This window comes from Pantherophis guttatus, chromosome 7 (assembly GCF_059756535.1).
Source record: "Pantherophis guttatus breed Tessera chromosome 7, ASM5975653v1, whole genome shotgun sequence".
In the NCBI taxonomy this organism is placed as follows: Eukaryota; Metazoa; Chordata; class Lepidosauria; order Squamata; family Colubridae; genus Pantherophis; species Pantherophis guttatus.
In genome coordinates, this window is record NC_142069.1 from 63,873,791 (window position 1) to 64,017,969 (window position 144,179).

At 40.0% G+C, this 144,179-nt stretch overlaps 1 protein-coding gene across 1 annotated transcript; it reads left to right on the plus strand.

Annotated features, from left to right (window-relative positions):
- The first annotated feature begins 20,868 nt into the window (after positions 1-20,868).
- On the plus strand, positions 20,869-119,320 carry MDFIC (MyoD family inhibitor domain containing). Its single transcript, XM_087874325.1, is given in 4 exon segments — positions 20,869-21,058; positions 24,775-24,906; positions 97,498-97,764; positions 119,082-119,320. Coding segments are annotated over 4 exon segments (828 nt in total).
- The last annotated feature ends 24,859 nt before the right edge of the window (positions 119,321-144,179 follow it).

Here is a 144,179-nt window from a genome sequence, read left to right on the forward strand (position 1 = left end):
GGAATTATTCAATAATATACAACAGGGAGGAGAGGTACCTCCAACTTGGAAGACAGCTTTTATTTATTTGATCCCAAAAGAGGGTCAGGATCATACAGATCCAAAAAACTATAGGCCGATTTCACTTTTAAATACAGATTATAAGATTTTTGCTAAAATATTAGCAAATAGATTAATGACAGTTATGCAGCAAATGATTCATTATGATCAAACCGGTTTTATAAATGGTAGACAAATGAAAAGTAATGTAAGGCAAGTTGTTAACTTACTAGAGTATTTGGGAAGGAACAACCAGGTCCCCTCAGTGCTAGTATTTTTGGATGCTGAAAAACCCTTTGATAGATTGAATTGGCATTTTTTATTAAAATTAATAGAAAGGATGCAACTTGGAGAACATTTTATACAATCTACCTATTATTTATTGTATGATAAGAAAGTAGATAAGACTTTTAAAAGTCATATATTAAGAAATGCTCTATTACGTGTCTGGAAAAAGTATCAATATAAATTAAATGATAAATTACCAATATGGACAGTACCCAGACACGCGATAGAGAATATAAATTTGGAGCAAAAGCAAGATAAGACTACATACAAAGAACTCCTTTATAAAGAAGGAGTCAGACTACAATTAAAACCTATGGAGCAATTAAGAGAAGAAGGAATAATTAGAACTTGATTTCAATATGGGCAGCTGCAGGCCAGGTGGAGAGAAGATCAAAAAATTGGTATTTCGCAACAGGATGAGAATTTGATAAAACAAATAAGAGACAAAAGTCAAATGCATATAAAAAGGTTGTATAATGTGTTAGTGGAAATAGATTCAGAAACAGAGCTAGTCAAGGATTGTATGATAAAATGGGCACAAAATATAGGAGAACCAATAATGATGGAAACATGGGAAAAGATATGGGTTAGAAATGTAAGATTTACACAAGCTCAAAACTTAAGAAATAACTTTTATAAAATGTTTTATAGATGGCATTTAGATCCAAAAAAACTAGCCTGTATGTATCCAAACTTACAACCTAAGTGTTGGCGATGTGGATGTGAAGATGCTACGTATTTTCATATATGGTGGACATGTAAAAAAATTAAGGCTTTTTGGATAAAAATATGGTGGATTATGCAAAATATTTTAAAGAAAAAGATTAAATTTGCACCACAGTTTTTTTTTTTTTGTTGGGAATAGTTACAGATTGTACTGTAATAGAAACTAAGTTGGTTTTGAATTTAATAACAGCTGCCAGGTTACTGGTGGCACAGTATTGGAAGAAGGAAGATCCACCTACTATTGAGGAATGGACACTAAAAGTCGTGCATTTGGCAGAGATGGCAAAAATTTCAGCATATCTTAAAGACCATTCAAACGAAAGATACATAACGGAATGGAGAAGATGGATTGACTATATTCAAAACAAGTATCAGACTAAGAAGATTCATATAGCTTATGAGTGAAACACTTTTAACTTTTAGCTTATGTTTATAGTGTTTTGAGTTATAAGGAGTTAAAGACCTAGAAAGAATTTGAAGTCAACAATTTGTTAGCATATTTTAGTTTTATGTTTGTGGATGCTATACCCTGTGCTTGTTCTGGGAAGTCAAGGGAGGGGGGTGGGGGGAAGGCTGAGGGGGGATGGGTGGGAGGGCAAGGGGGGAGGGAAGGGCTGAGGGGGGAAGGGCGGGGGGGAGAAAATGTTTGTATTTCTTATAAAACTTTTCAATTAAAAAAAAGAGAATAAGAGGTCTGAAGGAAAATAAGCAAGAGAATTTGAGAGAGATTTTTGCGGAAGCATTTGCACAGATAATGGGAGAACAAAAAGCAAATTTTGAATGGCAAATTGACAAAATTTATCGTGTCAATTCATGGGTTGCCAGACAGAAACATTTACCAAGAGACATTGTAGTCTATTTTACTACAAGGAGGATACACAATGAAATTTTACAAGCTACTTTTAAAAATAAACTTCAAGTGGAGGGGCAGGAGGTTTTAATATTGAAAGAAATCACCCCTAAAATGTGGAGAGCCAGAAGGGATTATGCCTTTCTGGTGGAAGAACTGAGAAACCGTCAGATACAGTACAGATGGGAGGTTCCAGCTGGACTAGTGGTGAACTATTCAGGAGAAAGATATTGTCTTAACTCAGTGTGGAAGGCAAGAGATTTCTGCACCAATGTACTAAAGGCTGGATGCTCACTGTCCCCAGAAGCTAGAAGGAAGATGGAAGCAGAGGGGGCAAGAAAGGGGAAGAAGGAAGAATCATTGGCACAGGCCCAAAGGGGAGCTTTGATTACTCAAGAAGATTTAATACAACTTTCGACTATTGCTCAAGCTTTGGAGGTATTCGAAAAAATAGAAGAACCTAAGGATCAAAGACAGACCCGAGCAGCAGCCAAGCGTCAAGAAGAATTAAGAGTGCAGCAACTCCAGATGACGATTCAAGAAACTACAAAAACAGAAGCAGTGGGAGGAGCAAGGCCAAAAAGCAAAATGCATGAAGATTTCCAACAGATGCTTCAGAAGCTTCAGGGTGCCAAGAATGGTAACTAGATTTCTGACTTGGAATGTTAATGGCCTAAATTCACCACAAAAGAGGAGAAAAATATTTCATTATTTGAAACAGTTTAAAAATGAAGTAATCTGTCTACAAGAGACTCATATTAGAATGAAAGATCAAAAATATTTAATAAATGCAAGGCTAGGTACACATTTTGTTGCATCTGCTCCAGAGAAGAAGAATGGTATAGTTATATACCTAAAAAAAGACTTAATTGCTAAACTAATTGAAGCAGATGATCAAGGAAGATTCATAGCAATTGAACTTTTAATAAAAGGGGAAAAATACTTTTAATTAGAGTATACACATTGAATCAACAACAGGAAAAATTTTACAAGCTTTTACGTTCTAAGTTATTACAATGGGATTATAAATCATGCATTTTATTGGGTGATTGGAATGGAGTTTTGGACACTAAAAAAGATAAGAAGGGGCTCTTGCAAAATATCTCAACGCGCGCTAGATTGCCAAAATCTTTATATGAAATTATGGATGACATGGAGTTGAGAGATATCTGGCGAGAGAAGAACTCTGAAGAAAAAGATTTTACCTTTTTTTCTGATAGACACCAATCTTTTTCTAGGATTGATTTTATATTAATTACCAGTGATCTCTTTTCTAGGGTGAAGAAGACAAAGATATGTCCAAGAGTTTTAATGGATCATAGTCCAGTTTGGATGGAATTGGAGTATGGAAAGGGATTTAAGAGGTCTTGGAGGTTAAATGAAAATTTGTTTAGATATAAAGAAAATGTAAAAGAATGTAAAAAAATTATGAAAGAATTTTTCATTATGAATATGCATAAGGGTACATCTATGGAAATGGTTTGGGATGCAAGTAAAGCATATATGAGAGGTATTTTGATATATTTGAATAATAAACATAGACATAAACAGGAAAAAAAGGAAGGACTTAGAAGAGGAAATAAAAAAAAAGAACAAGCTTTGATATTGAATCCAGCAGACAAGAAAACAAAAGAGGCAATTAACCTACTGCGAGGGCAATTTAATATGTTAATGGAAGATCAGGTTGCAACTAACTTGCAATATGCTAAACACAATACTTTTTGCAATGCTAACAAACCAGGCAGATGGTTAGCATATCTGTTAAGGAAAAAACAAAAGTTACGGACTATAGAGAAAATAGAATATAAAGGTAAAGAGGTTTATTAGCGAAATATGATTAAAAAGCATTTTTAGAATTTTATACAAGGTTGTATACTAGTGATAAAATTCAAAGTATAGATATAGATAGATATTTACAGAAAGAGAATATTTCTCTAATTACAAAAGAGCAAAGGGAGGGTTTAAATCAACCAATAACTTCTGAGGAAATTATGTTTGCAATTAAGCAGTTGAAAGAGGGTAAAGCCCCTGGGACGGATGGTTTGACAACCGCTTATTACAAATACTTGCAGTTAGAAATTGTGGGACCACTTAAGGAATTATTTACCAATATACAATCTGGAGGAGATGTACCCCATCTTGGAGGACAGCTTTGATTTCTCTGATTCCAAAGGAGGACCAAGACCACACCCAGCCAAAAAATTACGGCCTATATCACTTTTAAATACAGATTATAAGATTTTTGCTAAAATACTAGCAAATAGGTTAATGCCAGTCGTGCAACAAATGATTCATAATGATCAAACTGGTTTTATAAATGGTAGACAAATGAAAAGTAATGTAAGGCAAGTTGTTAACCTATTAGAGTATTTGGGGAAGAACAACCAAGTCCCTGCGGTGCTAATAATTCTTGGTGCAGAGAAAGCATTCGATCGATTGAACTGGCATTTCTTATTGAAAATAATAGAAAAGATGCAGTTTGGAGAACATTTTACACAAGCTATTAAGGCAATATATCAGAAACAAACAGCACAAATAATAATCAATGGAAGTTTAATAGATACTTTTAATATAGAAAAAGGTACAAGACAAGGAAGCAAATCAGGAGAACAGAAAATGCAAGTATTAAACTTTAACTCCGTTTAAAAGAAAAAGGAAAAAAGATGGCGCTTAAGGGCGTTTAAAACGAAAGTTACAAATGAAAGTGATCGTTAAAGCTGCAACATTGCAAAAACTACAGGATTACGCAGCAAGAAAAAGATTTAAAGTGCTAGTGAAATGAAAAAGACTATGGTATTGACCTTAACTACTTTATATTTCTAAATTGTGTGGAAAATTATTGGATTTATTGACCTGATAGCTGAACAAACTTAAACTGAGAATTGAAATATGGCTGACATCAAGGATGGAGGATCATTACTATATGAGCCAGCAAATTCACAAGTTGTTACTGTAGAGGTTTTACAAGAACTTTTAAATTTCTATACTTCTGCTATACTGGAATCAATTGAAAGGACTATTCAAAATTGTAATCTGGAGAACAAAAATGATTTGCTGGCTGGAAAAAAGGAAGAAAATCAAATTAACTTGTCTTTGGAGCAGGGAAAAGAGACTGTCAGGAACACAATGGAAGTTACCACATTGAAAACAGAGGTTTTGGCAGAGGCTTCTATGCAGCTAATTGAAAAGCAGCAAATAGACTCTTTCCTGCAGACTGATAAACTTTATCGTGACAATTCTTGGTTTTATAGACAGAATCAACTTTTAAGAGACGAAGTGATTGATTATATAAGCAGGAAGAGTCAAAATGGAGGTTTCAAAGTGAAGGAGATAACTTTAGGAGAGAGCGATCTTCAAAGATGCATCAGTCTCAAATCTACATTCAAAAATTTTCGAAAATAAAAGCAGGGGGAGGCGCAATGCTGAAGGAGAAACTATTATTGAAGATGAAGGATTGGAAAAAATATAGAAAGAAAGGGAGAATTGAAGATTAATTTCTTTTGGGGAGGATTTTAATAATACATTTGAAAAGTCTCTTGAAATTAGCAAAAAAAAAATTTTTTAAGTTTAAGTAAAAATGTTTAACTAAAAATGGATAGCTTTATTAAAAAATGACTGTGGTATTAAAATGGTTAACTTTAAAGTGAATGGATAGTTTTCTGAAAGTTTTGAAATTGATATTTTGAAGAATGAACTGAAGAGTTAGAAATAATTAAACTCAATGGATTAATAGTATCTTTAAGGTTATATTCTGAAGAATATTCTATTGAAGTATTTTTTTGAGAGAGAGAAGGAGGAAGGGGAAAAAAGAGAAAAAAAAGAACTTAATGAAGTACTAAAATGGTTAATTTAAAATTGAATGAATGCAAAATAATATTTCCCCCCTTTTTTTCCTTTCTTTTTCTTAAAGAGATATGCTTTAAAGTAAGTTTTAAAATGTTTAAATTAGAATTTTAAAAGGGGAGGCTGATGAACAATTTTTAAAAGAGGAGTTAAAGAGGGTGAGGGAGTTTTGAATCTTGTAGCAAGTTAGCATATTTTAGCCTAGGTTTAGTTTAATGCTATACCCTGTTTTTGCTCTGGGAAGTCGGGGATGGGGGTGGGGGGGTTGAAGGTTGTGTGGGGATAAAATGGTTGTCTAATTTTTAATATAATTAAAAGATAGATTAAGGTATTAATAGAGAAGTAAGAGAAATGAGGGAAATGTTATAATAAAGAGAATGACAATATTAAGATATGATAAATATTGGAGGAGTAAAAAGAAAATTTAAAAGATGTATTCAGAAGATATATTGAATGATTGATTATGTATTATTTGTTTGTTTGTTTACAATATTAAGATATGATAAATATTGGAGGACCAAAAAGAAGATTTAAAAGGTGTATTCAGAAGATATATTGAATGATTGATTATGTATTGTTTGTTTGTTTATAAAATAAAAAAAAATGTTTAAAAAAATAATTTTGTCTGGGCAGGAAAGAGACCGAGAATAAAGCAAAAAATAATGCAGGATATATGTGAAAGAGGAGGTCTCAAAATGCCCAATTTAAGATTATATTATGAGGCAGCTGCCCTATCAGCAATTAGTGACTGGATGAATTCAACAGAAGAAAGGATATTGAATATTGAGGGATATGATTTGGTTTACGGTTGGCATGCTTATTTATTATATGACAAGAAAGTGAATAAGACTTTTAAAAGTCACATATTAAGGAATGCTTTACTGCATGTCTGGAAAAAGTATCAGTATAAATTAAATGATAAGTTACCAATGTGGGCGATACCCAGACACGCGATAGAGAATAAAAGTGTAGAGCAAAAACAAGATGTGATTACTTATAAAGAGCTTCTTAATAAGGAAAGAGGTATACTACAACTTAAGTTGTAGCTGTCTGGCAACAAAAGACCTGGAGTATTTTCAGAGAAGTGATTGGTGTGTCTCTTGCCAGCTTTTCTTCTTTCCAGTGTTACTAAAAATTGCTCTACAGTGTGTGAAAGAGGTACTTCTGGTAGGCATAACACGGAGACTGCCAGTTTCCCCAGTTTTCCGAAGTTAATTCCTTCTCATTTAGTTTCTATTTAGCAAATGGAGACTGTCCAGTGAGTTTGATGAGCTGTGTTACCAGCAGCAGTTCTTGTGGCTCAGAGGTGGTATTCAGCCGCTTCGCACCGGTTTGGGTGAACCGTTAGCAGAAATTTGGCGTGGTTTGCTGAACCGGTAGCAACCTCTGGCTGGCCACACCCCTGAACTGGTCGCCCAGTCCCCGTTCACTCACCCCGCCCGCCTGATGCTCGCTTGCCCTGCCCGCCTGCTCGACGCTTGTCTTGCCTGCCCACCCACCTGGCCCAGCCACTACTTGCAGAATCTAGCCATGTACTTCTGCTCACCGCTACTGGCAAAGGTAAGGCCAAAGGGCACAGGCCGGTGGGTGGGTGGGGGAGGGAGAGCTGGCGGAGGGTGATACCAGCAGTGGGTGGACCGATGTGTGCAGGGAGGAAGGGGAGCACACGGGAAATTGCGGCACTGGAGCTCTTCCCATGTGTTTCCCCAAGTCGGCCTGGCCTGTGAGGGAAGTACGAGGAAGATCCTAGCTGCAGTTTACTTATGAGTAACATTGGCCAGGAGAAGCAGGGAGAAAGGCCAATGGTGCTCAAGAGTAAACTGAGGCTCCTAAGGTGGGGGGGTCAAGCCTCTTTGCTCACAACATCTTCACCTGAGGGCATCGCTGGCAGCTGCTTCCTGTGTCAGGAGGTCCGTGCTCTTCCTGCTGCTGCTCGGCCTCCTCGATGCACAGAGGCAGGAGGCAGTGGTTTCTTTTGCTGCCTGCGAGTTGCAGGTGGCGAGCAGCTGAGCGAGTAAGCCAGCAATCTGCTGGTTGCCTCTAATCTGCAGTTTACTCATGAGCACCATAATGTTTAAAAGAAAATAGAAAAATGGCTCTTTGAGTGTTTAAGGCTGCAGATCCCTGAGTTAGCCAAACACCATGGTCATTAAGTGAACCTTGTCATCATTAAGCGAACACTATGGTTGTTAAACAAGTCCATTTTCCCCAATGGGCATTTTTAAACAGAAATCAGAAGGAATTGTTGGAAACTGGCAAAAAACATAGAAAACCTCAGTCACATGACTGTGTGGGATGTTGTAACTGGTCATAAATGTGTGTTTGTGTGTATGTGTGGGTGTGTGGGTGTATGCATGGCTGTCAAAACTCCAAAAATAGGTGAAGTAGCTCTGGGGAGATCAATCGTAAATTTGAACACTTGCTAAGCAACCAGCCATTAAGTGAGGAACACTTGTATTTGGTTTGCCTTAAAGGTTCAGAATTGTGTGGAATCTGGTTTCCTTTGACCCTTTGGGGGATTGCAAAAGATGCAGGAATCCTCGTAGGGGGAACTAGGATTGTGACCACCTAGTCACACCAGCCCAGTCACATGACCACCTAGCCACGCCCACCCAGTCACATGACCATCAAGACACGCCTACCAAAAAGCCACACCCACAGAACCAGTAGTAAAAGAAATTGAATACCACTACTGTTGTGGCTCCAATAAAAGGGCCTGTTGAAAAGCCAGGAAAAGCACCATATTAACAATGTCCAAAATATTCTTTTAAGTGCCACTTGAAGACAGCTACAAATTTCTAATCAGATCATTTGCAGAATTCCACCAAAGCTATGGTTGCCTCCCATTCCAAAAAGTCCTGGGCTAAATTACTGTATGCTCAGGTTAAATTGATGCAATTAGCATACTGGAATAAAATTGAAGATCTCTTTTTGGTGGTGTTCTTAAGGGAAGATATTTTCCAAATAACAACTACAACTCATACATTTGTATTCATAATATTTCTTTTTTTGTAGAATGTTTTCTTTTCTTACCAATGAGAATATCAATGTCATGGTAGACTTGCATTTGGTCTTACACATAACTATTTTTAACCCCAAATAAATTTAATCTCAAAAGAAATAGACTGTGCAAACAAAGAGTCTGAGAGTCGTATCTAAAATGTCTTTATCAAAAAGAACAGTGACTGCCAGCTTAGTATCATCTTCAAATTTGGTGAGTTCCCCTTCATTCCCTCATCTAAGTCATTTATGAAGATATTGAAGAGTACTGGGCCTAAGACACTTGTGGCACTCCACTGCTTATTTCTCTCCATGTAGACTTAGACCCATTAAGGACTACTCATTGAGTACGGTTTGTTAGCCAGTTGCAAATCCATCTGGTGGTGAAGCTATCTATCCCACTTCTTTCTAGCTTATGAAGAAGTAGGTTGTGGTCTACTTTATCGAATGCCTTGCTGAAGTCTAAGTATATTAGACAGGGGTTATTCCTCTGTTCTGGTCCTATTAGATCTCTCAGCGGCTTTTGATACCATCGACCATGGTATCATGCTGCACCGGCTGGAAGAGTTGGGGGTGGGAGGCACTGTGTTGCGGTGGTTCTCCTCCTTTCTCTCTGACCGGTCGCAGTTTGTGTTGGCAGGGGGGCAGAGGTCGACCTCGAGGCCTCTCATCTGTGGAGTGCCGCAGGGATCGGTCCTCTCGCCCCTTCTGTTCAACATTTATGTGAAGCTGCTGGGTGAGATCATCCGTGGCTTTGGGGTGAGATACCATCAGTACGCTGATGACACCCAGCTGTACATCTCCACCCCAGGCCACCCCAACGATGCCCTTGAAGTGATGTCCCAGTGCCTGGAGGCTGTGCGGATCTGGATGGGGAGGAACAGGCTCAAGCTCAATCCTTCCAAGACTGAGTGGCTGTGGCTCCCGGCATCCCGATATAGTCAGTTGACTCCATCACTGACTATTGGGGGCGAGTCTTTGGCCCCCACTGAAAGGGCTCGCAATCTGGGAGTCCTCCTGGATAGGCAGCTGTCTTTGGAGGAACATCTGACGGCTGTTACCAGGGGGATCTTTTATCAGGTTTGCCTGATTCGCCAGTTGCGGCCCTTTCTCGATCGGGATTCCTTGTGCACAGTCACTCACGCCCTCTTCACCTCTCGCCTTGACTACTGCAATGCTCTCTACATGGGGCTCCCCTTGAAGAGCACCCGGAGGCTCCAGCTGGTCCAGAATGCAGCAGCGCGGGTAGTGATGGGAGCAACATGGCGCTCCCATGTAACACCGCTCCTGCGCGAGCTGCACTGGCTCCCGGTGGTCTTCTGGGTGCGCTTCAAGGTGTTGGTTATCACCTTTAAAGTGCTCCATGGCATAGGGCCTAGCTATCTGTGAGACCGCCTGCTGCTACCGACGACCTCCCATCGACCCGTGCGCTCCCACAGAGAGGGCCTCCTCAGGGTGCCATCAGCCAAACAATATAGGCTGGTGGCCCCCAGGGGGAGGGCCTTCTCTGTGGGGGCTCCCACCCTCTGGAATCAGTTGCCCCCGGAGATAAGGAGAATCCATGACCTCAATGCCTTCCGTCGTTCCCTGAAAACCCATCTTTTCCAGCAAGCCAGGTTGGCTTAAGAAGAAATTTTTAAATTCTTTTAATTAGTCTGTGATTTTTTAACTTTCGGGCCAAAATTTATATATATTTTTAAATGTTTTAATATTTGTATTCTATGTTTTTTATGTTTTTTAGTTGGTTGGCAAAAAGGATATCTATTTTTTTCTGCTTGATTGGGTGGCCTATAGTATACACTTATGGCCATGTCATTCTTTTTATCTTTTATGTTGACCCATATGCATTCTAGGAGGTTTTCGTTTTTGGTTTCATGCAATTATGTAACAATATAGTGGTCCTTTACATACAGTGCAACTCTACCTCCTCTTTTATGGGGTCTGGTTTTTTTGAAGAGTTTGTATCCTTCTATCAGTATGTTCCAGTCATGGGTTTTGACTGGACATTTTGAATAAAAAAGGGGAACTTAAAACTAAGCAGGAACTGAATAGTCAATGATTGATTTGGCATGGTGGTCACATGTGCAAATACAATGAAGATATGAGAAAGATGCTAAAATGTATGGTTTTTACAAAGAACCAACAGAACTGGATCAGATATTAACAGGGACAGATGAAAACTAAGTTAAAAAATTTATAACTACCTACTAAGCAATAAAATGGAAGAAGAGCAAGTAAAGGAAACAATGATATATGGTCCAAAAATTTTGGTTATATACTATAGAATTAGATAAATGGCAGAAATTGTGGGATAGGAATTATAAACTAACAAAGTCAACTGCATAGAAAGAAAATTTATATAAAATGTTTTATAGATGGCATTTTCCACCAGCAAGATTGGCAAATGTGTTTAAGGATGTGTCTGCTAAATGTTGGAAATGTAATCAGATACCGGGTTCGTACTATCACATGTGGTGAACATGCCCAAAGGCAAAAAAAAAATTGACAAAAAATACATGCATGGTTGGAAAAAATAGTAAAGCAACACATAGATCTAAAGCCAGAAATATTTTCGTTGGGTATTCTACCAGAAAAATATAATAAAGGGAATACATATTTAATTTTACATGTGTTAACTGCCGTTAGAATTGTGTTTGCACAACAATGGAAAAATGAAGAGATCCTTACAGATAAAAATGTTATTTAAAAAAATTAGAATGTGCAGAAATGGATAGACTAACATTCAAAATTAAGGAGAAGGAAGAAACTGAATACTTTTTAACATGGGATTTGTTTTATCAGTGGCTAACTAGCAGAAACAGAAGTTAGAAACTTAAAAGCATAAGGGAATTATTAACTTCATTGAAGACTTACCAAAATGGATAAGCAAATATTATTACTATGTGATTATTATTAATGTTATGAAAGTTGTTATTATTATTATTGTGTTTCCCTGAAAATAAGACAAGGTCTTATTTTCTTTTGGGCTTCAAGATAAGCACTTGGGCTTATTTCCGGGGAGATCTTACTTTTTTAAAGTGCTACTGCTGGCCCCGCTCTCTCTGTCATGCTGTCTACTCCCCAAAAGCAGCAAATGGAAGGGAAGGAAATGGGTGGGGGGAGAAGGGAAAGAAGCGATCCCAGAAGCAGCAATGGAAAGGAAAAAGAGTTGGGGGGAAGGGAGAAGGGAAAGAAGCAATCCCAGAAGCAGCAAAGGAAAGGAAAGAGACTGAGGAGGGGAAGAGGGAAAGAAGCGATCCCAGAAGCAGCAAAGGAAAGGAAACAGACTTGGGGGTGGGGAGGAGGGAAAGAAGCAATTCCAGAAGCAGCATGGGCCAAGATCTGCCTCTCATTCTGTCTCTCTGCAGAGGCCTCCCAGTGCAATGCTCTGCCACAGCTTCAGAGCAAACCTCCACCTTCCCTGCAGAGGATTGCAAGGCTGGAGGCTTCCGATCAGCAGTAAAATGCCCCCACTTTCTCTGCCAATCGTTCTATCCTTGGGGAGCTCTGCACAGACACAGATCCCAAAAATATTCCCTCTGAAGCCTTCAGCCTTGCAATCCTGCACAGGGAAGGTGGAGGTTTGCTCTGAAGCTATGGCAGAGAGACAGAGAGGCAGCTCCTGGCCCTTGCTGGCTTAGCTGATCTGCGGGCCACAATTAAGGTGTTGAGCTTCCATAAGGTAACCAGGGAAGGGAAGGGCTGCCTCCTGTGCTGCCCATGCCCACCCCTTCACTAGGGCTTATTTTCAGGGGCTTCCGATCAGCAGGAAAATGCCCCCACTTTCTCTGCCAATCGTTCTATCCTTGGGGAGCTCTGCACAGACACAGATCCCAAAAATATTCCCTCTGAAGCCTTCAGCCTTGCAATCCTGCGCAGGGAAGGTGGAGGTTTGCTCTGAAGCTATGGCAGAGAGACAGAGAGGCAGCTCCTGGCCCTTGCTGGCTTAGCTGATCTGCGGGCCACAATTAAGGTGCTGAGCTTCCATAAGGTAACCAGGGAAGGGAAGGGCTGCCTCCTGTGCTGCCCATGCCCACCCCTTCACTAGGGCTTATTTTCAGGGGAGGGCGTATATTTACGCCCACCCCAAAAATCAGGCTTGGCCTTATTTTCAGGACATGTTGTATTTTCGGGAAAACACGGTACTATTTCTCAAAAACAACTGTACTCGGACAACACACTGTTTAGACAGACATTGAATTTTTATGTTTAATATTTAAAAAATTAAATAATAATAATAATAATAATAATAATAATAATAATAATAATAATAATAATTCCTGATTCTGCCACTGAACAGGCAGTTAGGCCTCTTTCCTAACCCCCCCCACTCCTGATTCTGCCACCCAACAGGCAGTTAGGCCTCTTTCCTACCCTCCCCATTCCTGATTCTGCCACCCAACAGGCAGTTAGGCCTCTTTCCTACCCCCCCTGCTAAGTCCTCAGACTTATGACTGGTCCTCGGACATACGACATATCGCTCCCATTGGCTAAGATGCGCCCAGAGCCGGCGGGAGAATTCCAGCAGCCCCATTGGCTGAGAGGTTTGACAGCTACTGTATAAATAGCTGTCAAACGCCTGAGTTGCTGTTCTAGTTCTGAAGCTGTTCTGTTAGCTGTTAGCAATAAACCTCTGTTCCTTTTACACCTGTCTTGCCTCAGTTACTGCCCACCGTCACTCTACAGAGCACTGGCGACGAAGGTGGGATCCTGGGCATAAGGTAATAGGTAGCTAAAGTCACTACGAGCTGGAGCTGGCCATGTTAGCCAAGTGCCACCTGAGTCACTTGCGACAATACATCGCCCAGACAGCTTCGCCTGAGAACTAGAAACCTGTCCTTGTCAGGATGGCACCTCCAACCTTCGCTCCCTTCAACCCACTGACGGAGACCTGGAACTCGTACGAAGCCCGTTTTGAATGCTTCCTTGCAGCAAATGACTACACAGGTCTGACCAGCAACCATAAAAGGGCTCACTTTTTGAACTCATGCGGCCCAGAAATGTTTACCACAGCGATGGCTTTGATGGCCCCTGTTCCTGTCCAGTCGGTCCCCTGGGAGGTCTTGAAGGAGAAGCTTAAGAATCACTACACACCAACCCCCTCATGCATCGCTCGGAGGTTCAACTTCAGGCAGATTCTCCAAGGTGAAGGGGAATCTATCAACCAGTATATAGCTTCCCTCAGAACTGGAGCCTTGAACTGTGAGTTTAAAGACTTGGAGGATTCCCTATTAGAGCAATTTGTATGCGGGGTTAAAGACCCGCGCATACAACACCATTTGCTTGAAAAAAGGGAAATCACCCTCCTGTCAGCTATTGAAGAGGCACAGGCGTATGAGCTGTCAAGATAAGGAGATAAGGAAATCGCAAGGCTCCATCTCTGCCAACAAGCCAGTCACCATACATTTGGAAGAAGTGGAACCTGATGAAGAGGACAAAGAGGAGGACAACATAAGTCGCCTCAGAACAGTAAGGGGCAAAATTAATGCCCCGGAAAAAGAGTTTGCCGGCCCACCGTGCCAGGGCTGTGGTGAAAAACATTCCAGGGCCAATTGCCGCTTCAAAACAGCAGTTTGCCGCAGGTGTGGAAAAAAAAGACATTTGGCGCGTGTCTGTAGAGCCAACCTACTGACCTCCCTGACACCCACCAGCAGACAGCCCTTCCAAAAAAACTGCGAAGCCTAATGGGGACTGCTACACCATTCATTGGGAAACCAGATTCCCTGATGTGGCCACCTGCCAATCCAAAACACCATCCAGCCACAAAATTTACCTTACAATTACCATCGAGAATGTCCCTTGCCACATGGAGGTTGACACCGGATCCTCAAAGTTCCTCATCTCATGGGACACCTTGCTAAAGCTGGTCCCCACATGCAAGAAACAAACCCTGGAACCCAGTCATCTGTGACTGCAAGATTACCAGGGGAACCATATCCCCACACTGGGCCAAATCAAACTCCTGGTGGAGTACAAGACTTTCACAGTCAGCCTACCCTTAATCATCGTAAATGGCCACCTCCCCAGCCTGCTGGGTCTTGACTGGTTTGGCGCCCTTGGGCTTGGCATTACTGGCATCTGTTCAACCACCTGTGACGACTTCAAAGATGTCCTGACTGAATTCGCTGAGGTTTAGGACAACAAATTAGGTAAATATAATGGGTCACACATCTCCCTTAATCTAGACCCCCAGATTGCACCAATTAGGTTAAAGTCCATGAGAGTGCCTTTCGCACTTCGTCCCTTAGTAGAAAAGGAACTTGACAAGCTGATAGCCCAAGGCGTTTTAGTGCCCACTGACCATGCCCCCTGGGAGACCCACATAGTCATACCCATCAAGCCATATGGGTCTATAAGAATCTGCACTGTGTCAGCGTCTCAGCACTGACATAGAAAAGGGAGGATGAAGTTTGAACTTTTGCCTGCTAAATCCCTTTGAAGTTTTGATCTCCTTGGAGATGAAGTGGGGAGGGGGAACATTCCTGTGAACTGACAGGAAAAGAAATCAGGAGAGTGACTTGGAAGATAGCCAATGAGAAGCAGAGAATTGGGGATCGGAAAGGGAGGGATTGGGGGGCAAAGGTCATTGGGGGCAAAGGTCAGTACTGACTGCACAGAGTCATGATCCGGTTGCCGTACTTGAATAAAGAGAAAATTTCCTTAAAGATTGGCAGTTTGGAAAGTCATTTATTTTGAGATAGCACCGAAGCTTGACACGCTGACTATAAATGTACAGTGAATAGGGCCCTCCAAACCAACCCCTACCCAGTGCCAGTGGTGCAGCATCTGCTGCACTCTCTTGGGCGGGGAACCATTTTTGCAAAAGTAGACATGGCACAAGCCTACCAGCAGCTTCCTGTGGATGCTGCCATGGCTGAGGCTCAGACAATAGTGACCCACTGGGGCACTTTCAAGTGCTAACATCTCCAGTTTGGCATTAGCGTCACCCCGGGCATTTTTCAGGGTCTTGTGGAATGACTCTTGCAAGGCTTGCAAGGAGTCATTCCCTATTTTGATGACGTGCTCATCTCAGCCACCAATCAGGCTGACTTGAAGCACAAGCTGAGGGCAGTCCTGCGCCGTTTCCAAATGGCTGGGCTCAAGCTAAAGAAACAAAAGTGTAGAATTGGAGTGCCCAGGGTGGAATTCCTAGGGTACCTCATCAATGCCACCTGCATCCATCCAACACCCTCTAAGGTAGCTGCCATCAGGAAAGCCCCAACCCCAGCTAACAAAACTGAATTACAGGCTTTCTTGGGGCTTCTCAACTTTTATAGCATTTTCTTGCCCCATAAAGCATCTGTTGCGGAGCCTCTGTACAGGCTTCTGGACAAAAAGACCCCTTGGTCCTGGGGCTCCACAGAAGCCGCTGCTTTTGCGGCTGTCAAAACCCTTCTAACCTCTGACGCTGTCCTAGTCCAATATACTGACAGCCTCCCCCTGGTCCTAGTTGTCGACGCCTCCCCCTTCGGCATTGGGGCTGTTCTCAGCCATGCCTTGCCCAATGGCACAGAAGCCCCCATTGCATTCTATTCAAGGACCTTGTCCTCCATGGAACGCAATTATGGCCAAATAGATAAAGAAGCTTTGGCTGCCGTCGCAGCCATAAAACTTTTCCATGACTATTTATACGGCTGTCCTTTTACATTAGTCACTGACCACAAGCCCCTACTGGGGCTGGTGGCAGGAAACAAACAAACCCCCCAAGTCCTCTCACCATGCATGTCAAGATGGGTAGAATTCCTAGCTTCCTACTCGTACCACCTCATTTACCGCCCTGGCAAGCATCTTGCCCACGCAGATGCCCTCAGCTGCTGCCCACTTCCACTGTCCATGCTAGACCCCTCCCCAACCTCATCAGTGCTCCTCATTGACTCCCTCAATTTGCCAGCTTCTGATGTCGCTGGGCTATCTGTCAAAGACCCCGTACTGCACCAGGTCCTTGACTGGGTGAGTAGGGGCTGGCCTATGGGGAAAGTGCCGTTGGAGTTCAAACCATACCAGGCTAGACAGCACGAGCTGTCAGTACAGTGAAGGTGCCTCCTGTGGGGAAACAGGGTAGTTGTGCCATCCCAGCTACAACACAGGGTCATGGAATACTTCATGAAGGACACCCTGGCATCATCAGGATGAAGGCATTGGGTCGCAGTTACGTCTGGTGGCCCAATTTTGACCAGTCAGCCACTGCGTGGGTCACCAAGTGCCAGGCATGCCAACTATCATGCCCAGTTGCCCCAGCAGCCTCTGTGAGAGAGTGGGAAATGCCCCAAAGCCCATGGTCCAGGATTCATGTGGACTTCGCAGACCCCTTCCATGGGCAAACATTCCTGATCGTGGTGGATGCATATTCGAAGTGGGTTGAGATAGAATTGATGGCATCCACCACAGCTAGCGCTTTAATCAGGGCAATGCGGAGACAATTTGCCACCCACAGCCTCCCTGATGTCCTCATCTCTGATAATGGGCCACAACTAACTTCTGCCTCCTTCCAAATCTACCTGGCAGGGCTTGGCATCCGTCATGCCAGGGTAGTGCCATTTTGCCCGGCCAGTAATGGGCTGACTGAACGCGCCGTGAGATCGGCCAAGGATGCCCTATCCAGGTTCGCAAAAGGGGACTGGTCAGAGAAAGTGGCAAGGTACTTATTGACCCAACACGTAACCCCCTGCCCTTTTACCAACAGCAGCTCTACTGAACTGTTAATGGGCCGTCGGCTCCGAACGATCCTTGACCGCCTGCACCCCAGTTACACCCCTGATAAGCCCCCAGGGTCCACCAGCCGCACCCGCAGTTTCCGTGTGGGCGACCTTGTCTTTGCCCAAAACTCTGCAGGGGAACCAAGGTGGCTTCCTGGGACAATAGTTCAAATCACGGGGCCCTACTCCTACCAAGTTGAACTACCAGATGGCTGGCTCTGGCAGCGCCACATCAACCAACTGCGCGCATGCATCACAGGAGGCAAGAGAGAGACAATGAGCCAGCAGGAATCTGAGACCCATCCAGTCCCTATCTGTAAAATTCCAGACCCTATCTCAAGCGCGCCACCCGCAACCAACTTACCTGGTGAACTGGGCCCGCCGTCCGAAGTCGAGTCCGACATTGAGGTTCCAGAAGAGTCGCTGGGAGTTCCACAGGCTGCACAGGCACCTCCCATTCCATCGGATGCCGTCCCACAACTGCGCAGATCTGCGCGGACCAGGCAGCGCCCTGCCTACTTGAGCGACTACACGTGCCTATCCAGGAGGGAAGGGGTGCTAAGTCCTCAGACTTACAATTGGTCCTCGGACATATGATGCATCGCTCCCATTGGTTAAAACGCGCCCAGAGCCGGCGGGAGAATTCCAGCAGCCCCATTGGCTGAGAGGTTTGACAGCTACTGTATAAATAGCTGTCAAACGCCTGAGTTGCTGTTCTAGTTCTGAAGCTGTTCTGTTAGCTGTTAGCAATAAACCTTTGTTCCTTTTACACCTGTCTTGCCTCCCCCCCGTTCCTGATTCTGCTACTGAACAGGCAGTTAGGCCTCTTTCCTATCCCCCCATTCCTGATTCTGCCATTCAACAGGCAGTTAGACCTATTTCCTCCCCCCCCCATTCCTGATTCTGTCACTGAACAGGCAGTTAGGCCTCTTTCCTTCCCCCCATTCCTGATTCTGCCATTCAACAGGCAACCCCAAGGGTGCCGCCTTGACGTGGCGGAGTGCTTAACTGCTCCAATGAAGCTAAGAGCTGTTCTGACGGTAAACTACCAGCAAGTCCAACCATGTCAGAGAGGTCTAAACTGAGGAGCAGAACTGAGTGCACCCAACAACCCATGCAATGAATCATGGTGAAACACAACCGAACGAAGCCTATACCGGCTTGGTCGTCACCCGGGTTAACAAGGACCACGTCGGGTGTTGGGGAACCTGGGCATCCATCGACAAGTGGGCTACAGGCCACAGGTCCCATAGCTGAGCAACCAGGGCATGGGCCTGCAGAGCTACTGGAAGCTGAACAACCTCAGAAGTGGCAGAAACACATCATGTCAGAGAAGTGCACAGTAATGAAATGCTACTACAAAGCAGAACCAGAAAAACGAGGCTATCAAAAAAGGATGTACAAATTATGGAAACAAGAATACCCAGACTCAAGGATAATTGAATTACGATTAGCTGATCAACGACGATTCATCACTCAGAATAAAGTGCTCAGTGAAATCGAGCTTGAAGAAATACGGAAAAATTGTGAAACAGAAACACAGACTGCTGAACAACAGTCTGCTGAAGTGGCAGCCAAAAATACTCCAATAACATCTGGAGCAACTGAACAGTCTGAATTCGAAGAAAATGCGGATATTTTGCAAGATTAGGATCAGCAAGGGTCTGAAGTCATCATTGATGCACCAGGAGTACTCAATGCGAGGCATTGAACTGAAAGCTAAAATCTTGGCACATGCTGCAACAAATGCAGAAAGAAGAAGGCTTCCAACATTGAAGACTGTGCCTAGAAAACATTTGGTGCCATTGATGATAGATGTGAACTATGCACTTACAGTAGTCCAGATAATATCAATTGAACAAACAAATCAGCTTGCCTACAGTACAGCAGTCATAGTCATAGAGGCTGATCCAACTGCCAATCAGCTGCTCATGCTGAATCAGGCTGCAATAACGTGCTGAAGCTGACCGGGCTGTTTTCTGTTTGTTGCAAGGACGCTAGCCAGATGAATACTGGTAGGCAGAGGCAGAATTTTTTTTCTTGTTTTCCTTCCCAAAAACTAATGTGCGTCTAATACTCCAGAGTGTCTTATACTCTGGAAAATATGGTATTTATAAAAATAAAAAGGCAGGATTAAAAATCTAAATAAAAAATAAAATCAGATCAAAAGTTTTCCACTAAATCTTGTAATTCCATTCTTCTTTTATAGATTGTATATACAACTTTTCCTGTGAATAAATCGTCCCTCCTCTGCTGGAATATACTATTAAACAGTTTGTCTTTTAGTGCAGACTCCTTTTTCTAGTGGAATGTGATGCTAAACTGTTTCCATTTACTCATTTAGAATGCTTCTAATTTCTCATAGTTTTTGAATGGTTGATCTTCTATTGATGTAAATTGACACTTGTCTTTCCATGGTCAAAAATGGTATATCAACTCATTTATAATATTTCTAATTTCTTTTGCATTGCATACGGGAAAAAGATTGTGTGTAGGAAGTGATTGTGGATAGACTATAGATCTGCTGAGTTTCTCAACAATTAGTATAGCCTTTATTGTCATTGTACATCATGTATACAACAAAATTGGTTTTAGCCTCACTGGTGCAGTCCATGACAAAAAAATACAAACAACATAAATAGTATAAAGAATAATCCCTATGCAAGCAATTAGGAGGAAAAAAAGAAAAAGAAAGAAAAAGAAAAACTAGTCATATGTTTCCGCATGTGTGTGGAGTGATTGTGGTTGTGTTTAAGAGTCTGACAGCCCAAGGATAGAAACTATTTGTTTGGCTGGCTATGCTTCGATGTCTTCTGCCCGATGTGTGAAGAGACACTGAGCAGGGTGTGAATTATCTCTGAGTATCTTTCTTAGTCTGCTAAGACCTGGCGATGTCATCCAGTGGTGTTAGAGGGCAACCAATCATTTCTTGTGCCAAATTGATCACTCTCTGTAGTGCCTTCCTGTCCGCAGCAGTTAAACCAGTGTACCATACTGTAATGCAGTATGTGAGGACACTTTCTATCGTGGACTGATAGAAAGAAGTAATCAGCTGTTGTTTCACCTGATTTTTTTGCAGGACTCTAAGGAAATGAAGTCTGTTGGGCATTGCCAATCACCAGGGATGTGTTGTTTTTCCAGGTAAGATCTTGACTAATAAGCACTTCCAAAAATTTAAAAGAGGAAACCCTCTCCATACAGCCTCCCTCAATATACAGTGAGGCAAGTTCCTCTCTGTGCTTTTGGAAATCTAGCACCATCTCCTTTGTCTTACTAATATTTAGAAGTTGTTTTTTGAGCACTATGTGGATACCTTCTGGATTTCTTCCCTGTATGCTGATTCATCCCCTCCAGTTATGAGACCCAGCACCATTTGTCATCTGCAAACTTTATTATGATGTTGGATGGATCAGAGGATATGCAGTCATGTGTATACAGCAAGTACAGGTAGGGGCTGAGCACACAGCCCTGAGGGTAGCCTGTGCTGAGCTTCAGGGTGGAAGATGTAAAGGAACCAACCCTTACTGCTTGTGGATGATCTGTCAGGAAGTTTTTGATCCAGTCACAAGTGAGGGGAGGAAAATTCGGGTCAGTCAGATTTTCAATGAGAATGCTGGTAAAATGGTATTAAAGGCCGAGCTATAGTCTATAACAGGGGTCGGCAACCCGCAGCTCTGGAGCCGCAAGCAGCTCTTTGGGCCCTCTGCCATGGCTCCCTGTCCCATCACTGGTTGGCTCTGCCCCTCACCCCTCTTATTTCTTTTTTGGACTCCAGCTCGAAATGGCAGGAAGCAAAGGCTGCCTTACGTGCAAATGTGACGCGAAGGCAGGTACAGGGCCGCTTCACTCCTGCACTCTCCCCCCTCCTCCTCTCATAATCCCCTGGCCAACTGTGTCTGAGCCGGGAGCGTGCACATGCGCAGGGAGACCCTCCTTAAGCAAACTGTTTCCCGCCCCGCATGCGCCTTTCCTGAGCTTTGGCGCTTGCTTGAGAAAGGTCTTCCCATGCATGCACATGCTCCCAGCTGAGCCACAGCTGTCCGGGGCATCCTGAGAGGAGGAGGGGGAAGAGGGTCACCAGAGAGTGCAAGAGCGAAGCAGTCCTGTACCTGCCTTCACTCCACTTTTGCATGTAAGACAGCCTTCACTTCCTGTTGCTTCGGGCTGGAGTTCGCACCCTCCGTGCTCGGCTGAAGAGCTGCCGGGGATGGGGGATGACATGGCAAAGCAATAGCCGGAGCATTAGTGCAAGAGAGAAGCTGTGTCTTGTTAAGACCCTCCTAAGAAACAGCCGCCCACCCTGTGCACGTCTTTGCTGCACTTCAGCGCTTGCTTGAGGAGGGTCTCCCCACGCATGCACATGCTCCTGCTCAGCCACAGCTGGCCAGGAGGTTACGAGAGGAGAGGGGAGGAGGAGGGCGGTCGCCTGAAGGGAGGGGGGGGGAGAGACACACACACACATACAGAGAGAGAGAGAGAGAGAGAGAGAGAGATACGTAGAGTGGGGTAGAGAGAGATACAGAGGGAGAGAGACACAGAGGGGGGAGATAGGGAGAGAGACATAAAGAATGGTTTTGTGGCTGGGTAGGCATGGCTAGGGGTCATGTGACTGGGTGAGAATGAGTGACATTGAGTTGGCCATGCCCACCCAGGTTTTGTGGCTCCCTGTGTGTTTTTATTTCTGTAGGAAACTGGTACAAGTGGCTCTTTGAGTGTTTGAGGTTGCTGACCCTTGGTCTATAAAAAGCATTCTGACATAATTCCCTGATTTCTCAAGGTGGCTCAGTGCAATATGTAGAGAAGTGGTGATGGCATCTCCTGTCGACCTCTTGCTTCTATAAGCAAACTGGTGTTGATCAAAACTTGGTGGAAGACAGGACCTGAGGTGTTGTAGGACCAGTCTCTCAAAGCATCACTATAGACATCAGTGCAATGGGTCTATAATCATTCAGGCTGTTTATGGCTGCTTTCTTCGGAACTGGGATAATTCTGGCTGCTTTCAAGCATGATGGGACTCTAGCCTGTTGCAGGGAGATGTTAAAAATCCTAGTCAGGACCCCTGTTAATTGGTCAGCACAGGTTTTTACCACTTTCCCCAGCACCCCGTCTGGACCTGAAGCTTTGTTGGGATTTACAGCCTTCAGCACAGTTCTTGCTTGATGTTCATCCAGGGCAAGTGGCTGGAGGTTATAGGGCCTTTGGACTAGAGCAGGGGTCTGCAATCTTAAATACTCAAAGAGCCATTTGTACCCATTTCCCACAGAAAATAAAACACCGGGAGCCACAAAACCTGGGTGGGCATGGCCAATGTCACTCACTTCCACCAGTCACATGACCCTCCTAGCCACACCTACCCAGCCGGTCATTAGGGCAGAGAACCAAAAACACCAGGAATCACAAAATCCTTTTGACATCTCTCTCTCTCTCTCTCCCTCCCTCCCTCTCTCTCCCCACTCCCCCTCTCTCTGTATCTCTCTATGTCTCTCTCTCTCCCCCTCTCTCTGTATGCCTCTGTCTCTGCCCTGGCCACTTCTCCATCCCCTACCACTGCCCTTACCTTCTCAGGCCAGGCAAGGAGTGACTGGGAAGGGAGTGTGAGGGGTGGGGCCAGCCAGTGATGGGATCATCTGACAGGGAGCCACAGCAGAGGGGCAAAAGAGCCGCTTGTGGCTCCGGAGCCGTAGGTTGCTGACCCCTGGACTAGAGCCACAGAGACAAGTCTTTTGACCTCAAAGCAGACAAAGAAGCTATTTAGCTCCTCCACCAGCAGGGCATCAGCATTGGCTATTTTTTTTCATATTGCCCTTATAGTTGGTTAGGTGTTGTAGCCCCTGCCACACCTGTCTTGAGTTATTATCTTCCAGATGCTTCTCTACCTTTTGTTTGTATTTCTGTTTAGCTGCCTTAATGCCTCTCTTCATATTTGTCCTGGCCTCGTTGTATTCATCTTCATTTCCTGCCTTGAAGGTGGAGTTTCAGGCTCTCAGTACAGGGGTACTCCCTGTACCCCTACTGACATCCAGGGTTTACGATTACTGTAAACTCTTATGGGCTTATTCACTGTTACATTGTCTGTGCATGTTTTAATGTAAGAGAGTACAGCATCAGTGAATTCTTGCAGCTCCAAATGTTCAAATATACTCCACTCGGTAGTCTCAAAGCAGTCCTGCAACTTGCCAGTTTGCCAGATTTTGACAATTTTCCTGACTGGCCATATCCTTTTCCTAAGAGGGATATACTTTGGATACAGTAGCAGAGAGATGTGGTCAGACGTACCCAGATGGGAGAGGGGGATTGGTCTATATGCCTGTCTTAAGTTTGAGTACATATGGTCTAGAGTGTTCTTATCTCTGGTGGTATACTGCACATACTGCACAAACTTAGGGAGAACAGACTTTAGTCAGGCTTGATTAAAATCCCCAGCCACGACAAAAGCGCCCTCAGGGTAAGTTTGCTGCTGCCTCTCAATGGCGTCATATAACTTAGACAGCGCCGTGCTAACATTTGCATCAGGTGGAATATAGACAGTGGTGATAACTATAACAGAAATCTCTCTAGGTAAATAAAATGGCCAACAAATGACAGTTAAGAATTCCACATCTGGAGAACAGTGTGTATAAGTAACTCTACTGTTAGTACACCAGTCATTATGTGTGTAAATACAAAGTCCTCCACTTTTGCTTTTACTAGAGTTGCTGTTTCTGTCGAAGCGGTGTGTGGTGCAGTTAGTTAGCTCCACTGACGCATCTGGTACAAATGGATAGCAGTCACGAATGAGCTTATTTGCTGCTACCCATAGGTCTAGTTCATCAGTTTTGTGGACAAAGGAACTAGAGTTGATTAGAAAAATGCTTGGTAATGCTGGTCTGTGAGGCTGCTTCTGTAACCGAGCTAGTAAACCAGCTCTGCATCCCTGCCTCTGCTTCCATTCTCTTCTCTGCCTCCTAGGCCCAACAACAATCCATGGAGAGCCTGGGAGTTTTATTATGCCACTTGGTATATTATGAGACCACTGGAAGTCACTGATAATATCTAGTCGACTAGAAGATCCAATCTTTAGTAACTCCCCGTGGGTATAGACTAGTTTTTGCCTACACACTCCACTGTGATATCAGGAGCTCAAAGCTGCAGCGTCTATGCGCGCCGCCATAGTCTTCATGTAGTATAATAACTGTAGTATATTGAATTTTTGTGAAAAACTATTCTTTGTAGAGTGTATCAGTTATAAATCCCTAAAGGTCTATCTGTCAACTAATTGGTGAAACTCATTTATCACAGTAAATTTAAAAATGGAAAAATAAAATGTTAACCTTAATGTTTTGTGGTTCTTAGAAAACACGGATAAAGACAAAACAGCTGTAGGAGTGCTAAGAGGACCAGAACATTCACATAATCAAAACATACAAGCAGATACACATGCCCAGTCCATCTGGGGAAATGGCAGTGATGGTAATCTCATTAGAAGTAAGTATTTACAAAATAGCAAAGCTACTGTCCTTTTTTTTGAGGGATGGGGAGGAAGTGGTTTTCAATGTAAACTGCCCTATAGGCTGTTAATGTACTACAATATGTTACCAAGTATATCAAATTTCTCCCCAAGAATTATTTCTGTAAATCTTATGTATCAAAGAGGAGAAACTGTGACACAAATACATTATATTGGTGATTTTGGTTAGCTTCATATGTTGTGCTGAATTATAAATAGTTTATAAAGTATAAATAGTATAAAATAGTATGAAGTATAAATAGTATAAAGTATTCACATAGTGTTCTACCCTAACTAAACAAACCACATTGTAATTTAGATTGGTAGTTAGATCCATCCAGTATCTTAATTGCTCTTTTTTTATAATTATAGAAATATGTGTTATATAGTTCTGAGATGACATATTTTGTTAAACTGCAACAGGATCTGTTTGTGGTTTAGAACAATGTTTCCCCATCATTATTGTTCATTATTGCCCATCATTATTGTTTATAAACCAGGATCATTATTTTTGCATTCTGGATGATCCAGTCTGTTATATTTGTCCATAAAACATAGCTAAAAGAAACTATGGCTTAGCATGAGGTATAGCCTTATTGGTTGGTGTATGAGTGTGCAGGAGCATTGTAGGATAACTAGAATATATTTCAAGTAAGATTTATTATGGTATCATTTAAGTTTCACATAAGAGGCTGAACAAACCCAATAGCAGCAATACTATTGTGGCAGTTGAAGAATTTACTTTTGAATAATTACTATGGAATTAAAGGATTGTAACATCTAACAGTGTTTTGATTTGTAGGCTCTACAGTAGATAGAATAGAACAGGGTAGAATAAAAACTTCATTGTCACTTTAAATGTATACTAATCAGCATACATTAAAATGAAATTTTGTTGCATTCAGCTTTCAAAAGATAACCATTATGCATATTCCCATATACACACACTTATATGACACAGAGAAACATCACATTCTAGTTGAAATGTATACATATACTTGAGGGAAAAAAATCCTGCGAGTTTACAAGACGGATGGCATATGGAACAAAGCTGTTATAGAATCTAGTAGTCCTGCTATTTTTGAAACCTCCTCCCAGAGTGGAGCAACAGAAACAGACCATGAAATGGGTGTGTGGGGTCTCTAACAATGCTTCGAGCTCTAAGCACATAGCCCTTATAAGCAGTATCCTGAATATCAGGAAGTGAGCTTCCTATAATCTTCACAGCTGTCCTTACCACTCTCTTTATGAACTTTCTATCTGAGGCACTGCTACCAAACAGTGGTGCAGTTTGTTAAAACGCTCTCAATCTGTAAGAAGTGGCCAGGATAGAAGGAGAAAGATGTGCTCTCCTCATCCGACTCAGGAAATGCAAACACTGATTTGCATGCTTCACTGAAGATAAAGTATGAAGAGACCAAGTCAGGCTGTTAATTATCTGCACTCCCAGATACTTAACACTATTGATCACCTCCACAGCTTCAGCTTTGATACAAAATGGTGTATGACTATGCTGGTTCTTTTTAAAACAAACAATGATCTCCTTTGTTTTGTTAACATTCAAGACCAGGTTATTTTAATTGCACTGGTCCACCAAAGCCTTCACCTCCTCCCTATAAGAATCTTCATTGCCATCCTGGATAAGACCCACCACTGCTGTGTCATCCACATACTTCACAATATGTTTCGTAACAAACTTGGCACAGCAGTCATGGGTCATCAAGGTGAACAGTAATGGACTCAAGACATAGCACTGTGGGGAACGCATACTCAAGGAGATGGAATTGGAAACGTTTCTTCCAGCTCACACAAACTGGGGCCTATCAATAAGGAAATCAAGTATTCAGTTACATAAAGAAGTATTAAAACCTAATAGACACAGTTCGTTCACCAAATGCTGAGGAATAATTATGTTGAACACTGAACTAAAATCAACAAACAGCATTTGCACATGAGTATACTTCTCCTCCAGGTGCACCAAACTAAAATGAAGTACACAAAAAAGTATTTTGATATGTAGGCTCTATAGTAGATCATGTGAATAAACAGAACACGAGAAGAACTTATTTGTTCCAAGAATCTGTGCTAATGTGATACCTCTTATATAAGACAAGGACCTTCCATCTGGATTCAATTCTGATTAGGGATTCATTAATTTACAAAGCAATCTTTTTATTTCTTGTGAGTAACAAGTGCAAAAGTATTTCATCAAGATAGAGCTCTTGGTCTTGTGAAATGCTGAAACAAATCAAAATTTATAGAATATGTTAAACAAGATATGTATTATAATTCATGTTAGTTAAGTTTATAGAATAATGTAAATGTTTATAACATTATTATTTCATGTATCACATTATTTCATGTATGAATCCAGCTTGGATGCACGTCGATACTATCAAGTCAAGCAAAGATGGTCTTGATTAATATAAGAATTGGAAATTATGAGGAAATCTCAGGAGTATAGCTTTCTGTAGCTATACCAGAAAGTCCAAAAACAAAATAAAATCATCCTGGGAGAAGATAATAGCAAACTATTTTTAAGTTTGTTGCCAAAAACAGTATATGCAAGAAGTAATGAAAACAGAATTAAAGAAAATGTCAGTGCTTTAGATTTTTGATCTGCTAACAAAGCATAGGTAGGAATAGAATAGTTATTTTAATCTTGCTTTTGTTTATATAATATAATATAATTCTTTATTGACTAAATGTGATTGAACACACAAGGAATTTGTCTTTGGTGCATATGCTCTCAGTGTACATAAAAAGACAAGATACATTCATCAAGAATCAGAAGTTATAACATTTAATGATAGCCATAGGGTACAAATAAGCAATCAAATCATACCAGGAAACAATCAATATAAATCGTAAGGGTACAAGCAACAAAGTTACAGTCATGCAGTCATAAGTGGGATGAGATGGGTGATAGGAACGATGAGAAGACTAATAGTAATAGTAGTGCAGACTTAGTGAATAGTTTGACAGTGTTGAGGGAATTATTTGTTTAGCAGAGTGATGGCATTCGGGGAAAAACTGTTCTTGTATCTAGTTGATACATTCATGACTGAATATTCCTTTCTCCTGAATGGATTATTTATATACCTACATAGTTTCAATTATTGTTTTTATGTTATAAGAGCTTTTAATTTTTTTGCTGTAATTATTTCCAGATGTATCTTTTTTATTTTTATATTATGCAGTAAGATAATAAACCATGGACCAATCTTACTGGCAAATATCCATGAATGTTATCATAGTGTCCAAGAATATAACTTTATTTATTAAAATTGGAGTATTGGGAGGGGGGGTTGTTGGAGATAAACTGCTGTCATTTCCTCAGTACCTGAAGAATATTGCAAGACCTGTCTAGGCTGCTGTTATTATAAATTGCTTTCTGAATCAACTCCTCCTCGCTTTCTGAAAATTCTTCATTTAGTATTCTTTGATTGAGATATAGTATATACAGTGGTAGGATTCAAATAATTTAACAACCGGTTCTCTCCCCTAATGATTTCTTCCAACAACCAGTTTGCCAAACTGCTCAGAAAGTTAACAACCGGTTCTCCCGAAGTGGTGTGAACTGGCTGAATCCCACCACTGAGTATATAGTCTTACTTTTGATTCTAATGACTGTTCATACTTCTTTTGATTTGCTCAGGAACCATGTATGAATGGCTTATATACAATTTTATTTATTTGTTTATTAAATATATATGTTGCCCATCTCACTGTCACACAACTCTGGAATTAAGATGCTGATGCAGAGTCCTTGTTTCTTTATGTCTCTTGATGCAAGAGAGCAATATATTTCTATTAGAAGTTTAATTGACTTGATGAAGATATTTATATAGGGGCCATTAGTGAGAAACATTTATACTCGTATAGATTGCCATAAAGTTTAATTTTTATTAATACAGTACTATTACAATACTTAGCTACAATCAGGAATTTGTTACTCTTTCAGTTAAAATACTATTCCATTTAGAAAATTAAAATTGTAGAACAAAATCTGAATGCAATTATAAGCATACTCTTGAAAAATAGTAACTTGTGTTCATAAAGAAAATCTCACTTTGTAGTCCCTAAGAGCTGACAATATTTATAGCAGATAATTAACACTTTTGAAATGGTTGTCATCAATTCATATTTACTTAATTGCAGTGATAAAGTGAAGATGGACTTGACCATTTTAAGTATGAAATTAAAAACAAGGTGTTGCGGTGTTCATTTCAAAAACACATATTTACTTCCAAAATGTTAGGCTTACTGCTAAAGCAAATTAGATATTCCCTGCTCATATTATCCTTGTTGTAATAAAAATTATGGCAAATATAGGACTGTATTCTACAATTCTGCTTGTTCTGTAACTTTAAGAAAGGTATAAAAGATGTTATGTTTGTTGTAAAGAAAACAGTTTAAGACATTCCTTCCCAGAAAGAAATATTGCATACTACTCTCTTCCCTCATCTGCTTTCATTACCATGCTTCAGTACCTTATGATTACACTCATTTTATAACAATAATTAATTTGGGAACTAATCTAAGTCTTCCTTTCAGGTAAATACTCTTAAATTGAAATAGCAGTAGACATTGAAGATTGTAGTATCTTGTACATTTACTCAGATTTAATCTTTCTGTTGCTCAAACAGGACGTCTGCTTTGTGATATTTAACAAAACAAGAAGCATCTCCCATATATTCAAACTGTCATGAATAATTGATTAATAATAATCCAGTTCTCAAGATTAAATAGCCTATTATATGCTGATGTTTTACAGATAGAAAGGTCACTGCCATCCATCACTTCAGCTTCAAATTTATCCTCTTTTTCATTAAACATATACCTTTTTTTCCCCCCTGAAAAGGCATGTTTTCATCCATATGGGAAGAAGAAAAACTTATGATGGACATGTTTTACTATCTTATAAGTTTACTCTTCAGTAAGAGGAGAAATTTAAACTATCTAGATATGTCAAAAATGAATGCCTTTAAAGGTAAAGCATGACATTTTAAAAATTCAAATTCTCTATGGTACTTGAGAAATTGAAGTGGCTATTTTTGCAGAGTCCCCATTTGCAAGAATTAGTGAATTGTCTTCTGAGAGGTAATCATTTAAGGTGGCTTCACATGATCATCTTTTATCATATGATGATTACAAATATGCTAGTGAAATCTCTATTGCAAATCAGCTCTTACTATTAGAGATTCCTTATTGGGACAGTTGACCGAGGCCTCACTAAAAGCTAATTTGTGCTGAAGTTTTTCCAATCAGACAAAATGATAGTTAGCAGGAAGTGATTTTAATCATGCATGGGATTTTCATTCATAGACAATGTGATATTTTGAAAGTGACTTTAATTTGTAAATCAATACATGAATGAAAAAGCACTATTAGCATATTTCAGTGATGTACTTTTATATCAGTCATTATTTCAATAAGCTCTTCCACATACAGGGTAATCTTAAATCTGAGAAGAGGCAAGGATTCCAAAGGGATTTCCCCAAAAGTAGTGATTATAAAGTAGATTAAATTTTATTACAGGGAATGTATTACATAAGCAAAATAACTTTTGTTTCTTGGATAAGATTTGATGTTTTTATCTTGTTTTTATGTTTTACTTAACTAAAATTTGCAATACTGGCTTGGAATAAGCCCCAGCAAGCAAACTGAAATTTTATTTGGTAAAGCATGCATAAAATTATGCTATGTGTGTGGTAATTGGTCATTATTTGTTTTTTAATAACATGACACATTTACATCACATTTTGATGAAAACAAGATAAAAATACAAAATATGAAATCTAAAATATTGTAAACATATGTCTAGTTTACAGATATATTTTTTTCTGCTTCATTTGTCACAGCCAGGAAATCAGCAAAGCTCCATTATAGGCTCTGTTTTGACACTTCATCACTATATGTTGGATAGTTTGTTTTTTGGCCCTGCAGTAACAATTCAGTAATGGTATTTTGCTCCACTTATAGAGGGCATCTGCACATTTACTGTGCTTCCCCGAAAATAAGACCCGGTCTTATTTTCTTTTAAGCTTGAAAATAAGCACTCAGGCTTACTTTCAGGGAGGTCTTATTTTTTTTGATGCGCAGGAGGCAAATGCGGTCACCTCATGGTGGCTCAGAGCCTTAATTGTGGCCCACGGATCAGCTGAGCCAGCGAGGTCCAGGAGCTGCCCCTTGTTCTGTGTCTCTGGGCACCTGGAGGTGTTTCCAGCACACTCCTGCCATCTCCCACCCTATCCGTGGTGCCAAGCAACCTCGCAGCCAAGGGCCCCGCTCTCCCGGAGCTCACCTTGTGGCTCTGGAGTGGCGGTGACCACGGTTTGCACTCCACCAGGCCTGGAGCTCGGGTCTTGATCAGGCTGCTGCTATGATGAGGCAGAATGCCATGTGGTGTTTCAGAATCAGCTTCCCCCGCCTCTCCCCGGCTGCTGGGCCTGCTGCACCTGCTGCTGCTGGCTTCATCACCCTCCTGGCTGCACTGCACTCAGGAGCCCTGCTGGGTTGCTCCTGCCTAGCATGGGGTCCTGGCAGGCCCAGATCTCTGGAGCACGTCCCCTGCCAGGCCCCCTTTGCCAGCGGTCGCGCTGCATTGTGCGAGCTCCATGCAGTGAGATGAAGAAAGGGGGAGATTACCCCTTCTTCCTTTGCATCCCAAAACCATGTCTTCCCTGGCCGCCAAGCCCCCAGTCTGCATCCCACTCACTGGAGCAAGACGCGCAACTCAATATTACCTGCAGAGGTCTCCCAGTGCAACGTTCTGCCTCAGCTTGGGAGCAAACCTCTGCCTTCCCTGTGCAGGATTGCAAGGCTGAAGGTTTTGGATGGAGCCTTTTGGGGATGTGCATCTGTGCTAGTCTCAAAGGACGATCGGCAGGAAAATCCCTTCCCCCCCCATTTTTTTGTTGATCGCATATCTCAGGGAAGGCAGAGGTTTGCTCCCAAGCTGAGGCCGAGCATTGCACTGGGAGGCAACGTAGCAGCAACCTGACCAAGACCCGAGCTCCAGGCCTGGCGGAGCACAAACCGTGGTCGCCGCCTGCTCTAGAGCCACAAGGTGAGCTGCAGAAGAGAGGGGCCCTTGGCTGCGAGATTGCCTGGCGCCACGGGCAGGGCTGGGGCTGGCAAGAGTGCAGTGGAAACACTTCCAGGTGCCCAGAGAGACAGAATGAGAGGCAGCTCCTGGCCCTCACTGGCTCAGTTGATACATTTCTGTTGCGCATTTTAAAAATCTTGTGAAAAATACTGCTAAAGTCTGTGTTTAATTGGAATTCCAATGCTTTTGTTGTGTTGTTAGTTGTATAATATATAAGAAATAAGAAACTGCCCACACTGTACTTTAAATAATGAGTAAGCTGACATTGTAGTAGCCTGCAATTTTCTGTGGTAATGATATATTCAATTATCCATATTTAGCATTTGAAATATAAAAGTAGATGTAAAAACTGTGAGCCACAGGGACTTCCTGTCTGGCTTCTGTCGCCGCCAGACGGTCCTCCGTGACCGCCAGCCCTGTTGCCTGTAAAGAGCCGCCTTTACATCTGAAAGGCAGCTCAAAAAACTCCATTTCCTGATGGAAATGTGAGTCAGAGCAGGTGAGGGTAGGTAGAGCCCTCTGTGAAGTCCCCAGAGTTTTTTTTTTGCTCTTGGGGACGAGCAGAGCGGGGCTCTCTATTTTCCCTCACCGATGCTCCGGGCTTCGGGAGGACTCTGCTTTTTTTTTTGCAGAGCTAGGCGCCGGGACTGGATCAATTAATAAAATAACAGATGGTTTAATTGAAGAGAGTGAGATTTGTACCTGGGACCCTAATCGCAAGTATTTTTAATGATTTTACAAGTGTTTCTATTTGAACGGAAAAAATAAGTTTAAAATGGCGACTGCTGAGGCCTGAGAAAGCCGAAAGTGAAAGTCCTTCCGTAATAAACTACACAGTAGCGAAATATACAGTGCCGGCTAGACTAGAAGGAAAATATCCATTTTAAGTTTTTCTTTTCTTGGAGATCTGTATTTGATCTTGTTTGGGGAAAAGTTTTCTTTTAAAAAAAAGAGCTTTTTTGTGTGGCAGGATGGCGTTAAAGTTAATGAAGCCTGACAGACAAGCAGTGGGGGGGGGTGCTCCCTCATCCACAATTATCTGAACAAGCTCTGAGCCTACAGACTTTGCAGAATGGTTTTAATTTAAAAGAATTTCTTCAGGAGGAAATGGCAAAATATCATGAGACTGTGAACCAGAAATTTGAAAAATTAAGGCAGGAAATTAAAGAAATGATACAACTAAAGTATGATAATCTGCAACGAAAGATTGTAACAGTGACTAATGCTTTTTCAGAAGTTGTTATAAAAATGGATACAAATATCAAATTATTAGAGTCTAAAATGGAGGAAGTTGATGATAAGATTTATAATTTGGACAATAAAATACAAAGAATTGAAAATGATTTGATAAATATTCAAGACAATAGTTTAGAAGTAAAGTCTAAAAAGGAAGCTGGTCACGAGACTTACAATGCAGAAGATATAAAGCAAGGGATTGAAAGAGAAGTTGTAATGATGCAATACAGGCTCACAGAATTTGCGGTCAGAATGAGAGGGTTACAGGAAAATAACAGAGATGATCTAAGAAAAATATCTGCTCAAGTTCTGGCTGGGATTTTAAAGGTTCATCCTGAGGAGGTATCTTGTAAAATTGACAAGGCCTATAGAATAAATTCTTGGATTGCAAAGCAAAGGCAACTGCCTAGAGATGTAGTGATTTACTTTACAGATAAAGAAATAAGAAATGATATTGTGCAAAAATCCTTTAATTCTACTCCACAACTGTATGGGAGAAAAATCCGGATATATAAAGAACTGCCGCCTAAGATGTTAAAAGATAGAAAGAAATTTGGACTCTTGGTGACTGAGCTAAAAAAACAAAATATTTTATTCAGGTGGGATGTTCCAGTGGGTATAATATTGAGATATCAAGGAGAAAGATATCAGTTAAATACTGTTGAAAAAGCGGAAGAATTTTACTACAAGGTCCTTAAAAAGCAAAATCAACAAGAGATAGAAATTCAAGAAAAGCAGAAGGAGATGCAAGTAATGAAGAAACAACAAGTTACAGAGGTCTCTACAGATGAACCGCTTTTGGATTCTCTCTCAGAGGTCTCAGCTGGACTACTTAATACAAGAGAGGCGGTTCCGGATTCTAATGTAACGACTTATCAAGTCACAAACCAGCATGGAAATCAATCAGTTGATATACAATTTATAGAACCAGAAAGATTTAAGCCACAAAAGCAAAACCAACAAGATCAAGTTATAGATCAGCATGAAAAACAAATAGTCGATATACAATTTACAGAAAGGAATTCAGGATGGAGATCCAACCCACAAAAAGTCAAGAAAAGAAGAAGCAGGTCTCACAAAAACAAAAACTTTTAAACTAAACAACAGTGTAATGCCAGTTATTTAAGAGGTGATTGAATATATGAAAAGATAATTGGCAAAGTATTGGTTTATTTTATCCTGAGGAGAGTGACAGACCTCTGCAGTGCTGTACTTTTGGGATGTGAAAAGGGCCTTAAATTGAATGGATTGGAACTATTATTTTTTTTCCGGATTCTTTGATAAATATACTACGTTTATGCTGAGTTACAAGGCAAGAGAGTCATGGGATTGGGGCACGCAGAAGATCTGGTTGTTACCCTATTACGGTGGTTGGAATTAATAATTTGGATAAAAGACACTTCTACAGACACTATATGGAATACAAATATAAAGTCACTCGGGTGGTTGTTGTTTTTTTTTTTTAATATGAAGATATTTGCTATTGATGGGGGCAGATGGTAATTGAAGATACTGAACATACTGTTGGAATTAGGATGTGATGTTACCCTAACATGGGTGATGGAGTTTACAATCCAGCTGAAAGACATTACAGAAGATATTATATGGATTACAAGCCTAAAGTCTTTTTAAGAGGATTTTATTTACATAAGGAAATATTTTTTAGGGGAGTGAGCAGAAGAATAAAGATATTAAGATTTCTTAAGTATGGTAGTCTTGTAGGAAAGTGGGTGGAGACAGGTTAGTTTATTGATTGTTTAGTTTAAGAAAAGGGATATTATGTTTAGATATGAATATATGTAAAAGATTTGAGTTAAGAGATATAACGATGAGGGTGAAGGAAATGGGTAGACTATGAACTGAATAAATGTTAAATTAGGATTTATTATATAGTTTTATAGTGGAAGGTTGTTTTGAAATGTTAGATTAATATACATAAAAGATTTGATTTATTATTATGCTAAATTAGAAGTTATTATATAATGTTATAGTAGAATGTCATTTTGAAATGTATAGTATAAGGGGGATATGATAATTTTATTAGAAATAAAGGGTCAGTATATGGGGATGGAGTAAGGGGATGGTAAAGTATTATATAATCTGTTATGAATTTGGGTTTTATTATGAAGAAGTCATAGGGGAGGGGAGGGGGAGGGGGTTAGGGAGGAGGGGGGGAAAAGGGGGGGAATTTGTATTTGAAAAACTTTTTCAATAAAAAAAAAACTGTGAGCCACAGGATATGCCCCTACTACCTCCTGGTTAATAAAACATTAGCCATCTCTAGAATAAGGAAAAGATCAACACAAAATATTTAAACAAAAAATGAGTTGTAATATTTCTAAATGCCTCCAGACTTATAATTCTTATATTCAGATGTAAATATGGGAGATACATTGTATGAAATAAATTTCATCTACGCTAATATAGGAAGTTTGCAAATTGATTTCTTTTACAGTAGTTATGGAAGACACAGCATTTACTAGAAAACCTGTATTCCAACAGCAAGTAATAACTACTGCTAATGAATGCTAAAATTGTTGGATAGTTGTACTTATTTCATATGCTAATAAGAGACCCTCAAGATTTTGCACCCAGAGTTAAACAATACATTCAACAAAACTACCACAGGAACAAGTTGGTTTCAGGAGAAGCAGAGGCACCAAAATCACATTGTACAAGTACACAATTACTAACAGAAAAGGCAAGAATTCCCCAAAATATTTTTGCTTTATCAGTTATTAAAAACTAAATTTTTTGTTTGTGTAGACCTATACAAATTATGGATAGCCTTTAAAAGTCATCTCCATCTTGAAGAATTTGAATGCTGATTAGGAAGCGACAATTTAGAACAGAATATGGATTAACTAAGAAAGTAGTTCTTTAGCTCAAAAATCCACTTGTGATTGACAAACGAGTCCCTAACACGACGAATGACACCAGACCCACACTCACGAGTGCCACACCTGATGTCACCATCACACATCCACGCAGAAAGCAGACTCAAACCCACACTGATAATGAGCCACGACCAAGGACCAGAAGCCAGACAGCAGCTGCATCATTAGCCACTTTAAACCCCTCAAATCCATACATGAAGCAGACTGACACCCACCATGAAGAGCTCGCACGGCCACAAACACGAAGCCAAACAACAACAACGCAGCTCACCAGCTCAAATCCCCCTGCAACTCAGACTAAGCTGAGCACAACCAAGCCCCCACCCAAACAGAACACACCCCCAGCCAATCAGAGCACAGCCAAGCCCCTAACCAATCAGAACACACCTCCACCCAATCAGAACACAGCCAAGTTCCCACCCAATCAGCTCACACCCCCACTAGCAGTTAAAAGGAAGAGACAGCTGCAATCTCACATTGCTCCTGGAAGCACGAAGCCGAGAACACCAGCCTGAGACACTGGAACAAGACTACACTAATTTTTCTTGATATTTCTGGAAAAAGCAGTGTTCAACTTTTAACTGAAGAAACTTGTCATCTCTAAATTGTTGCATACATATTACAGAATGCCTTAGTTCTTCAAAAATATTGAAGATCAAAGAAAATAGTCTAAATATATTGGTTCCCATTCAGTTAATTCCATAAGATAAGGACTTTTGAGTACCCTGCCCTCAGCTATATTGAAACTATGTGAGCAGAATAGAGATTTATATCTTGTCTGAACTGAAAGGAGGAACAGAATTTTAACTTGGAAAAAAATTGCATGGATAATTTCCTCCATTACAGCAGTCTTTACCATCTCTTCTGTGAATGTTCTATTACAAATGTTCAAGATGAATATGAAAAAGTTTGTCCTGTTCACTTTCCTTTTAACATTCCTTATTAGTGATTTCACATAATCTTATATTCTAGTAGTAAGAATCCTGCAAATATTAAGGAGTTTGAAATTAAAATGACTACCTTTTATGGCATTGTAAAATAAGTGTAATGGCATAACTTTTCAGGAATCCATGGCTATGTATGTGTGACGATATCTTCAGGATCAGACTCAATAAATAAGTTGAGAATTAGAAATTCAAATAAATCACTGTTTATTTACATAAGGCATTCTATATTCACTGAATATTCACAGATAGAAGCACAGAATGGACGTATGCAGCTCCTTATATATACAATGGGTGGAGCTAAATATGGGAGTGGTGAAATATGAATACATTAAGAAGTGAAGAATAAGTTAACCCCTGATATCCTGTTCATGTACTATTTACATAATGGAGAATAAGGCATTTACTTGTGACAAATCCCCCTCTAAATGCCGATTCGATATATTACAACAATTACATTCAGATTCAGAACAATATAAGACATGTAATTTAGAAGTCAAGTATTTATGTTGCTTAAACGGCAAAGGCTTTGTTAATATGTCAGCTATTTGCTCTGATGTTTCGCAATGAACTGCTTTGATAAATCCATCTTGAGATAATTGTCTCACATGTTTAAACTTTATAGCTATATGTCTGGACCTTTGTCCAATAGCATCAGACCTAGATATTTCGATAGCAGCTTTGTTGTCTTCATGCATAATAAAAGGCAAAATGGGTTTCTTCCAAATATCAGAAAGTAAATCGTTAAACCATACAAGGTTATTTGCTGCCTTAGATAGACAAACATATTCTGCCTCTGTTGTTGATGTGGCTACTAGATCTTGTTTGCCAGTATACCAGTAAACTGGACAACCGTTAAGGAAGAATAAATAACCAGATGTGCTTTTTCTACATGAGGTATCGCCAGCCCAATCCGCATCGGCGTAACATGTGAGGATGGGCTCTTTGACAGTATTAGGTTCCAATAACAAACAGAAGTCTAAACTATTCTTCAAATACCTTAATATCCTTTTGACAGCTTCCCAATGGTATAGTGATGGTTTGCTAACGTGTCTGGACAATAAGTTGAGAGGCAAAGCAATATCAGGTCTAGTCCAATTGGAGATATAAAGAAGTGAACCTATGACTGACCTGTAAAATGTATTATCTTTGAATTCAGGGAATGATTCCTCTGTATTCTTCAAAAAATCAGTTTGCATGGGAGTATCACAGGGCTTAGCATTACTTAAATTACATTTATTCAAGAGCTCTATGATTTTGTCTCTTTGAGAAAGCTTAAATCCCCTTCTGGTTTTACTGATTTGAACACCAAGATACTTATTTACTTTACCCAAAGATTTCAATGAAAAATGTTCATTCAGTTTTGTTACAAATGCCTCTCTCCTCTCTTTATGTTTACCTATGTACAAAATATCGTCCACATAGATCAATACAAATTCTAGGGAATCATCCTCTTTTTTGACAAAGAAACAATTATCAGCAGTAGTGGCATTGAAATTCATAGTTTTGAGTACTTTTACTAAACAATCATACCATTGTTTACCAGATTGTTTCAACCTGTATAAACTTTTATTTAGTAACCAAGTTTCATTTTTGTTTGTGTATTGACTGTGGGGTGCTCTTACATATATTTCTTTATCTAATTTTGCGTGTAAATACGCAGTCTGTATGTCGTATTGGAACACATCAAGGTTGAGTGCTGATGCTATAACCAGAGCTGTCTTGACACTCTCTGTTCTTACTGTGGGGGAGTATGTGTCTGTATAATCCTCGGGATATTTCTGTGCATAACCTTGTGCAACTAATCTAGCTTTGTATAGAGTATTGCCTCCCTCTAAATTTTTAATTTTATATATCCACCTAGTGCCAATGATGGTTTTGTCCTTTGGTGCAATTGTAGGTGTGAATACATTTAGCCCTCGTAAACTATCCATCTCTTTAGTCATGGCTGATTCCCATTTTTTCTTTTCTTCAGGAGGAAGTTTTAACACTTCCTCATATGTGTTAGGTGTTGGTGATTCTCCATCCATATACATTATATAATCTTTGTATTTGTTTGGCACTTGATTTCTGCTACTTCTGATTGTTCTTTCTGGTTTACTATCATTGTCATGTAAATACCTTGCTTCCTTTTTAGTTAATGAATCTGTTCTTATTTTGTGTTGACTGTTTGTCCATGTTTTGATTTTGTTTTTATGCGTGTTGTTACTATGTTCTTCTCTAGTCCTTTTTTCTTGGAGTTTAGTGCCTGGGTTGGTGTTTGGGAATATTTCATTAAGATGTATTTTAGACCAGTTGGCCTGTTCATGGAACACAGCCGTTCTGGAAACTATAAATTTGTTATTATTATCGATAAATCTGTATCCTTTTGTACCTGTCTCATATCCCATGAATCTAAGTCTTCTGGATACGTTCTCACCTTTGCGCCTCAATTGTTTAGGTATGTGTACGTCTGCAGTGACTCCAAATATGTGCATGTGTGCTAATTTTGGTTTCCTGTTATACCTTGCTTCATACGGTGTCTTATTTACAATACTGGACCAAGTTCTGTTTTGTGTGTAATTAGAATATTGTAGGGCTTCTGACCAGAATTGTTTACCTAAGCCAGCATCTTCTAATGTGCATCTAATCATGGTTTGTAATGTTGAGTTCTTTCTCTCTACCACTCCGTTCTGGAATGCAGAAAATGGGCTAGATGTGTAATGTAACATTCCTTTGTCTTTTAGCCATTGGGAGAATTCCTTAGACATGAATTCACATCCCCTATCTGTCATGATTTGTTTTATTTTAATATTGTGTTGTGTTTCTATACGTTTGTAAAACTCCTTAAATTTCTGAAAGGTTTCATCTTTATGTTTTAATGTGTAAACAAATCCATAACGACTATAATCATCCACAATGGTTAGAAAGTAACATTTTTTATAAGTAATTGATGGTGTTAATGGACCAACTAGATCCATGTGTACCAAATCAAAAATTTTGTTGGTTGATCTCGTTGACTTTCTAGGTCTGGGACTAGTTTTGAGCTTTGTAGATTTACATACTGAGCATTCCAAATAGTTTTCACAATTTTTTATTTTAACACCTTCTGCATGTTCAGTCATCTTTTGCACTACAGGAAAACTGGCATGTCCTAATTTCCTATGTAAGACATGAGCACACTCATCGTGAATTGGTTTACCTATTTTAGGTTTTTTTTCATTGTGTGTATCTTTGTGATTATGAGTTACTTCACGTTCCTCATTGTCACTGTTACTATTGTCTCCATTATCTATTTCATTGTCATCTTCCATATTTGAATCAATGTTATTTAACCATTTCTCCTTTGTCATTAAATAAGGTAGACCTCCTTTGATTATTACTGTACCTATATTTGTTCTGTTTTTCTCTAATGTTGCTTTTCCCTTTGAGAGCACAATGTTAATGTCAGAATCTCTGCTTAGTTTTATTGCATTAAGTATGTTATGAGGTATTTCAGGTATTAGTAATACCCCCTCTATTTTTCCTAGGCCAGGTAAGATTACATTCCCTCTACCTATTACTTGAACCTTTTCTTGATTAGCTACTTTGATTACAAATTTATCTTCTACAAATGAAGATAATATATTTTTATTATTTGTAGTGTGGTTAGTTGCTCCAGAATCAATAAACCAATCGTTGTTCTCTGGTTGTTGTATGTTAATGTTGTCATGTTTGTTTAGCCCATTCAGTGAACCAGACTTTCTATCCTTTGAATTATCTCTGCCCCCTCTATGTTCTCTATAGTTGGGTGGACTTCTATACCTATGTCTATCAATGGAAGGCTGTCTGTTGTTGTACCTATTTCTATATTCTGACCTATGTCTTTCTCTTAGAATTTTAGGACAATCCCTCCTATTATGTTCTTTGGACCCACAATTGTGGCATCCAAATGGTTCATGATATCTTTCTTGAAATGCTACCTTTTTATATTGTTTGTGTTCTATGTGGTTGTTACAATGACTCCTCCTTGAATTGTCTTCAGCTATTAACTTGTTAGATAGACTTTCTATGGATAAGTATCCTAGATTGATTGTGTCTAAATGTGACATATAATTATCCCATGATGGGTCAAGTGAGTTGATGATAACACTTTTCATTGTTTGATCTGAAATTACCTCCCCTCTTAAGTGCAGTTCTGCTCTAATTTTGTTTAAAGATATTAAATGTTCACTTATGGTAACCCCTGGCTTTATCCTAGAAGAGAAGAAATCTTTAGACATTCTTGTGGTAGTGGCTACACTTTCACTGTGAAACAAATTAAACATGCATTGAATAATTTCTGAGACAGTCAGATTTTGCTTAATACTGTGATACATGGCAGAAGATACACTGGAAATTAATAAGAAAAATGCTCTATGGTGTAGGCAATCTAACTTTAGAGTCCAAGGTCTTTTTGGGGGGTTAGTGATAAAAAATAGTAAGTTTTCTTTCATAAAGACAACCTGGAGCTGCTGATACCATTCTTGCAAATTAATGCCATCTATTCTCAGCTTTGGGAAGTCATTGGGTAAATTCCCAACATTGTTGGGTCCATTACTTACAACCGGAGGTAGTCCGTGGTCTTGCAAATGTTGAAAGTTGCAAAACGGCGTGGGGATGCTCGCAACGAGTTTGCATGATTCTCTCCGCATCTCATGTCTTCCGAAGTTGTCTGCGTAGTCTTGCACATGCGCGTTGCTCATTTCGTTCCTGGAGTCATCATGAGAGGTTTTCGCTGCTGCAGCTCCCTCGCTTTGTTCTTCTTCCGATGAATCAGTCTCCGGCTCGATCTTTGGAGTCCTGGTGATAGCAGGCGCTCGTTTTCTTTCGCTGAAGGTGCTGGTCCTTGGATTAGTCTGTGGCGTGGGGTGGTATCTGCAGGGCTCTCTGGGTTCAGGCGTCGGTGCTCTCGCCGTCTGGATAGGAGCGGGTAGATTTTGAGGCGTTGGCTCGCTTGCTTGTTTTTTTGTTGATTTTTTAGTGATCTTCAGTTTTGGTCCAAATGCTGCAAAAAGCGTTTTCATTGCTGACTTTACTTGTATGTCTATTGAATCTTCTTTGTTCTCTGTGTCTGATTCTTCTGAGGTATATATTTTTTTCTCTTTCATTTTTGCATCAAGTAAGGCTTTTCGCGCCAGATATTTTGAATCCTGCTTTCTGATTGGTTCTGCTTCACTCATCTTAGGGGTCTGTTGAAACCAAGATGGCTGCCATTCAAAATTTTGTGCGGGATTGTTGGTTTTCTTCTTCGCTGCGTTTTTATCTGCAAGCATATCACTCACTATTTTTGAGTCTTTTGATTTTTCAGTAGCGATGTGCTTCTCTCTCGCTGCTCCGTTGTTTTTTAGTATATCTCACGACGAGACTTTCATCGCTCTTTTGGCTTTTTAAAAGTTTTAGTATCTCTGACCTGAGTTCGTTGTTTTCTATTTCGTTTTCTTCTTGGTCATCATTTTCATTTATTATTTCTTCGTCGTCTGTGGTGTATTCTTCAGATTCTCTCGAAATTGCATTCGTGGACTCATCGATTATTTCTTGATCCGCTTCCATTTCTTTGCTGTATGCCCTGGTGTTGGGCCTATCTCTTTTAGACATGTTTAAGTTTTTATTGAGTCAATTCAACCATCCTCTGCTACCAGATTGTGACGATATCTTCAGGATCAGACTCAATAAATAAGTTGAGAATTAGAAATTCAAATAAATCACTGTTTATTTACATAAGGCATTCTATATTCACTGAATATTCACAGATAGAAGCACAGAATGGACGTATGCAGCTCCTTATATATACAATGGGTGGAGCTAAATATGGGAGTGGTGAAATATGAATACATTAAGAAGTGAAGAATAAGTTAACCCCTGATATCCTGTTCATGTACTATTTACATAATGGAGAATAAGGCATTTACTTGTGACAGTATGTATGTATGTATGTATGTATGTATGTATGTATGTATGTATGTATTTAGTTATTGGAACTCTCATACACCTTTTGATTTGACTCCTTTACTTTTTGGTTTTCCCCTACTAAATAGGCCCGCATGGTGGGTTGTATGGTGAATGAGTGAGTGGCTTGGTCACCCAATGAATTTCTAAAGCTAAGAAAGACAAAGATTGGGGTTTCTCAGTGCCCACCTAACATTGCATGGGCTTCTTCATGCTTTATTGTAGTAAAATATTCATACGAGAGGCAGATAAGAATTATATTAGTAATATAGCTAAAATATCTTTGCCATGTCATGAATATTACATGTGAGACTTGCTGTATTTAAGGCATACCTGAATTCTCATTTTTTCCCACTATGGAGTGAATTTGAAAGACTTTCTCCTAACAAATAAATCTAAAGTTAATATTTTTCTAATTATGAATACTGAATGCATATTTCATTGATGTCCTCATTATGTTACTTTGTTGTGTAAAATGTCTTAATGTGAGGACATAAGTATTTTGTAAAAGATTTAGACTCTTTTGGAACTTGTGCAAGTTCAGCATCTCTTGGTTATTCTGTAGGAAGCCACTCTTTTTTGGACTGTGGCACAAGCCTGGGGTGGGAAACTTTCTTACCTTAAGGAATGGATTTATAATACAATTCCTAAAGAACCATGCTCCTTATGGGAGCATAAGATAGCATTCTTCAAATACATGAAATAAAGTGAAAGCCTATTCTGTTATTCCAGAATGCAAGACATGAAATAATTGATTTAAGTTAAAGAAGCAAATTCTGATTGAATGTTAAGAAAAAGCATTAAAAATCGTTACCCAAACACATGGACTTCCAGAGCAGTTCAGAGCCTGGACTGCCAAGCAGATGCGAAAGAACCATCAGTTTGGGAAATTTTAATTTGATTTTAATTTTATGGTTAGATATGTATGTAACTGCCAAGTGGGTACAAGAATAATAGATGTCCTAATCGCACTCAGCTGCAGGAAATTATATTACATACAGTATTTGCCTACAGTGTATGAAAATCATATTTAACTCCAATATTCAGGTTCAGGTAGGTAGTTAAAAACTTTATAAAAATTATATACACACGTTTTCAATAGTAAGTCAGGGCTCTTCCTCCCTCGGATGTGACTGCCAACAAATAATTTTAGAATTCTTTTTTCTGCCAGAGTTTTCAAGAGATTGACCTTTGAGTTGATTGACCTTCTGCATCATTAGAAAACTTTATTATTGTCTTACTATTTTGCCTTACTATCTTTAATCTTCTCTTCATTCTTTATTAAATTTCTGAGAGGTTTTTGCCAAAACAATTTATCTTTCTACCTGAAAGAGGGAAGAGGGGGGATTTTCTTTTTTTCATGTCTGCACTTACTTTTTTTTCATTTCTCCTGTCATGGGCTTGTTGCGTTCAGCCTTATGGCATAAGGTCTGCTTTATGGATTATTAAAGGATGATTAATATACTGAATGTATGGGAGAATATATGATAAAAAAATAAATACAGGTTGTCCTCAGATTACGGCCACAATTGAGCCCAGAATTTTTGTTCCTAAGTGTAAGTGAGACTGTTGTTAAGTGAATTTTGCACATTTTACAACTTTTCTAGCCATAGTTATTAAGTAAATGACTGCAGTTATTAAATTAGTAGCACAGTTTGTTAAATGAATCTGGCTTCCCCATTGTCAGAAAGTCACAAAAGGTGATCACATGACCTTGGAACACTGCAACCATCATAAATATGAGATAGTTGCCAAACATCTGAATTTTGATTGCATGCCCATAGGGAATGTTGAAATGGTTGTAAGTGTGAAAAACAGTCATAAGTCATTTTTTTCAGTGCTGTTGTAAAAAAAAGCTTATTATATCAGGTGAAATGGATGGATAAATGAAAATGAGATAAGAATTCAGAGAAACAAATGAGACACATGTATGTTGAGAATAAATATTTTAAGTATAAACCTATTTCTTTATACATACAGTAAAGGGTGAAATATAAAAAAGCATATTGATTTATGATAAGATTGAGAAAATATGTATCGATACAAGTTGAGACATTCTGAATATGGGTCAGAATTTTATTTGCTAATGTCAATATCAGATTATTAGGGGGAAAACAGACTTGGAAGAAAGATAAAAATTAAAATGAGAATGAAAGAGATTGATTGCAGGAAGAGAAAGTAGAAATTTCACATGTAAAGTATTAGGTGATAGGACCTAATCACCTAATACTTTCAATGGAATGAATAAAAAGTGGACATGTGGAAAGATGATAATGGCTGGTTAGAACATAACAAATGATATTATTTCATGTGCCCTAGGTTGAATGATATTAATAAGAATACAGTAGAAATACTTTTCCTTCCTCATCTTCCCTTTCCTCCTCCTCCTCCTCCTCCTCCTCCTCCTCCTCCTCCTCCTCCTCCTCCTCCTCCTCCTCCTCCTCCTCCTCCTCCTCCTCCTCCCCTTTTTGGGGAATATATCAAACAACATTTTTAAAAAAGAGTTAGGAGGGTTGAGACGAAGGGAAGGGTAAGACTAATGATTAGATGGAACCGACACTATCTTCAAAAAGAGGAAAGAGATAAGATTAAAAGACAATGGCCTTCCTCGATGCCCAGAAGGCTTTCGACAACTTAAATTGGCGATTTTTGACCCAACAAATCCAAAAAATGAACTTCGGGGGGTATTTTGAAAACGCGATAAAAGCAATTTACGATAAACAGAGCGCAAATATTATATTGAATGGGGATGTAACTAAATCCTTCCGGATTGGTAAAGGGGCGAGACAAGGCTGTCCACTTTCTCCACTCTTATTTATATTAGCCCTGGAGGTATTGTTAAGGAAAATTAGGCAAAATAAAGAAATACGGGGATTGGAAATTAGGAATGAAACCTTTAAGATTCAAGCTTTTGCCGTCGATGTAGTGTTGATAATGGAGGACCCACTAACAACAGGGCCAAAAGTATTGAAAGAATTAGATGAATACGGGAAACTGTCAGGATTTAAATTAAATATGACAAAAACTAAAATGTTAACAAAAAATATCCCAATAAGAGAACAGGAAATACTAGTAAATAATTTGGGTATTCAAATAGTTAAGAAGATTAAATATGTAGGGATTTGGATTACTGCCAGATGCTCAACCTTAAAGGAAGATAACTATACACCCTTACTGACAAAGATAAAGCAAGATTTGGATAGATGGGGGAAATTGCAAATATCATTCCTCGGTAGGATAGCCACTGTTAAGATGAATGTTCTCCCCAAATTACTATACTTATTTCAAACTACTCCTGTTAGTATTGACAGAAAATATTTTTCAGACTTAAATGGGATAGTAAGGAAGTTTATCTGGGGAGGGAAAAAACCGAGAATTGCATTACAGTCCTTGCAGGAAAAAAGGAATAGGGGTGGATTTGGACTCCCAATCTGGGAACTATACCATAAAGCGGCCAATTTAGTAGGGCTACGAGAGTGGGCCTTATTAAGAGATAAGAGTATTTTACAACTGGAAGGGCATGACCTATTGAGAGGTTGGCATGCCTACCTCTGGGACAAAGGAAAAGGGACAGGGATATGTTTCCACCAACACAAAATTAGAGATACATTAATGAAGACATGGAAAGAAATCAGGCATAAACATTATTTAAAATACCCAAAATGGATATCCACAATGGAGGCACTGGTCCATCCAAATACGTTAGGTAGGGAGAAAATGGTCACCTACCAAGATATCCTGGATAACAGTGGTATGAGATGCTAAAAGAGCAAGGGATCCATATAGATTGGTGGCCCTATTTACAAATTAAATCCCGTTATAGTAAAGATAAACAAGAAAAGGGAATAGAGATGGGGACAAATAGTTTGGATAAGGTATGGCTAGGTAGTGAGAACAAATTATTAGCTAAATTATACTCCTACCTTCTCGAATACGACAGAGAAGGAGAAATATTAAAAGATCAAATGATCACTTGGGGGAAAAACATCGAATCAAAGATAAATCTTGATGATTGGGAAGAAATATGGAATAGCAATCTTAAACTGACGAGAGCAACAAGCTATAAGGAGAATCAGTATAAGATGCTATATAGATGGTACTTAGCACCATCTAGAATTGCTAAGATCTACCCAAATGCAAGCCCCAAGTGTTGGAAATGTGGTCACCACCAAGGTACCTTCTATCACATGTGGTGGACGTGTCCGGAAGCAAGGAAGTTTTGGAAAAAAATACAAAAATGGATCCAAGAAATATTAAAGGAGGATATTAACTTCCTCCCGGAAATCTATCTCCTGGGAGTGCTAAAACGAACATTTGGAAAGGACAAGAAATATTTGATTATTCATATTGTCACAGCTGCTAGACTCTCCTATGCCAGATATTGGAAAGAGAAAAAAGGACCAACCGAGGAACAGATAGTCAATAAGATACTTGACTGCGCAGAAATGTGCAGATTAACGTATGTGTTAAACAGAAAGGAGGATTCAGAATTTTATACGATCTGGGATCTGTGGTATAGGTGGTTAGAAATTAAATGCAAAAGTTAATACTCATGTGGAATAATGCACAACGATTAGTTAACCCTATATATTATTGTACTCTAATTAAACAGTAATCAATTTTACACAAAAGAATTTTTGTACAAACTGTATAAATAATTACATAATTGACTAGATACCGCACCTGTAAATATACAATATGACTACACGTTGCCGAACCGTATAGTTTGAATTGTAATATGTTCTTAATTCAATAAAATTTCATTAAAAAAAAAAGATTAAAAGACAATGGCAATGGATTGTTGTAGTGAACACAAGAATGTTTTACAAGGATAAGCACATTTGGAAAGATGTAGTGAATTGTATTACTTTTAAAAAGATTTAGTTCTATTTTTATTTTCTGTTTTCTCTTGCCTTTAACTTTGTTTTGTCTTTAACTTCTTTAGTCAAGTACTTGTTCTGCTTTTTCTATTCATCCCTACCCCAAGAAGCAATAACATAATGGTTAGGTACATATGTTTAAAAGAAGGTTCCTTCTTCAGAGTTACAGCTCTTCCTTCCATTGTTACTTTCATCTCAGTCTCTTCAGAATTAAAGAGATCCTTTTGAAAGTAAACAGTCTAAGTCATTATGAAGCATGTTTCCATTTAAGCTCCCTTTCTGATTGTCTATTCTTTCTTTTTAAGACTATCTAGGCAACTAGATGATACTAAAGCTGTATTGGATGATCTAGATTTTGAGACCATTGGCTTCATCACCTACAATTCTTTAAAAAGTATTGCTCCTTTTGAATTTTATGAGTGCTTGCATGTACAGTACTTGCCATATTGGCAAATAAAATAAGACAACATGATCAGAGGTTCATGTTGATAATACGGATAAATAAAGGGAGTTTATGTGTAAAGTTTATGCATGTTTTTTGTATCATAGAACTATACGTCCTTTTCTCCATGTCTGTTTTATTTCCATGAAGAGAATATAGGTAACATGCATCCCTAATCAGAAAGCTTCCAAAAATGGTAAACATTTAAGGTCACAGTCCCCTTTCAATAATTACCTTTGAATCTATCTAGTATAATTTGCAGCATTTATATATATTGTTAGTGTATTTTAGCTTACATTTAGCTTGGTTAAAGTACTGCTATAAAACAAATTAAAATAAGCTCCAACTTATTTTAGAATATTAAAAAGAAAAAAAATAAGGAAAGTAATTCTTAGAAGAATAACTAACTGCCTTATCTTGAGACTTCATAATTTTTATGACAAAAACAAAACACCCTTGATAATGTGATTTATGAAAGTGTAACATGCTGATCAAGAATACTAATATATAAAATATTAGATTATAAATTAGTTGATCACTATTGTAATTGGTTATAAAATCAGTAATACAATGCATATGTTTAAAACTAGAGACAACTAGGATTTGGTAAAGCAAAACTAGGATCTGGTAAAGCAACTTCAATATTCATTTACTAGAATTCATACTTGCATTCATTGTGATGAGTTATTTGAATCTGAATGAGATGTATTTGTTTTGTTTGATTTGATTTTCTATACCTTAAATGCCAAGCTTTGCATTTTTCTTTGTTGAATGTCATTTTAATAGTTTGCTCCAGTTTTTTGTTTTCTATCAAGTTCAGTTTCAATGTTAGTTTTATCTTGCAATTCGGTGTCAGCATGGCACCTGGACTGTTCCAAAGTCTCATGGAACAGATTTTACAGGGCATCCCTGGGGTGGTGCCCTATTTTGACAATGTCCTGGTGTCCGCTACCGATAAACCAAGCTTGTTCGCCCGCCTTAGGACTGTCCTAACCAAATTCAGGAAGACGGGTCTTAAAGTTAAGCGCGAAAAGTGCCACATTGCTGTGCCCAGAGTGGAGTTCCTGGGTTACATGATTGATGGCTCAGGGACCCAATCAAATCCAAAATTGCCACCATTAGGGACGCCGCAACCCCCCAAAATAAGTGGGAGCTGCAAGCCTTTCTAGGGTTGCTAAATTTTTATACCATATTTTTGAGGCATAAGGCCACTGTTGCCAAACCCTTACATAGGCAGCTGGGAAAGAAGGCTTCCTGGGTACGGGGCTGGGCCGAGGCAGCTGCTTTCACCGCCGTAAAGAACCTGCTGACTTCTGACAGCGTATTGGTGCATTACAGTGACTCCCTGTCCCTAATTTTGACTTGTGATGCTTCACCTTTTGGGGTTGGGGCTGTCCTCAGCCACCAGCTTCCTAGCTTCTTGCTTTCTATTCTCACACATTGTCTGCCGCCAAGCGAAATTACAGGCAGCTGGACAGAGAAGTGCTGGCTGCAATCTCTGGGGTCCGGCGTTTCCATGACTATTTGTATTGCAGACATTTCACCCTCATAATGGACCACAAGCCCCTGCTGGGTTTGTTGGCTGGCGACTGCCTGCCCCCAAACATACTGCCCCCCCTGGATGGTGCGCTGGTCGCTGTTTCTCACTGCCTACAGCTACCGGCTTCTTCACCATCCTGGAAAGTCCCTGGGGCATGCAGATGCCCTTAGCCATTGCACTTTGCCTGCCTTGGTTGAGGACCTGCGCCGGACTGCCAGGTCCTCCTGCTTGAGGACACTGCTGTGGGTCCCGTCACCATGGCTGAAATTGCTCAACTTACTGCTAAGGACTCTGAACTATTGCAAATTTTAAACTATGTATGGAGGGGCTGGCCCGGCAAACTGTTGTCGGAATCAGCACAGCCTTATTTTTCATGCAGAAATGAATTGTCTGTGTTAAAGGGGTGCTTATTATGGGGGGGAAAGGGTAGTCATACCTGCCAAGCTATGAAGAAAGGAGGTGTTAGAAATTTTGCATGCTGGGCATCCTGGTATAGTCAGGATGAAAGCTCTGGCCAGGAGTTACGTCTATTGGCCTAAAATGGATCGTGTCATATTGGAATGGGTCGCCACCTGCTCCCCGTGCCAGGAATCCTGACTGGCTCCACCTGTTACCCCACCAAAAACATGGGAGACCCCCCCCAGGCACCTTGGGCCAGAGTGCACATTGACTTCGCGGGGCCAGTAAAGGGGCAAACATTCTTAATTGTGGTGGATGCTTACTCTAAGTGGTTAGAAGTAATTCTAATGGCATTGACCACTGCCGAGGCCGTAATCAAGGTACTTAGATAGCTGTTCACCACACATGGCCTCCCCAATGTACTAGTCTCAGATAATGACCCACAATTGACGGCTTTCCCATTTGAAACATTTTTAGCTGACTTGGGCATCAGACATGCCCTGGTGGCACCATTTCATCTGGCCAGTAATGGGCAGGCTGAACTATTAGTGAGATTTACTAAGGAAGCCTTGGCTAGAATGGGACCAGGGGATTGGCAGGCCAGAATTGATAAATTCTTATTAGTACAGCACATTATTCTGCCCCCAACAGAAGCCCCTCGGAACTCCTCATGTGAAGGAGACTCCGATCACAACTGGATCTATTGCACCCAAATTACATTGCAGAGACTCCTCCAATTTAACTGGAAAAATTCGTAAATTCGAGATTGGGGACAAGGTTTATGCCCACAATTATGCTGGGGGCACCATTTGGATTCCTTGCAGGGTTGTAGGAATATCTGATCCTCGCTCCTATCAAATTGACTTAGAGGATGGACGATTGTGGCATCAGCACTTGGACCAACTCCGTGACTGACTTTCTAATTCTACACTCCGAACACCAGACCTAGCTCAAATCGACCAGCGGCCAATCCCTGACTGTACTAAACTGTTAAATCCAATGTCTAACACTGACTCAAACCCAATTGTGCAGCTTGAATACCCACCTGTGGAACCAAGACTCCAGCGAAGATCTCCAGAAGGGTTGGAACTTCCAGTCCACGCCACGCCCAAAGACGTGTTCCAGGAAGTTCCATTGGCGGGTTTAGAAACAGCAACTAATCCACCCACTCAGGCCGATGCCCAGGACCATACTGAGCTGTGCAGGTCAACTAGAACTTGTACTAGCCCCGCCTACCTGAGTGATTATGTTGTAAACATGTAAATATGTAAATATGTAAATTTGTTCTAGGAAGGGAGGGGTGTTAAATGCCATATAAGGAAGTAAGGAAGTGAGCTGCAGGCTTCACTCAGGTCCACCAAATAGGCAGGAAAATACTTGAATCTCATTGGCTAAGCCGTCTGGCAGCCCTCTATAAAAGAGGACACTGCCAGATAAGCAGGTTGTTCGGTTGTACTGGTCTACTATTAAAGAGCTGTTGTTACTGAAGAACTGTGTCCGTCTCTTCTATCACCGAATCCAACATGAACTTCATCTCCCATAAAGTTTAAGTGACATAATCAAAGGAAAACTGAATTAAGAGAAAGCTGCCTATATCCTTACGAACTAGAGCAAATTTTCAAAAACTCCATTATCTTTAATTGTAAATAAGCCATCATTTACTTTCACTTTTGTTGAGTTTTGGTTTGTCACTATAGTTTGCATAGTTGCTTGGTAAGGATGCTTGGTAAATATGGTGCTGATTACAGTTTTGTTAGAAAATATAGTAATGATTTTCCTTTTTATAAAATAAATACTGTATATAGACTAAATTTTATGCCTGTAGTTTTCTTTAACAGCTACTAAGAAAACTGTATAGATGTGGTAATCAGGAATCTGATCCATCTTTATAATTTTTATTTATTTGTTTTATTACAGATAGTTTGCTTCTTCAAAAGCATTATATGTATAAGATCAATCAATCACAAAACAATTCATCCAACTAAAGAACATGTCCGCCCTGAGTCTTTGGAGAGGGGCGGCATACAAATTGAATTAATAAATAAAAATAAATAATAAACATAATTGATATATTGCTTGATTTATTTTCTCTTTAATAGGATAAATTTTGTGTGGTGTGGGTAGTATTTTCTTACATTGAAAACAGAATATAGCTAAGCGTGCATTTCATGGATTTAAAAATTATTTGAACGTTTAATATTTAATTTGCAGTGAAAGAGAATATATAAGCATACATAATGTAAATAGGCAGATGTTTTTGACAGCTGGATATAAATTTAAAATCTAAATAGGGACTATTAATTTTTTTATTTCATGTCTATGAAATCTTGGTAATAAATACATGCTTTTATGCTATCTAGTAACCACACAAGTAAATTACAACGTAATGTTGGATAAGTAACACACAAATTATTATATTAAGGTTTGCTTATGAAGTGGCCAATAAGAGTGCTTCAGTGAAACATGCTAATAGATTACAGGCTATAGCAATATATTGTCTTTGCAATAGTATTTGCTGTTTTTCTCTCAGAAATGATTCATTCTATTTAATCATTAATCTAATTCTGATAAAAATTTTACTAGTAATAACACTGTAAAATATTGAACAAAATCCACTAGTTTTGTAATATCATGAGAACAATTTAACAATTTAAATATATGATATGTAATATTTTAGCATTCTACATTGTTTTGGGTTTTAAAAAAATGTTTCTCCAGTGCTATCCTGGATTTAAGGTGCTGAATGTTCCTAAATCTAATATTGGAATTCTGATAGATATTGCATTAATTATTGAATGGGAAGAATAACATTTTGCTCATACATAGTGGAAAATAGAGTCATTTGTAGCAGCACATGGTCTGTTTGGAATGATATAACAGACACTGCATGTTCACATATCAAACAAAATGCCATCTTACTATAGAAAAGAGGTGTCAAAAAATTTCTTTGTACCTTTAACGTATGTGATTATGTAGTACAAAATGCAGAGTTTGTAAAAAAAAAAATTCAATATACAGGCAAAAAATGAATAATTCAAAACAACTCATAAGTTCTACATTCTACTGTATCTTTTATAACACAGGCAGAAGATAGCATTGTGTTCCCAGTAGGGCTGAATTTGCACAAGTTACACCTCTGAAAATGCCAGATGGTCTATGGTCTACTTTTGAGAGCTGTCATATATGTAAAGATTTTTTAAAAAAAGAAAGACAGCTGAATGAGAGTAGTGGATCATTAAAGAGAGAGTAAGAGTCCCTTAGCATCACTGTTTTAAGAAAGCATTGTGTCGTTTCCTCATATTAAGCTTTTCATTGTTTTTTCCTTTTTTCAGTTGTATATAGCCTTTAAAAATAAGGGAAAACATTTTGATTTTAATTTGAATTATAGTGTTTTAATCATAAAAACTTTCAAATGTTTTTTGTTCTGTATATTAGAATTCAGGCATACACATAGATTCTAATTGGTTTCAAGTGCATTTTAAGCACAAGATTCAAGTATCTTTAGTGAAAAATGATCTATAGTTAAAATAAATTTAAATTGCTATAATTAATACATGGGTAGGCGAGGGCTTACTCATTTTTTTATTTAACCTGTATATCATTTCTGAATACTCCAAAACCATTCAGCTAAAAAGTTATATGCAAATGTTGAAAAAATAAGCCTACTTGGAAACAGAATTTATCTCTTTATCCTAATAGAAATCATAAAATTAAACTAAAACAATTGCATAGGGTTTGCTTTTTGCATATTTCATATTGCACATTATGATTTCATATTGCACATTAATTGCAATATGAAACTAGTGAACATATGCGATACATTATAATAAGACTTCCAATCTATCAGTAGTCTAAAGCAGGAATGTCAAACTGGCAGCCCTTGGGTCAGATGCATCATGCACAGGCCACGCCTACCCCAACTCCTATGTCATGTGATGGCAACGTGATGCCGTAGGTTTGATACCCCTGGTCTAAAGCATCACTGTCAATTCTAATAACTCTGTCATTTAGGTTTATAGACTTTTTCCTACGTTCTTGCCATTTACTTATTGACAAAGGATTAGAGCTTTTCCAAGAGCTGCCCAGAATCACTTTAAAATGAGATGGGCAGCAAATCCATTTAAAAACAAACAAACAAACAAACAAACAAAATAAACACTGAAGCACTGAACGTTGAAAGCATATAATATTGGAGAAGGAAGAACTGGCTCAGAAGATAAGAAGTGCTAAACAAAACTATTTTGAAAATGCGAATAAACCAGGCAGATGGCTAGCATATAAATTGAAAAAGGAAAGAGAATCAAGGAACATAACACACCTTATTGATGAACAAGGGGAAAGCAAATTTGGACATAAAGAGATGGGAAAGATTATACATGAGTTTTATAGAAAACTTTATAAAAGAGAGACAATAGAGGAGGAGGAAGTATCCAAGTACTTACAAGATGCAAATTTACCTCAGATTAGTAAAGATATTGAGGAGATGTTGGAAAGAAACATAACGATGATGGAGTTAATAGAAGCAATTAAGAAACAAAAAAATGGCAAAGCACCAGGGCCTGATGGCCTACCAGCTGAATATTATAAGACATTACAAGAACCTTTGACCATCCCATTACTGGAGGTGATGACTGAAGTGATGATAAAGAAGGAAATACCCAAATCTTGGACAGAGGCATATATTACTTTGATTCATAAGGAAGATACAGACCCACAACAAATCAAAAACTATAGACCTATATCTTTGTTAAACTCGGACTACAAAATTTTTGCTTCAATATTGGCGGAGAGACTTAAGAGATACTTAAATAATTTCATACATTCAGATCAAAATGGATTTCTTCCAAAAAGACAAATTAGGGACAACATAAGAATAATCTTGGACACTTTAGAGTATTATGAAGCACACCCTGAAAAGCAGATGGCTTTGGTTTTTCTAGATGTGCAAAAAGCCTTTGACAATGTTAACTGGAAGTTTATGACCCTTCAAATGGAAAGAATGGGCTTTGGGAGGAAATTTGTGCAGGCCATTGAAACTATTTACTCTAAACAAACGGCAAAAGTAATGATAAATGGAGAATTGACGGATGCGATTGAAATAGAAAAAGGCATGAGACAAGGATGTCCTTTATCCCCATTGTTGTTTATATTGACATTAGAAGTTTTAAATAGACATGTCAGAGGAGAAAAAGAGATAAAGGGCATGAAGATTCGAAAGGAAGAATACAAGTTCCAAGCTTTTGCAGATGATTTGGTTTTTATTATTGAAGAACCATTAACAACAATAAGTAAATTAATAGAAATTATTGGAGATTTTGGAAAAGTAGCTGGTTTGAAAATTAATAAGGATAAAACGAAAGTAATGACTAAAAATATGTTGAAAAAACAGAAAGAAGAGTTGATAGAGATTTCAAAAATGCAGATTACAAACAAAATGAAATACTTGGGGATACATTTAACACCAAGATGTAGTGCTTTGAAAGAAAACAATTACAACAAGCTTAAACAACAGATAGGGCAAGATTTGTTAAAATGGGGCAATTTACAATTGTCTTTGATTGGTAGGATTTCAACCATTAAGATGAATGTCTTGCCTAGAATTCTGTATTTATTTCAGACAATTCCAATTAAGCTGGATAAAGAATTTTTTATAGACTTAGATAAAATGATAACGAGATATATATGGCAAAGGAAAAAGGCGAGAATAAAGTTAAAGCTATTACAAGATGCTAAATCAAGGGGTGGCTTCAGTCTGCCCAATTTTGAATGGTACTATCAAGCTGCAAGTTTAATGTGGGTGAAAGAATGGATAACTCTGAGGAATACTAGACTATTAAATTTGGAGGGACATGATTTGTTGATGGGTTGGCATGCTTTCTTATGGTACAAAGGAACAAAAATACAAGGGTATTTCAGAAGACATCAAATACATGAAACTTTATGGCTGAATTGGGAGAAGGTTAAGAAACTTTATTATTTGAAAATACTTGTTTGGATATCTACAGCAGAGGCTTTTTCTTATCCCGTAATATTTAGAAAGGAACAAACTATTAGGTATAGTGAACTATTGGATGAAAAGGGTGAACTCAAATTAAACAGGAACTAGAGGAACAGGGATTTAAGATGGATTGGTTTTCATATATGCAAATATTTTCTAGGTATTGAGAAGATTGTAAGCAAGAAGGGTTTTACAATGCTTTGACTAATTTGGATCAGATTTTAATGGGAGCAGATGATCATATTATTAAAAAGCTGTATGGGTTTTTGCTAGAGTTAAAACTGGAGGAAGAACAAGTTAAAGAATCGATGGTAGCATGGGGGAAAATTTTTGATTATGGGATTGATTTAGAAAAATGGCAAAAATTGTGGTCTCATAACTATAAAATGACAATGTCTACAGCATATAAGGAAAATTTGTATAAGATGTTTTACAGATGGCATTTATCCCCATCGAGAATCGCCAGAATGTTCCAGAACAAATCGGAGAGGTGTTGGAAATGTCATCAGACCCCAGGATCCTATTACCACATGTGGTGGACATGCCTAGAAGAAGATATTGGACTAAGATACACATGTGGTTGGAAAAAATGACCAAGAGACACATAGACTTTAAACCAGAGATATTTTTATTAGGAATTTTACCAGAAATATATAACAAAGAACTGCAGTATTTAATTGTGAATCTTCTAACAGCAGCTAGAATTGTATTTGCTAAAAATTGGAAAGTGGAAATGATACCTACAGATGAAGAAATTATTAGGAAAATGTTGGACTGTGCCGAAATGAGTAAACTGACATTAGAAATAAGAGAGCAGGAAGAAAAACAATATTATTTGATATGGGATTTATTTTACCATTGGGTAGATAATAAAAAATGGTGATATATAAGTAAATGCTGAAATACTTTAAATGATGATACAACTGATATATTTTACGTAAGAATAAATTTTGGATATGTAGTGATGTTGTAAAGAGAGGAGAGCGCACTAGGGATGGAAACCGACTGATGTACTGTCTGTACTTGATTGAATGAATGATGTTTGTATGTTTTATTTTTCTTTCTTTTTAAAAAAAATAATAATAATAATTTGGAAAGCATATGATTTTATTTCCAGAAATTCTAGGAAATATACCTCTCTGTTAGACTACTAAATGACAAGATGCTTGCATATTCAGGAAATATTTACACTTTTATCAATACTGATTTAGGATGAAAATGGAAGTAGATCAAGTTATTCTTCCATAGGAAAAAAATGTTGAGTTCTAATCTGAGCTCTTGATTGATTAAGTTGTGTCTGCTTACCCATGTAAATGGAGTCTTCTGTATAAAAGTGATCATATTTTAATATCTTTGGAGATTTTCTTTTGTTGGTGAATTGCCAGTATACTTCTGTTCACTGAAGATGCTTGATGGAAATTTATCGTTTTTGTTAATGAGTGAGGCTTTCCTGTTTTGTCTTTAGAATTTAAATTAAATTATTAGTTATCAGTCTTGCAAATAAGACCACAAAAGAACATCCCCCCCCCTTTAAATAGCCTGCCTGTCCATACATATATAAAGTTTGCCATGAGACTTAAATTAACACAAAGAACCAAGGGGATTTTTTTTCCTTTTCTTTTTTTTGCAGAACTACTGTTTGTTTGCCTAGAGGCATTGCATGCTCCTGGGAAGACCATCAGACATGTCTGACTGTTTTGACAAATATTTTTCTTTATTTTATACAAAGATATTTTAGATAAGGTGCTTTTACAAATGAGAATTGTGTTTTCGGTGAGTGAATGATTTTGAATTGTCTGCACACATTAGAACTGAAGGTGATTTTTTTTTCCACTTTATGAGAGTTAGGATAAATGTTTTAATGTATGAGTCTCCTATAGAAAATAGATTTCAAGAACTAAGGTTTCCTTTGTCCATAGTTAAATTTATGCTTCAAAAAATAGTATTAATATATAAGCTCCTGCCAATAAATTTTCAGTGCATTTCAGCTTTATATTTTCCCTGAACTTGCATTATTACACTTTAAGGGGCAGTTACTATATAATTTTTTTTTTTTAACTTGCTGTAGCTTGTTTTCTAGCATCCTGAAACCTATAGTAGTAGTCAACTTTCAGCAACTCTTGGGAAATCTTCCCATTGTAAATAATTTGCAATGTTAATGGTTAATATGCTGTGTTATGAAGGTAGATTTGAGCTGATGTTGAAGATTCTCAAGGAACTGATTTTAAGGTATGAGTCCAAGTAACCTCCACCAACACACTGCTCTGGATTTCTTGGCCAGGTGATCTGTTCTAATATAAATTGAAAATCATCTGTTCTAATATAAGTTGAAGCTAAGACATTTTGTAAATCTGTGATGTGGTGAATATCTGTAGCTCGGATGTTGGATGAGGGTCCTCTGACCTCCTGGATTGGTTAGGATTAGGGCAGGGGTAAAATTCACTTACCTTCTCTACCGGTTTGCAAATGTGTGCGTGCCATCGTCTGCATATGTGCAAAGCTTTCTGCGCATGCTCAGAGGCTTAAAATGTTGCAAAAAAGCAACATCATGACGTCCATGTGGATGGGCAGACCCTCCTGCAGCCGCCGCTACCAGTTTGCCCAACCAGATAGAACCAGCTGAATTTTACTCCTGGGTGAGGGTTAGGGTTAGGGTTAGGGTTAGGGTTAGGGTTAGGGTTAGGGTTAAGGTTAGGGTTAGGGTTAGGGTTAGGTCATGTCAGATGAGGTTCTTGTGATGGGTCTTGTGATGGGTCAGGTGTGGGTCATGTCAGGTGAGGGTCTCACTTCACCTGACATGACCTTCCCATCACAAGACCCAATGTCCACATGAAGCCCTTATAAGCAGAACACCAACATGGATATCTCCTAAACTTCACTGAAGATGTTACCTAGCCTGGTAATGAAACATTTAGAAACCAACCCACAAGCTCGGAGAACGAACCTCCACCCTCATTCTGTAAGTTGTATCACTTTGATTCTTTGTATTGGAAGTGACATTTATGACGGGGAGAAATATCAATCACAAGTATTTCTTGAGTTACGACTGTAATGGAGCCTGGAATTTCCATTGTAATGGAAATTACAATGGAATGAAAACCATCCATTGATGGTTGCAAGCCATCATGTCATTGAAGAGTTCTCTTGAGGGAGTTCTGGTATAGGCACAAATTCTGTGCCAGTGGCTACTTGAAAGCAGGTGAATCCAATACTACTGTGTATGAATTATTGTATGCCACTATCAGACCTGTCCTAGTCTGATCCCTTAGCGAAGAAAAACCTTCAACTCCATTTGATTGAAGTAAAGGTACTTTTACTAAGAGATGCTATCTGCAATAAAGCCAGGCAGAATCTAAGTTCCCTTGCAAAATGACAAAAGAATATTCCACACAGTTCCATCCCTTCCCCCCATGACTAGTCCAAATGTAGCCAGTGTGGTGCCGCCTGGATCTTTTGAGAACTCTGAAGGGTTTGTCTAGTAACTTTCCACATTCAGGGCAAATGGCCTTGAAGTCCCCTTAGCACAAACCAGTCCTGTGATGCTCTGATTTTCTTCAACAGGCATACCCTCTCCCAAATTCCCACACAATGGGCCCTATCTAACAACATGAAATTTAATACAGAGAAAAGCAAGGTTTTATACCTGGGCAGGAAAAACCAAAGGGACAAGTACAGATTAGGTGAAACCTGGCTCAAAAACAGTAACTGTGAGAGGAACCTTGGAGTTCAAATGGATCATTAGTTCTAATGTTCACTTAAACATGAGCCAGCAGTGTGTGACAGCAGCCAAAAAAGCAAATCCAATCTTTGGTTGTATAAACACAGGCATAGAATCAAAATCATGTGAAGTATTAGCACCTATTTATAAATCCTTAGTAAGATCACTTCTGGATTACTGCATCCAGTTTTCACCACATTACAAAAAAGATGTTGAGACTTTGGAAAATTGTAAACAAGAGGAACTACGATGATTAAGGGCCTGGAGACAAAAACATATGAAGAACAGTTGGGTATGGCCAGTCTAGAGAAAAGAAGGATTAGGGTGACATGATAGCAGTATTCCAGTATTTGAGGACTGCCACAAAGAAGAGGGAGTCAACTTATTTTCCAAAGCAACAGAAAGCAAGTCAAGAAACAATGGATGGAAACTAATCAAGAAAAAAAGCAACTTTGAATTAAGGAGAAACTTCCTAACAGTGAGAGCAATTAACCAGTGGAATAGCTTGCCTTCAAAAGTTGTAGGTGCTTTATCACTGAAGATTTTTTTTAAAAGACTGCCCAACCACCTAACTGAAATGGTATAGGGTTTCCTGCTTGAGCAGAAGGTTGGACTAGAAGACCTTCAAGGTCCCTTCCTGCTCTATTCTTACTATATTGACTTGCAGGGATGTACAATTTAGCCCCTACTGAGGCTAAACTGTTTTGCATCGTGCATTCATTTCTATGGTTTTGGAATCACATGTCACTTTCTAATGCCACCTTTATGGTTGTTTCTACATCCTTGCCTATTTGAGGCTTCATTTTGTCTTGCGCACAGGTGATGACTGGTATAGCAAGTTGGTGGGATGGAATAACTGGTTGGATCACCTCTGGCGACCCTACTTGGATTGGGAGGCTCTCCTCACAGTCACTCATGCCCTTGTCACCTCACGGTTAGATTATTGCAATGCGCTCTACATGGGGCTACCCTTAAATAGTGTTCGGAGACTACAGTTGATCCAGAACGCAGCTGCGCAAGCTGTCGTGGGTGCACCTAGGTACACCCACATTACACCAATTCTCTGCAAGCTGCACTGGCTCCCTATTGGTCTCCGGTCACAATTCAAGATGTTGGTTATTACCTTTAAAGCCCTACATGGCTCAGGGCCAGGGTATCTTCGAGACCGCCTTCTACTGCATAACTCCCAATGAGCCTTGGTAGTACAGGGGTTTAAGGCACCCTGTTATTAAGCTGGTTATTAAGACCAGCTGCCTGCAATTACTGCAGGGTTCGAATCTCGCCAAGGCTCAAGGTTGACTCAGCCTTCCATCCTTTCTAAGGTAGGTAAATTGAGGACCCAGTTGTGGGGGCAATAAGCTGACTTTGTATAAATATACAAAAGGATGAAGGCTATTGCTGAGCACATTGTAAGCCGCCCTGAGTCTTCGGAGAAGGGCGGCATATAAATCAAATTAAAAAAAAAATGACCGGTAAGATCCCACAGAGCTGGTCTACTCCAGGTCCCATCCGCTAAACAATGCCGGCTGGTGGGCCCGCGGGGAGGGCCTTCTCTGTGGCTGCCCCAGCTCTCTGGAACCACTTACCTCCTGAGGTCTGGACCATCCCCACCCTATTGGCTTTCCGAAAAGTGATGAAGACCTGGCTTTTCTGGTAGGCCTGGGGCCGTTGATCTTGCTCTTGCAATCCAGCGAGATCCGGCCATGAATGGTGTGAATGAGTTTTAATGTTTTTAATATTTTTAATTTTAAAATGTTTTTTATAATGATTTTAAATGCATTGTGAGCTGCCCTGAGTCTTTGGAGAGGGGCGGCATACAAATTGAATAAATAAATAATAATAAATAAATACTGGGTGGACTTGCCTGAGTGTCTTTGGAAGGAGTAGTTCAACTGCTACTGGATTGTTGACTCTAGTGATTTTTTTATTTTATTTATTAATTTAATTTGTATACCGCCCTTCTCCCAGAAGGGACTCAGGGCGGTGAACAGCCAAAATTAAAAAACATACAAATGCAAAAGTTAAGATAATTAAAAGAATTAAATCATTGGCTACCCAAATTTAAAACCCCAAATCCATAAAATTTAAAATCCCACTTAAAAAACCATTTAGGCTAGGCCGGCTTGATGAAATAAAAACGTCTTCAGGGCTTTACGGAAGGTCTGGAGGTCCGGGATCAATCGTATTCCAGGAGGCAGCTCATTCCACAGGGCGGGTGCCCCCACAGAGAAGGCTTGCCCCCTGGGGGCTGCCAGCCGACATTGCCTGACCGACGGCACCCCGAGGAGGCCCTCTCTGTGAGAGCGTATTGGCCGGCGGGAGGTTATCGGTAGCAGCAGGCAATCTCGCAAATACCCTGGCCCTAAGCCATGGAGCGCTTTAAAGATGAGAACCAACACCTTAAAGCGCACCCGGAAGACCACCAGGAGCCAATGCAGCTCGCGCAGGAGAGGTGTTACGTGGGAGCGCCACGTCGCTCCCATAATCACCCGCGCGGCCGCATTCTGCACCAGCTGGAGCCTCCGGGTGCACCTCAGGGGGAGCCCCATGTAGAGAGCGTTACAGTAGTCCAGGCGTGACGTAACCAAGGCATGAGTGACTGTGCACAAGGAGTCCCGATCCAGAAAGGGGCGCAACTGGCGTATCAGGCGAACCTGATAAAAAGCCCCCCTGGCCATGGCCATCATATGCTCTTCTAAAGACAGCCGTGTGTCCAGGAGGATGCCCAAGTTGCGCGCCCCCTCTGTGGGGGTCAGTGACTCGCCCCCAATAGCCAGCGATGGCACCAGCTGGCTATACCGGGATGCCGGCATCCACAGCCACTCGGTCTTGGAAGGGTTGAGCCGAAGCCTGTTCCTCCCCATCCAGACCCGCACGGCCTCCAGACACTGGGACATCACTTCGAGGGCATCATTGGGGTGGTCTGGGGTGGAAATGTACATCTGAGTGTCATCAGCGTACAGATGGCATCGCACCCCAAAACCACGGATGATCTCACCCAGCGGCTTCACATAAATGTTGAACAGGAGCGGTGAGAGGACCGACCCTTGCGGCACCCTGCAAGCAAGGCTCCTCGAGGTCGACCTCTGCCCCCCTGCCAACACAGACTGCGACCGGTCAGAGAGATAGGAGGAGAACCACCGCAACACAGTGCCTCCCACCCCCAGTCCCTCCAGCCAGCGCAGCATGATACCATGGTCGATGGTATCAAAAGCCGCTGAGAGGTCTAACAGGACCAGAACAGAGGAACAACCCCTGTCCCGAGCCCTCCAGAGATCATCCACCAATGTGACCAATGCCGTCTCCGTGCTGTACCCAGGCCTGAAGCCGGACTGGCACGGATCTAGATAGACGGTTTCATCCAGGAACTGTGGGAGCTGTCGCGCAACCACACTCTCCACAACCTTCGCAACAAAGCGAAGGTTGGAGACCGGACGATAGTTTGCCAAAACGGCCGGGTCCAGAGAAGGCTTCTTGAGGAGGGGCCTCACCACCGCCTCTTTCAAGGCGGGAGGCAAGAAACCCTCTCTCAGAGAAGCATTTATGATCCTCTGGAGCCAGCCTCGTGTTACCTCCCGGGTGGCCAGTACCAGCCAGGAGGGGCACGGGTCCAATAAACATGTGGTTGCGTTTAATCTCCCCAGGATCCTGTCCACGTCCTCAGAGTCACAGGGTCGAACTCATCCCAGGTAACATTCTCAAGACCAGCCTCAGTCACCCCGCCGGGATCTACCCAGTCAGAGTCCAAGCCTTCCCGAATCTGAGCGATTTTATCGTGCAGATACTGTGCAAAATCCTCAGCCTGCCCTTGCAAGGGGTCTTCCCGCGCTCCCTGATATAGGAGGGAGCGGCTGGGCGGTTATCTGCCGATGCAATAAGAGCGGAAAAGTGGTTACGCTTTGCCGCTTTTATCGCCACTGGATAGGTCTTAATATGAGACCTAACTAGTGTTCGGTCGGATTCGGAGCGACTCGCCCTCCAACCACTCTCTAGGCGTCTTTTCCGGCACTTCATCTCCCTCAGCTCCTCGGAAAACCAAGGGGCCGGGCAGGTTCGGCGTCGGGTCAGAGGCCGCAAAGGCACGACTCGGTCCAGAGCACTGGCGGCTGTCCTATCCCAGGCAGCCACCAGATCTTCAGCCGAGTCGTGAGCCAGAGTTTCAGGAACTGGCCCAAGCTCCCTCTGGAACCTATCAGGATCCATCAGGCGCCTGGGACGGAACCACCTGGTCGGTTCCGCCTCCCTGCAGTGGGGTGCAGCGGTCGAAAGGTCCAGTCTCAGGAGAGAATGGTCCGACCATGACAGGGGTTCAATAACTATATCCCCTATATCCAGACCACTCCGCCACTGACCAGAGATAAAAACCAAGTCCAGAGTGTGTCCTCCCATGTGAGTGGGGCCATGAATTAATTGTGTCAGGTCCATGGCTGTCATGGAAGCCATAAACTCCCGAGCCATCCCAGACGCCCCACCGGTAGATGGCAGGTTGAAATCCCCCATGACCAAAAGTCTGGGGGTATCAACCGCCACCCTGGCAATAACGTTGAGAAGCTCGGGCAGGGCCGCTGTCACATGGCAGGGAGCCAGGTACGCGATCAGCAGGCCCACCTGCATCCCATGGCCCCACTTCACCAGGAGAGACTCACATCCAGCTATCTGAGGTACAGTGGCCTCCCTCGAATCAAGACCTTCCTTTATAACGACCGCCACCCCCCCAGCCCTGCCCTGGGCCCTTGGCTGATGGAATGCGTGGAAACCTGGTGGGCACATCTCTATGAGGGGGACCCCCCCTCTTGGCCCAACCAGGTCTCTGTAATATCTGCCAGGTCTGCACCCCCCTCCTGTATTAGCTCACAAATGAGGGGGGCCTTAGTAACCACGGACCTGGCGTTGCACAACATCAGTCTAAGGCCTGGGCTCTGAGACTCTGGACAGCCGGGGAGACGAGAAGAGTCATGGGGGCCGAGGCATGCCACCGCTTGGAGATAGCGGGTGATGGGGAAAGGTCCAATGAACTTTGGCCCTAGTTTCTTTGATGGTTGTAATGATTTCAGGAATTTTGTAGATAAGTACATTCTGTCTCCAACATGAAAAGGTTTGGGTTCCATCCTTTTCTTGTCAGCTTGAATTTTAAAAGCTTCTCTAGCTTCCTTTAAGGCTAATCTAACCACTGGCCATGTGTTTTGCAAATTATCCATCCACTCCTTAAATGAGGAGATGGTGGGTTCTTCTGTGGGTAGTTCAGATATGGGACTGAAATCCTGGCCTGTTGCTACTCTAAAAGGGGTAAACCCAGTGCTTGAATATACAGTATTATTAAACGCAACTTCAGCAAAAGGCAAAAGTTCGGTCCAGTTATCCTGTTGAAAATTAATAAAACATCATAAATATTGCTCTAGCACCGAGTTCAAAATTTCAGAATTTCCATTAGTAGACGGGTGGTGAGAGGAGCTCAACCCCTGGCCAGTACCAAGTAAGTCCAAAAATGCCCTCCAATATTTGGATGTGAATTGAACCTCTCTGTCGGAGATGATCCTTTGTGGAGCTCCATGAAGTCGATAAATGTGTATTAGAAATAATTTGGCTAAACCTTTAGCAGTTGGGATCTCTTGGCAAGGTATAAAATGTGCCTGTTTTGAAAACAGGTCTGTCACTACCCAAATAACTGTTTGGCAATTTTACAATGAAATCCATAGCAATCTCTCTCCATGGAGCTGAAGGCTCAGCTACTTTCTGCAATAGACCAGGGATTTTCCCCTGACGTCTTTTTGCTGCTGCACAAATGGGGCAGCTAGCTACATAGCTTTCTATGTCCTTTTTTAGTGATGGCCACCAAAATTGTCTTTTAATCAGGTGTAAAGTTTTCACAAACCCAAAATGTCCAGCTAATTTGGAGTCATGGCACCGTACCATTAAGCATAGTCTTTGGCTTGCAGGGACATACAACTTCCCTCCCATCCAAGCCAAGTCTTCTTTCATCAGACAGCTGGATTTGCTGCTCAAAAATCATTCATCGGTGGCCAATGCTTGTTTAAAAGTTTGGGTGGTATCATTGTCCATCAATGTTTCTTGTTTTGCCTGGGATCTGATGATTACTTTAATGGCTAGTTGATTGTTTTATACTATGAGTTTGATTACATCTGATTTCACACTATTGTATTGCTGTTTTCTGGATAGCACATCTGCCAGAAAGCGCATCTTTCCCCCCCAGAAGTTATTTTAGAGTAAAATAAAACCATTTAAAGGACTGAGCCCATCGTACTTGTTTAGGGGAGAGTTTCCTTGGGTCTTTAGGGCTTCTAGATTTTTATGATCAGTCCAGACTTCAAAAAGAGTCTTACTGCCTTCTAGAAAGTGCCTCCAGGTTAACAGTGCCCAACGAATTCCATAAGCCTCTTTCTCCCAAATGGCCCACCTTTGCTCAGTCTCATTCAACTTTTTGGATGTGTAAGTGCATGGTTGTAGTTGGTCTTGCTCATTTTTCTGAAGCAGGACCGCTCCTATTGCCACATCGCTGGCATCTGCTTGTATGACAAATGGTTTCTCCATGTCTGGGTGTTTTAGAATTGGTTCTGCCGAGAACAGCCATTTAAGCTTTTCAAATGCCGCCTGGCATTCCATAGTCTAATTCAATGGCTGCTTCGGTTTAGGGTTGCCCTCCCCCTTCATTTTTAAGAGCTTGGTGATGGGGAGGGCAAACTGAGCAAAAGCAGGGATAAACTGGTGGTAAAAGTTGGCAAAACCCAGGAAGCTTTGTAACTGTTTACGCGTGCCTGGAGGTTCCCAATCAAGTACAGCCTGCACTTTTAGAGGGTCCATTTCTACGCCCTGGTGTGAAATGCAGTACCCCAAATAGTCAATCTTCTCTTGGTGGAATTCACATTTAGAAAGTTTAGCATAAAGTTTGACAGAGTGGAGTTTGTTTTAAACCGCCCTGACTAGTTTTACATGTTCTGCTTTGGTCTCAGTATATATTAAAATGTCATCCAAGTAGACCAGGACCCCCTTATACAAATGCTGATGTAAAACTTCATTTACTAACTGCATAAACACTGCAGGGGCTCCTTGTAACCCAAAGGGGAGCACCTTGAATTGGTAGCACCCGAGCGGGGTGTTAAATGCTATTTTCCACTGATCCCCCTCCTTATTTCTGACATGGTAGTAAGCCTCCCTTATGTCCAGCTTTGAAAATTTTTTTCCCTTTAGCGAGGTGTGTAGCATATCTTTCATAAGGGGGAGGGGATACATGTTCTACACACTGATCGTAATCAGATTTCGAAAATCAACACAGAGACATTTTGAGCCATCTTTTTTCCCCCTAATGACCATATTTCCCCCCACTTTCGGGCAATTCCACAATAAAATCCATGGATATCTCCTTCCATGGAGCTCCCAGTCTGGCTACACTCTGAAGTCACCCAGGGGGTTTCCCAGCAGGCTTCTTCACTGATGCACATACAGGGCAGCTTGCCACATAGGCCTTGGCTCCAGGCTTGGAGAAACAATCAGCCACTCTGTGCCCCTCTTTTCCACATCTGATGCATGTGGTGGACTTCAGCTTGGAGCCTGAGGGTCCCCCGGTAGCCTTTGGGGCACCTTTGTGGGGTAAGGATGGTGGCTTGTTCCAGGTGCGACCATCACGGTAGCGATCTCTGGCCAAATCGATCTCCACATCAGCAGCCTACACATACCAACTTTGCAAATCCCAAGGGGCCCCTCAGGAGCAGCAATCCTTGTAGACTCATTGAGGCCATCCTTATAGCATTCCAGCAGGGCAACTTCTGACCACCCTCTCATGTGGTGCACCAGCTCGCAGAACTCCTGGGTGTATTCAGCCACCGATCTCTGCCCCTGATTTATGGACTTCATCCTGATTCTCGCCTTTCATTCAGCTAATGGGTCCTCAAAGCACACTCTGAGGGCTGCCATAAACTGGTCATAATTTCTCATCAAAGGGGAATCTTCATTATGGAGTCCCACCATCCACTCAGCCGCCACCCCCTCCAGGGCCATAGTAACGCACATCACACGTGCGGCATCTGAGGTGAAGTCCTCCCCCCATTCTTGCATGTAGTTCCACACTTGGATTAGTAAGAATACCAATCCCTTGGGATCTCCCCCGTATTTTACTGATAGCAGGGGGATTTGGGGCTTTTTACGCCTCTGTGGCAATGCCTGCCCAGCAGGGGGGCCCTGGATCGCAGCCGCCGCTTGAGTTCCAGATGCCTGAACTGCCTCTTCCCAGGCTTTGAGTCTCTCTTCTAAGTGAGCAGAAGCCTCAATTTCACCCCTGGGGTGATCAGCCTCCCCCACCCCGACAGGCAATTCATGGGCAGGCAATCCATACCTTTTGCGGGCTTTTCAATTCTCACAAGCCTCTCTCAGTAGTTGTAAAGCCTGGGTCAGCTCTTCCTGCCAGGCAGCCTCTCTGTGTTGGCATCTGGTAGTTGTTACTCCATGGGGAATCTCCTCTGGCTCTGGCATCTTCCCCATGCCCAGCGAGCATTTGGCTCTCACTGGCTTTTCCTCAAGCCGTAAATCAGCCATCCACTCTGAAGCTTCCCAGCTGCGGCATGACTGGGAGGTAGTGGGTCCAGCAGCTCCCATGTCCTCCTGGTCCCTGCCTTGGTCAGAGATTCTTTGCTTAGCCTTCACGGTAGTTTTATCCGGGATGGCTGTTAAGGGAGACCTTGCTTAATGTCAGGTATGCCTCCTTTCAAACTCAAGAAAGAAAAACTCCGACTCCATTTTCATAGAGAAAGGTACCTTTACTGAGTATGAACTGAATGCAACCAAAGAAAAGCAAGGTCTGAGGCAATAGGTGTGAAAATCACATATAGAAAGCATCCCCAAACCCCTCCCCCAAGGGTCCAGACAGGATTATCCAATCAACATCCCCCCAAGGTTTCATGTGGGGTGCAGCTTCAGATGGCCCCATCCTTCTGGTATGCCAGGACGGTTGACCTTGACTTGTTATCAGCACGCCTTCCAGCTGCAGAGAAAACGCTGAGAAAAACTTTCTCCAATTCACTCCCTGTTACAAGACATATCCACCAGCTCACTTCCCCCCTTCCAAATACCCAGACAGCTCCCCCCTTCCCCCGTTACAATGGCAGCCGAAGCAAACAAGCAATATAGAGGCGGAGGCTGACACCCAGGCTGCGTCGCCTGGGTACATTGTTCCATGTTGTGCCAGGCTTGAGCCAAGAAGTGAGCCAGGTAGCCTGAGCATCCATCAAAGCAAGCCATGAAGAGGAGTGGCTGGTGCTAGAACAAACCCCTGTGGTGGAATTCAGCTGCTGTCATTGATTCCAGTGCTGGGTTTCTGGCTGCGGCCATGGGTGCCGGTGCTGCCAGCTGAAGAGAAGAAAGAGGAGTGATGAGGTTTGCTGCAACTTCTGTCTGTTCTGGGACTCTGGGCATCTGTGTCACTGGCTGAAGAAGAGATGGAGAAGGAGTAGCCAGGGTTGCCTAGGTTTTGGAGGTTCCTGAACCAGGGGGGTGTCTGTGGTCTCTAGTGTTGCTGCCACATGAATCTTCATCCCTCCAAACTTCTCCTTCAACTGCTCCATGGACAGGCTTGCAGTGATGACCAAGAGTTCCCACTCAACTGGGTCATCCCACTTTGCTGCCTGCCTGGTTCTCCACTTGCTTCCCTGTACCACATTGACTCCGGAGGGAGGGAAGGCATTCTTAGTCTCCACTGCCTTTCCCATGTTAGCTGCCCAACAAGTCTTTGTTCACTGGTATGGAACATCCTTTGCCTACTCTCTAGTGGCTGCAGACTGTTGCTTGGATTTTTTGGTTTTTGTCTTCAGTAGGTGCTTTTACCCCAGCTTGGGGCAGTGCTGGGGCTTCCTGAGCCAGAGCTTCACCCAGCTTCTTTCTCTCTTCTGAGTCTGCCTATCGCCGACAGTTTTGCTCAAATTTCCTGGTAGGATCCAAGTAGACTGTGAGAATTGGCTTAATGTCAACCATCTTACTGGTTGAGACATCAAAGGAGATTCCTCAGACATCTGTTACCAAGAGTATAACTTTACTGAACATTCCATGTGTGTATAGAAGTGGAAAAGCCAATTCTAACATTTTCACATGCAAACAGCATAGGAAAACTTTCCCCTTTCCCCTGGTCCTCTCAGTATCTATTTTCTAGCCAATCAGTTACACTTGCGTTTTGGGAATGGCCTTTCCACATCGGGCTTTCTCAGCCGAAGACCTTGAGGAGCTGGATCTGTCTCAGTTGGCACACTTGCGTTCCTTTATCCTCCTCAATATCCCCCTTGTAGTCCAGTGCCTTCGTTCCCATCTCCCATTGTTGATGTTTGGTGGCAAGCAGGATTGGTATAGTGAGGCGACCATGACAACAATTGAATTTTATGACTTTTTTTTTGTAGTGGTCATTAAGCAAATACCCTAGTCATAAAGTACATGTTTTGGTCATTAAATGAGTCAATGCATTCCTGCTGGTGTTTTTTGAAAAACTGGTTTCCAGCAAAAAACATGATAAACCATGTCATATGCTTAAGAATACTGCAATTGACCATAAAGACAAGCCAGTTGACAAGCACCCAAAATATGGTTGTCAAGTTTCCGAAAGATGCCCTAATTAATTCATGAGCCATGATCCAAACTTCAAAGGAAATACAGTCATTTATTAGGAGCAACATTCGGCAATATTCGGATGCAGTTAGGACTGATCCCACGTAGATTTACGTTCCCCTATGACCCTGTCTCTCCCCTCCTCTCTGGCCATGTCATAAATCACATTCTCCAATTAACCACTTTGGCTGGCTGTGAAACCTAACACCCTCCTTCTGATTGCGGTCAGGAAGAATGTATGGAATTCACTTCAGTTCTTCCTCCCTCCTGCTCATGGCAACTTGAAAGCTTTGCAAGTTGACAATGGTCATGTGAGGGAAGCCGTCTTTGGAAAGCCAGGCCTCTTGGGATTTGTTATAACTTGGGCCAGTTAACTAAGTGAGCAGTCATTAAGAAAGAACTACCTATACTTCATTTGGGATATATCCTTATCTGGTATGATTTGGAATTATGATATTTAAGAATTGTGTACAAGAGTGGGCTCATAATTTCTACTCACACGGGAAGCTGTGTTTGAGAATTTTCTGCTGATATAGCAAGCCTTCTTGTTGGCCATGGACAATTTTTTTGACTTTGTCTTTGGACAAGAGAGTATAGTAACTTTGTGGTTTCCTTAGCTGCTGCTGTTAATGGGCAACCATGTATGATTACAGTATACGATCCTACTGAACATAGCTTAGATTCTCTTTGAACAACTATTCCATAGTGGTGAAAAAGATATTTCACTTTCTGATTGGTGCATTTGCCCAATATCATATAGTGGAATATGATAATATTATAAATAAATTATTGCAGATATGAACATGAACATATAGAATTATCTGTATAGATGATATTGAGTTTCTCAGGATTTATATAACCACTTATATCCATTTTGCCTTGGTTTTACATCTGAACATAAGGAAAACTCATTTTACCTTATAATTAAATGCAATTGCTTGAATGTGTTTCAGTTCACTTTGAGGATAGGTGACAAATTCATGTTTGACTATTGTCTTCCTTGACTTATGCCAATAGGCCCAATTGACTCTAGCTAGTATGCTCAGCTATATGCACCTCATTTACCTAATGGTCTCCATCGGCAACTTTAGGAGATTCAGGATTCTACTTATTGCTTTCTCTTCAGTAAATAAAAGTTGAGGATAAAAATAAAAATAATGGGAAAATATAAGCAAAGGTTTCTAATAAATATGTTCTTTTTTCTTTTATCAATTTCAGAACAGCCTTGACAAATAATGACCAAATAAATTAATTTTTGTCCCACTTATTAGTGACCAAATTTCTAAATGTATTTTGTGATAGTAAAGTTCCAGGTTGAATTATTTTTTAAAGTGGAAGATCTGTTTGAATCTCTTAAGAAATTAAGAATTTTGTGAAAAAGTATTTGTCTCCAACTCTGTTACTCTATTATTTTATAAGACTAACATCCAAGAATAGAAATTTCCATTTAAATTTTATTTTTAAAAAATCTTCAACATTTTCGGCATTATGAAAATAAACTTCTAGAATTTTTTTTTGGGGGGGGGGGCGGGGGAGATCCTTTAATGAGGTGGCCTGGTGTTCCAGCTAAGAGATGACACAGCTGGAATGTGATCTAGCTATGAGGGGTCTAGTGCCCCAGCTGAGAGCCTGGCACCCCAGCTGAGAGATGGAGAGGCAGCCCAGCAACCCAGCCAGGCATCTCAGTGGAGGTGGTAAGGTACAAACTGAGGCCACTGAGCAGAGGTGAAACAGAGCTAGGTGACAGCAGACCAGTGGCTGAGAGCAGCATGGTGGACCCTGAACAGCAGCTGGGCAGAGCTAAGTGGCAGAATAGAAGAGTGCCCAGAGCTGGGATGAGAGCATGTCAGATCAGCAGTGGCTGAGAGCAGCGCGGCAGAGCAGCTGAGCAGCAGCGGTACAAAGCTAAGTATGACAGCAAGCTGAAGTGCCCACAGCAATGGCTGAGAGCAGCATGGTGGACCAGGAGTTGCTGAGAACAGTGTGGTAGAGCAACTGAGTTGTGGCTAAACACCAGGCATCGTACCAAAAACCCCAGCAGTGGTCAGGCAACCGAAGAGCAAGAGGGCAGGGAGGAAAAGGATAAGTACATAACACTTGTGGACAGAGAGGAAACTTTAAAGGCAGGTTGTAGAGGGTTAAGAGCTAAGCATCTAGAAAAAGCCTGAGATTTCTAATATAAAGAAGTGCACAACACTTCATAAAGGGCAAAGAACTCTTGTAAATTCTTAAATTTTTAAAATTTCTGAAGTTTTTTAAAATCTTTTTTCCCAAATTTTTAAATTTCTTTTTTCAATTTTCATTTCTTTTTTCAATTTTTCAATTCTTTTTTGAATTTTAAATCTTTTTTCAACTTTTAAATATCTTTTTAATTTTAATTTTCAATTTTTAAATCTTAAATTTTTAAATTCTATAAAATTCTTTTTTCAATTTTTTTCAATTTCTTTTTTCAAGTAAACATTTAAAAAAACAGTTTGCTTATATTAATTCTTTAGAAATTTTTAAATTCTTAATGATCTAAGAGGGAAAAAATGGAAAAAGACAGACTTAAAACAGGGAAGATATGAATTTTTGAAAACGGAGAACAAAGGTCAAGAACTTTTGTAAACTATTGTAAAATGACACTTTGCAACAGGGAAAAAATTTTTTAGAAATTTTTAACTTTTTAACAAAGAAAAGAAATCACAGACACAGAGACTGACCTATTGACTTGCAAGATATTTCATCCCAATGTTCTAAAGAAAATGGACAACTTTCCTCCAGGCCTTCATCTCCTCTACCATCCCCCGGAATCCATTTAAGCTCATGCCGACTGCTTCAGTGACTCCATCCAGCCACCTCATTCTCTGCCGTCCCCTTCTTCTTTTGCCCTCAATTGTTCCCAGCATTAGGCTATTCTCCAATGAGTCCTTCCTTCTCATTAAGTGGCCAAAGTATTTCTTCTAAAGTGCAGTCAGGGTTGATCTCCTCTAGGACTGACTGGTTTTATCGCCTTGCAGTCCAAGGGACTTGCAGGAGTCTTCTCCAGCACCAGAGATCAAAGGCCTCAATTCTTTGGTGCTCAGCCTTCCTTATGGTCCAACTTTCACAACCATATATTGCAACTGGAAAAACCATAGCCTTGACTATATGCACTTTTGTTGGCAGGGTGATGTCTCTGCTTTTTAGTATGCTGTCTAACTTTGCCATAGCTTTCCTCCTCAGAAGCAAGCGTATTCTAATTTTTCAATTGTAGTTCCCATGTGCGGTGATCTTGGAGCCCAGGAAAATAAAATCTGTAACTATCTCCATTTCTTCCCCATCTATTCTCCAGGAATTGAGAGGGCCGGGAGCCATGATCTTAGTTTTCTTAATGTTGAGTTTCAAGCCAACTTTTGCACTCACCTCCTTCACCTGCATCAGAAGGCTCTTTAGTTCCTCTTCACTTTCGGCCATTAGAGTGGTATCATCTACATATCTGAGGTTGTTGATATTTCTCCCGGCAATCTTAATTCCAATTTTTGATTCATCTAGCCCTGCCTTTCTCATGATGTGCTCTGCATATAAGTTAAATAGGTAGGGCAACAGTATACAGCCTTGCCAAACTCCTTCCTCAATTTTGAACCAATCTGTGGTTCCATGTCCAGTTCTCACCGTTGTTTCTTGACCAGCATATAGGTTTCTCAGGAGTCAGATAAGATGGTCTGGTACTCCCATCTCTTTGAGAACTTGCCACAATTTGTTATGATCCACACAATCAAAGGCTTTAGCATAGTCAATGACGCAGAAGTAGATGCTTTTCTGGAACTCCTTAGCTTTCTCCATGATCCAGGGTATGTTGGCAATTTGATCTCTAGTTCCTCTGCCTCTTCGAAATCCTGCCTGCACTTCTGATAGTTCTTGGTCCACATACTGCTGCTTATAGGATTTTGAGCATAACTTTACTAGCATGTGAAATGAGTGCAATGGTGCGGTAGTTTGAGCATTCTTTGGCATTGCCCTTCTTTGGAATTGGAATGTAAACTGACCTTTCCTAATCCTGTGGCCACTGTAGAGTTTTCCAAATTTGCTGGCATATTGAGTAGCACTTTTACTGCATCGTCTTTTAAGATTTTGAATAACTCATCTGGAATACTGTCACCTCCACTAGCTTTGTTGTTGCTCAGACTTCCTAAGGCCCATTTGACTTTGCATTCCAGGATGTCTGGCTCAAGGTCAGTGGCCACCCCATTGTGGTTATCAGGGACATTAACCTCCTTCTTGTATAGTTCTTCTGTGAAATTTTGCCACCTTTTCCTAATCTCTTCTGTTAGGTACCTGCCATTTTGGTCTTTTATCATGCCCATCTTTGCATGAAATTTTCCCTTCATATCTCCAATTTTCTTGAAGAGATCTCTGATTCTATTCTATTGTTTTCTTCTATTTCTTTGCACTGTTCATTTAAGAAGGCATTCTTATCTCTTCTAGCTATTCTCTGGAAATCTGCATTCTCTTTCTCCCTTGCCTTTCATTTCCCTTCTTTCCTCAGCTATTTGCAAAGCTTCCTCAGACAGCCATTTTGCTTTCTTGCATTTCTTTTTCTTTGGGATGGTTTTAGTTGCTACCTCTTGTATAATGTTGCGATCTAATTCCTTAAATCTATGTCATCTCTACTGTATATTCATCAGGGATATGGTTTAGTTCATACCTGAATGGCCTAGTGCTTTTCCCTACTTTCTTCAATTTAAGCCTAAATTTTGCCACGAGAAGCTCATGATCTGAGCCACAGTCAGCTCCTGGTCTTGTTTTTACTGACTGTTCGAGCTTCTCCATCTTTGACTGCAGAGCACATAGTCAATCTGATTTCTGTGTTGACAGTCTGATGATGTCCATGTGTAGAGATGTCTCTTGGGTTGTTGGAAAAGTGTTTGCTATGACAAAAGAGTGTTTGTATTCTCTTCTACGATGATGCCCTGCCTCATTTTGTACTCCAAGACCAAACTTTATTCCGGTTATCTTTTGACTTTCTACTTTACCATTCCAATCTCCCATGATGATAAGGACACCATTTTTTGGTGTTAATTTTAGAAGGTGTTGTAGGTCTTCATAGAACCGGTCAACTTCAGCCTCTTCAGTACCAGTGGTTGGGGCATAGACTTGGACTACTGTGATGTTGAATGGTTTGCCTTGGATTCAAATTGAGATCATTCTGTCATTTTGAGAATTGTATCCTAGTACTGCTTTTCCTATTCTTTTACTGACTATGAAGCTACTCCATTTCTTCTGAGGGATTCTTGCCCACAGTAGAATACCTGATGTTCATCTGAATTAAATTCACCCATTCCTGACCATTTTAGTTCACTGATTCTTAAGATGTCAATGTTCAGTCTTGTAATCTCTTGTTTGACCTCATTCAGCTTGCCTTGATTCATGGATCTAACATTCCAGGTTCCTATGGAGTATAGATCTTTACAACATTGGACTTTCCTTTCACCACCAGATACATCCACAGGTGAGCATCCTTTCGGCTTTGGCCCAGTCGCTTCACTCTTTCTGGCGCTACCAATACTAGCCCTCTGCTTTTCCCCAGTAGCATGTTGGACACCTTCCGACCTGAGGGGCTCATCTTCCAGCGTCATATCTTTTTGCCTTTTGGTACTGTCCATTGGGTTTTCATGGCAAAATTACTGGAGTGGATTGCCATTTCCTTCTCCAGTGGATCACGTTTTGTCAGAGGTCTCTGCTATGACTTGTCCATCTTGGGTGGCCCTGCATGGCATAGCTCATGGTTTCATTGTGCTGCACAAGCCCCTTCCCCACAACAAGGCAGTGATCCATGAAAGGGAATGGAATCCTAAATTGCATTAACAGAGGGATTCAATCAAGATCAGTTACAGGAACTGGGCAAGGCTAGTCTAGTGAAGAGGAGGACCAGAGGAGACACGATAGCAGTGTTCCAATATTTGAGGGGCTGTCACAGAGAGGAGGGCGTTCAACCTATTTCCAAAGCACCTGAAGGCCAGACAAAGAATAATGGATGGAATCAAGAGAGATTCAACCTAGAAATAAGGAGAAATTTTCTGACAGAATAATCAACCAATAGAATAGCTTGCCTTCAGAAGTTGTGGTAGTTTCACCACTGGAAGCTTTCAAGAAGAGACTGGGCTGCCATCTGTCAGAATCTCCTGCTACAGAAAACCCAAACTATATATGTGTATCAAATGTAGATCATATAAATTACTAAAAGAAAAAGGAAAGAGTCTAGAAGGAACTCTAGCCACTCTGAAACTCAATGAACAAAGCAAGAATCCCCAACCTAAACAAGAAGACTACACGAAAATTAAACACAATAGGGAGTGAAGAGCTTTTTAAAAAATGAGTCCATATATGAACAAAGAAGAAAACCGATACACCCAAATTGAACACAATAGGGAACAAACAGCTTCAGAAAAAAATGATCCTATATATGAACCTAAAGATGAAGACTGATGGAAACATGTCATTTTTAGAAGAAAACAGCAAGAAAGAGCAATACCCCTATTATCTATCCTAGTCCACTCCAGTGAAGCCTCTCTGGAACTGAACAATTGCTTTCATAACCTCCCATAGAAGAAAATATGCAGATACCTATAAAAGAGCAGTTATCAATAGTTTCTAAAAAGGAGATACAACCCAACATTCCTGTGACAGGAAGAATAGTATCCCAGATTTTCCTAGGGTAAAAACGGTGAATATTGGTGATAGGAGATTTGATTCTTTGGGGATAGAAACTATAGTCTGCAGACCAAACAATCAATCTAGAGAGCTATGTTGTTTCCCTGGAGCAAAAATCAAAGATGTAACTAAGAACCTTACTAAAATAATCAGTCTCATGGATTACCACCCCTTTCTTCTCCTACACATAGGGACAAATGACACAACAATGAATCTGAAAGCAAGAAACAGATAGGGAACAAAGTTGAAGAAGGAGCTCATCTATACAAAAGGCCAACATCCAATGAGGGAGTAAAGGATTTTACAAAGGAGACAATGGCTTAAAAACTGGTGTCGTCAAGAGAACTTTGGTTTCCTAGACCATGGTCTGCATTACCAACATGAAGGGCTACTGGCAAGGGGTGGAGTGAACTTCACAAGAACTGGAAAGAATGTATTTGGAAAACAACTGGCTCATCTTATCAGAAAGGCTTTAAAATAAAAATGAGGTGGGGAGAGGCAATCTTCAAGGCCTTTAGAACCTAATTCCAAGCAAAAACCACTAGATAATCAACCATATAAGGAGGTAGGGAGTAAAGAGAAAGGAGAAGGGGAAGGCGAAGAAGGAAAAGGAGGAGGAGAAGGAGAAGGAGGAGGAGGAGGAGGAGGAGGAGGAGGAGGAGAAGAAGAAAAAGAAGAAGAAGAAGAAGAAGAAGAAGAAGAAGAAGAAGAAGAAGAAGAAGAAGAAGAAGAAGAAGAAGAACAACAACAACAACAACAACAACAACAACAACAACAACAACAAGGGGAAGAGGAGGAGGAGGAAGGGGAAGGGGAAGGGGAAGGGGAAGAAGGAGAAGGAGAAGGAGAAGGAGAAGGAGAAGGAGAAGGAGAAGGAGAAGGAGAAGGAGAAGGAGAAGGAGAAGGAGAAACAGAATGAAGTAGAGTGTGATGGAAAGGATGGAAAACCCAGATACAAGGTAGGAGATATAAGAAACATACCCAAGACCCATAGAGGACTCAAATGCATACACACAAATGTTCAAAGTTTATGGAACAAACAGGATGAACTTGAAGTACTAGTGCATAAAAATAAATATGATATAGTTGCCATTACTGAAACTGTTGAAAATGTAAACAAACACCTGGCACATATTACCACATGTGGTGGACCTGTATAAAGGCAAGGAAATTTTGGATACAAATCATATGTGGTTAGAAAAAATGACCAGACAACATATAGAGTTTAAGCCAGAATTATTTTTACTAGGTATTATATCAGATGGTTATGATAAAGGGACAATATACCTAATATTACACATTTTGATCACAGCAAGAATTGTGTATGTGCAGCAATGGAACAGCGAAAACACCCCTTCAGAGCAGGAGACGATAAGGAAGATACTAGTCTGTGCAGAAATGGACAAACTAACGTTAAAAATAAAAGATAAGGGAGATACAGAATACTATGCTACATGGGATAGTTTCTATCAATGGTTAGAAACATGAGGTAGAAATTGCAATGCAAAAGAATCAGGTTAGGTGGACATGGAAAGAGACATATATGCACTGTTCTAGCGGCTTTACGAGATTGCAGGGCTGGCGCTCAAGAAAAGAGCATCCTCAGCGCCTGCGGTGCCACCGGCAGCCATCTAGCAGCTTGAAAACTTTCTCCCTGGGAAAAGGGGAGGAAGAGAGCAGACGAGCATAGGTAGAGCTCCCCAAGGAGCCCCAGGAACAATTCTGGGGCTCGAAGGGTGAGAGCTCCCTGGAAGCCCGACAGAGCTCCAGATCTGGGACGTTTCTGCTTCAAGCAGAAGAAGACACCGTGACCACCCCTGCAAACAATGCTTCGAATAAACATCATTCGGAAGCAGGCTGAGCAAACTCAGGAGAGATTAGATCTGCAAGTACTGAACTTTAACTCCAAATGTGTATTACTTCCTTCTGACTTATTAAGGGGAGAAAGTGAAACCAAGATGGTGATTGAGCTTTCATGGGGCGTGCAAGCGAAAGTTAAAAAGGAAAGTTTCTTTTAGTGTTGGCAGCCCCTGTTCAAAATTAAAGATCTGTGTTTTTTTTTTTTAAAAAAAGGAGAAGATCAAAGATTACAGCAGTGATTTTTTAAAAAAGGATTGATATTATTTAAAGACTGATTTCTGGATTTGGTGGATCTATTGTTCTGGCAGCTGATTAAATTTAAATTGGAAACTAAAAATGGTCTCAAAACAAATTAAATGTCAGGTATGCTTCCTTCAGTATCCAGGAAAGAAAACCCCAAACTCAAGCATTTTGAAGAATTTAGTACTTTTACTGAATATGAAAAGATAGCAACCCAGGTAAAGCTGGAAGTGAGCAAAACGCGCGAAATAGCATCTACTAAGCTTCTCCCCCCCCGTGTCCATTGACCCTCAGCCAATCCAAAGGTCTCCCAAAGGTCAGGTGTCATCACGTCTGGCAACGTCATTCATCAGGAATGTAGGGCAGTTGGTCAGCCAGCCCCTTTTGAAGATTCACTTTCGATTCCTGGGAAGACACGTCCTACAATAGATAAACACCTCCTGCGCCTTCCCCACCCTTTCTCCCCCCTTTACTAATCCCTCCCCCATTTCATATGGCAGCTGAAGCAGGCAAAGCTGAGGCTGACATTCAGCCCCTCTTGCAGAAGAGATGTTATTCCTAAATAAGAGGAAAGAAGAGAGAGAGAAACAGAATATATACAATAATTATGGTTTATCAGGGTATTTAGTATAGAATTGCTGTATTTTCTTGGGAGCTCGGACATCCTGTTTATTCACCCATTCAGCCTGCAAATAAAGGGAAATGTTTCCAGGCTATCAGATATTGGACTTTGCCATGGTCGTTTCCTAGAGTCCAAAATTTCTTTAACTTCAAAATGTTGCTCCCCCTCTATGAGAATGGGAATTGGAGGGGTGCTTTGGTCAGCCCTTAGGGGAGACGAGTGTTCAGGTTTTAATAAACTAACATGAAATACAGGATGTATACGTCTCAATGTTTTTGGCAATTCCAATTCAACTGTTACTGGATTAATTAGTCTAATCACACGAAATGGTCCCACATACTTAGGGCCTAGCTTTTTGGACTTCTGGGTGGTCTGTAAATATTTTGTAGACAAATAGACTTTATCACCCACTTTATAAACGTGAGCTGGGGACCTTTTCTTATCAGCTTGTGCCTTATGGGCCTGGTGTGCCTCATCCAAAGCCTTCCGAGTCACTGCCCATGTGCTCTTTAATTGTTCAATCCAATCCATCAAGGAGGGATTTTGGGGATCATCCTGTGGTAACTCAGGAATGGGTACGAAATCCTGGCCCGACGTGACCTTAAAAGGAGTGAATCCAGTGCTACTGTGTACGGAATTATTATATGCCACTTCTGCAAATGGCAACAAGTCTACCCAATTGTCTTGCTGGTAATTTACGTAACATCTCAGGTACTGTTCTAGTACCCCATTGGTTCTTTCACAGGCCCCATTTGTCTGAGGGTGGTGACTGGAATTTAGCCCCTGGGCGGAGCCAATCAATTTCAAAAATTCTTTCCAGAAATTGGAAGTAAATTGAACCCCCCTGTCAGAAATTATTCTTTTCGGAGATCCATGTAGTCGGTAAATCTGCCGAATAAACAGTTTTGCAAGGGTTTTTGCTGAAGGGATCTTTGAGCAAGGGATGAAATGTACTTGTTTGGAAAACAAATCAGTTACTACCCAAATGACAGTGCAGCCCTCACTGTCTGGTAAGTCCACAATAAAATCCATAGATATTTCCTTCCATGGGGCGTTCGGTCTAGCCACACTTTGCAGCAATCCAGGGGATTTTCCTGGAGGTCTTTTAGCCGAGGCACATACTGGACAGCTAGCTACATATGCCTCTATGTTCTTTTTAAGTGCGGGCCACCAAAATTGTCTCTTAACAATTAGAGTTGTAGAGTGTAGAGTCTTGACAAACGCAAAGTGTCCTGCGGCCTTGGCATCATGAGCTATTGTCCCCAAAAGTGCTGGGACTTTGCCAGCTCAAACGTCCAGATTGCAATCTCTCTCTGTTCCAACAGAACCAACAATATTAAAATTTGAAATGTTGCAGGAAGCCCTCAAAACACAAGCCTCTGTTACAGAAAAAAAATTGCTTCAATGTTTCAGGAGCAAACTCGAGAAGTTGCTGAAGAAATAGCTCAGGTCAAAGAGACTATTCAAAAATGAAACCAAGAAATTAGAGAAGATATTATTATGGCAGTACAAGGATTGACAGGACTCATTGAAGCAATAGATGAAAAAGTGGAAGAAATTAAGCAGTCTAATGAGAACTTGGAAAATAAAATGGGGGAGGTCCAGGACAAGATGGAAAGAGCAGAGGCGGATGTGATAATGATACAATATAGAGACATGGAATTTGCTCTGAGAATAAGAGGCCTCAAGGAAAATAAGCAAGAGAATTTGAGAGAGATCTTTTCAGAAGCATTTGCACAGATAATGGAAGATCAAAAAGCAAATTTTGAATGGCAAATTGACAAAATTTATCGTGTCAATTCATGGGTGGCCAGACAGAAACATCTACCAAGATACATTGTAGTTTATTTTACAACAAGGAGATTACGCAATGAAATCCTACAAGTCACTTTTAAAAATAAACTTCAAGTGCAGGGGCAGGAGGTTTTAACACTGAAAGAAATTCTCCCCAAAATGTTGAGAGCCAGAAAGGATTATGCCTTTCTGGTGGAAGAACTGAGATACCGTCAGATACAGTATAGATGGGAAGTTCCAGCTAGTCTAGTGGTGAATTATTCAGGAGAAAGATACTGTCTCAATTCAGTGTGGAAGGCAAGAGATTTCTATACCAATGTATTAAAGGCTGGATGCCCCCAGCCCCAGAAAGCTAGAAGGAAGACGGAAATAGAGGGAGCAAGAAAGGAGGAGAAAGAAGAATTGTTGGCACAGGCCCAAAAGGGTGATTTGATTATTCAAGAAGAATTAATACAATTTTCAACTACTGTTCAAGCTTTGGAGATAGAAGAACCTAAGGATCAAAGACAGTCTCGAGCGGCAGCCAAGCGTCAAGAAGAAGTAAGAATGCAGCAACTTCAAATGATTCAAGATACTACAAAAACAGAAGCAGTGGGAGGAGCAAGGCCAAAAAGTAAAATGCATGGAGATTTCCAGCAGACGCTCCAAGTGCTTCAGGGGGCCAAGAATGGCAACTAGATTTTTGACCTGGAATGTTAATGGCCTAAATTCACCACAAAAGAGGAGAAAAATATCTCATTATTTGAAACAGTTTAAAAATGATGTAATTTCTTTACAAGAGACTCATATTAGAAGTAAAGATCAAAAATACTTAATAAATGCAAGGTTAGGTATACATTTTGTTGCATCTGCTCCTGAGAAGAAGAATGGTATAGTTATATACCTAAAAAAAGACTTAATTGCCAAATTAATTGAAGCAGATGATCAAGGAAGATTTATAGTAATTGAACTTTTAATAAAAGGAGAAAAAATACTTTTAATTGGAGTCTACGCACCGAACCAACAACAGGAAAAATTTTATAAGCTTTTACATTCCAAGTTATTACAATAGGACTATAAATCATGTATTTTATTGGGTGATTGGAATGGAGTTTTGGACACTAAAAAAGATAAGAAGGGACTCTTGCAGAACATTTCAACGCGTGCCAGGTTGCCAAAATCGTTTTTTGAAATGATGGACGATATGGAACTGAGAGATATTTGGCGAGAGAGAAACCCCGAAGAAAAAGACTTTACCTTTTTTTCTGATAGACATCAATCTTTCTCAAGGATTGATTTTATATTAATTACAAATGATTTCTTTTCCAGAGTGAAGAAGACAAAGATTTGTCCAAGAGTTTTAATGGATCATAGTCCAGTCTGGATGGAATTAGAGTATGGAAGGGGATCTAAGAGGTCTTGGAGGTTAAATGAAAATCTGTTTAGATATGAGGAAAATGTAAAAGAATGTAAAAAATTTATGAAAGAATTTTTTATTATAAATATGCATAAGGGTACATCTATGGAAATGGTTTGGGATGCAAGCAAAGCATATATGAGAGGCATTTTGATATATTTGAATAATAAATATAGACACAAACAGGGGAAAAAAAGGAAGGATTTAGAAGAGGAAATCAGAAAAAAAGAACAAGCTTTGATATTGAATCCTGCAGATAAGAAAATAAAAGAGGCAATTAATTTATTGCGAGGGCAATATGTTAATGGCAGATCAGGTCGCAACTAATTTGCAATATGCTAAACATAATATAATATTGCAATATGCTAAACATAATATTTTTTGTAATGTTAATAAACCAGGGAGGTGGTTAGCATATTTGTTAAGGAAAAAACAAAAGTCACGGACCATAGAGAAAATAGAATATAAAGGTAAAGAGGTTTATCAGCAAAATATGATTTAAAAAGCATTTTTAGAATGTTATACGAGGTTGTATGCTGGTGATAAAATTCAAGGTACAGATATAGATAGATATCTACAGAAAGAGAATATTCCTACAATTACAAAAAAGCAAAGGGAGGGTTTAAATCAACCAATAACCACCGAGGAGATTATGTTTGCAATTAAGCAGTTGAAAGTGGGTAAAGCTCCTGGGATGGATGGCTTGACAGCTGCTTATTATAAACATTTGCAATTAGAAATGGTGGGACCACTTAAAGAATTATTTACTAATATACAATCTGGAGGAGATGTACCCCCATCTTGGAGGACAGCTTATATTTCTTTGATTCCAAAGGAGGAGCAAGACCACACCCAGCCAAAAAATTATAGGCCCATATCACTCTTAAATACAGATTACAAGATTTTTGCTAAAATATTAGCAAATAGGTTAGTGACAGTCATGCAACAAATGATTCATAATGATCAAACTGGTTTTATAAATGGGAGATGAATGAAGAGTAATGTAAGGCAAGTTGTTAACCTATTGGAGTATTTGGGGGAGAACAACCAAATCCCTGCGGTGCTGATATTTCTTGATGCAGAGAAAGCATTTGATAGATTGAATTGGCGATCTTTATTGAAAATAATAGAAAAGATGCAGTTTGGGGAACATTTCACAAAATCTATTACGGTAATATATTAGAAACAAACAGTGCAAATAATAATAAATGGTAGTTTAACAGATACTTTTAATATAGAAAAAGGAACAAGACAAGGATGCCCTTTGTCTCCATTATTGTTTATTTTGACTTTGGAATTTTTGTTAAGTAAGATACGTGGGTCGAACAAAATAAGTGGAATTAAGATTAGGCAGTATGACTATAGATTACGAGCATTCGCAGATGACTTGGTTGTTACTTTAACCCAACCATTACAGTCGGTTGTAGGTCTAATGGATATAATTAATCAATATGGACAAGTATCTGGATTTAAAATAAATGCAGGGAAAATGAAGATAATAACTAAAAATAAGACTATAAATCAAAAAGAAGAATTAGAAAGACTAACAGGATTTGAAATTGTAAAAAAGGTTAAGTATTTAGGGGTCTATATTGTGACATCAAATGTGAAATTATTTAAGTATAATTATGATCCGTTGTGGCAAAAAATATAGAAAGAGATGGAAAACTGGAAAAAATTACAATTATCTTTGTTAGGAAGAATAGCAGCAGTAAAAATGAATGTTTTGCCTAAGTTTTTGTTTCTTTTTCAAATGATACCAATGCTTAAAATAGATGAGAATTTGAAGATATGGCAGAAGGATATTAATAACTTTGGGTAGGGAAGAGACCGAGAATAAAACAAAAAATAATGCAGGATATACGTGAAAGAGGAGGTCTCAAAATGCCTAACCTAAGACTATATTATGAGGCAGCTGTTCTATCAGCAATGAGTGATTGGATGAATTTAACAGAAGAAAGAATATTGAATATTGAGGGATATGATTTGGTTTACGGGTGGCATGCTTATTTATTCTATGAATAATAAATTATAATAATGAATTAAAAGAAAGTGGACAAGACTTTTAAAAGTCATATATTAAGGAATGTTCTATTGCATGTCTGGAAAAAGTACAAGTATAAACTAAACGAGAAGTTACCATTGTGGGCAATACCCAGACACGCGATAGAGAATATAAGTGTAGAGCAAAGGCAGGATGTGATTACATATAAAGAGCTTCTTAACAAGGAAAGAGGTATACTACAATTAAAATCTTTGAATCAACTAAGAGAAGAAAGGATAATTCGAATATGGTTTCAATATGTACAGTTGCAAGCTAGATGGAGAGAAGATCAGAAAATTGGTTTTCTGCAAAATGAGGAGAACTTGGTAAAACAGATTAGAGATCAAAGTCAAATGTACATAAAAAGGTTGTATAATGCATTCGTAGAAATAGATTCAGAAACGGAGTTACTTAAGGACTGTATGATAAAGTGGGCACAAAATATTGAAGAACCAATAATGATGGAAACATGGGAAAAAATATGGGTTAGAAATGTGAAGTTCACGCAAGCCCAAAATTTAAGAGAGAATTTTTATAAAATGTTTTATAGATGGCATCTGGATCCTAAAAAGCTAGTCTGTATGTATCCAAGTGTGCAACCTAAGTGTTGGAGATGTGAATGTGATGATGCCACGTATTATCATATATGGTGGACATGTAAAAAAATTAAGGCATTTTGGATAAAAATATGGTGGATTATTCAAAATATTCTCAAAAAGAAGATAAAATTTGCTTCACAGTTCTTTTTGTTAGGCATAATTACAGATTGTACTGTTATAGAGACTAAGTTGATTTTAAATTTAATAACAGCAGCCAGACTCTTGGTGGCACAGTACTGGAAGATGGAAGACTTGCCTACTATTGAAGAATGGACACTAAAAGTAGTGAATTTAGCAGAGATGGCTAAAATTTCAGCGTATTTGAAGGACCATTCAAATGAAAGATATATATTGGAATGGAGAAGATGGATTGACTATATTCAAAAGAAATATTGGACTAAAAAGTTTCAAATAGTTTATGAATGAAATCTATATTTTCTTTTTGAATATGCTTAGCTAGTTGAAAGGGGAGTTAAAGAGCAAGGGGGAGTTTGGAAACCACAGAAAGTTAACCTATTTTAGCTTGTTTGTTATGCTATACCCTGTTTTTGCTCTGGGAAGTCCGGGGGGTGGGTGTTGGAGGGAGGGGGGTTGGAGGGAGAGGGGTGATGGGGGAGTGGGAGGGGGGAAAATTGTTGTAATGATTGTTAAAACTTTTTAAATAAAAAAAAAAGAAAGAGACATGTATGTATTAGAATGTAGGTATTAGAATGACAGATAAGTTGACATACTAGAATATGATGGTCAGAAATTACTGTACAACACTAGCACTGTTTAAAATAGTATATATGTTTTGTTTTTACCTTTGTTTCATGGCAAGTGGAACACCAGGACAATTACACTGTATTCAATATATTTATATGTTATATATATATATATATATATATATATATATATATATATATATATATATATATATATATATGTGTGTGTGTGTGTGTGTGTGTGTGTGTGTGTGTGTGTGTGTGTGTGTGTCTTTGGTTATTCGGGTCTTCTCCCACGTAAAATTGGAAGTGTCTTGGCGACGTTTCGACGAAGTCTCATTCGTCATCTTCAGGCTGGTGTTCTCGGCTTCGTGCTTCCAGGAGCAATGTGAGATCGCAGCTGTCTCTTCCTTTTAACTGCTAGTGGGGGGGTGAGCTGATTGGGTGGGAACTTGGCTGTGTTCTGATTGGGTGGAGGTGTGTTCTGATTGGTTAGGGGCTTGGCTCTGCTCTGATTGGAGGGGGGGTTGGTTGTGCTCTGATTGGCTGGGGGTGTGTTCTGTTTGGGTGGGGGCTTGGTTGTGCTCAGCTTAGTCTGAGTTGCAGGGGGATTTGAGCTGGTGAGCTGCGTTGTTGTTGTTTGGCTTCGTGTTTGTGGCCGTGCGAGCTCTTCATGGTGGGTGTCAGTCTGCTTCATGTATGGATTGGAGGGGTTTAAAGTGGCTAATGATGCAGCTGCGGTCTGGCTTCTGGTCCTTGGTCGTGGCTCATTATCAGTGTGGGTTAGAGTCTGCTTTCTGCGTGGATGTGTGGTGGTGACATCCTGTGTGGCTCTCGTGAGTGTGGGTCTGGTGTCATTCGTTGTGTTAGGGACTCGTTTGTCAATAAGGGCGGGTTTCCAAATGGCTGGTAGGCGGGAGGTATCGTCTCGTTTGTTCATGCTGTGTGGGCGTTTTTCTATCTCGATGGCTTCTCTGATTATTCTGTTGTTAAAGTGTTCAGTTTTGGCGATAGTTCTGGTCTTTTTAAAGTCAATATCATGTCCTGTGGCTTTAAGGTGTTGGACCAGGGAAGAAGTTGGTTCCTCTTTTCTGACTGAGTTCTTGTGTTCTTCTATGCGTGCACTTATTCGTCTGTTGGTTTGTCCGATGTATGTGGTGGGGCAGGCGGTGCATGGGATTTCATATACTCCTTGATTTTCTAACTCAATTTTGTCTTTGGGGTTCCTTAGGATGGTGGATATTTTTCGGTTTGTGCAGAATGCTGTCTTGATGTTATGTTTGTGGAGGATTTTGCTTATTCTGTCTGTGGTGCCTTTTATGTATGGGAGGAGGGCTTTGCTGTTTTCTTGTTCTCTGTCTTGGATTTTAGTGGGGGTTTCTTTTTGGATTAGGTTGGTGATCTTATTTCTTTGGAATCCATTGGATGTTAGTACGTTAGTGAGGGTGTGTAGTTCGGTTTTTAGGTGTTGTTCGTCAGCTAAGCGTTTTGTTCTGGAAATGAGTGTCTTGGCTACAGAGTTGATCTGGGCAGGGTGGTGGTGTGAGAGTGCGTGCAGATAGCGGTTTGTGTGTGTTTTCTTCTGGTAGATAGTGTGTCCTAGGGAGCCATTGGATTTTCTGTAGACTAAGACATCCAGGAAGGGAAGTTGGTTGTTCACTTCTGTTTCCATGGTGAACTGTATTTTGGGGTGTAGGCTGTTGAGGTGTGTGAGGAAGTTGTCCAGTTTTTCTTTCCCATGTGGCCAGATTATGAAGGTGTCGTCCACATATCTGAGCCAGAGTTTGGGTTTGTGATCGGATTTTTCTAGAGCTTGGGTTTCAAAGTATTCCATATAGAGGTTGGCAATGACAGGTGAGAGAAAACATATATATATGTTTTCTCAGGTTTTCGCGGGTGTTTGTATGTAGGTCTTTGGTTATTCAGATCTTCTCCCACGTAAAATTGGAAGTGTCTTGGCGACGTTTCGACGAAGTCTCATTCATCATCTTCAGGCTGGTGTTCTCGGCTTCGTGCTTCCAGGAGCAATGTGTGTGATCGCAGCTGTTTCTTCCTTTTAACTGCCAGTGGGGGTGTGAGCTGATTGGGTGGGAGCTTGGCTGTGTTCTGATTGGGCAGAGGTGTGTTCTGATTGGTTGGGGGTTTGGCTGTGCTCTGATTGGATGGGGGGTTGGCTGTGCTTTGATTGGCTGGGTGTGTGCTCTGTTTAGGTGGGGGCTTGGTTGTGCTTGGGTCAGTCTGAGTAGCAGGGGGATTTGAGCTGGTGAGCTGTGTTGCTGTTGTTTGGCTTCACGTTCGTGGCCGTGCTATCTCTTCATGGTGGGTGTCAGTCTGCTTCATGTATGGATTGGAGGGGTTTAAGGTGGCTAATGATGCAGCTGTGGTCTGGCTTCTGGTCCGGGGTCGTGCCTCATTATTAGTGTGGGTTTGAGTCTGCTTTCTGCGTGGATGTGTGGTGGCTACATCCTGTGTGGCTCTCGTGAGTGTGGGTCTGGTGTCTTTCTGGACACACCATCTACCAGAAGGAAACACACACAAACTGCTATCTGCACGCACTCTCACACCACCACCCAGCACAGATCAACTCCGTAGCCAAGACACTCATCTCCAGAACAAAATGCTTAGCTGACGAACAACACCTAAAAACCGAACTACACACCCTCACTAACATACTAACATCCAATGGATTCCAAAGAAATAAGATTACCAACCTAATCCAAAAAGAAACCCCCACTAAAATCCAAGACAGTGAACAAGAAAACGGCAAAGCCCTCCTCCCATACATAAAAGGCACCACAGACAGAATCAGCAAGATCCTCCACAAACACAACATCAAGACAACATTCTGCACAAACCGAAAAATATCCACCATCCTAAGAAACCCCAAAGACAAAATTGAGTTAGAAAATCAAGGAGTATATGAAATCCCATGCACCGCCTGCCCCACCACATACATCAGACAAACCAACAGAAGAATAAGTGCACGCATTGAAGAACACAAGAACTCAGTCAGAAAAGAGGAACCAACTTCTTCCCTGGTCCAACATCTCAAAGCCACAGGACATGATATTGATTTTAAAAAGACCAGAACTATCTCCAAAACTGAACACTTTAACAACAGAATAATCAGAGAAGCCATCGAGATAGAAAAACGTCCACACAGCATGAATAAACGAGATGATACCTCCCGCATACCAGCCATTTGGAAACCCGCCCTTATTGACAAACGAGTCCCTAACACAAAGAATGACACCAGACCCACACTCACGAGAGCCACACAGGATGTAGCCACCACACATCCATGCAGAAAGCAGACTCGAACCCACACTGATAAGGCACGACCCCGGACCAGAAGCCAGACCACAGCTGCATCATTAGCCACCTTAAACCCCTCCAATCCATACATGAAGCAGACTGACACCCACCATGAAGAGATAGCACGGCCACGAACGCAAAGCCAAACAATAGCAACACAGCTCACCAGCTCAAATCCCCCTGCTACTCAGACTGACCCGAGCACAACCAAGCCCCCACCTAAACAGAGCACACACCCAGCCAATCAAAGCACAGCCAACCCCCCATCCAATCAGAGCACAGCCAAACCCCCAACCAATCAGAACACACCTCTGCCCAATCAGAACACAGCCAAGCTCCCACCCAATCAGTTCACACCCCCACTGGCAGTTAAAAGGAAGAAACAGCTGTGATCACACACATTGCTCCTGGAAGCACGAAGCCGAGAACACCAGCCTGAAGATGACGAATGAGACTTCGTTGAAACGTTGCCAAGAAACCTCCAATTTTACGCGGGAGAAAACCCGAATAACCAAAGACCTACATACAAACACCCGCGAAAACCTCAGAAAACATATATATATATATATTAAAAAGTAAAACTTCATAATTTTCCCTCCCAGAGTCTCAGTCACATGATCCAATCAGCATATAGTCCAGTTGCAGGATGACCTCAGCCTTCGCCCTGCAGACACCTGCACGAATGCCCTTGATTCCCAGGGGAAAGATTTTATTTAGACTACAACACCCCAGCTAATCTCTACCAATGCCCTCCCTAGCCCCTTCACACCAGGCTGTGTCATCCCTGAAGTTGAGAGAAAAGAAACCTCTCCAGCAACCACACACACACACAAAAGGCCACAATTCAGCCAACTTTGGGGCTGACATACTCCTCACAAACTAGGGGAAGAGAGCCGACTGTCAACTTCGAACTGAACCTGGCCGCAGTCATCTCTCTGTTCCTCAGTTGCTACACAGGGGGAAGGAGGTTGGAATGCATTACTAGACACAACAAAGAGCTTTCTCATGAGAACCAAGGTCATCTCCATTGGCAACAGATAAGGTTGGGAAAGGAGTGCCTGAAGAGCCTGCCAATTAACTTAATTGGCCAACATGACCTGTAACACTTGGGGATAGGGTTATTTCCTAGTTTAATTGTACTGAAACTGCAGGAAAGATTTAGATTTGGCTCTCCATTAAAACTGTGCCAATATGATGTACTCATTAAAGAAGACCTTTGAGAAGCAGCCAAGTCTCAGGGTTGTGATTTCCTTGATTTCCTTAGTTGGAGCCTTGACAGGGAGACTTTAACTACCCTGATATCAACTGGGAGACAAACTCTGCAGCAAGTGAGAGATCAAACAGATTCCTAACTAACCTAGATGACAACTTTATCATCCAAAAGGTAGAGGAGGGAACTAGAGCTATACTGGACCTAATTCTTACTAATAGAGAAAAAGTGATAGAGCGAGTTGAAATTGACAGAACTTTGGGCAAGAATAGCCACGTCACATTGGAATTCAATATAATGCAAACACAAGTAATAGAATATAATCTAACAAGTGTCTTAAACTATAAAACCTGATTTTAACAAACTCAGAGACAGCCTAAGAAAAATTCCATGGATGAAAATCCTAAAGGGAAAAGAAGCATGGGAAACTCTGAAAAATATGATCATAAAAACCCAATCCAGCACAATACCACTGAAAAAGAAAAAGAAGAAATCCAAGAAGAAACCACAAAGATTTCTCCGATAAATTGAAAGACAAAATGGACATGTACAAAAAAATGGAAAGAGGGAACTTCCAGTTTGATGTTGCGGCGAGACAGTCGGGGAAATAGCAGGCTCTGACAACCCCCATGAAAACCCTGACTGCCGAACCGCCGCTGATGGGTCTTCGGACCGGAACCATCCTGCAGGGACGGGGATGGAAGAGAGGCGCCTCAACAACCATGAGGAACAGGCAAATTCCTCGGAGGTCAGAGGGAACTCTCTGTAAATCGGCAGTGGGGGGCGGCAGCCATGGTGGCTGCCACAAAGCTGGGACAAACCGGGCAAGTGATGTGCAGGAGAAAAGCGAAAAGAGCGATGCCTTTTGAAGCCAGGTGAGTGACAACCAATTTGGTTGTCGAAAACATGGTCGAAACAACGTTTGGAGTAATGGCATTTTGGCAACATGTGGAGTAATGGCTTTTTTTATTTGAGACCCCTAGCCTTAAAACAATGGCTGAGGAGCTATGGGGCATAGAAGATTTTAAGATGAATTTTTTAAAAGAAAAGAAAAAGACCCAAGTGAAAATTGATATTTGAGTAGATTAAATTGGAAAAATAAACACTGAGACTTGGTTCAAAATTGAACAACTTTAAATTTGAATTGGATTTTTAAAGAAAAGAAGATAAAGAAGAATTATTATCTTTAAAATACAGAAGAAGAAGAGAATTAAGCTGGAACATTATATAATTGGAACAAAATGGCGATTTGCATGACTAAAGGAAATTGTGGATTGTAGTGGGACACCTTCTGGTTTAAAAAGAAACATTGTAACTTGCTTCTTGTTTGGTAACATTATGAATACTACAGATAACAACCGTGGGGATTTTGGTGGTGGAGCTGTTTTTTGTTTGTCTGCAGGCTATTTGTCTTTGGTGAGGGGGGGGAGGGAAAGTATGATGGAACTCTTATAATTGGACTAATTGGTGCAGGAACAAAAGAAGTCAAATGGCGCAGGAACAAAAGAAGAAAATTGATGTGATTTGTTTGAAATAGAAGTAAGAAAAAGAACTAAACTGATATATGGAAAATTAAATTGTGAACATTGAAATTGAAATGAAATATCTGCTAACAGACAAGGAAATGAGGAACGATATACACACGGCTGGAAAAAGAAGATAGAAACAATGTGATTAAAAATAAAGCAATGCATAGATGGATAGTAATAATAAAAAGGAGGTTTCTATAGATGAATAAAAATGAATATGGATATGAGAAGAATTTGATATAATATATAAAAAATTGAAATAAAGAAGAAAGTAAGAATATGAGAGGAATAGAATATATTAACAGAAATTTATTAATTTACATAAGGATGTGTTTGGAGTAAGAACTAAGCCTTAATGTTAAATTGTTATAAAGATGATAATGACAATGTGATTGAACATTAATAAGCAATGTATAGATGGATGGTAAAATTTTTAAAAAAGGTGATTATGCTGGGATAAGCAGCAAACTAAGGTGATTATGCTGGGATAGAGAGCAAAACATAGATGATTATACTGAGTATAACAGTAAAAATAAAAATAATTATGCTGGGATTGACAGTAAAAACTATGATTATACTGGGCGTAACAGTAAAACTTAAGAAGATTATGCTGTGATTAACAGCCAAAAGAGGATGACTAAAATTAAGATTATATGCTGGGATAAACCTTTAGAAATAAAGATGACCATACTGGAATTAATACTAACAATGAAATGATTATGTTGTGATTAAAAGGGTTAAGATGAGATAAATAGTAAAATGAAGATGATAAATGCTAACAGTTAATACTTTGATGATTTATACTTTTAAGATATATCCATCCATATTAAAAGGAAAAGAAATTGAAATGATATTGAATTAAGGACTTTAAGATGAGTGTAATGGGTTTTTTAAAAAAAATTCTTTTATCAGATAGAATTTATGGCAACAATGTTAGAGAATATTAAGTTGTGTTATTTGAAAATTAAGATTTGTGGTGAAATAATAGAAGGTAATTGATTTGTGTAAAATGATATGTTAGATAATTTCTTTTTTTTCTTGCTTTTTTTTTTAAAAAAGGATGGTAATTAGTGGGGATTTGGGAAAAGCTTTTGTTAAAGAGGAATTAGTGATTGTACCTACTTATGACCAGATCAATGGCTCGTTCTGAAAAGATTTTTGTATGTTTATGTGTTTTTAAAAAATAAAAAAAAATTGTTCAAAAAAAAATGGAAAGAGGGACACATAACTAAGGCAGAGTATCAACAGATAGCCCAAAGATGAAGTCCGAAAAGCAAAGGTTCAGAATGAACAAAGACTTGCAACAAAAGTCAAACATAATAATAAAAAAGTTTCTTTCAACATATAAATAACAAGGAAAAAAAATCAAGAAAAAAGTAGGTTCACTTAAGAAAGAAGATGGCAAGGAAGTAACAGACAGCAAAGAGAAAACAGAACTGCTTAACTCATTCTTTACATCAGTCTTCATGCAAAAAGAAACGATAGCCCAATCCACCAAAAGTATAACTATAAAGGACAGACCAGAAATAAAAATTAAAATAAGCAAGAAAATGGTTAAAGAACACCGATCTGAACTTGATGAATATAAATCACTAGGACCTGACAGATTATATCCCAGTTATCTGAGATGTTATCTCAGAACCATTGTGCCATATCTTTCAAAGATCCTGGAACACCAGGGAATTACCTGAGGTTTGGAAAACAACTGATGTAGTTCCCATCTTCAAAAAAGGAAAAAAAACAGACCCAGGAAACTACGGAACAATCAGCTTAACATCAATACCTGGGAAGATACTGGAAAAGATAAAGGGAATAGAAGATAAAAACAGATCATGTCAAACCAATTTTATTTCATTCTTTGACAAAGTGACTAAATTAGTAGACCAGTGAAATGCTGTAGACTTCAGCATGGCATTCAGCAAAGTAGACCACAACCTACTTCTTGATAAGTAGAAAAATGTGGGATAAACAATATCACCAACAGATGGATTTGTAACTGGCTGACAAACTGTAATCAACGTGTCGTCCTTAATGGTACTACATCTACATGGAGAGAAGTAAGCAGTGGGGTACCACAAGGTTCTGTTTTAGGCCCAGTACTCTTCAATATCTTCATAAATGACTTAGATGAGGGAATAGAAAGGAAATTCATCAAATTTGCAGATGACACTCAGTTGGCAGGAATAGCCAATACCCCAGAAGACAAACTCAGGATCCAAAAAGATCTTGACAGACTTGAACAATGGGCCCTATACAACAAAATGAAATTTAATGTGGAAAAAAGCAAAGTTTTACGCTTAGGCAGGAAAAACCAAAGGTACAAGTACAGATTAGGTGAAACCTGGCTAAATAACTGTAACTGTGAGAGGGATTTTGGAATCCAAGTGGACAATGACTTAAATATGAGCCAGCAGGGTGCGGCAGCAGGCAAAAAAGCTAATATAATTCTTGGTTGTATAAACAGAGGCATATAATCAAAATCACATGAAGTATTACTACTGTTTTATAAAGTCTTAGTAAGAACCTGGAATACTGCATCCACTTTTGGTCATCACATTACAAAAATATATTGAGACTTTGGAAAAAGTGCAAAGAAGAGTAACTAAGAAGGTTAAAGACCTGGAAACAAAAACATGAACAGTTGCAGGATTTGGGTTTGGCTAGTTTAGAGGAAAGAAGGACTAGGGGGGACATGATAGCAGTATTCCAGTACTTGAGAGGTTGCCACAAAGAGGAAGGGGTCATCTTATTTTTGAAAGCATCAGAGGGCAGGACAAGAAACAATAGATGGAAACTAATGAAGGAGAGAAGTAACCAATGGAATTAAGGAGAAACTTCCTAACTGAGGACGATTAACCAGTGGAATAGCTTGCCATCAAATGTGGGTGTTTCATCACTAGAAGTTTTTAAGAAGAGACTGGATAGTCATTTGTCTGAAATGGTATAGGATCTCCTGCTTGAGCTGGGGTTGGACTAAAAAATTTTGAAGGTCCCTTCCAGCTCTATTCTGATTGATTGATTGATTGATATTCCAAATTCTTGCCTACTTTTGTCCCTAGATGTTATCAGAGGTTCATTCAGGTCCTACTGAGATAAAAAGAGTCTCAGTGAAGAAGTAACTTCATATTTTGGTGCTTGTTTCATTTATTTAATAAAGTTAATCAATGTTAATATACCAGTGTGTAAAATTTCTCTTAGTTCAAAGGACTGATTGTAAGAGTACTTTTAAATAATCAGGGATGATTTGAGTCAGCCCAGCCCAACCTCTCAATATTTTTGGCTTTCTTCTCCACAATGAAGTTCTTACCATCCAGTTCTAGACATGCCTCACTTAAATACATTTTTGAATAACTCCATAGAAAGAATCTTAAACCCTCAAAAAGGATGCAAAACATTTTCCCTAGCAATCAATAGAAAGAGGTTTCTAATCTTGAAATTGACAAAATTGGAAGGCTTGTAAAACAGTTGTCCTGTTATTTACTTTTTAGTAACTTGGAGGTACATCTGTAATACATGCAAGGATTACTTTGTATATAATCCAGAAATTAGTGAATATATTCCACTACTATATGAAACATTTTAAAATATTTTCATCAGAATCTGTTTGTTTATTGAAAGCCCAAAGGATTTCTACCCTAGTTGTCTTAGGAAGTGTATTTTATGAGCTCCATATGCATAAAACCATTCATTTCCTAAAGTAGATTTTCTATAATTAAAAAATAGGTATGGTGGTTTCAGAGTTCTGCCTTGGTGTTTTTTTCAAAGGGAACCAAAATATATTTTTTCTGAATTACTTCTGGAAATGTATATAATTGTGTATTATGTGTTATATAAAGAGGGGGGAGTCTCATTTTTTTTGTTTTAGTTTTTATATTCTGCCTTTATAAACTGTAATTTTTTTTGCGCTTTTAGCAATATTGTCTTAATTATTTTTTAAAATTCTAATTTTAGTTTAACAGCCATGGGAGCTTGTTGCCTACAGATACGTTAATTTTTAATCTATTTTAGAGAAACTTGGTTTGACTCAGAATATTTAACAATCTCTGAGGTTTTAAATCCTTAAAACCTCAAAATTTCTTACAGTAAATAAGTAAATCTCTTAACATGGTTTCACTGGGAGATCAAAATTAAATCCATAGTTAGTGTTTAAAGCAGTGTTTCTCAAACATGGCAACTTAAGATGTATGGAATGAATTACCCTGGGGATTTTGGGGCGTTGAAGTCCACACAACTGAAAACTGGAATATCATCATTAGTATATAGTAGTAATTTATCTCAAACTCGAGTCAGTATTATATCTAAATATATTTGTGTAATATGGCAGACCATTTGCTCCAATAACAAGTTAAAAAAAAAAGATTTGAGGAACTTCCTGGATGATCCTGGACACTCCTTATAGATGAAATTCCATTTGTAGTAAGTCCAACAGAAAGTATACTAGATATACTAATCCAATTAAAGTAGGAGAAATACATATTTACAGAAAACTTGTTCCAGAAATTTTCACTGCATTATATAAAATATTTTTTCTGTATTCAGTGACACTGCTACAATGATCTCAATTTTTAAAATATATATTCAGATTGTTCATTAGTAATCAAATATTAGCAGATACTTGATGACTTTATCAGTCCTGCATAATGTGATTTTATAATCAAAGATAATATAACTTATAATAAAACCCCCAAATGTATTAGTTAAAGCAATTTATAATCTAATCTATTGCAATCAGTATTTTTAATCTGATGAACTTTCATAGTCAGCAGGTCATAGTTATGTAAACGTGACTGAACATTGGAAAACTTTGTTTAAATAGGCATCATTACAACAGTTAACTGCTCTAATTCTTTCTTTTCTTTAACATATTTTTAAAGCACAATCTCAGTGTTTGCCTCAGCCAAATACTTTGCCACTTGACAAGTATAAGGAAGGAACCAGCAAAAAACAAAATAGCCTCAGAAGTCTGAATAGTGAAAGTGGATTTTGCAGTGGAGTCAAAGTTGATGCACCAGATAACCAAATATTTTCTGCACCTGTTTCCCAAAAGATACACAGAAAAATTCAGTCCAGCCTGTTGGTCAACATTGAAAACAGTAAGAAAAGCTCTGCTTGTTCTCATAAACTAGGTACTTTTCCTGAAGGTAAGTTGATAACAAAGGCCATTCCTGATAATAATTAAGCAATCGTCTAAAAATAATTGAAGAGTCTTGAGTCATATTTCAGAAGTGTTGGAAGAAATATCCTTCTGGGTTCAGCTCCAAGTGGGGAAAAAGACACTGGAAACATGGAGACTGCTTAGAAAGATGGTTTAATGGTGTACAGGATCACATGGTTTGAGTTCCTGAACAGAAAAGGTCCGAGATGCTGAGAGTGCCTTGGTTTTATGCCCTCTCTGGCTTTGAACTTCCTGGGGCCCAGAAAGAGTATCCTGATTGGTTGCTGCCTATTGAATCCTAGAGGCAGCACACGGAGGCCTGTTGCTTCTAACAAGTCATTTATTAACACAACTCTTATAACAAGGAACACTCTGGTAACAGAACAGAACAACCCCCTTCTGACAGGCGCTTAAATAGTTGCTGTCAGATACATATTAACCAATCCGAACTCTGGTAACTTCCCGCTCTTGCTGTTGCTAGCGGCTCGGCCAATCAGCACCTTCCTGCAGGGGGAAAGCCCGATGAGGGCTGTAAATCTAAGGATTCAACACTGCCAAAGGTCATAGCTAGCCTTTTAGGTTGTCTGTGTGCCAAGTTTGGTTGAAACTTGGTGGGTGGTGCAATAAACGGCAATTAAATGGCTCTGCCTGAAGGAGTTTTTTTGTTATGTAGAATAGACTGTCTCAGGTCTTAATGGCCCATTAACAAAGGTGGGGGGCTGAGTTTCTGCTTCTCTTGAGTTTCTGCTTCTCTTTTAGGGAAAATATTCTGCCTTTTTAGTATATCCTAAAATATTTCATTTTTCTAGGAGAAGGGTGAGTACTAACTTCCTTCAGAAGGAAGTAGAAATCATTATTGTAAAACATAACTTATTTCCCCAAAGGAAAATGTTTGGTGGAAATTATAGCAAGTATTTGAAAGAAATGAGAAGTATTTCCTGCTTTCAGATATTAGTTCATCTCACTACTGATCATGGAGTTTTTTTTAATTACTAACTGGCAGTATCATTACAGAGGCAAGACAGAAATGCTTTGTATTTAGGAGACAAGCAAAATGTGTAATAACTTGTTATTTTGTTATTGACAAGGGCTTAGACATTCCCAAAAGTCTGTATTCTGTATAGAAACATAAATATATATCAGTACACACACACACACACACACACACACACACACACACACACACACACTCTGAAACAGTTGTAAGTGCAAGGACTGGTTGTAAGTAACTTTTTTCAGCACTATTGTAACTGTGAACTGTCACTAAATGAATGGTTTTTAGTAGAGGACCATATAGTTCAATAGTGCTGAAAAAAGTCATTTATAACTGTCCTTGCACTTACAACTGTTTCAGTTGCCTAAGGACACATGATCAACATTTGGGTGCTTGGCAACTGGCATGTATTTATGATGGTTGCAGTGTCTCAGGGTCATATGATTGTGATTTGTGACTTTCCTAGTTGGTTTCTAAGAACCAAAGTCAATGGGGGAAGTTGGATTCACTTAACAACCATGTGATTTGCTTAACTGCCTCACCAAAAATTTGGGCAAGACCTACCTAGCAATTTAGTGATGAAAGTTCCAGACCCAGTTGTGATTGTAAATCAAGGATTACCTGTAAATGCTTATTTATTTCCATACCCTCAATATATAAATAAATTTTATCTTGCTTCTGCGATTAATCTATTGATCCAACTACTGTAGAAAGAGCAGCAGAAGTTAAAAAAGAAAAGGAGAACAAGGCAAAATATCATTTTAGCCCCTTTCATAATCTTCTCTCAACATTATTGTGAATATGCCAGAAACAATTGTTCTGGAAGATTGATCATCTTGGCAGTTTCCTCTGTTTCCTCTATTTCAAATGTACATTGACTAACTTTATACACTTTCTTTTATAGATTACTAGTTAAAGCAGTTTTTATTAATTGGCTTGATCACAGGATCCACACAATTCTCATTATAATGAGAAGAAAAACTCCCACATACAAGGTTCTCTCTCTCTCTCTCTCTCTCTCACACACACACACACACACGCACGCACACACACACACAGAGTGGAGGGATTCAAAATTTTTATCAACTGGCTTGGTGGTCATGTGACTGGGTGGGTATGACTGGGTGGTCATGTGACTGGGGGGTGTTGCCAACTCAACATCACTCACGTCAAGGGGCACTTCGCCCGGCCCCTCCCCTCCCAGCCACTCCTTGTCACACCCTGCCTCAACGTGTCTATAGTTCTGTAAAAATGTTGTTCACCTTTTTTCAACTTTATTTTTTTTTATTAATTTTTTTTTCAAACATAAACATAAAATATATCTTTTAAGAACAAAGTCTTGATCCGGTCATAAACAGGTACAATTGCTTACATTTTTTAACAAACTTCATTCAAAATTTCCTCATTGCATCTTTTAAAATTACAAATCAAAACAAAATTTTTTAACATAAATTCTAACATCTTAATTTAGGCCATCCTATTATATCACCTCAAATCTTAATTCCCAAATAAACTCCACTCATTTTTATATTCAAATATAAATCAAAGTTCATTCTAACTCTTTCCTAAATTTTCTCCATTACTTCTTTTAACATCAATATCAAAACACAAATTAAAGAAATATTATAACCTCTTGATCTAAGTATTTACCTTACTATTTTATCACCACAAATCTTAATTTCCAATATATACAACTCTATTTTTATTTCAATTTATAAATCAAAATTCTATCTGTATTTCTTAATGTCTGGACCCATTTCATCCAATCTTTAGATCTTAAACTTTGTCAATTTACACTTAATTTTCTTGAGCTTATCATCTATTACACATTTCATTTTACACAGAATAATCTCAAAATCGTTTCACTTCATTTTAATTGTCTTCTAACATATTCTTTTTCACCCCATATTAATTTGACTATTTTCCAATATATTCTCCTCTATATCTCCAGCTATTGTTTGGCTGATTTCCAGCAATTTTTATTTTAGCTGAATTTTAGCATATTCTCCTCCATAACTCCAACTGTTGTTTGGCTGGTTTCCAACATTTCTTTTTATTTTGGCTGATTTCCAGCATATTTTTCCTCCCTACCTCCAACTATTGTTTGGCTGATTTCCAGCATATTTTATTTTGGCTGATTTCCAGCATATTGTCCTCCACATCTCCACCTCTTGTTTGGCTGATACCCAGCATATCTTATTTTGAGTGTTTTCTTTTCAGTATATTTATCTATTATTTAATTATTTCCAAATATACTCTTCCAGGGTGTTTCCCAACCTATTTCTTAATGTTGATCATTTCCAACATACATTAAATTCAATCGCAATTTGTTACTTAAGTCTGTGTTTCTTATTTTATCATCCAATAGTTCATTAATCATTCACATTTAATAATATTTACCATTCTCAACTTTGTTCACCATTTAAAATTAAAACATGTTACATCAATCATATTCTCCACTTGTTCTCCCATAGTCTAATAAATTTTACAATTTAAAATTACAACATATTGCATCAGACATATTCTCCACTTATTCTCCCTTAGTCTAATAAATTTTCTTAAGTTTGTCTCATATTAATATATACTCTTATTCTTTTGTAAAAATATCGTTTTTAACCACCTTAACATCAAATTTCTATTTTAGTTACCTTCTTTTATTTTCCATCTTTATTTCTCCATAGACACTTTCTGCTTATATTTAAAACTCATTTAAACATTTAAACATTACATTTTAAGTTTATCTATTTTATTTCTTCATTTTCCTATCTGTCCGTAAGTATTCCACTTCAAAATCAGTATATCCATGTTTGAAACTCTATATATCATTTTAATTCTATTGTAAAGTCTGTTCCATGTAGAATTCATCAGTTCCTTCTTTTGTTCCTGCGCCACTTCTTTTGTCCCTGCACCAGTTAGTTTCGATTTTATTAGTTCCATTATATTTCTTCTTTCTTTATAAAACCACCCATAAGCAGAATAGGTATCTCCAAAATCCAAAAATCCAGTTATTTTCTAAGTAATCCAGGGTAAATAGCCAGTCAAAATACTTCTTTTTCAAGCAGAAGACACTTTCGCTTAGTCACAGCAATCTCCATTTTGTAGCAATTATGTAACCATCCGTTTGCCTTGCTTCATCTAACTTTTAAAGGTTTTAAGTCCTTATTTGTTGCTTTTCTCTTTTTCAAAGATCGAATCTGTTCCAATTTGAAGGAAAACTCAGTTTTCTGATTTGTTAATAGCCAATTTGTCCAAAACAATCAGTACTAAAGTCGTTATCCCCTATTGTTACTTTACAAAATCTTCAAGCCCCACAAATCTACAGCCGCTGTTTAAGGCTGGGGGTCTTATTAGTAAAAGTCCATAGTCTAACGTGGTTTCTTGCCTGGGTTGGTGTCACTCACCGGCTTCAAAGCACATCGTTCTTTCTTTCTTCTTTCCTCCTGCACAATTCTTTCCCTGTTTGTCCCAGCTTTGTGGCAGCCGCCATGGCTGCCTCCCCCTGCCGCTGACTCAGAGGGTTCCCTCCAGCCTCCGAGGAACTTGCCTGTTCCTCTTGGCCGTCCGAGGCGCCCCTCTCCTTCCCCTGTCCCTATAAGACAGGTTCGGTCCAAAGACCCATCGGCGGCGGCTCGTCAGTCAGGGTTTTCGTGGGGCTCATCAGAGCCCGCTATTTCCCTGACTGCATCGCTGGGACGCCAAACCGGACACCTTTTTTCAACTTTATTATCTGCATTGACGTACTATAGATATATTTTCATGGACCACTAAAAGGAGGAAATGGCTCACATGTTTTGCGCAAGAGTGTGATAGGCAGGTCACAAAACAGGTTTTTGAGGGGCTGCCACAAAGAAGGGGGGGGGCAATATATTTTCCAAAGAAGCAGAAGGCAAAACAAGAAGCAATAGATGGAAACTGAACAAAGAGAGAAGCAACCTAAAACTAAGGAGAAACTTCCTGACAGTGAGGACAATTAACCAGTGGAACAACTTGTCTCCAGATGTTCTGGATGCTTGATCACTAGAAGTTTTTAAGAAAAGACTGGACAGCCATTTCTCTGAAATGGTATAGGGTCCCCCCAAAGTCCCTTCTAAGTGTTATTCTGTTAATCTGATACCTTTCCCAGGCCCTCCACTCAGATTTTGGCATCCTCAGTTTTCCTGCCTGATCAGGGGGCTGGACTAGAAGACCTCCAAAGTCCCTTTCAACTCTGTTATTCCATTATTCCTGAGAAACACACACACACACACTCAATTTAAGCAAATTCCCTTGTTTTGGAGATTTTAGAATTAGAAGGTATCTTGGAGCAGTGGTGGGCTGCAAATTTTAACAACCGTGCCCTAATTCTGGGTGGGTGGGCATGCCTCTGTGGGCCTGGGCAGGGGGCATGACAGCACTCACCCTCCTGCAGTACTCTGCCAGTCAAAACAGGGCACTGGGGTTAATTACAAAATGTGGGCTTTGCTTTGTGACATCCAGACCCAGTGAGCAAGGAGCGTGAAATGTACAGAAAATGCACTTTTGTTTTGTTATAAAGAAATATCCCCAAAGTCAGATGTACACTAAATGTAGACTGACTTTTAGCTACACATCTTCCTAGCAAATAGCAAATTTTGAAGCTCCAGATAAAGAGGATTCATTTTAGGATGAGTAACCACAGTTTGCATGTTGGAGGTTCCTAAAGGAATGCTGGGAAACTCTGTTTTTTAAATAACTTTTGAGGGAGGGGTGCAGAATAGCCCTTCTCTGCCTGAGGCTGTAGAGACCTGGCACCAATCAAAACACTGTTTGTGAAGCAACTGATCAACATTGACAGGGTAAGCCACTAGTATATGAAAATAAGAGCAACTCTACTCCCTTCTAGTACTGATGATGTTACCTAGTTTGGTAATAAAACATCTACAAGAAAACTATCAAGCTCAGAGAGCACCAAGGACCCCACAGTTCAACCCTGAGCTATGAATATTATCTTCTATCGATAAAAACTTTTTGATTAGAGGGACTCAGAGCCTGCCTTATATGAAATGGCTCCCAGTGAATTTCATTCTAAATTTTAATATGATTTCTGTAAATAAGGAATGTAGAATTATAATGGCTGAGTATTTGATCCTTCATACATCAAAAAAATACAAAACTAAGGGATAAACAAATAAAAAACAGATTTGAAAAAAGAAAAGGCTCCAGAAAGAAAAAGAGTGAAAGTATAAGAAAGAAAGAGGAAAAGAAGGAAAACAAAAAAAGAACGACTTCCAAGTTTCTTTGGTACAGATATAAGTACAAAATATATCGAACTCTTACTCTAAGATTAACATTTGTCTATATTATTTCCATAATCGCATATCTAATCATCAGTGCACAGATCAACTTTTAATTTCAGTTTCTCACAAAAAGTCCAGTAATGGTTCATATTGCTTTAATCACTATTAGTTAGGGAAACCACAACTGATTTATTTAATTGCACCAAACTCTAAATTTTGGGGATTTTAATTTTCATATTGGTTTTAGCTGTTATTGTTGTTGTTTTATTTGTGTGAGCCACCCCGAGTCCTTCGGGAGAAGGGCGGCATATAAATTGTAATAATAAATAAATAAATAAATAAATAAATAAATAAATAAATAAATAAATAAATAAATAAATAAATAAATAAATAAATAAAACAGGAATGGAAAATGCTAAACTGTAGTGTAGACCTATGCTTCTTAACTTTGGCAACTTTAAGGTGCATGGACATTCCCAGAATTCCCCAGGCAGCATGAAGTTCACTCATCTTAAACTTGCCAAGACTGAAAAATGCTGATCCACAGATAAGGATTTTTCCATTCCTTTTTACTGGTTCCTATTTACTTATGAGCAATCATAATGCAAAATACGCACTTCCACATCAGTCCAAAGCAACCACCATTTCCTCACTAACCTGCTTTCCAGCTCCATTCTTCTGCTTGCAGGGCAACAAAAGAAGGCCATGTGACTACCACTTTAAAAAAACTTCAGTCAGATATTCCAACTTCTCAGGGGAAAAAGATATCGCAAAGTTGGAAGATCTGACTGAAGTTTTTTTAAAGTGGTAGTCACATGGTCTTCTTTTGTTGCTCTGCATGCCAGAGAACTGAGTTGGAAAGCAGGTTAGTGAGGGAATGGTGGTTGCTGCAGGAGTCTGCAGGAAGCTCTCCAAGCTAAAAATGGACTGCGGGCGGGGGGGGGGGGGGAGGGAGCAGCCTCCCAGCTGATCGGCTGGGCTGGTCCATTTGCAGTGACCCAGCTGACCAGCATGGCTCTCAGTCATGCCCCTGCAGTTTCCCCACCCTGAATGGCAACCCCTGGTGGGCGGGGCAGGAACAGCCAGCAATTTAACAACCAGTTCAGCTGAAGTGGTGCAAATCAGTTGAATCCAGTGGTGAAGTCTAAAAATTTTCACCACCGGTTCTATGGGCATGGCTTGGTGGGCGTGGCCATCATGACATCATTCATGTCACTCTTTCTTTCCTTCTTCTCTCTCTCTCTTTCACACACACACACTCACACTCACACACACACCTGGTCTGAGCAGGAAGGAAGAAAGTGCTCTGGGAGGGTGGGTGGCCTAGCTCGGAAGGAGCGTGTCCCCATCATGGGCTGGATTCAGGCAGCGGGACCCAAGGCGAAGGGGAAGGCAAGCGGATGGCAGTCGCCCAAAGGCCCCACAGAAGCCTAGCGTGCCAAGCCCAAAATGTGAGTGAGCCCAGCCATGCTCCCCCAAGGCTTGCTCTTTGGCCGAGCACAGCCGGTCTCCCTTCCCCACAACCAGCGTCAGCCTTACATCTGCCCCTCTCCCGCTGAGATCTGCCGATGCAGACCCCAGTGGAGCAGCAGTCTTGGCTCCAGCGGCAGTGGCAGGAGAAGGAAGAAAGCGAGCAGCCCCTCTCAGCGCCAGCGCCGCCACCCCTCTCAACCCCAGCACAACAGTTGTGTCTTCCCCAAGCCAGGGGGAAGCAATTCCCTCCCACACAAAGGCTGGATTCCCACCACAAGTGACAAGAAAAACTCCTCAGGTGGGATGGGGAGGGTTTGTCTTCCTTCCTCGTGAATTAAAAACCCACGTTAGACCTGAGGAGGAGGAAAAGGGGGGCTTGCTGCACAAAACCCCCAAAGGCTGGGCAAAGATGCAAACCTCGGGCGAGCTTGCAAAACAAACTCAATGAACCCCGCAAGGAGGAGGAGGAGAAAGTCATGATTGCCTTGCCTTCCCATTTGTTGCTCCGAGCCCTGCCCAGCCTCAAAGCTGGCAGAAGAGGAGGGCTGCTTGGTGTGATGCCTGCACTCTCCACCCCTCCCACCCCTCCCAATTGCTTCCAAAAGATGTGAGAGAGGTTTTGGGCAAAGGTAGCATCTGCTGCATCTCCCCCAAGGGTGTGGGGGTTAGGGTTAGCTGGACACTGATCTTGGAAGGCAAGTGGGCATGGGGGACTGCTGGGAAGGCAGTGTGGAAGGCAGGCAAGTATGGCAGGGCTGCGGGGAAGGAAGTAAGCTGCTAGCTCCTTCCCCGCAGCCCTGCCATGCTTGCCTTCTGCTTGCCTGCCTTCGCAAGCTGGACACTGGGACACAAGGAAGACAGTGTGGAAGGCAGGGAAGCATGGCAGGACTGCAGGCTGCGGACCAGCTCGGGGCCTGGCCAGCCAGCGATTGTTACTGGTTCGGCGAATCAGCCCCAATCTCCGCTACCAGTTCTCCCGAACCAGTCTGACCCGGTACCATTTCACCCCTGTTTGAATCCCACCACTGCACACACATACCTCTACTATGTATTGAGAACCAATTTGGTTAAGGCATTAGGCTACAAAACAGAAGCCATGAATTCTAGTTCTTCCTTAGGCACAAAGCTGGGCTGGGTAAATTACCCAGCTTAAGTAATTTTGGCTGATCTCTCGCAGTCCTAGGAAGCAGGCCAAAACCACTCCTGAAATATAGTCAAGAACACTGTAGGGACTAATCTAGGCAGTTGCTAGGAGTTAATACTGACCTTAAGGCACAAAATAAATAAATAAAAATTTGTACTGTATACTATAGAATCATGTTATATAGATATATTTAAATTGGCTACCTTACAATCAGTTGGTTAAATCTTGATACACAGAACAAGATTTTATGGAATTTTATGGAATTATTCCATGAGGGAAGAGTTTGTCCTTTAAAATATTAGGAAAAACTAACCTAAGAAAGAGTAGAATAAATATTATACAAATTATAAATGTGACGCAAATGATTTTCAAAACATTATCAATCAACAGTGATAAATCACAGAGAATGTTTCAAGGTATTAAAAAACAAAGATAAATATAAAAATACAATTTTATATGCATGATCACCAAATGTATGTAGCATCTTGTTTGTTTAGAAATTGATGTTTTCAGCTAGACATCCTGTCAAGAGGAACTCTTGTTTGCTTGCAAGAATTATGTCATCTCACATCTCCTGTCACCTTTCTGATCCTTCAGGTTCTGTATGTAGTTTGTATGATATGCCAATGTCTGAAGCTCTTGCTTTCAGCCTCTGCAAATTTGTACTTTTCTTCTCTCTTTTACATACTCTGGTGCTTCCCACCATTCACTGAAGTAATTTAAATGTCACTTTTCTGCTTCTCTCACAGTATTCTCACAGTCTCACATCAGGTTTGTATCACTGTACCTCCTGATGCTATAGTGCAATAATCATGTCTGATTTAAATTGAAAAATATAGTGTACAATGTATTTTCTAAAACAAAAAGTATATGTCATTGACTTCTTGTATTGCTTAGAGATGGCAATCCCTGTATTCCCAATTGTCATCGTTAACTGAATCCCAGGAATTCAGTTGCAGGAAATTGCAAGTCCCAGGCCTCTAGGTAAGTAAGTGACTACTGCTGGTGGGGGAGGGCATGAAGGGGCATGGAGGAAGTCAGGGAGGGTGCACAAGAATTTCTATACAGATAGAGGAATGAGTGGGAGAGTATACAGAGCTTTGCATTAGGATCGTTGTGGGTTGGGCGAAAGTTGTAGTGCAGATGTTGGAGAGGATGCACAAGAGGCACAGTGTGAGTCAGGGAGGGTTCACAAGTAACATGAATCATAGAGGGTGTATAAGGGTCAGGGAAATTGTAAAAAGGTGCTGTGCAGGTCAAGGAGAGTGCATGGTCCTGTGCAAGTGGGTGGCATAATGTGAACACAGAGGGTCTGGGGAATGGTGCATAGGTTGGGGAGACTTATCCCAGTGGCATTCAACCTTCTCTGCTAGCTTCCCCATTGACATTCTGGAGAAGCTAGCTGGGAAATTTGCAAAAGGCAACTATGTGATTGCAGGGCACTTGGCAACTGGTTGTAAGTGCTGGGATGGCCAGAACTCTAAAGACCCATCATTTTATCCAACACCATTGTAACTATAGTCACTGACTGAATGGTCATAGATTGAGGATGGCATATCCAAGAACCTTTTAAAAAGCTATAATAGGTACCTTAAATTATACCAATCAGCAGGCAATATGTAAGGCAAGCAACGATTCTCATCCACTCTCCAGTCATCAGCTCTCCCTCAGATTGGCACTTCCACCTCTGGAAATTGATTATTTACTCAGATGCTTGTTAAGTCTACAGGTTTCCACTTTACTTAGAATGTGGCAATCTCTCTCTGTTACATGGAGCTCAGTTGAATTTATCAGAGAATAAATACTATGTCTCTGATGTTTCCATTTATCTCTGTGGTCCCTTTCCAATTCCACAATTAAACAATTTTATGACTGTGTATATAATTTGTTTTTTTTTTATTGAAAAGTTTTAAAATGTTTTACAAACAAATTCCCCCCCTTCTCCCACCCCTTCCCCTCTCCCTCCCCCCCCCCGACTTCCCAGAGCAAAATACAGGGTATTGCATTTAACAAACATAATCTAACATAAGCAAACTAACTATAAACTCTTAACTTCCCCTTACTCTTTAACTCCGCCATAGATACTAAGATATCAAAGTAGAGGGGGGGTGGGAAAGGAAATCATCTGAATCTTTCATTCATAAGCTATTTGCAACTTTTTAGTCCCATATTTGTTTTGTATATAGTTAATCCATCTTCTCCATTCCAGTACATATCTTTCATTCGAACGGTCCTTCAAATATGCAGAAATTTTAGCCATCTGCACCAGATTGGCTACTTTTAATGTCTATTCTTCAATAGTAGGTATTTCTTCCTTCTTCCAGTATTGCACCACCAAAAGTCTGGCTGCCGTTATTAAATTCAAAATCAAATTAGTCTCTATAACTGTACATCCTTCAATTATACCCAGTAAAAACAACTGTGGAGTAAATTTTATCTTCCTTTTAAGAATATTTTGTATAATCCACCATATCTTAATCCAAAATACCTTAATTTTCTTACATGTCCACCATACATGAAAATACATTGCATCATCACATTTACATCTCCAACATGTAGGTTGTAAATTCGGGTACATACAGGCTAACTTTTGGGGATCTAAGTGCCATCTATAAAACATTTTATAAAAATTTTCTCTTAAATTTTGGGCTTGAGTAAACTTCACATTTCTAACCCATATTTTCTCCCATACATCCATAGATATTGATTCCCCAAAGTTTTGTGCCCATTTTATCATACAATCCTTCACTAACTCAGTTTTTGAATCTATTTCTATCAGTGCATTATACAACCTTTTAATATGCATTGGGCTTTGATCTCTGATTTGTTTTATTAAATTTTCTTCATTTTGCACAATACCAATTTTCTGATCTTCTTTCCACCTAGTATACAATTGCCCATATTAAAACCAGGTTTGAATTTTCCTTTCTTCCTTTAATACCTCTAAAGATTTTAATTGCAATATATCTCTTTCCAAAATAAGAAGCTCTTTATAGGTAGTCACATCTTGTTTCTGCTCCACACTTATATTTTCTATCATATGTCTAGGTATTGTCCAAACAGGTAATTTGTTATTTAATTTATATTGATACTTTTTCCATACGCGTAACAATGCATTTCTTAATATATGACTTTTAAAATTCTTATCCACCTTTTTATCATATAGTAAATATGCATGCCATCCATATAACAAATCATACCCTTCAATATTCAATATTCTCTCTTCTGTTAAATTAATCCAATCACTAATTGCTGAGAGCACAGCTGCCTCATAATACAATCTTAAATTAGGCATTTTGAGACCTCCTCTTTCACGTATATCTTGCATTATTTTCCGTTTTATCCTTGGTCTCTTTCCTGCCCACATAAAATTGGTAATACCCTTCTGCCATTCGTTCAAATCTCCATCTTTTTTCAGTATTGGTATCATTTGGAAAAGAAATAAAAATTTTGGCAAAATATTCATCTTTACTGCAGCTATCCTTCCCAGCAATGATAATTGCAATTTTTTCCAACCTTCCATCTCTTTCTAGATTTTTTGCCACAGTACTTCATAATTATACTTGTATAATTTCGTATTTGATGTTGTAATATAAACCCCTAAATATTTAACCTTCTTAACTGATTCAAATCCTGTTATTCTTTCAATTTCTTCTTTTTGACTTGCAACCATATTTTTAATTATTATCTTCGTTTTCCCTGCATTAATTTTAAATCCAGAAACTTGTCCATATTGGTTAATTATATCCATTAAACCTATAACCGAATTTATTGGTTGGGTCAGAGTCACAACCAGGTCGTCTGCGAATGCTTGTACCCTGTAATCCTCATTCCTAATTTTAATTCCCCTTATTTTATCTGAACCACGTATTTTATTCAACAAAATTTCCAAAGTCAAAATAAACAATAATGGAGATAAAGGACATCTTTGTCTTGTTCCCTTTTCTATATTAAAGGTTTCTGTTAAACTATCATTAATTATTACTTGTGCTGTTTGTTGCTGATATATTGCCTTAATAGATTGTATAAAGTACTCTCCAAATTGCATCTTTTCAATTATTTTCAATAAAAAATTCCAGTTCAATTGATCAAACGCTTTTTCCGCATCTAAAAATATGAGCACCACAGGGACCTGGTTGTTTTTCCCAAATACTCCAATATATTAACTATTTGTCTTACATTACTCTTCATATATCGCCTATTAATAAAACCGGTTTGGTCATTGTGAATCATTTGTTGCATAACTGGCATCAACCTATTTGCCAATATTTTAGTAAAGATCTTGTAATCTGTATTTAACAATGAAATAGGCCTATAGTTTTTTGGCTGAGTATGATCTTGGTCTTCCTTTGGAATCAGGGAAATAAATGCTGTTCTCCAGGAAGGAGGCACTTGTCCTCCAGTTTGTATTTTATTAAATAATTCTTTAAGTGGTTGCACCATTTCTGCCTGCAAATTTTTATAATAAACTGCTGTCAACCCATCTGTCCCGGGTGCTTTTCCCACCTTCAATTGTTTAATTGCTAAAATAATTTCCTCCACAGTTATCAATTGATTCAATCCTTCCCTTTGTTCTTCTGAAATTATGGAGATATTCCCCCTCTGCATATATTTATCTATATCTATACCTTGAATCTTATCACTAGTATACAACTTGGTATAAAATTCTGAAAATGCTTTTTTAATCATATTTTGCTGGTACACCTCTTTACCCTTATATTCTATTTTCTCTATAGTACGTAGCTTTTGTTTTTTTCCTAAGCAAATATGCCAACCATCTGCCTGGTTTATTCGCATTACAAAAGGAGTTATGTTTGGCATATTGCAAATTAGTTGCTACCTGATCTGCCATCAACATATTAAATTGCCGGTGAAACAAAGTTGATATTGTATATGATAACAGCAGCGAGATTACTGATAGGTCAATATTGGAAAAATGAAGCCATGCCCACTATCGAGGAATGGACTTTGAAGATGGCCAGCTTTGCAGAGATGGCGAAGATTTCAGCATATCTAAAAGATCGCTCACAAGAGACTTATGAATGGGAGTGGAAAAAGTGGATAGATTATGTGCAGAACAAATATCAAACTAGGAAGTATCAAATAGCTTTTAACTGAGAGTATTATATAAAGATAGAAATATTTGAATTTTGTGAAGTTGAAAAAATATATTGGGGATGGAGGGGTTCAAGTTTTATAAAAAGGGGTTTTTGATTTGGATTATATTCTGTGGAAGTCCGGGGGGAGGGGTGGGTTAGGGGGGGTTGGGGTGGTTAGGGAGGGAGGGATGGGGGGGGGGAAATGGGGAGAAAATGTAATTGTAAAACTTTTTCAATAAAAAAAAAACATATTAAATTGCCCTCACAATAAATTAATTGCTTCTTTTGTTTTCTTATCAGTTGGGCTTAAAATTAATACTTGCTCTTTATTTTTTATTTCTTCTTCTAACTCCTTCCGTTTCCTTTCTCGTTTACGTCTATGTTTATTATTCAAATAAATTAAAATACCTCTCATATATGCCTTACTTGCATCCCAAACCATCTCCATAGGTGTACCTTTATGCAAATTCATAACAAAAAATTCTTTCATAAATTGTTTACATTCTTTCACATTTTCCTCATATCTAAACAAATTTTCATTCAGCCTCCAGGACTTCCTGGGTGCCTTCTCATATTCTAATTCCATCCAAACCGGACTATGATCTGTTAATGTTCTTGGACATATCTTCGTTTTCTTCACCCTAGAAAGGAATTCATTGGAAATTAATATAAAATCAATCCTGGAAAATGACTGATGCCTGTCAGAGAAAAAAGTAAAATCTTTCTCTTCTCCATTCCTCTCATGCCAAATATCTCTCAGCTCCATATCCTCCATCATATAAAAAAAAAGATTTAGGCAATCTAGCACGTGTTTGAATATTTTGTAGAGATCTTTTTTTATCCTTTTTAATATCCAAAACTCCATTCCAGTCTCCCATCATTATATGTGTTTTATAATTCCACTGTATTAATTTAGCATGTAAAGTCTTATAAAAACTTTCTTGTTGCTGATTTGGTGCATATAGTCCAATCAATAATGTTTTTCCCCCTTCTATTAAGATTTCAATTGCAATATATCTTCCTTGTGGATCTGCTTCAATTAATTTAGCAATTAAGTCTTTTTTTTAGGCATATAACTATACCATTTTTCTTCTCCGTTGCAGATGCTATAAAATGTGTCCCCAATCTTGCATTTGTTAAATATTTTTGATCTTGCATTCTAATATGTGTCTCTTGTAGGCATATAATATCATTTTTGTACTGCTTCAGATAATGAAATATTTTCCTCCTCTTTTGCAGTGAATTTAATCCATTGACATTCCAAGTTAGAAATTTACTTGCCATTTTTGGCACTTTGAAGCTTTTCAAGCATCAGCTGAAGGTCATCTTTCACTTTGATCTTTGGCCTAGCTCCTCCCACTGCTTCTGATTTTGTGGTTTCTTGTGCTTTGATCAGAGCTTGCTGCACCTTTAATTCCTCTTGGCGTTTCTTTGCTGCTCGAGTCTGCCTTTGATCCCTCGGCTCCTCTATTTTGCCAAATAACTCCATATCTTGGGCAGAGCTCGTAAGTTGTAATGAATCTTCTTCAACAATCAAAACCCCTCCTTGAGCCTCTGCCAAACCTGGGTAATTTCTTTCACTCCCATTCTTGTTTCCTCTATTTCCTTTCTTCTTCTGGTTTCTGGGGAAGAGGAACCTCCAGCCTTCAATACATTAAAGTAGAAATCCCTTGCTTTCCATAATGTATTAAGACAAAATCTCTGTCCTGAATAATCCACCACCAATCCAGTTTGAATCTCCCATCTATACTGTATCTGACGTTTTCTGAGTTCATCCACCACAAAAGCATAGTCCTTCCTTGCTCTCAACATTTTGGGAGGAATTTCTTTTAGTGTTAGAACTTCCTGCCCTGCCACTTGAAGTTTATTTTTGTAGGAAGCCTGCAATATCGTATTTCTTAGCCTTCTTGTTGTAAAGTAAATTACAATATCTCTTGGTAAATTTCTCTGCCTGGCCACCATGAATTAATGCGATAAATTTTATCCATTTGCCAATCCAGATCCTCCTTTCTTTCTTGAATTATCTGTGCAAAGGCTTCTGCAAAGATCTCTCTCAAATTCTCTTGGGTATTTTCTTTCAGGCCTCTTACTCTTATAGCAAATTCCATCGATCTGTATTGCATCATCATCACCTCTAAATCTGCTTTTTCTATCTGAGTCTGAACTTCTCCCATTTTATTCTCCAAATTCACATTTGATTGATTAACTTCCTCTAGTCTTTCATCTAACCCTTCAATATGATTTGCCAGACCTTTAAATGCAAAAATAATGTCTTCTCTAATTGCCTTATTGCGAGCTTGAATTTCATCCTTGATTTCTGTAACTTCTAGAGTTACTTCATCCATTTTATCAGTCACCACTTTTATTTTTTCATCAAGAACAGAAGTAAATTTTTCTTCTAAAGAGAAGGCTTGCAGCTTTAAGGCTTGCTGCAAGGCTTCCAGGGTTAAAACTTGTGGTTCTGCTGGAGCTGTCAAAGATTGCGGTTTGGGTGGTGGAATAGGGGAGCTCACAGTAATTTTAGCCCCAGCAATCTTTATTTGCTTAGAAGCCATTTTCAAATTTTCAGTTCCAAATTAAAACTTTTACAGCAACCACTTCCAGAAGTTAACTCAATTTCCAATTAATTTCAGTCCTCAGTAAATTTAAATTTCTCTACAGTCCAATTTAATTCTTCTTTCTTTTGAGACCAGTCTCGTTTATTAGCAGCAGAAACTGTCAGTGCAGATGAGTACTTTGACGTTAACTTTCGCTACCACACCCAATTAAGGCTCGGTGCCATTTCCTTTCACTTTCTTCCCACAGCAATCTAGAAGGAAGTATTCAATACACAGGAGTTAAAGTTTAATACTTGCAATTGGAGTTCCTCCTGTCTTTGCTCTGCCTGCTTTGTATCCAAAATAGTGTTAAAATGTTGCAGGGATGGTGGCGGCGTCTTGTTCTGCTAAATGCAGAAGCGTCCCAGGTCCGGAGCTTGTGTCAGGCTTCTAGGGAGCTCTCACCCTTCGTGCCCCAGAATTGTTCCTGGGACTCTTGGGGAGCTCAACCCAAGCCTGGCTGCTCTCTTTCCCCTCTTTTCCTGAGGGGAAAACTTTCTAACTGCTAAACAGCTGTTTTTTGCTGTTTTAGCGGCTTTAACAGATCGCGGGGCTAGCGCCCCGAGAGGAGCTGCTCTCGACGACGCGTTGCCACTGGAAGTCCCTATAATTTGTTGATATGAAGGTTGGAGGCCAAGCATCTCTTTCAGAAAGCTTCAATTCCTGCATTGTGTCAACCTCAAAGCCTATGAGGCAAAGTTTACCAAGGTAATAAGACATCATCAGAATTTCAATTCTTGAGGACTTCCGGTTTGGCATCACGGCAAGACAGTTGGGGAAATAGTGGGCTCTGATGAGCTCTGCGAAAACCCCGGCTGCTGAACTGCCGCCGATGGGTCTTCAGACCGGAACCATCCTGCAGGGATGAGGGAAAAGGAGGGGCACCTCGGACAACCAAGAGGAACAGGCAAGTTCCTCGGAGGTCAGAAGGAACCCTCTGTGAGTCGGCGGCGGGGGGCAGCAGCCATGGCAGTTACCACGAAGCTGGGACAACCAGGCAAGAAATGTGCTAGAGGAAAGTGGATAGAAATGGAGCTCTTTGAGACTGGGTGAGTGACAACCAACCCAAGCTAGAACAATGCCCAGAACAAAATTAACATCTATGAGACCTCTAGCTATAAAATAGCAGCTGAATAACAAAGGGGCTGAAAGTTTAAAATGTTACCTTAAAGAAACAAAGACCCAATAAACAACTAAGTTTTGAATAGAACTAAAGGAATTAAATATCAAGATATGGGACAAAGACTGGATATTTTAAAATTTGAATTGGATTTTTTTTTAAAAAAAAAGAAGATTGGATACTTTTAAAATTAAAAAAAGAAGAAATAAATTGGTTTGTTACATAATAGCACAAAATGGGTACTTGCATGACTAATGGAAAATGTGGATTGTAGAGGGACACCATCTGGTTCAAAAAGGAACTTTGTAACTCTTTTCTGCTATGGGAAATTTTGAGTTCTACAGATAAAAGTCTTGGGATCTTGCTGAGGAGGGGTTTTTTCCCTGTCTGCAGGCAGCTTGACTTTTGTGAAAAGAAAAGGAAATTATAATGGAACTCCTATAGTTGAAACAATAATAACTTAAAAAATTGGTGCAGGAATAAAAGAAGGACTAAGCGCAGGCCCAACAGAAGATTTGATATATTATATCTGGAATAAAAATAACAAAAAGATATAATATGACTTATGGAGGACAAAATTGAAAACTTTGAAAATGGAAAGAAATATATGTTTGCAGGTGAGGAGATGAAGAAATAAGATAAACACGACTGGAAAAAGAAAAAGAAGATTGAAACAATGTGATTAAAAATAAAACAATGTACAGGTGGATTGTAGTAATAAAAAGAAGGTTTTTACAGAAATTAAGAATGTTAAAAGGAAATTATAAACATATCTAAAGGTATGTTTGAAGTAAGAATTATGTGTTAATGTTAAATTGGTTTGAAAAAGGATAACAATAAATATGGTTAATTTAAAATGTTAAAAGGAATTTATAATTTAAGGTATATTTTAAGCAAGAACCATGTCTCAATGTTAAATTGTTATGAAAAAGAATAAGGATAAATATGATTAACTGAAAATAAGCAATGTATAGATGGATGGAAACAACAAAGAAAGGATTAAGTAGGGATAGTTAAACCAACTATGATTATGCTGTGTTTAACAGCCAAAAAATAAAAATAGATATACTGTGTAACAGCCAGAAAATAAGCCATTGTATCTTCTTGAGCTTTGTCATGACACTTATTTATTCAGAAAAGATTTTGATTCATGGATAATCTATAAATAGACATGAACAATAAAAATGGTGAAATAGATAAACTGTTTAGAATTATTTTTTAAATGACATTGATTGATAATAAGATTGTGTTAACAAAATGATACAAAAATGTTATGGCATACACTGCCACCTGTTTAGATTATTATTATTTTTTATTTTAGTTTTGCAAAAATAAATGAAGAATGTACAGGTAGTTGTTACACAATGTTGGTAATCAGGATCAGCAACTTTGTTGCTAAATTATTTTGGTGAATTCTTCTCCTTTTTTTTCTAAGTAGGTTTTTAGAAAATAAAAACTACAAGTGGTCTTCAACTTATGCCCACAGTTGAGCCCAACATTTGTATTACTAAGCAAGATAATTTTAAGTGAATTTTGCCCCGTTTTATTACCTTTTTTGCCACAGTTGTTAAGTGAATCACTGCAGTTGTTAAGTTAATAACACAGTTGTTAAGTGAATCTGGCTTCCCCATTGAATTTGCTTGTCAAAAAAAATCACAAAAGGTGATTACATGACCTGGGACATTGCAACTGTCATCAATATATGCCAGTTACCAAGCAGCCAAATTTTGATCATGGTCATGATTTGATCATGATCAAATTTTTACTATGGGTATGCTGCAACAGTCATAAGTGTGAAAAACAGGCATAACTCACTTTTTCCAGTGCCATTGTAACTTTGAATGATCATTAAACAAATGGTTGTAAGTCGAGGACTACCCATGTTTTGGTATTATTTTTGTTCACAATAATCGTTCTGCACCTGAGCTAATGTGTTAGTGGGTCCCTGCTGTGCATGTATTTTATTGTAATGGCTGTTTTTGTTGGTATTTTTAGTTCTGTTATGTTACTAATTGTTTTAAATTTTATTCTGGATGTTGTATGCTACAGAGTTTTGGAATGTAGTGGCTTTAACAAATTAAAATACTAAGATGATGATAATGATGATATAATTATTTGTTGTTTTATTTTCACAATCATTGCTCTGCATGTAATGTCATTGCCATTAATTGCATGGCCGTTTCATTTTGTTTACTGGTAGTTATAATTTGTTGTAATTTGGAAACTTTTCTTTCTTTTCTTCCTTTATTTGGTGTTCATTGTCAAGATAGAGAAAAAAAGTTAAGCTAATCTTGAATTATCAATACTGAGACATCTATTTCTTCTTAACTCTTCTTCGTTTACATTATTTTAAAAAAACCATAAGAGGAAATTGTTAGTTTTATTCCATGACAATCTCCATGACAACAGTCTAATTAATCCCCATCAATCTGGCTTTGGTTCTCTTCACTGAACTTGTACTCCCCAGCTTCATTTCATGTGTCATATCTGCTAAGCACTGGATGAAGGTCACTTGTAGGTATGGTTATTCTTCATGAAAAACATCATTTAATGTATGTAAGCATTCTTCTTACTAGCTGGTTCTTCTTTCCTTTTTTTGTTACCAGTGAATATTTTCTATTCATCGTGTTTATGTATTACTGTCCATTATTTATAGAAATGAGCTAACAGATAAACTAACAAATTAAACAAAAATGCTTATGTAACACCAGTGGCTAATTTCTTTTGATTGTGGATGAATCAAACATGCATCTCTCCCAACATTGTTTGCATTAAAAATAGTCTTTGACTTACGACCACAATTGAGCCCAACATTTCTGTTGCTAAGCGAGACAGTTGTTAAGCAAACTTTGTCCCATTTTACAACCTTTCTTGCCACAATTGTAAAGTGAATCACTACAGTTGTTAAGTTAGTAGCCTGGCTATTAAGTGAATTTGGCTTTCCCATTGACTTTGTTTGTCCGAAGGTCACAAAAGGGAATCACATGACCCAGGACATTGCAACTGTCATAAATATGAGTTAGTTGCCAAGCATCTGAATTTTGATCACATGACCATGGGGATCCTGCAATGGTCATAAGTGTGAAAAACGGTCATAAGTTATTTTTTTCAGTGCCATTTTAACTTCGAAGGGTCTAAATGAAATATTGTAAGCAAGGACTATCTGTACCTGGTTCATTTATAAGTGACAGACTGAATAATCTCTTTGGAAAATTTTGTTTTCATTTTTCAACCCAATTTATTTTTATATTTTATAGCTAGCATTTCTTTATTAGTGTTAGGATATGGTGTAAACCTAACAAGTTGTCCAGGCAATATATGTGTGCTACAACTTTACATGTATTCTGTAACTTTAAGATGTAATGTTGAGTAATTGTACTGATGAGTCATTGCACTGCTGACTTCATTTATCTTAAGTGGATAATTACTAGACTATTGAAAGGAAGGTGAGCTGGCATGCAAAAGTGCTTCTCATATTATGCATGCATATAATGTAATGTGGAAAAAAAGAAAATGGTTCTGTTTACTCTTAAGGTGTTTTGTTTTCTCCAGAATGGTCATTCAGAATGTAGTAGGAAATTTCTTCTTTTTATTCCTTCCCTCCCTGTCTACTTTCTCAAGATTGCTTTGTACACTGTATTTTGGCCTTGTTCTGTGAATTCGTCACCCTCTGTGGCCTCATCCTGGAGCAAACCTCATGTAGAATCTGCCCATGGGTGGCCTGCTGCTGTGGGGAAGAAATGGGAGATGACTGCAACTGCCCATGTGACATGGACTGTGGCATTATGGATGCCTGTTGTTAATCAGCAGACTGTTTAGAAACCTGTATGGAATGTTGTGGGATTTGTTTCCTATCATAAGTTTTTGTTTATTCTGGTTTTTGTTGTTGTTGAGTTTTTAAAAACGAAAGAGGGCTGTTCTCTGCATCTCTCTATTTCTAAGAAAGTCTTTCAAAAGACACTATTAAATGTCCTTGCAGCAACCTACTACACACTATTAATCTCAGTGAAAAATTGAAGAGAATTTTTGAATAGTAGGCCATAAAGAATAAATGCAGGACAAATCGCTAGAGATGTGCTATGTTCCTTCTTGTTTCAAATGCTCTACTATCATCCCAGTGCCAAAGAAGCCCACCATCAAGGAACTGAACAACTACAGACCAGTTGCTCTAACATCTGTAGTTATGAAAACCTTTGAAAGGCTAGTGCTGTCTCACTTGAAAACCATCACGGATCCGCTGTTGGACCCCATGCAACTTGCATACTGAGCAAATAGATCAACAGATGATGCTGTTAATATGGCTCTGCACTACATCCTACAACATCTTGAATCTCCAAAGACCTAGGCAAGGATCCTCTTTGTAGACTTTAGTTCAGCATTCAACACCATCATTCCAGACATTCTTCTAACTAAGCTAAACCAGCTAGCAGTACCTGAACACACTTGTAAATGGATCATAAGCTTCCTAACAGACAGGAAGCAGCAGGTGAAGCTAAGCAGAATCACATCAGATACCTGTACAATTAGCACAGGGGCCCCACAAGGCTGTGTGCTCTCTCCACTTCTCTTCTCTCTATATACCAATGACTGCATCTCAAACGATCCATCTGTTAAACTACTGAAGTTTGCAGATGATACAACATTGATTGCTCTTATTCGAGACAATGATGAATCTGCATACAGATGGGAGGTTGAACAACTAGCCTTGTGGTGCGACCAGAACAATCTGGAACTGAATACACTCAAAACTGTAGAAATGATGGTGGACTTTAGGAGAAATCCTCCCATATTACCACCTCTTACAATACTAGACAACACAGTAGAGACCTTCAAATTTCTAGGTTCTACCATATCTCACGACCTAAAATGGATACCCAACACCAAAAATGTCATCAAAAAAGCTCAACAAAGAATGTTCTTTCTGCGCCAACTCAGAAAGCTCAAACTGCCCAAGGAGCTGTTGATAAAAATTCTACAGAGGAATTATTGAGTCTGTCATCTGCACCTCTATTACTGTCTGGTTTGGTTCTGCAACCCAACAAGACAGACACAGACTTCAGAGGATAATTAGAACTGCAGAAAAAACAATTGCTACCAACCTGCCTTCTATTGAAGACCTGTATACTGCAGGAGTCAAAAAGAGGGCTGTGAAATATTTACAGACCCCTCGCATCCTGGACATAAATTGTTTCAACTCCTACCCTCAGAACGATGCTATAGAGCACTGCACACCAGAACAACTAGACACAAGAACAGTTTTTTCCCGAACGCCATCACTCTGCTAAACAAATCATTCCCTCAACATTGTCAAACTAGTTACTAAGTCTGCATTACTATTAATCTTTTCACCTTTCCTATCACCCATCTCCCACTTATGGCTGTATGACTGTAACCTTGTTGCTGGTATCCTTAAGATTTATATTGACTGTTTCCCTATGACTATCATTAAGTGTTGTACCTTATGATTCTTAACGAATCTATCTTTTCTTTTATGTACACCAAGAGCATATGCACCAAGACAAATTCCTTGTGTGTCCAATCACACTTGGCTAATAAAGAATTCTATTCTATTCTATTCTATTCTATTCTATTCTATTCTATTCTATTCTATTCACACAAATGAAACAATTTGATGGCTGTATCTGGAAAAAGAAAGAAGGGATAACTTCTTTGAATTTTTGTTATTTGATCTTTCTTTTTATAGCTGGACAATCAAACAAGAAAATTTATTTTAATGATTCTTGTTTAGAGAAATTTGTAATTGTTTTCAAGCAAATACAACAATATTTTATGTTAACTGGAATGCAAATTAATTTATCTGATCTAGTCATATTATTAAGGCCTGAAGAATAATCTTGTTCATATTTTATAGTACAGTCTTGTTCGTGTCTATTCTAAGTAATGACTGCAGTTTTAAAGTACTTCTATAATTTTTGCATACCTTATGTAATATTGTAAAGAGAGCAGCGTAGTGGCGTAGTGGTGAAGGCGCTTGCCTCCTACATGGAAAGCTGAGAGTTCAATCCTAGGTAGTGGCAGATGTTTCTGTCCTAGTACAACATATCTGCTGCAAACGCCACATAGGCATCAGGAAGGGCATCCAGCCATTAAACGCTCAACTCCATCCAGTCAGTCTGACTCTACCACAAATTAAGAGACTACAAGGTCACAAAAAGGGAGTATGTAATATTATAAAGAGTTAGGTTGGTTTGTCCTTCATCTCCCTCATCTGGATGATAAACAGTAAAGTCAATAAATTTAAGTAAATAATCAAGAATGAGGGAAAACAGTTTATATTGAAAGAAAATGAAGCTAGATGTTCAAAAAATGCTTTTCCATGCAAAGAATAAAAAAGGTTTAAATAGATTTTTAGAAAACTTCCAATAGTGTATGAAACCATTATGCAAGAGATTTAAAAACTATATTTAGATTTCATACAGTATTTGAAGTTGTTTAATGGAGAAGGAATATATTTAGAAAAAGGTAATACATATCTTGATTTAAATATTCCTGAATTCTTCTCATGGAGTAGTTAAAATCTAGTCCAATGTTTTTAATAAATAACAGAATTTTCCATATCTTGGAATATTATGTGTATTATGTCTCTTGGAAATGTTATTGTAACTAATAGCTTATATATACTATAGAGATCCTTTTAGCTGTTCTCATTTATGTCAGTATTTTCTTGATCTCAATCAATTATTAATTATTTCTATTTAAAGAATAACCCATTTTATGATAAATAAAAATTAAAATCTCAATTAGAAATAGTGATTTATCAATAATTGCTGCTAAGTTTTTAGTGGCAAGAAAATTTACAGTATTCTCAATGTACCTGCTTGCATATGTTGAAAATTAAGTTAACTGTTCTTATTTCATAGAATGCTGCAACGATTGTTTCATTCCCAGGAGGGCCTACTGTTTGATTTTTCATGATCTTCACTTATTTTTTGGTCTTCGATAGATATGAAATATCTTTTGATAAAATTCTTTGATCTTGAGTTTTAGTGCATTGGCAAATGAGTTAGGGGAAGAGCAGGAGTATCTTCTGCCCAACCCTTTGATTCTGAAAAATGTGGGTGGATGCAGTGTCATTTATACTGACAGAATTTAAAGAACATTGTATAACCAACATTTTAAACAAAGTTTAAACAAAGTTTACATTGAGTAAACAAGATCAATCTATATGCCCTTAATTATAAATTTTGAAAAGTTAAAGCACATTTGTAAATGAGAGAGGCATTCTTTTCCTTGGGTTATTGGTTTCTTAAGCATATCTCTCTATTATTATGGCAAGCAGGAGAGATTTGTTACATATTGGAAGATCTTTCCTATTACAAAGCAAATAGCTGGACATAATCTTTGGATAAAAGGGAATATACTGTGCCCTGAGCAGTCTGCTTTCAGCCATCTATTTAATGCCACACAATTATGTTTACTTCATTATTTAAAATGGATTAGTATTGCCAAACAAACATTACAGATCATTAGATGGAAGGAAGAACAAATGTACTAATTTTGTATTTAAGGTATGCTACCTTAAGCATTGCTAAACTTTGCCTTTTTAGAATGGGATTGTATATTAACTGCCTGTTAATTCAGACAAATACCAGTAAATAACTTTTGTGGCTAGTCTAGTACTATGTTTATCTGCTAAGACTACATTTTTATCTTCTTGTTGCTGGGGCATTTGCCATTTTTTGCTCTGTTGAGTACTTCAAAATTGCATAGAATATTATGTCATTTTGAAATTAAAAATATACTACCATCCCATCATAGAAACTGATTTTAATTTTTTAAAGCAAATGCAAGGAAATGTATATACTTTTCTAAAATGTCAAACTACTTAAATATAATAATTCCATATGTATTCTTCAAATGGGTATATTTTTATTAGTACCTACTTCATCTGTAAAAGTAGAAGTCTTCAGCTGAAACAGGAAGTTTCCATTAAGTTTAATTTTCTGTGGACTTTCTAGTCATGATTGTGTGTGTGTTTGTATTTACTGTATATTTGTGATGGTGGAAGGAAGGAATCTTTATTTATTTTATTTTATTTTATTATTCATATTTCTATGCTGCCCACTCTCCGAGGACTCTGGGCGGCTTACACCATAGACAGTATACTAAATAGCATATTGCCCCCAACAATCTGGGTCCTCATTTTACCCACCTCGGAAGGATGGAAGGCTGAGTCAACCTTGAGCCGGTGAGATTTGATCCGCTGATCTGCTGAACTAGCAATCAGCTGAAGTAGCTGCAGTACTGCACTCTAATCACTGTGCCACCTTGGCTCTTATTAATTTTTTTAATAATAACTTTTATCAAGTATTACTTTTATGCATATAAAAGTTAATACAAACTACTAATAGAAGAAAAAAGTGAAGAAAACTATGTAATATAACTTCTATTTTTCTGTAGGAATAATTTTGAAACACAACTATTTTGTTTATTTTTTTTAGTTACTTTACTTCATTTCTCTAACTCTTCTACAGTATAGCTATATCTTAGATTGTAAAAGCCTGAGACAAATAATATTTCAGAAAAAATAGTTACTTTATTCCTGGAAGTGATATATCCCACATATATGTTTCTTCTACTCCTTTCAATTTGGTTTAGAAAATTGTGTCAGAATGATAGACAACACATTACCCTTGATTTATTAACCACAGTTATCCGCCAGTTCGTAATTGACTGACTCATGCACATTGAATTGATTAAGTAACTCCACTATAATTGAGTAAGTTAGGGGAACCCTGCTTTTCTAGGGAAAAATGCATGTTAAAGGTGGTCTATGACTCTTTGGTCTGATATAGTGGTTAAAGCACCAAGCTATAAAACAGGAGACTGAGTTCTAGCTCTGCTTTAGGCTTAAAGGAAGTTGGGGACTTTGGGCCAGTCATTTACCCTCAGCCCTGGAAAGCAAGCAATAGCAAACCATTTCTGGGTGGGAAAAAACCTTGCAAAAATTACTGTAAAGACTAATGCTGGCAGTTGCCAGAAGTCAACACTGACTCAAAGGCATCAAAATAAACAAACAAAAAAAAACCCAAAAAAAACCTCTGGTCTACTTATCAGAATGCTTGAGAACAGAAAAGATTTAGTTACATACCATACTTCACTGTTTACAAATGAAGTATGCAGATCACTGAAGAAATCATACCAAGTTGAAACAAACCAAATTATTAGGGCAATATTTATCAATCTTTGAGACTTCAGCTTCCAGAACTGAAGTCCACATAGCTTAAAGTAGGCAAGGTTGAGATACACTGTGTGGGTTGGAGTGATGTGTGACCTGGATTTTTGTCTGTAATGTCACTCTCAGTTCCTGCCAATCTCCCTCAGCAAATTGCAGTATGGCTTTGAACTTTCCATGCTTGTCTACCATGCTGTGGACTAAATCACTGTTCCACTTTCAAATTTTAGTATAGTTCTAAAATATTAAGAGTTGTTATACTTCAAGCTTTCTCTAAATGCATATTATTTTTTGCACTGAGATTTTTCTACACAAAACTATACAATTAAAAACTAAGCAAGAATCTATATTATAGATTCTGTACCAAGGCCAACCTTTATTTATTTAGAAGTAAACATTATCCTAGCATCCAAGGGGTAAAATATAACATGTACTTAGAAGCCTTTAAATGAAATGCAAAATCAGTTTAACATAAAGTGTTTTGGGGTCAGAGCCTTTGTGCCCCGTAATACTTGTTTTCAAATCACTCTGCCAACCTTTTGTTGCTTTGCTTACAACTGAGTCCTTGATTTGAAAAAAAGATGAAGTAGGCTTCAGCTGCATTTATGAGAAAATCATTGATTACTTCATTAAAAGTGTATTTTTAAATCATTCTAAGGTCAACCATGCACATTCCATTTATAATCCTAAATTGCATACATTTACATTACAAACATCTACCCTCCCTCTATTACCCATGTATTTTCTTACAGTTTTATGTGTTTACTAACTAGCTGAACTGGATAGTAGTATCTACTATAGGACAGTAATTACATTTTTCCATTTGTAGTGATCCCACACTCAATTTGAGAAACTCATAGATTAAATTCCAGTGCTTGCTTTTTAATAATTGCATTTTTTCCAGTGTATACTTATATAGATTTTTATTTTGTTATGTTACACTATTGTAATTGGAGGGTAGAGCTGAGGATTTTGCTCAGTATCTGTGTGACAAAATCACTCAGATTCGGGACGATCTGGACTCTGACTGGGTAGTCTCAGGGGGAGGGACTGGGGCAGGTCTTGAGAATGTTATCTGGGATGAGTTTGATCCTGTGACCCCTGAGGACGTGGACAGGATTCTGGGCAGACTGAACATGACCACTTGTTTATTGGACCCGTGCCCCTCCTGGTTAGTGCTGGCTTCCTGGGAGGTGATGCGAGGCTGGCTCCAGGGGATTATAAATGCTTCGTTGTGTGAGGGTGACTTTCCTGCCGCCTTGAAAGAGGCGGTGGTGAGGCCTCTCCTCAAGAAGCCTTCCCTGGACCCGGCAATGTTGGTAAACTATCGTCCGGTCTTCAACCTTCGCTTTGTGGCAAAGGTTGTTGAGAGTGTGGTTGCGCAACAGCTCCCCCAGCACCTGGATGAAATGACGTATCTGGATCCGTTCCAGTCGGGCTTCAGGCCCGGGTACAGCACGGAAACGGCATTGGTCGCATTGGTAGATGATCTCTGGAGGCCTCAGGACAGGGGGTGCTCCTCTGTCCTGGTCCTATTAGATCTCTCAGCGGCTTTTGATACCATCGACCATGGTATCATGCTGCACCGGTTGGAAGAGTTAGGGGTAGGAGGCACCGTGTTGCAGTGGTTCTCCTCCTTTCTCTCTGACCGGTCGCAGTCTGTGTTGACAGGGGGGCAGAGGTCAACTCCGAGGCCCCTCATATGTGGGGTGCCACAAGGGTCAGCCCTCCTGCTCCTCCTGTTCAACATTTATGTGAAGCCGCTGGGCGAGATCATCCATGGTTTCAGGGTGAAGTACCACCAGTACGCTGATGACACCCAGCTGTACATCTCCACCCCAGACCACCCCAACGATACCCTTGAAGTGATGTCCCGGTGCCTGGAGGCCATGCAGATCTGGATGGGGAGGAATAGGCTCAGGCTCAACCCATCCAAGACCGAGTGGCTGTGGTTTCCGACGTCCCGATATAATCAGTTGGTGCCATCACTGACTATTGGGGGCGAATCATTGGCCCCCACGGAGAGGGTGCACAACTTGGGCGTCCTCCTGGATTCACAGCTGTCTTTAGAAGAGCACTTAACAGCCGTGACCGGGAGGATTTTTCATCAGGTTCGCCTGATTCGCCAGTTGCGTCCCTTTCTGGATCGGGACTCCTTACACACGGTCACTCATGCCCTTGTCACCTCCCGCCTGGACTATTGTAACGCTCTCTACATGGGGCTCCCCTTGAGGAGCATCCAGAGGCTCCAACTGGCACAGAGTGCAGCCGCGTGGGTGGTAGTGGGAGCAACATGGCGCTCCCATGTAACACCCCTCCTGCGCGAGCTGCACTGGCTCCCGGTGGTCTTCCGGGTGCGCTTCAAGGTTTTGGTTACCACCTTTAAAGCGCTCCATGGCTCAGGACCTGGGTACTTGCGGGACCGCCTACTACTACCAATAGCCTCCCACCAGCCGGTACGTTGTCATAGAGTGGGGCTCCTCCGGGTGCCGTCGGCCAAACAATGTCGACTGGCAGCCCCCAGGGGGAGACCCTTCTCTGTGGGGGCACCTACTATCTGGAACGAGCTCCCCCCGGAGATACGGAGGATCCTGGATCTGCGCACCTTCCGCCGCGCTCTAAAGACCTTTTTATTTCACCAGGCAGGCCTGGCCTAACTTTCTCCCTCTTTTTAAACAATTTTTAAACAATTTTAATATTTTCAATATCTTTTAATTTTCAAAGTTTAAATCTGTTTTAAATTGATTGGGGTTTTAATCTGTCTGGGCCAAATTATTTAATTCAATTTTAGTTCTGTTTTTTAAATTTTGTATGTATGTATTTTATTGTTGGCTGTTCACTGCCCTGAGTCCTTCGGGAGAAGGGCAGTATACAAATTAAATAAAAGTAAAGTAAAGTAAAAGCAATGTTGCATTTATAGAGCTGTTGCAGGTTAAGAGCAACTTTTGTCAATCTAGTACCTTTGAAATACGATTTTAACACCTTAAATTAGGAACAGCCCTGTGATAACTTTACACTTGATTCTTTTCACAAGAGGAATGGGTTATTATATCATTTATTTATTATATTGATTTATAAAGCTAAGATTTAATCTTAGAGATGTCTTGGCTGGCCATTTTGCACATAAAATAGGACGGCATTTGTACAATCTATTTTAAATGATAAGCATATCATTTAGTAATGATGTGCTTATTTTAACTCTGCTTTAACTTTTCCCCCTACAGAGTTTTTGTTTATTAGTGACTGATATGTCTAACATGAGATAATTATTAAACTTTGACCTGTCTTATATGATGTGCTGTATTGTTAAACTGTTTTTAAGTTCATCAATAACAATCCTATTTTAGTAAATAGATGTTATAAATATCTCTATTTTTCAATTGCTAAAATGCTGTGGGAAAATTCAACTGCTGTAGTCCAATCAAACGAATAAAAGTAAAGTGGATATTAATTGTAAATGGACTAGATAAGACGGGGATAAGCCAGGGATGTCTATGAGGGGTGAAGGTGGACAAGGCAGAGGTTGAAATCATGTAAATGAAGCCTTATCCCTTTTTACATGTTTTGTCCTTATAAGGACATCTGCCGGGGATTGGCTAATCCACCGGCGGAAAATTCAAACTGCTGTCTGCTGGGCGGTGCGACTGCCGGAGTGCTTAAAGGGAGAGCTCCGGCAGCACAGCAGCAGTCTGTTCTTGTTCTCAATAAAGCATTGAATGGATCTCGCTGGTCACGTCTTCTTTTCCCTGCGCCTGATCTAACACTGGCGACGAAGGATTCAAGAACCAAGGCGAAGACCCTCCTGAGACACCAGCACCAACTAAGAGCTGAAATCACGGCACCAAGATCACTGACAGCATGGCAGCACCCGAAACCGCAATGCTCGCCATCGCGCCCTTCCAACCAGGGAAGGAAAAGTGGAAATCTTATATGATAAGATTCCGGCAGTTCCTGAGAGGCAACAACTTCAGAGACCTCGACGATGACCGCAGAAGAGCCCTGTTCCTGGCTCACTGCAGCTCCAAAGTCCTGGAGATGGCCGTCGACCTCGTGGCACCAAGGAACATAGAGGAGATGCCCTGGACTGACCTACAACAAGTCCTACAGGAGCACTATGCCCCCACGGGGACACCAGTCGCCAACAGATTCAACTTCCACCAGAGAGACCAGAAGGAAGGTGAATCCATCAAAGACTTTGTGGCCGCGCTTCGTCAAATCGCAGCAAATTGCGAATTTGACAACGTTGACAATGCCATCAGCGATCGAATCGTCTTCGGCATGAGAGACAGAGCCCTACAGAAGAAATTCCTGAGCAGAAAAAAGTTGCTGCTCAAGGATGTCGTAGAGGAAGCCACAGCAGCAGAGATGTCTGAAAAAGCGGCTGCCGCGATGATGAAAGCGAAGGGGGTACACAAAATCCAAAAAAAACCCCAAAGCTCAACGGACGATTCCACAGCTGCATCAGAAGCTGCATCAGTCCACAAAGTGTCCAGACCACCGAGGCGGGAAACCGCACAACATGGCGACCGGGGAGAGGGTTGCGGAAGTTGCAGAGGGGACCATGCCAGGGCATCGTGCCGTTGGAGAGATGCCACCTGCAGACGTTGCCTGAAGAGGGGGCACATCACAGAGGCCTGCAGAGCCGCAGACCCAGCCCCCGAACCACCCAGGCACCGGAATCGTGAAATTTGGAAAGATTACCAGAGGTCATCCAAATGGTCCTCTGGTCAATCTAGACGCGGAGACAAAGAATTTTCCAGGAGCGGAGCGGTCCATCAGAGACCATCGCCCACACCAATGTGGACAATGCCACCAAGTTCCACGTGACCGTCCACGTGGAAGGATCGCCATGCTCAATGGAGGTAGATTCGGGCTCGATCTACTCCATCATGGACTGGCATCAGCTGAAGCGCCTGAAACCCAACATCAGCAAGTGAGAACTGAAGCCTCTTCACTCGAAGCTCGTCGATTTTGGAGGAAACCCCATCGGAGTCCTAGGGAGACTCCTGCATACAAGTCTCCTACAACCAGTTCCATGGCAGCCTGCCCATCACAGTCATAGAGCACAGCCGCCCGAACCTGCTAGGAGTGGAATGGTTCCAGCCACTAGGGCTCACAATTGGAGGGATTCACCAGATCCAGAAGGATGAACTCGACAACATCATCAAAGAGTTCAAGGAAGTCTTCAATGGTAAGCTGGGCAAATTTGTGGGGAAGCCAATTTCCTTCAATTTAGACAAATCAATCACACCAATTAGGCTAAAGCCCCGCAGGGTTCCGTTTGCCTTGAGGCCGAAAGTAGATGCTCAGCTAGATAAGCTGATCAGCGTTCTGGAACCAATCGATCATGCGACATGGGAGACCCCCATTGTGACCCCCATGAAGCATGATGGGTCTGTGCGCATCTGCGCTGATTATAAATGTTCAATTAACAAGGCTTTGCAGCGGAGCGCATACCCAGTTCCAGTGGTGCAACATCTGTTGCATTCCCTCGGAAATGGATCAATATTTGCCAAACTGGACCTGGCCCAGGTTTACCAGCAATTGCCAGTTGATGAGGAAACAGCGGAGGCTCAAACAATTGTCACCCACAGAGGCGCATTTAAATGTAACCGCCTCCAGTTTGGGGTCAGCGCAGCCCCAGGAATTTTTCAATCAATGATGGAACGCCTTCTCCAAGGCATTCCAGGGGTAGTGCCGTACTTTGATGACGTCTTAATCTCAGGGGACTCAAAGACACAACTGATTGAACGGCTAAAGCAAGTCCTACAGCGGTTCAAGGAGAAGGGTCTGCGGGTCCGAAGAGATAAGTGCATCATCGGAGTCCAGGAAGTCGAGTTCCTGGGCTATCTCATAGATGGCACAGATATTCACCCCACCAAAAACAAAGTTAAGGCTATACATGAGGCTCCCAGCCCCAAAAACAAAGCGGAGCTTCAGGCTTTCTTAGGATTACTCAACTTCTATAGTGTTTTCCTAAAACAGAAAGCCACAACCGTGGAGCCACTCCATCGCCTGCTGGGGAAAGCGGTTTCCTGCAGATGGGAGGAAGAGGAAGAAGCAGCATTCCGGGCAATTAAGAAGCTTCTTTCCTCGGACAGTGTGCTCATACAGTACCATGAGACACTTCCCCTCCGCCTGACCTGCGATGCATCACCGTACGGGGTTGGAGCAGTGCTTAGCCATGAACTACCCAACCCTTGGAAGCTCCCATCGCTTACTTCTCAAAGACCATGTCCAGCGCTGAAAGAAACTACAGTCAGCTGGACAAAGAGGCATTGGCCATCGTGGCAGGCACCAAACGCTTCCACAAATACCTTTATGGCAGGACTTTCACCATAGTGACTGATCATAAACCATTACTGGGACTGCTGGCAGGGGACAAGCCCACCTCGACATTCATGTCACCCAGAATGACACGCTGGGCAATCTTCTTAGCGGGCTACTCCTACAGACTAATCCACAAACCAGGGAAGTCAATCGGGAACGCAGACGCACTGAGCAGATGCCCATCAAGGGAACCAGTAGAAGACCCCGCGCCCACATCTGGACTATTCCACATTGACTCTGACATAAACTGTCCAGTCACATCCACAGATGTGGCAGCCCACACCCAGAAGGACCCCATACTCAAGCAAGTTAAGTCCTGGGTCCTGTGAGGCTGGCCAACAGAGAAACCCACTGAGAAATTCAGCCCATTCGCAAGGAAGCAGCAGGAGCTGTCCACGATGAGAGGCTGTCTACTATGGGGAGAAAGAGTGCTGATTCCCAGCGCCTTGCAACGGAAGACGCTGGAAACCCTCCACAGCGGGCACCCCGGCATCGTACGGATGAAAGGTCTGGCACGGAGTTACATCTTGTGGCCATCCATGGACAAAGACATTGAGGAATGGGTCGCCAGATGTGACCCGTGCCAAGAGGTGCGCCCCGCCCCCCCCACAGGCCCCAACCTCAGAGTGGGAGACGCCTAGCAGCCCCTGGGCATGGGTACATATTGACTTCGTGGGCCCGATGCAGGGGCAACATCTCCTGATAGTCGTAGATGCCTACTCCAAGTGGCTGGAGGTCGTCCCCATGGCATCTACCATGTCCGAAGTTACCATCAGGGCACTCCGGCGGCTATTTGCAACACACGGGCTACCGGACGTCTTGGTTTCTGACAATGGGCCCCAGTTAACGTCCAATGGAGGAGTTCCTAGCCAGAAGGGGCATCCGCCATGCCCTGTCAGCACCCTACAGGCCAGCTGGGAATGGACAGGCTGAACGGATGGTGAGACTCACCAAGGAGGCACTCACCAAGATGGGCACGGGCGACTGGCAGGAAAGAATTGACTCCTTCCTCCTCACCCAACACATCACGCCGCATGCCACCACCCACAAGAGCCCAGCTGAACTGTTGATGGGCAGAAGGCTAAGGTCACCCTTGGACCGGCTGCACCCACAATACAGCCCAGAAGTGACCACAACTGCCAGCCACCCACTTCGTGCCTTCAGCATAGGAGATCCGGTTTTTGCATTGAATTTCCACGGCTCTCCAAAATGGCTGAAGGGGAAGATAGAAAGCACAACCAGCCCGAAGTCCTACAGAGTGGAGCTGGAAGATGGGCAGGTCTGTAGGCGTCACATCGACCAGCTCCGGAAAAGGTGGAGGGAAGTAGGACGAAACCAGCCCGGCGAGGTAGCCTTGCAACACCCCGACGAGGTAGACCTGCAACACCCCGACGAGGTAGACCTGCAACACCCCGGCGAGGCAGACCTGCAACACCCCACCGAGGGAGGCCAACAACACCCAGATGAGGTGGGCCTACCAAACCCCGCCAAGGTAGGCCTACATCACCCCGACAAGGTGGGGAGGCAACAACCCGATCAACCAGGGCAGCGTCATTCCAGGGAAGTAGACCGGAGACTTCCCAACCAGGGCGAACCCCGGCCACCCGGCAGGGGCATCAGGCGGGCCCAGAGCAAGGAGGATTGCCAACCAAGGTCAGCAGTAGACCGGGGACCGTCCGAGGAGGGCACACCACAGCACACGGGTTAAGATGGCACACAACACCCTGGCGAGGGGGACCTCCATCCATCAGAGAGGGCAGCCCAACAACACCCCGGCACGGAAGACCCCAGCCACTGACCTGCAGTAGACCGGGGACAAGTGCGGGAGGAAAGCCTACAACAACCCGGCCAGGGGGGCCAACACCACCCAGGGAGGGGAAACCTCCACCACCCTGCAGAGGTAACCCAACAACAACACGACAAGGATGACCACCGCCACCCCAGCAGAGTAGGCCAACGCCAGCCCAGCAAGGAAGGCCTCCGCCACCCCGACCAGGGAGGCCTGCACCAGCCCGGCGAGGTCGGCCAACACAACCAACAACAACACCAATAGCCACCGGGGGCCAGGACCTGAGGGCACCGATCCGAGACACCCCCCAACAACGGGAACCAGAACTACAACTGAACCGCGGAGCCCGGGTAACCGGGGAGGAGCAAGTGACAACCAGACACTTACCGAGACTCAGACGCTCTTCCCCGGTCTGCACCGAGCGACCACAGTGAGACGACCGATGCACAGGCCAGGAGGAAGACCATCAGAACCAGGTTCTGAGGTCCAAGGTTCGGCCGGAGGCGCTGGGGTGGACCCCGCACACTCGACAGCCGAACCGAGTCCGGTTCCAGGGAGGGAACCGAGAGACACAGGAGCCCCGTCCGGCCAAGTCGGCATCAATGAACAAGTGAAACTGCGCAGGTCTAGGACGTCTAGGCGTCCCACGTACCTGCGCGATTACGTGACGTTCATTGACTTTGACTGACTGTTTGCTAACTAGGAGGGGAGGAGTGTTATGTCCTTATAAGGACATCCGCCGGGGATTGGCTAATCCACCAGCGGGAAATTCAAATCGCTGTCTGCTGGGCGGTGCGACTGCCGGAGGGCTTAAAGGGAGAGCTCCGGCAGCGCACCAGCAGTCTGTTCTTGTTCTCAATAAAGCATTGAATGGATCTCGCTGGTCACGTCTTCTTTTCCCTGCGCCTGATCTAACATTACACATATCATGTATGCAACATACATTAAAAAGAGGAATTTCATAGCCATGATCACTCTTCTGACTTTTCAACCCCTGTCTATGGAGGATTAAGGAAAGCAATCTAGCTATAATGTTGTTTGTTCATCTCTGGGATGAAAATGGTGGGGCACTCTGTAGATGTGATGCAATGGTATATGTGATCACCTTGGAAGGCACCCCATACAGACAAAATTTGCATACTGTTAAGCTTTGCATCAAAGAATTTTCTTTCTCTTTTAGAAATGAAACTTTGTTGTGGATATAGTATAGTTTCCTTCATCCAAACCCTCTTAAGATGAGAATTTGCCCATAATTGCAAATGTCTTCAGTCTTCAGGGCCCAGGGGAGGGGTGGGGGAGTGGCGGTGATTATTAGGGAGAGTCTTTGTCCGAGGGAGACCACTGTTCCTCAGATAGCCGGATGTGAGTCCCTCTTTGTGAAGTGGGGCTGTGGGGTGCAGATGGGTTTGCTGACTGCGTACCTGGCTCCCTGCCACGTGGCAGCGACCCTACCCGAGCTACTCGACGTCATCAGACTTGTTGTCATGGGGGATTTCAACCTTCCATCCGCGGGTGAGACGTCAGAGGTGGCTCGGGAGTTCATGGCTTCCATGATGGCCATGGACCTGACCCAGTTAGTTCAAGGCCCCACTCACATAGGAGGACACACTCTGGACTTGATTTTCATCTCTGGTCAGTGGTTTAATGATCTTGGTAGAGGGGACTTAGACATTAAACCCTTGTCATGGACAGATCATTCGCTCCTTCACTTGGACTTTCCTACCGCTTCCCCCTGCCGCAGGGAGACGGAACCGACCAAATGGTTCCGTCCCAGGCGCCTGATGGATCCAGAAAGGTTCCTGACGGAGCTTGGACCGTTTCCTGAGACTCTGACACACGACTCGACTGAAGAGCTGGTGGCCGCCTGGGAGAGTGCGGCCGCCGGAGCTTTGGATCGTGTCGTGCCTTTGCGGCCTCTGACCCGATGCCGATCTCAATTGGCTCCTTGGTTCTCTGAGGAGCTGAGAGAGATGAAGCGTCGGAAAAGATGCCTAGAGAGCATTTGGAGGACTAGTCATTCTGATTCCGACCGGACACAGGTGAGGTCTTATATCAAGACCTACCTAGTGGCGATAAAAGCGGCAAAATCTAACCATTTTTCCGCTCTTATCGCATCTGCAGAGAACCGCCCAGCCGCCCTGTTTAGGGTGACCCACTCCCTTCTTCGGGGGGGAGTGCGGGAGGATCCCTTGCAGGGTCGAGCTGAGGATTTTGTGCAATTCCTGCACGATAAAGTCGCTCGGATTCGGGAAGGCTTGGACTCCGACTGGGTGAGTCCGGGGGAGGAGACGAGGGTAGGTCTTGAGAATGTTATCTGGGAGGAGTTTGATCCTGTGGCTCCCGAGGATGTGGACAGGGTTCTGGGTAGGATTAGTGCCGCCACATGTTTATTGGACCCGTGTCCCTCCTGGTTGGTACTGGCCTCCCGGGAAGTTACACGAGGCTGGCTCCAGGGGATTATAACTGCTTCTCTGAGTGAGGGTGCCTTTCCCGCCGCCTTGAAAGAGGCAGTGGTGAGGCCCCTTCTCAAGAAGCCTTCCCTGGACCCGGCTGAATTAGTTAACTATCGTCCGGTCTCCAACCTTCGTTTTGTGGCGAAGGTTGTTGAGAGTGTGGTGGCACGACAACTGCCCAGGCACCTGGATGAAGCTATCTATCTAGACCCGTACCAGTCGGGCTTCAGGCAGGGGCACAGCACAGAAACGGCATTGGTCGCATTGGTGGATGATCTCTGGAGGGCCCGGGACAGGGGTTGCTCCTCTGTCCTAGTCCTATTAGATCTCTCAGCGGCTTTTGATACCATCGACCATGGTATCATGCTGCAGCGGTTGAAGGGGTTAGGAGTAATGGCACCGTTTTGCGGTGGTTCTCTTCCTTCCTCTCCGGCCGCTCGCAGTTTGTGTTGGCAGGGGGGCGGAGGTCGACCTCGAGGCATCTCGCATGGGGAGTGCCACAAGGGTCGGTCCTCTCGCCTCTTCTGTTCAACATTTATGTGAAGCCGCTGGGTGAGATCATCCGTGGTTTTGGGGTGAAGTGTCACCTGTACGCTGATGATACTCAGCTGTACATCTCCACCCCAGACCACCCCAACGATGCCCTTGATGTGATGTCTCACTGCCTGGAGGCCGTGCGGGTCTGGATGGGGAGGAACAGGCTCAGACTCAACCCTTCCAAGACCGAGTGGCTGTGGCTACCGGCGTCCCGATATAGTCAGCAGGTGCCATCGCTGACTATTGGGGGTGAATCTTTGCCCCCCACAGAGAGGGCTCGCAATCTGGGTGTCCTCCTGGATGCACGGCTGTCTTTAGAAGAGCATATGACGGCTGTGGCCAGGGGGGCCTTTTATCAGGTTCGCCTGATCCGCCAGTTGCAGCCCTTTCTGGACCGGGACGCCTTGCGCACAGTCACTCATGCCCTTGTCACCTCCCGGCTAGACTATTGTAATGCTCTCTACATGGGGCTCCCCTTGAAGAGCACTCGGAGGCTCCAGCTGGTCCAGAATGCGGCCGTGCGGGTGGTTATGGGCGCACCTCGTTGTGCCCGCGTGACACCCCTCCTGCGCGAGCTGCACTGGCTCCCAGTGGTCTTCCGGGTGCGATTCAAGGTGTTGGTTACCACCTTTAAAGCGCTCCATGGCACAGGACCCGGTTACCTTCGAGACCGTCTTCTGCCACCAATAGCCTCCCACCGACCAGTCTGTTCCCACAGAGAGGGTCTCCTCAGGGTGCCATCAGCCAAGTTATGTCGGCTGGCGACACCCAGGGGGAGGGCCTTCTCTGTGGGAGCCCCAACCCTGTGGAATGAACTGCCCCCGGAAATACGTAAGATCTCCGACCTCCGGGTGTTCCGCTGCGCACTGAAGACCCTGTTGTTCCGCCAGGCAGGGCTGTCAATATAATAATTTTAAATTGGGGTATTTTAATTTTTGGGGTTTTAAATCGGCCAAATCTATTTAATTATTTTAATTTTTAATTATTGTTGTGTCTTGTGTTTTTAAATTGGCTGTACACCGCCCTGAGTCCTTTGGGAGAAGGGCGGTATAAAAATAAAATTATTATTATTATTATTATTATTATTATTCAAGAGTCTTGACTTGTGACTGCCTAGACCAGTTTTCTTGGCAGGATTTTAGCCATTGCCTGCTTGCTAAGACTGAGAGAAAGTAGCTGGCCCAAGGTCACTCAGCTGGTTTTATGCCTAAGGCAAGACTAGAAGGAATAGAACTTTTCTGGTTTCTAGCCTAATGCTTTAACCAGTAAACTAAAGTGGTTCTCATAAACAACTTAATATTCCTTTTTATGATCGGTAAACATTGTTTTCATACTATTTCTTGGTCATTGTTTGGAATGATGATGTTTTTATGTTTTATTTTTGTTTTAAAATAAAAAATTGCTTTGCATACCATTTCTTGATATAAACTTAAAATAATTTCCAAGTGCAGTGTTTCAGTATGACCCCAGAAATCAGCAAACTTGCTCTTAAGAGAACCAGTGAATTTTTCTTAATGCTGGAAAACATTTTTTAAAAAAAGTCCTTTGGAGTGTATTATAATGAAACTATTGAAGTATTGTGTTGGTGCTACTTTAGAAGACTGCATATTTAGTGTAAAGTGAATTATGATTAAACAATATGGTTTTCCCAGTGAACCTATAACACATAGCTTTTAATATACTTGTTTTGTGATGTGAAGGATAAACTCTTTGATTACATAATAGACTGCAGAGATGGCTTATAATTTTCAATAACCTTCAAGGTCATGATCACTGTCTATAGCAAAAGAAATTAGTTGGTAACCAAGATACAAGGTTTGGTTGCAAGTAACTTTCTTAACTGGACTCTAAATATAAGTAAAATGAGGAATAATTAAATTGTTCTGTGTTTTAAAAGAATGTTTAATAAAACATATTTACACAATTACATTTTGATAAACTATTACACATTTTATGGTAACACACATTCTTATTAAAATATATATCAAAGTCTCATTCAAAAGCAAATTAGTAGTTGAAAGTCTTTATTTTTAATGTAATTATACTCAAATTAATGAAAAAATTTAAATTCCAATCACTGGGAGAAGAATTAAGCATTGGTGAAAATCAGAATTACAGATTGCTTAAAGCAAAGCTGTGAATTGCATAATAGAATTAAAACAATCCTTTATTCAAATTCAGTGCTTAAAAAAGAACAAGTCCATCATCTGGAAATTTGACTTGTAGCTTGACATTAAAAATAATATGAGTAGAATTTTCAGTGGGGTAAGCAGAAAACCAGTTCAAGTAGTGTCACTCTCAATTAATGTACTCAGGTGGTATGCCCATTAAAATTCCCACTTGTGGGTTCTGTTCTGTATGCAAATGGGGTCATTACTTTGAGAATTTAATTGGTTATGACACAGGCAATAGGAATTTTCCTTTTAAAATGAACCTACTTGCACACATGTTCACTAAGAATTTTATGGTTATACATCTTTTTATTGTTTGGCTCTACAAATATTTACCAAAAATCTAGATTGTCTTTATTTTTAACAGGTGATTCATAATGCATTAAAACGGTTTTAGATTATAATGGATTCCTGTGCTTGCAAAACTTATTAAAATATACTTGATATGTAGGTGTGTCCTTTGTTTCACATAGTATTACCCTTTAGTCATTTTTAAGGCTATTCAGTGGTGTTTCCTGTGAAAAGTGCTATAAAAACAAGGTTTGAAAGGTAGGAAACCAAAGGCACATACAGAAGGTGTCATATTTGTAATACTAATTTCTTATATATTAATTTTGGGCATCAAAACTTGTGAAGTTTTTTTTTCTTTAGAAGCAGATTTTTAAAATATGTTTTGTCTATATAAGCTACCTTAAATAAAAGCTGAATTAAACTAAGTATAATAAAATTAAAATGTGAGCTGCACTTATAACACACTCTCTTTTTATATCCTTATTCAAACAAAAATTTATTTTCTCTCCTGAATTGTGCTATTATTTATTTTTATAAGTTGGGGACATATATATGTAAACACTGAGTTAAAAATTTCAGACTCAGTTTATAAAATCAGGCATTTTAAATTTTAAAAAAATGACATTAATTTATTATACATTAAATGATAGCTGATATCATGCAATTTTTTCATTCATTTCATTTTTTAATTTTTCATGTTTTCTTTCTTTTTTTAAAAAAAAAGTTTTTTATTAATAATTCAAATTTAAAAACAGTGGACATGGTTTGATATCTCTGGTTTCTAACATTTCTGTCTAATTCCAATTAATAAGTAATATATTCCTTAATCTATATACAAATTTACATATATCTTGCTGCATTACATGTCAAGCATACTATGTAATCCCTCCCTATATCCATATCCAAAAAACCTAAATCTCACTCACAAGTTCAATATACATTGACACATACATTTCTAGACATTCACTACACCTTCTTTTTGGCGTTCTTCCTCTTGTCTAACCATTCATAAAATTTAGTCCACATTTCATAATACGTTGATTCACTTTTATTTTTGAGTTCCAAAGTGAGTCTGTCCATTTCTGCACAACTGAAGATTTTACATAACACTTCTTCCTCTGAAGGTGTTTCTTTACTCTTCCATTTCTGAGCAAATGCTATTCTTGCAGCTGTTAATATATGTAATATCAGGTAGGTTACATTTTTTTAATATTTACCATCTGTCATTCTCAATAAGAAAAATTCTGGTTTGACTTCTATTTTAACCGTTAAAATCTCTTCTAGCCAGCTCTTTATTTGATGCCAAAAACTTTTTGCTTTTGAGCACTCCCACCACATATGGTAATAGGACCCTGGAACCACCACAGATTTCCAACATCTTGAAGAATATTTTTTGCTAATTTTTGCCAATCTTGTGGGTGGGAAGTGCCACCTGCAAAATATTTTATACAGGTTTTCTTTATATGAAGCCGCCAATGTAATTTTGATATTTTTTTCCCATAGGTTCTGCCAATTATCCAAATCAATACTATAAGCAAAACATTTTACTCTAGGTTATCATAGTCTCCTTTACTTGTTCTTCAAATAAAGTCTTGTTCTAATAAAGAGCGGTATAGTTTCTTTATAGCCTTTCCCTCCGTACTTAGTAAAATTTTATCCAATTCTGTTGGTTCTATTTTTATACTCCATTCCTTTTTATCCTTCGTAAATGTAGATTGTATTTGTAGATATGCCCACCATTCTAATTCGAATCCTTCTTCCTTTAAATTATTCCTTGATTTCAATTCTCCTTTCTCATTTAATAATTCTTTATATGTAACAACCCCTCCTTCTTTAATAAGATTTGGATGTGTGAGCATTTCTACTATCGATATCCAATTGGGGACTTCTATATAGTTACTTCTTTTAGTCTTGATCCAAATATCTAAGAGTGCCCTCCTGATGTAATGCCTTTGGAAGTACTGGTGAACTTTATACTTCTCCTCCCAGAGGATAGTGTGCCACCCTATTTGAAGATCATGTCCTTCTAATGTCAGTAATCTTCTATTTTTAAGATGTAACCAATCACTTACCCACACCAAGGATGCTGCTTGACAATATTTTTTCCAATCTGGAAGGCCAAATCCCCCTCTTTCTTTTGCATCTTGTAATAATTTTAATTTAATTCTTGGTTTTTTGCCCTGCCATATGAATTTTGATATAATTCTATTCAAATTTGTAAATAAATCTTTTTTAAGCCAAATTGGTATACATTAAAATAAAAATAATATTTTAGGTAAAACAGTCATCTTAATAAATGGGTTTTAATATGTTCAATGAAATTTATTATAATTCTCTTCTTTGAGCATAACACATCTTGGAGTCAGTTGGATTCCTAGATATCTAATTTTTTTTACTATCTGAATATCAATTTTTCCCTCTAACTCTTTTTTTTCCTCTTCCATCATGTTTTTTACTAACATTTTCGTTTTATCTTTGTTTATCTTTAGGCCTGCTACCTCCCCATATTCCTCCAGTACTTCCATCAGCCATACACCAGATTGCATGGGCTCTTCAATAATAAAGACAAGATCATCCACAAACACCTGCACTTTAAAAATTTCATTTCTAATCTTTAAACCACTAATTTGATCATCTTCTCAAATTACTCTATTCAAAGTTTCTAATGATAAAATAAACAGTAGCGGCGATAGTGGACAACCTTGTCTCGTACCTTTTTGGATTTGAAAATTCCTTGTTGTTTCCCCATTGATTACCACTTTAGCCTCTTGTTCAGAATAAATTGCTCTACACATCCTTATAAACTTTTCCCCAAATTCCATATAATTTAATTGATTTAAAATAAATTCCCATTTGACATTGTCAAAAGCTTTCTACACATCAGCAAATATTAGTACCATCTGCTTTTCATTGTGAAGCTCATAATATTCTATGATGTCTAATATAATCCTAATATTATTCCATATATATCGTCTGGGCAGAAAGCCATTTTGATCAGAATGGATGAAATTTTCTAAGAATTTCTTTAATCTTTCGGCCATAATTGTCATAAAAATTTTATAATCCATATTTAATAGGGATATCAGTCTGTAATTTTTAATAAATGTCAGGTCAGAATTTTCCTTCGGAACCAATGTAATTGTTGCTTCTTTCCATGAGGCTGGAATCTTTGCTTCATTTAAAACTTCATTATATATTTCTAACAATATTGGACTTAATATCTCCTGATGATTTTTATAAATCTCTGACGGCAATCCATCAGGCTTTTTGTTTCTTAATTGCCTCCAATAATTCTAATGGTGTTATATCTTTATTTAACATCTCCTTGCATTCTACTGATACTTTAGGCAGTCCCATTTTCTGAAGATATTGCCAAATCTTACCTTCACCTATCTTTTCCTTATCTTGATACAATTTTTTTAAAAAACTCATAGGCTACACTTCTCTTCCTTTCATTTTGATGTATTAATTTGCCCTTGTCATTGTGTAATTTATTGATCCATCTTGTATCCCTCTGTTTCTGTAATCTATACGCCAGCCACCGCCCCGTCTTATTCACATTTTTTTTAAAAAAAAATTGTTTAATACTTTTTATTTGCTGGGCCAAACTCTCCTCAAATAATATTTAATTTATGTTTAGTTACATCTTATTGTTCTTTCAACTCTTGTTTTTGTGGTTCCTTTTGCAAGTCCTTCTCCAATCTACTAAATTCCTCTTCTAAACTTTTCTGTCTTTGCCTTTTTTGTTTATTTTCCTTGGCCATATAAGCTATTGCAATTCCTCTCATAAAAGCTTTTGCAGTGTCCCATAAATTTTGGTTATTTGTATCTTCCTTTTTATTGACTTGGAAAAATAAGCTCATTTGTTCATCCATTTTCAATTTAAACTCATTCTGATTCAAAACTGCTTTTTTTAAAGTCCATCTCTTTATCTTCTTTTGTCCTTTCCATTTGATTCTGATAGGATTATGATCTGCCCATGAGTTTATGTCAATTTTAATTTCCTCAATTTCCGAATCCAATTATGTTGACACCCATGCCATATCAATCCTGGACCACGTGTTAAGTCTGCCTGAATAGTATGTATATTGTTTTTCTTTCCCATTCCTTTCTCTCCAGCTATCTTTAATACACAACTCCTCCACCATTTTATAGAACGTGTTGGGAAGTATCCTTCTAATAGTTTTCCTTGTTTTATCACTCTTATGATCTAATTTTCTATCTACTATCGCATTGAAATCCCCAACTATACAGATATTATCATATTCTAATTCTCCAATCATATTATGTAATTTCTTATAAAATACTGTTTGGCCCTCATTTGGTGCATATAGTCCCACCAAATTCACTTTCTTCTCGTTTAAAGTTATCTCTATTATTAGTATTCTACCCTCCTCGACCTTACAGATCTGCTTGGCTGGAATTCCTTCCTTAATGTATATCATAATTCCCCCTTTTTTCTGTTGAGATAGAGCTGTAAACATATTCCCCAGCATACAATATTTTAGTACATGTTGATGTGACCTCTTTATGTGTGTTACTTGTAATACTATTATATCTAAATGCATCTTACTCAGTTTTTCCTCTTTGTAGGAGCATTTAAGCCATTAACATTTAAGGATAAAAGTGTTATTTCTTCTTGTGCATCTCTATTTCTGTCTGGATCTTGCCACCCTCATCTGTCTAACTTCTTTATATTCTTTGTGTTTGCCTTCATCATATTTTTCTGTATCTATTTTTTCTTCCTTCCCATTTCCTCTTTCCTTTATTTGAGCTTCTGTCACTTCTAATATCTGTTCTCTTGGTTCACATTCTTCTCTTGATTCTCTTTCCTCTACTTGGTCATCACTGCCAAAATTTTGCCTATAAAATTCTTCCGCTTTGTCTTATCGTGTCCAGTCTAAATCTTTTTTCCTGCCATACTACCATGATCCCTTCTGGTATTAGCCATCAAAAATTAATATTTAATTGTGTTAATTTAGAGGTTAATATTTGATAGAGTTGTCTTAGTTCTCTCAATCTCCTAGTGTTCTGCCCCAGCTATGGACCCCAAAGAATGCAGCATACACAAAATCTGTACAAACCTTAGTTTACTAAAATAAAATCAGGTTCTTTTTTCAAACAAAGGCTGTTAATTAACTTTCTTAACAGCCTGCAAGAATCCAAAGAATAAATAATCTTAATCTTACTATGGTTGGCAGAAAGTCCAGAAGCAGGGACTTCCGGTGGCACCGCCAACGTTGCTGGACGCTCTCTCTTGGAGCACCAGCCCTGTGATCTTGTAAAGCCGCCCTGACAGCGCAAATCAGCTGTCTGGCAGCTGGAAAACCTTTCCCCCGGGAGAAGAGGGAAAGGAGAGTAATCGGATGGGGGTAGAGCTCCCCAAAAGCCCCTGAAATAGTTTTGGGGGCTCGGAGGGTGAGAGCTCACCAGGAAGTCCGGTGAAACTCCGAGATCCAGGGCGCTTCTGCTTTAAGCAGAAAAAAACATCGCGACCACTTTTGCAATCTTTATTGAGATCTAAGTTGATTATCTATGCAGACGGAATGAATACAGGAGAACAGACAATCGCAAGTAACAAACCCTTAATTCCACGCTTAAATTGCTACTTTTTGAAGCTGCTTAAAGGAGTGAAGAAAATGGTGCTTGTGCTTAATAGGGTGTGAAAGTGAAAGTTAACTTTCAACAAAGCTGTTAACACTCAGCATTGTTCAAGGTGGATGGATAAAAAAAATGGCTGGCTTTTTTGAAAGTGATGAAGGCTCACTATTACAAACATCAGTAAATACACAAATATTGATTGAGGATTTCTTTAAAGAAATTTTAGAATCATTTACCTCCGTGTTGAAAAGAATGGAAGGGTTTTTCAACAAGGATTTTATTCAAGTTCAAAACAAAGTTACAAGTGAAGATACTGTATCGGTATTTCAGTTGCTGAAGGAAGAGGTGGAA